The sequence below is a fragment of the Balaenoptera acutorostrata genome, chromosome 20 (genome assembly GCF_949987535.1).
Source record: "Balaenoptera acutorostrata chromosome 20, mBalAcu1.1, whole genome shotgun sequence".
Classification (NCBI taxonomy): domain Eukaryota; kingdom Metazoa; phylum Chordata; class Mammalia; order Artiodactyla; family Balaenopteridae; genus Balaenoptera; species Balaenoptera acutorostrata.
In genome coordinates, this window is record NC_080083.1 from 57301935 (window position 1) to 57441512 (window position 139578).

At 49.5% G+C, this 139578-nt stretch overlaps 5 protein-coding genes and 1 non-coding gene across 19 annotated transcripts in view; 2 read left to right on the forward strand and 4 right to left on the reverse strand.

The window, feature by feature from the left end:
• The window catches only part of TMEM104 (transmembrane protein 104), a 59625-nt gene extending 46271 nt beyond the window's left edge, over positions 1–13354 (reverse strand). For both annotated transcript variants that reach the window (XM_007185631.3, XM_007185632.3), the window contains exons 1-5: positions 13257–13354; positions 12533–12649; positions 4807–4928; positions 1453–1534; positions 896–992 (exon numbers count right to left, since the gene is read on the reverse strand). In XM_007185631.3, the coding sequence (XP_007185693.2) occupies positions 896–992; positions 1453–1534; positions 4807–4928; positions 12533–12577 (346 nt within the window). In that variant the 5' untranslated portion in view covers positions 12578–12649; positions 13257–13354. The remainder of the gene's footprint in view (positions 1–895; positions 993–1452; positions 1535–4806; positions 4929–12532; positions 12650–13256) is intronic.
• A 127-nt stretch (positions 13355–13481) lies between these two features.
• On the forward strand, positions 13482–17586 carry NAT9 (N-acetyltransferase 9 (putative)). Of its 3 annotated transcripts, none has more exons than XM_007185630.2 (7): positions 13482–13588; positions 14180–14265; positions 15172–15281; positions 15833–15976; positions 16585–16644; positions 16852–16946; positions 17054–17586. In XM_007185630.2, the coding sequence occupies exons 2-7, from the start codon at positions 14189–14191 to the stop codon at positions 17186–17188; spliced, it is 621 nt and encodes a 206-aa protein (XP_007185692.1). In that variant the 5' UTR covers positions 13482–13588; positions 14180–14188; the 3' UTR covers positions 17189–17586. The 3 variants fall into 3 exon arrangements, with proteins under 3 accessions (XP_007185692.1, XP_057392156.1, XP_028023181.1); XM_057536173.1 differs by having other exon boundaries at positions 13487–13522; XM_028167380.2 differs by lacking the exon at positions 14180–14265 and having other exon boundaries at positions 13517–13588.
• Positions 17587–19515: 1929 nt separating this feature from the next.
• Positions 19516–36960, reverse strand: NHERF1 (NHERF family PDZ scaffold protein 1). The gene is made up of 6 exons (XM_007185629.2): positions 36275–36960; positions 25344–25505; positions 24144–24297; positions 21836–21876; positions 20619–20708; positions 19516–20407 (listed from the first exon to the last, which is right to left on the reverse strand). The coding sequence occupies exons 1-6, from the start codon at positions 36734–36736 to the stop codon at positions 20210–20212; spliced, it is 1107 nt and encodes a 368-aa protein (XP_007185691.2). The 5' UTR covers positions 36737–36960; the 3' UTR covers positions 19516–20209.
• Positions 36961–37997: 1037 nt separating this feature from the next.
• Positions 37998–109968, reverse strand: RAB37 (RAB37, member RAS oncogene family). Of its 3 annotated transcripts, none has more exons than XM_007185622.2 (9): positions 109897–109968; positions 53311–53421; positions 42375–42416; positions 41801–41867; positions 41646–41698; positions 40642–40707; positions 40013–40069; positions 39855–39931; positions 37998–39659 (listed from the first exon to the last, which is right to left on the reverse strand). In XM_007185622.2, the coding sequence occupies exons 1-9, from the start codon at positions 109966–109968 to the stop codon at positions 39554–39556; spliced, it is 651 nt and encodes a 216-aa protein (XP_007185684.2). In that variant the 3' UTR covers positions 37998–39553. The 3 variants fall into 3 exon arrangements, with proteins under 3 accessions (XP_007185684.2, XP_007185683.2, XP_007185685.2); XM_007185621.2 differs by lacking the exons at positions 53311–53421; positions 109897–109968 and adding exons at positions 43407–43517; positions 46259–46351; XM_007185623.2 differs by lacking the exons at positions 53311–53421; positions 109897–109968 and adding an exon at positions 46259–46351.
• On the forward strand, positions 68992–94182 carry LOC102998828 (CMRF35-like molecule 1). Of its 9 annotated transcripts, XM_007185625.2 has the most exons (11): positions 69027–69099; positions 69275–69447; positions 81306–81632; positions 82988–83108; positions 83905–84017; positions 85969–85991; positions 86065–86157; positions 86318–86461; positions 86953–87097; positions 93525–93651; positions 93815–94182. In XM_007185625.2, exons 2-10 carry the CDS (start codon positions 69324–69326, stop codon positions 93617–93619), a joined length of 1185 nt encoding a protein of 394 aa, XP_007185687.2. In that variant the 5' UTR covers positions 69027–69099; positions 69275–69323; the 3' UTR covers positions 93620–93651; positions 93815–94182. The 9 variants fall into 9 exon arrangements, with proteins under 9 accessions (XP_007185689.2, XP_007185687.2, XP_057392949.1 ...); XM_057536966.1 differs by lacking the exons at positions 93525–93651; positions 93815–94182 and adding an exon at positions 87607–87850; XM_007185624.2 differs by lacking the exons at positions 93525–93651; positions 93815–94182 and adding an exon at positions 87618–87850.
• A 13333-nt stretch (positions 109969–123301) lies between the features above and the next one.
• On the reverse strand, positions 123302–123420 carry LOC114238324 (U5 spliceosomal RNA). The gene has a single exon (XR_003623714.1). It is a non-coding gene; the product is annotated as a U5 spliceosomal RNA (small nuclear RNA).
• Positions 123421–139578: the final 16158 nt, after the last annotated feature.

The following is a 139578-nucleotide window of genomic DNA, read 5'->3' on the forward strand; positions in this document are numbered from 1 at the left end:
CCCAGGGATGCTCACTGTGGGGTGAGAGGGAAGGCTGGGATGCTTCGCCTTGGCGCCACTGGAGTGTGTGTGTGTGGGTGTGTGGGTGAGTGTCTGTGAGTGTATGTGTGTTAGTGTCTGAGAGTGTGTGAGACTGTGTGCACGTGTGTGTGTGAGTGTGTGTGTGAGTGTGTGTGTGAGAGTGTATGTTAGTGAGAGTGTGTCTGTGAGAGTGTGAGACTGTGTGCACGTGTGTGCGTGTGAGTGTGGTGTGAATATATGCATGTGTATGAGAGTGTAAGTGTGTGTGTGTGTGTGTGCATGAGGGCGTGTGTGAGCATTTGTGAGCGTGTGGGTGTGTGGTTGAGTGTGTGTGTATGTGTGTTAGTGAGTGTGTCTGTGAGAGTGTGTGTGAGACTGTGTGCACGTGTGTGTGCGTGTGCGAGTGTGGTGTGAATATATGCATGTGTATGAGTGTAAGTGTGTGTGCGTGTGCATGAGGGCAGTGTGCGCGCGTGTGTGTGCATGTGTGTGTGTGCGCGAGTGTGGTGTGACTATATGCATGTGTATGAGAGTGTAAGAGTGTGTGCGTGTGCATGAGGGCATGTGCACGTGTGTGTGTGAGTGTGTGTGTGCGTTGGGATAGGAGGAAGGACAGAAGTCAGAGACCTGACGTTTCCCTGAGCTTCCAGGGGCCGAGGGGAAGGGACCTCCCAGAGCTGCAGACGCCAGTTAGCAGCGGAGCCAGCAGGGCCGGTGCTCTGCCCTACTGTTCCATGGTGCCTTCCTCGGATCAACCCTCAGGTGGTAAATGCCACAGGGTCTCTGCAGGCAGACCCCCGGGCCCTCTCCACGAGTAAGGGAAACCCTGCAGACCAGAGGGAAGCACGGGCCAGCCCAGAACCCCAAGACTTACGCACAGACAGGATGGGCCGTTTCTCTGCCCGCTCGTAGCTGTCCTGGATGAGGACGTCACTGTCAGAGGCCGTGGAGGAGTCGTCGTCCTCCTCCTCCTAGGAGGGGGTGGGATGGGGAGGATGAGAACAAACAAGGAAAAAGAGGGGGTACACAACTCTACAGCAAACCCCTGGGACAGACAATGGAGAGCCTGTTTCCTTTGTAATTTCTTTCTAGAAGGTATCTGATTAGGAAGCTTTCAACACTTCCCTGCTGTCACATTAGAGGGTCAGACACACGGGGAGGGAGAAGCTGTGGCACAAAGGTTCAGAATGACTGAGCCAGCTCAAGGCCGGGGGTAGGAGGGACCAATAAGGGGATGTTAAAAGAGCAGAGACTGCGTTTGTTCTGTAAGCTGACACGACTGTGAGCTTCAGCTCCGGGCTGGGGTCCTGGAGCAGCGCCACGGTCAGGAGCCCTCCAGGCGTCGGGAGGGAGGGGACTGGCTGCTGAGGGCCACCTCTGCGCACACGACTGCCTGGGGGCACTGCCCGGAGCCGAGAGCAGCACACACACCTGATGGGTTTCCATCCTCTTCCAGCGGAGCTGAGCGTTGGCTGCCGCCATGGCCTCCACTACAAAGGTAGTTGTCACAAAACTGCAAGGAAAGGCCACCTGTTAACTGCGAAAGGCAGGGAGGAGTTTGGAGAAGGTACAAAATAAAAGGAAAAGCCATTTAAGACCTGACCCGACCAATAAGCCCAAAGCATTCTGTCTCCTGAGGAAGGGATGACAACTTCTGAGATGGGTCTGACCTGATAAAAAAGCATGTGTGACTACGTGGTGCCTCTCGTGGTCTCCCTGACGTCTGTCTGTATTTAGAATGTATTTCCAGTGCACTGCAGAGAAGGGTGTGAAATAGGCTGATGGGAAGGAGACAGAGTGAGACTGGGGGAGAGGTGCTCCCTTGCCTGGGGGGCAAGGTGGTACTGCTCCCCAGAAGGGGCCTGTTGGGGGGCAGAGGTGGGAGAGATGGGAGGATGGACACCAGGTAATGCTCTAAGCTGGGAAGAGGAGGCTGGTCCACAAGGGGGCCCTCCCAGAGCTTCTGGGAAGGGCAGCAGGCAGCTCTCACCTCTCCTCGCTAGCCAAGCGGTCAACCCCCAGTTACACACACTAATGGACGGAGCACAGGTGTGGATATAATTGAAAAGGGTTACTTCCCTGGTGGCGCAGTGGTTAAGAATCCGCCTGCCAATGCAGGGGACATGGGTTCAAGCCCTGGTCCGGGAAGATCCCACATGCCGTGGAGCAACTAAGCCTGTGCACCACAACTACTGAGCCTGTGTTCTAGAGCCCGCGAGCCACAACTACTGAGCCCACGTGCCTAGAGCCCGTGCTCCACAAAAAGAGAAGCCGCCGCAATGAGAAGCCCGCGCACCGCAAAGAAGAGTAGCCCCCACTCACCGCAACTAGAGAAAGCCCGTGCGCAGCAACGAAGACCCAATGCGGCCAAAAATAAAATTAATTAATTAAGAAAAAAAAAAATTGAAAAGGACACTTGGCTCTGGAATCATCCCCTCCTTCTTTTTTGAGGGGGGTACCTTTACTTTCCTAATAATTTGGTTAGTATTAAAATACCCGTTACTTCAATATTAGTTATTAAAATAAACTACAATATATTAATGCATAATGTATTTTGTAAAATGTTAATTAATTTATTTGGTTGCGCTGGGTCTTCGTTGCAGCAGGTGGGCTCCTTAGTTGCAGCTCGTGGGCTCCTTAGTTGTGGCATGCGAACTCTTAGTTGCGGCATGCATGTGGGATCTAGTTCCCTGACCAGGGATCAAACCCAGGTCCCCTGCATTGTGAGTGCGGAGTCTTAACCACCGTGCCACCAGGGAAGTCCCAATAAACAACGTATTAATAAGTTAAAATATACCAATAAATTAATGTATTTAATAAATTAAAACATATTAATAAATTAAAATATGTTCACATTTTAATTTCCTAATAATCTGGTCCGAATCAAAAGGGAAATTGGGAGGTGGCACCAGACGTTTGCTGAGAAGTCAGGCTAGAGTGAAACATCGTCTTTACTTAAGGAAACGGGAGAGACACGGATGACAGCGGGAGGGCTCTCGTTAGCAGCCGGTAATATAGGGGAGGGCCGCTTTCCTGCTGATAAAACCTGAGGAACGACTCCGTCCTTGCTGAAACGACCCGGGGTGGAACATGCATCTCCCTGTTTCTTGAAGCCACCCGGCAGGCTCTGCCGCCAGACTCGACCCCAAGCCCCTGCCTCGGGTGCTGTCACCTGCTGCAGGCTGGCTGCTTGGCCCAGCAGTCAGGTGACTGGCAGGGGGGACGACACAGAGGTTAACCCACACCCACTCCATCTCGGTACGGGTGGGGCAGCCGTCTCTGAAACTCCCACTCCAGCCGCCGCAGCACCTCCTAGAAAGGTTTCTCATTACCTTGCCTAAGTGACCATTTTAAGGGCTTTAGATTTCCCCTTCTTTTGGGAAGTAAAACTAAAATCAATCTTAAGGCATAAAGAGGCTTCTCCGGGTTGCACAAAGCCAGCTCACTGAGCAGGTCTGAACACAGATGGGTTGAGAGGGGTTTGGGGCGTGGCGGCCCCTAGCTGGGGGCCCACAATAATCACTTCCCGTTCAGGTGGCTGCCTGCGCTGAAGGTCCTTTGAAGGGGACTGCAGGGTCACAGAAGGACAAGGACTTCTGGGGCTCTCAGTTGCCAGGGCTCGCAGTACGTAATGAGCCAACAGTCCCTCAAGGCTGGCCACAAAACCTCCCAGAAGAAAACGTGGGAAGAAACTGAAAAACATGGGTGTTTTCCCATCCTGTGAAGCCTCCTCTAGGTCTCAACTCACTTCAGCTACTAAACTGTTTCATTCCTCCACTAGTGCCCCCTCCTTCGTCCTTCCAATCTGCTGCCCTCCATGGCCATGGACCACCTACTTCAAACCGTGGCCACCCCAGTCTCCTGAACCCCTCACCTCGCTACACATTTCCCCTTATCACTCATCACCTAACGTACTCTGCACCTGTTATCTTCACTACTAATTGTCCGTCTCCCTGGAGAAGGGAGGTAAGTCTGCGAGGGCAGGGATCTCTGCTCTGTTCAGGGGAGCAGAGCCCCAAGCACCGAAGAACAGGGCCCGCTGCCGCTTCTCTCAGGGACGGCACCCCTTGGGGGTGGTTCCAGGTGCTCCCTCCCCCTCTTTTATGCAGCTTTCGGATTCTTACCAGCTTGAGGGGGCTGGAAACGCTGAGCCCTAAATCCCTTCCTAGCCTGGGGCACCTGCCTGTGAGATCCCCGAGGAGTCGTCCGTAGAAGCACCAGCTGGTGGATCCCAGGTGAATCCCACACACCTGCACACGGTGCGGGCGCCCCTGAAGGCTGAGGCAGGTGCTGGCCTCCTCTTTGCTGCCGAGGACAAAGCCAGGCGAGATTAACACCTAACTGCGCGCACCTGCGTGTTTATCGCTGACTCCGTGGAACTATCTTAGACAAATTCTAAATTCCAAACTGATTTCCCGTTATCTCCTGAAACATTTGCGAGATTCTCTTCTGTGGTTAGGTGGGACTTTCTCAGGGAACAAACGTCGATGGTAACATTAAGAAAGGGTACAACAGCGGAGGCAAAGCAGCTGGGTAAGAAACACACGAGCACCACGGTGAGACACCCCACAGACTAGCTGGAGGTCTTCACTTCTCAGTGATTGGGGGTGGACAACCGCTCCATCAGAGCGAGCCCCTGAGACCTCTGGGCCTCCTTTCCTGGCTCCGGGCACCTGTGAGGACTCGCTCACCACAGACGTCTTCCCCCACACTGATGGAGAGAGCTCAGGCTTCCTGGGCAGACTCCCCCAGCTCTGGCCCCAGCCCCCCGGGGTGGTCTCTTACCTCATGAAGCCCAGGAACACCAGCAGGACCAGGCTGACGAGCCACCCGGCCGTGGCAAAGGCCTTGGGCATGGTGAGCGCGCCAGTGCCCACGATGAGGTTAAACATATACACCAGTCCGACCTGGAAGCAAGAGGTGACATTCGAGCCCAGAAATTAACGAGCCTCACCCCCGAACGGCTCCCAAGGGTGACCCTGGGCAACGGCAAAACCGTGGAGGCCAGGCCTTCGCCAGGCGAGCAGGTAAGCAGGGAGGGTTCCACCCAGGTTCCAGGGAGGCGGGATGTGCAGCCGGCTGCTGGGAGCCGAACGTGAACACCTGGAAGACTGAAGCCCCGCGTTCCATCAGTCTTTTCAAAATGTCTCTGGTGATGGGTTTGACTCTCCACTTTGGCTGTCATCAGCCCCATCACCTCCTCCGTGCATATTATTCAGAGCTGTGTCTCAGATGACAGCTCTGTGCTCAACCGGACTGCAGGTTTCCTGAGGACGGGCCATCACGTCTGCGGTACCTGGCACACGGATCAACCCACAGTGCTGACCCGCCAAAAAACTCCCACTTTTCCAAGGCCACTGAGCACGTGACCCAATCCTCCGCTCCGCCCATTCTTGCCAATGCCCTTTGGGACGTCGAGGTTCATGCTGCTTCCCTTTTCCTGCCCTCTTCCCCGTCCTAACTTCAGGGATTAACAAAAAAAAGATAATTCACATGCCATAAAATTCACCCTTTTAAAGTACACAGCCTTTCAGTACATTCACAAGTTCTGCAAGCAGCATCACCACCTAATTCCATCTCATTACCCCCCCAAAGAAACCCCCTACTGGGCTCCCCTGGGGGCGTAGTGGTTGAGAATCTGCCTGCCAATGCAGGGGACACGGGTTCAAGCCCTGGTCTGGGAAGATCCCACATGCCGCGGAGCAGCTGGGCCCGTGCGCCACAACTACTGAGCCTGCGCGTCTGGAGCCTGTGCTCCGCAACAAGACAGGCCGCGACGGTGAGAGGCCCGCGCACCGCGATGAAGAGGGGCCCCCGCTCGCTGCGACGGGAGAAAGCCCTCGCACAGAAACGAAGGAAGACGCAACACAGCCAAAAATAAATAAATAAATAAAATAAATTTATTAAAAAAAAAGAAACCCCGTACTCACCGGCAGCCCCTCCCCCTCTCCACTGGCATCCAACCTCCCAGTGGAATTGCTGGGTCACTGACTTCAGGTTTTAAACTTAACTCACACCAACTTGACTCTAGCTCAGCTAATTACAATTATTCCCTTCTCGGGCTCTCGATCATGAAATCCCTTTCTCTGACCGGAAGTCCCTGCCGCCTACAACCCTGTGCACTCCCACTGACCCGCCTCTGTCCTCATCATGATGCCCAGTCCCCCCAAAGCCTCCCTACCCAGGCCACCACCTCCACGGTGGCCTCACTGACAGTCGGCTGGTTGCTCAAAGCTCGCACTGCCCCGAGCTCCCCACACCTTCCCCGTTCTAACCTCTCTGGCTCCCAGCCTCAGAGACGACCTGGCACCCGCTTCCTCGACTCCCTAATAGGAAGCTGCTAAAGGCTCCTGGAATTATTAAAAAATTCTAACCATGAGTCCCCTAACAGATGGTCTCTTCACCTGCGGTCCGGCAGCAACAGATTTTCTTTACTCCTCCCTGTGGACTTGCGAGTATTTCCCACGCACGTAAAGGCTCCAGACCTCAATCTCCAAGTCCCAGACCCACGGCTCCCATCTCTCCCAGATGAAGGCTGCACCTCCAATGCTACAGAGGGGACGGAGACCATCTGACACGCGCTCCCCAAGCCGCGCTCCTTCCGAGCTCAAAAGCCGGTGTCGGCCTCCCCTCTGCCCCCCTCCCCATGTCTGGGGGAGCACGGGTGCTTCCTCTTCCCTGACAGGCTCAGCCCTGCACCTGAGCTGGGCTCGGCTCTTTCTGGAATCCTCTCCTCCTCCTAGCTCTCTTCCCCTCTGACTGCGAACGCTCTCGACACCTTTAAAACGTTGCCCTCTCACTTTCCCTCAACCCGACTCCTTGAAGGAGCAACCTATATCCTCTGCCTTCATTTCCAACTTCCTGTAGTTCGTGGTTTCCATCCCCAGAACTCTTTTGAAACTGCATCCTTAAAAATCACCAATGACCTCCTATTTGCCAAATCCAATGGCTTTCTTAGACTTGATCTTTCTTGCACTTCTGACGTTGGCGGTCTCTTCTTCTCTCTACGTTTCCTTTCCTCAGCAACATCATTCAACCCCAAGGCTTTAACCATCATGGCGGACTGTATTTCTCTTAGTACAAGCCTTTCTGCAGACCTCAAATCCAACTGCCTGCTGGTCACCTCCACCTGGACACCCCAGCGTGGCCTCAGCTCCCCCCTTCCCCTCCATACCCCAGTGCTAGTGATTTTATTTCTGAAGAGTCTTTTGTGGGTGCCTCTGGCTCCTATTCCATTTACAATTCAAGTGAACCATTTCTGGCCTGGCCTATGACAGCAGCTTCCTAACTGGTCTCCCTGTACTGCACTAAACTGGCTGACTTACAGTCTGCTTTACCACTTGTTTCTGGTCATTAGAAGACAAACACCAGAAACACCTATCCATCACTCGTTTTCACCTCCCCTTTCTGAGAAATATGCATTTTTCTGTATTTAAATTTTTTTCCAAGACAACCATGTGCTGCATTCTTAATCAGAAACACACAAATTAGGGCCCATTCTCAGACCAGCCTCAGTCAGATCTTAAAAACAAGACGAAACAGAGATAGGGAGCATCGGCTAACATTCTGGGGCCCTTGACAGGGAGGGACAGGATTCCGGGCAGGTGCTGACCGGCCATGTGAGTGCTGGACAAACGGGAGGGCGTCCTGTAGAGAGGAAACACCTCTGCCCAGAGCCCATGTACACCTGACACAGGGCACCAAGCCCTTGTGTCTCCCACCCAGCCCCTCAACTCCCACCCACCATGAGGGGCCCATTCAAACGCCTGTCCCACCATAAAGCCCTTCCCAGTCTCCCAAACCCATCTTGTTCCCTCCCTCAAAGCAAAGAACACTTCTTACGCCCTAGTTTGGGTTTTTGATGTTGACGTGTTTATCTTTTCCCCACTATTAAATCTGAGGCTCGTTGTGGTCGCAACCTGCATCTCACTTCTCTCTGCATTTCTCGGGGTGCCTGGCACATGGCCTCAAGATGGGGGTCCTCAACGGCTCTGGCTCAGGTCCTCTCTGCCGTGAACCCTCTCTGCCTGAACCTTCGTCCCCTTTTAAACATCACGGTCTCACTCTGATCCCCCAGGCAGATCCCAGAAGGATTAAGACGAGTTTGAATCGTCTTCCTCTAGCTCCTGACTGGATCACAAAACCACGATGTGTTTCCCCTGCCAGGAGTCCTGGCCCAGGGTGAGGCTATGAGAATAAAGGTGAGGGTGACAGCTGGCCTTCTGAACTGACCGTTCACAAATGGGAACGTCTACAAACTAACTGTGACTTTTGTTGGGTTTAACTTCAATCACCGGCACTCTGAGGCAAGTACATCCAGGTGTGGGCTCGTTTGCTCACTTACTCAACAGCTACCGAGAGCCTTCCACGGTCCTGGCCCTGTGCTCAGATCCCAGGGAATGACAGCGAGCAAGACGGACAGGAGGACACAGACAAGAAAACAAACGATGATTACCGCCTCGGAGAAGCGTTTTGAAGGAAAGAAGGGGCTCGGTGACAAAGAACAGTGGGTCAGCACTTCAGGTAGAGGACGGCCTCATGGTGACATTCAAGCCGGGACCTGAAGGCCGAACAGGAGCCACCCAGGCAAAGGGCCAGGGAAGACACTGGCAGGTAGGAAGGCCTAAGGTGGGAGAGGGGGAGGGATGTCCCAGGAACTCTGAGGCCAGCCAGGCAGACTCCCGGGCCCTAGTGCACGGGACAGGGAGTTAGACGTCAGAGGCAGGGTTGTAAGCAGGACGCTAAGAGACCAGGCCCTGGTCGATGACCTAACGTCTGCTCTCCCGGCAGCTTTGTCCTCTGCGTATCGCTTTTATAAGCTGTAACACTCTGAAGGGCAGAACCTTATTTCTTTATGGAAAACAGCCTTGGTGATGGGCTCGTGACAGAAGTTAAGAGAAAGCAAAGAGGCCTAAGAAAGTGATGGTTCTCAGCCAGAATTTTTATGGGGATGGGACTTCCCTGGCGGTCCAGTGGTTAGGACTCTGTGCTTTCACTGCAGGGGGCATGGGTTCGATCCCTGGTCGGGGAACTAAGTTCCTGCAAGCTGCGAGGCGCGGCCAAAAAAAAAAAAAGTTTTATGGGGAAATTAAATAGTACAAGAAGCATTTGTGAATTCAGGGATGCCTGAAGGTCTTGGGATGGAAAAGTCAAGGGTCTATTGTCAAGCAGGGTTTCTCAGCCTGAGTGCTGCTGACATTTGGGGCCAGATCACTCTTTGCTGTGGGCCTGTTCTGTGGATTGTAGGATGTTTACCAGCATCCCTGGCCTGTACCCACTAGATTCCTGTACCCCCGACCTTGCCCTTGTGTTGTGATGGTTACAGCGTCTCCAGACATTGCCAAATGTCCCCTGGGAGGCAAGACTGCCACCAGCTGAGAACCACTGCTGATAAAGACGCAGTGAAATAAACACACTCCCAATGGAAACTTCAAATAAACCTCAGTGAAAAAGACCCTTTACGAACTTGACAAGGAAGTTAATTAGGGACCAACTATGGGCAGTTAGGAGCAGAAATGAGTGATCACATTTGTCTTGGGTTGTTGCTATTTTTTAGTTCTGAGGCAAGCACTCCGGGCCTGGTGGTGCTGCGGGGAATCCTGTAGGGAAACGTATGCCTTCTCCAACTTCCTGGCCAGAGTTAAACCCTCCTTGCTTTCAGTAACGGGGATCAGTAGGGACCACTCCCAAGGAGCAGAGCACGACGCAGGAAGCAAACCTGAGCTGAGCCGCAGGCCGGGTGGAAGGCAGCTGTGAAGCAGGAGGAAACGGGGGAGTGAATTGCTCTTCTGCTTGTTAGGTGACAGCTCTGTGGGGACAGCCTCCAGGGAGGCATGACCAAAAGCGGTGAAATAGGGCCCTGCTGTGGTCTCAATAAAGAAGGCTATGCAAACCGAGCTTCCTTCTGTTCCGGACTCTTCCTCCGTGGCTGAAGCGGAGAAGGCACAGTGCCTGTCCCTTGGGGCGGCTGACCCGCTCCCCTGTGCTCGAGGGGGTCCAGTGCAGCGTTCCCGCGGCCTCACCCACAGGTGCGCATGAGGCAGGGGTCACGGGCATCTTTCAACAGCTTCCCCAACGACAGTTGTCAAAGGAAACAGAAGGTGGCAGAGATGCGGAAGCAACAACTAGGGTTTCAGGCCGGGAGACAAGCCCTCTTTCCTTCGAAAGCACCCGCGTCGATCTTCCGCGAGACGGGCCGGCGGAAGGCAGCCTCAGCAGTTATCCTTATGTAGGCAGTGACCCCCTTCTTCCTCTAGTTTGATCACACGATCCCTTCAGTGCTGAGCCCCTCGTGGTCCCCATAAATGGGGAAACAGACACGCCTGTTCTGAGATCACTTCTGGGGGGGACGCATGGGCCTAAACCATGCTCCTGCGTCCAGCACTACCCTTGAGAGGGTTTGTCGTCCGAGTCCCCTGCGAGGCTCGTCTGCCCATTACACACAGTTTATGCAGAAGAATGCAGGCTGGGGCAAACATCCCTGACACCCAGGAGGGTCAAGAACTCACAACAGGGTACCGCAGAGGCAGGGAGAGGCTTGGTGCTGGGGATGACCAGGTTGTGGGCTGATGCACCGCTCAGGGTCACGGTCTCCCAAGGCAGGCCGAGCAGGTTCTGCCCACATCGTGCTGAGCAGCAGCTGCGGTAAAGTCCATTCCGCAGCCTCTCTGGGCTCAGGGGGTGGTGCACCTCACACCCTTCTCCTGGTCTCACAGGGGATCGAGAACCATTCTCGCAGGATGGCAGAGTTAAGGAAACCTCAGGCAGAAAGTGTGTTCTTGGCTCAAACCGAGACCACTAATCCTGGTTAACGCCACCTCATCCTCAGCACCATCCACCTTCCCCCTGCCTCTCGCTTCACCGGCGGGACAAGAGAATACGAGCAGTTGTTTACGGCCAGTGCCCAGAGTTGGCCCTTGAACACATGCCTCAAACAAAACCGAACACATAGGAAACGGATGAAAAAATTTAAGAAAAGCAGAACCCGCTGAGGCTTTTAGGTCTCACTGCCCCATTTCCTGTGGGCACATGCTGACGTGTGAAATGATTACTGAGCAGCTGGAGGCACAAGAAGAGTGGGCACGTCAAAGGTTTTCCTTCCCAACACTCAGCTACAGAAGTAACTCATTTCCTCGCCTCTACGCTTACAGGTGTTGTAAGATGACGCAGGAACCGCGGTGACTTTCACAGACAGTGTGGACATGTCACTGCTGATACCAAGAGGAGGCTGTGAGCTGTTATGCAATTCCACTGATGAGAGGGGCGTGACCTGATTCATTCCAAGGCTCAGGAAAGACTTCCCCGGAATTCCCTGGTGGCGCAGTGGTTGAGAATCCGCCTGCCAATGCAGGGGACACGGGTTCGAGCCCTGGTCCGGGAGGATCCCACATGCCGCGGAGCAACTGGGCCCGTGCGCCACGACTACTGAGCCTGCGCTCTAGCGCCCACGAGCCACAACTACTGAAGCCCACGCGCCTGGAGCCCGTGCACTGCAACGAAGAGTAGCCCCCGCTCGCCGCAACTAGAGAAAGCCTGCGCACAGCAACGAAGACCCAACGCAGCCAAAAATAAATAAATTTATTTTTAAAAAAAAAAAAAAGAAAGACTTCCCTGATAAATTACTGAGGTGAAGGAGGCTCCCTTGGAGCCGCACACAAATGGCACAGACCCAGCAGGAGGACCCTAGTGTTTTTTGCCAGCTGTTCTCAGAGGTGCTTCCTTATGCATCACACCCCAGCTCTAGAGTCTATGAAGCTGGCAGAAACAGAGCATGGATCCCCAGGCAAGTGCAGAGCAGGGCAGCTGTTGAAGGTTAGGTACTTTCTAGAAAGAGGACTCTTGCTACTTAAGGCAGTGCTGCCTTTCTCTGGGATACTTGGTAGCAACATGAATCAATCATTTGATTATTCCAATCCTCCAGCTACTCGTCCAAGCAAGAGGATTCCGTGATGTAAACATGACCAATCTCATATTACACAAAGAAGATAAACCGAGTGTACATGTGAGGGGTGGGGGTAAAGCAGACCCAAGACAGTGAGAAATCAACCACTCTAGTTGTCCTAGTTACAGACGCCACCCAACGGCAACTGGAGGTCTCTGTATGCTTTCTCCGCCTCTTACGCCATCCAAGATAATAAAAGTTGTGCAACTTAAAATTCAGCTGAGAACCGAAGTGGTTTCAAACTGCTGAGGGGAGCAGAACCCAGAGTCAACAGCCGACAGCCTTCATCCATCTGAACTGGCCTCAGTTTGCAAGTGCTAGCAGCCCTGAGACAAAAATAACGAGCGAGCAAGTCCGTTTTCCTTTCTTGACCACTCTCTGATCAACATGTGAAGAGTGAACAAACCTGACTCTCATCATACATTCACCGAGGCTGCTGCTGAATGGGGTTCCCAGACGGCGGCTATGAAAGCCGCTGGACTCAACAAGTACAGCCCACAGGAAGCAGTGTGCTTCTCCAGAAGCCAAGGGCACTGGTGTGGGCAAAACAGCTCCAAAAGTAAAACTCACATAAGGAGAATAGAGCTCCCCGGTCTCTGTGATTTCACCCGCCATTTCCAAAAGCGAGGAAGGGTCCGTCGGCTGCCAAGGTTCCTTCCGTGCCGGGGCGGCGGCGGCTGCGGCTCCCTAGGAAAAGAACAGACTTCAGCTTTCTGATGGACCTAGACGCGGGCGGAGGGATGTCTACAGAGCCACCCCCTCCCTGTCCTTTAATCACAGACACTTATGGCCTTATCTGTTAAAAGAGAGCCCGGAGGGAAGGACCTCCCTGTATGATGACACCTGGGTGGTTTCTTCTAACTTTTTCCTGTCTGTGCAAGGCATGTATTCATTGCCGCTCAGACTCCAAGTAATTTAAGGGGCCTCAGACGCCAGTAAAAGTCACCACCACAAGGGTCCCCTTTACACACTCTGGTTATCCCCCATTTAATGCCAGGAACAGCGAGCTCACTACCACACAGGGAAGCCAAGTAACTGCCTGCCTCCTCCGCCTAGAGCAAGGGGCTGGGCGCTTTCCTAGGTGGCCCCCCAACCCAACTCCTTGCCCCAGAGCCTCTCCTTTTTAACGGGGCCTCCACGTCTCCCAACCTGCCTTAGGGCTCTCCACCCTCCAGCCTCCCCCTCTTCCCAAGAGGCCCTCTCCGAGCCTCTCCTCCATTTCTTCCTCCCTCCTGGAGGAGCCCCGAGTCGGGCACCACCCCATTCCATCCCACCCTCCCGCTCCGACACCTACAGCGAAGCTTGCTCCCGCTGCCGCGACCGCTGTCTCCGACCCGGGGTTGCTGCCGGCGCCAGCTGTCCCGCACCAGCGCCGGCAGCACGCATGCGCCCGCGCCGGGAGCCCACCTACTTTGTGCGCGCCTTGGGCGGGGCGCACGGCGCTGATTGGGCGCCTCGCGGAGGCGGGACGGGGATTGGGCCCCGGCGGCTGCCGTCTGCGTGGCGGAAGTGGGCGGGGTGCGCTCCCACGCGCATGCGGGAGTGGGGGCCGCCTGCCAGGTGGGAAAGCGGGGCTGGTTGGAAGGGGTGGATCGCACCTGCTGGGGACACGTTCGTCGGCGAAGAGTGGGTGTGAACTTGGCCGTGCCGGGACCCCAGTGGTTGTGGGGGTTCGAGAAGAGTAGCCTGTAACTCCTCACAAAGAGGAGGGGATTGAGGCCTTAAGCCTGCCTCACCCAAGAGTGGCCAGGGAGGCCCCGATGGCTTGGGGGGCAGGAAGAGGGAGGGCCCGAGCCCAGTGGGGTGGTCGCTGGGAAAAGGGATTGGAAATAGGTTTAAGACAGGGCTGAGAAGTAACCGTGGGGCGGAGTCTCAGAACTGGGGCGAGTGATGGGAGTTCTGGTGATGAGTCTTGGTGCTTGAGTGTGGGGCATCGAGGTTCCGGGTGATGGGGCTGAAGGGACTGGCAGAAAAGGCAGCCCATATTTGGCCCCTTGAGATGCGAGCCCAGGATTATTTAATCATCTTTCACCAGCCGGGTTCCCTTTCTTGCAAAGGGTTTAAAGTCCGTGTTCTCTGAAGTGTTTGGAAAGGAAGAAGGACAGAGGCTCTTCTGACAACTTAGCCCCGGGAGGCATTTAGGGAACTGAGAGCCGGGGCTCCCACCCTAAGTGGGAGGAAACGCAGGTGCTGAAATCTTTGCCCTCCTACCCGCAGGCTGCTACCATGAGGTTAAATCAGAACATCTTGCTGCTGGGAAAGAAGGTGGTGCTGGTACCCTACACCCCAGAGCATGTGCCTAGGTAACCATTCCCCTGACATGGGGTGCAAGCTAGCTCTCCAAGGTGCAGCGAGGAGGGTGAGCCTGTCTTAACCCAAATCTCAGGGGCTGTTTTTTCTGAGAAGGAGAAACATTGGTGTGAGAAGTAATTGCATACAGGAAAAAGTGAAAACTGAAACAGAGGGCTATGACCTCCCTGGAAGAAGTCATCCATCCCCCTGTTTCTCCCTTCCATCCCCTCAGCTTCCTTTTTGGTCTTTCAGCCAGGAATTCTTTTATGTAAACTACATGTGTGCAAGAAAAAAAAGATATTGTCTTCTATTTATAAATGAGTGCCATTCCTCTGGTGCCAGTAAATAGGCTCAGTTCTTGGAAACTAAATGTTAGCTTGTCATAAAACTGAGCAGGTGGGTTGTTGTGAGGTCTACTGCTTGGAAAGGCCAGGACTGAGTCGCAGGGTGGGACTGTTGTGGGCCAGGTGACGAATGCCTGGTAGACAGGGATGCTGGTGCTGTAGGCGTGTATTCTCTACTTGTGTTTTTCCTTTTGGGGGTTCCTGGTGCCTGGCCTTTGTGGAGATCTGTCCAGCCTTCTTTGCTGAGTTTGGCTTGCCATATTTCCCCTTGGGAATTTGAGGAATGTTTAGCTTCAGACTGCTCCCCCGCACTGACCCCTGAGATAGGCGAGGAGGCTGGATGGATAGAACTGCCTCCTGCTGTTCTCTTTAGGACTAGCCTGCCTCTAGTTCTTGGGCCTGTGGTCTTCTGCCATAGGAGCCATTATAACCCTTTCTTGGGGTTCTTCTCTAGCCCTCTGTTAGCCCTGGGGGGTTCTCCTCTCAACCATCCACTTCTTCATCTCATAAAGTGTCAGACTTAGGCTTCTGAATTTGTCCTGCCTGCCAAAGGCCGACCCTCTGTCCCTGCAGGTACCACGAGTGGATGAAATCAGAGGAGTTGCGGCGTTTGACAGCCTCCGAGCCGCTGACCCTGGAGCAGGAGTATGTGATGCAACACAGCTGGCGGGAAGATGCAGACAGTGAGAAGTGGAGGCCCCGGGCTCTGCCGGTCATGGGAGGGCTGATTCCAGAGGCCTTCCCGGGTTCCCACCCTTCCCTGTTCCCAGCTGTAGCCCCGCTGGGGCCACAGAAAGTTTGCAAAAAACACTTCGTGAAAAGCTTGGGAGGTGCCTGAAGCCCTCAGGCTGTGATGCCCCCTGAAGCAAGTCCCTGTGGCTGACGCTTCTGTCCTCTTCTCCACTCACTGCACCAGGCGTGAAGGGATTTAGAGAAAGGAAAGCATTTGGGGCTCTGGCTGTAAATCGAGGCCCTGCCCCTTGTGCCCCTTGCTGCAAGCCCCGTGTGGTTCGTGCTCTCTGAGAATACAGTTGCTGTTTGCAAAAAGGCCATTGTTTCCTGCATGAGGCCGATTTAGGCTTTGTAATCCGCTGAAGGAAGTGCTGGCTCCCTTTTTCTGCCAGACTCAGAGACAGTGGTAGTTCTTTGCAGTTCTCTGGCTCTGGTAGGAAAACTGGCCTCCCTGCACTCCTTTGGGGAGTGTAGGTGATAATCCCGTCGCCTCCTTCCTCAGAGTGTACCTTCATCGTGCTGGACGCAGAGAAGTGGCGGGCCCAGCCAGGCACCAGCGAAGAAAGCTGCATGGCGGGAGATGTGAACCTCTTCCTCACGGATCTAGGGGACCCCTCCTTGGGGGAGATTGAGGTCATGATTGCAGGTTTGTTCCACCTGGCCCTGCCCTCCATCCCTCTGATCCTCAGATCCGCTGAACCTGAAGCCACCGAGGCTGTGTAGGGCACTCAGAGAGCTCCATGGGCAGCTCCGGCCTTGGTGAGCCTAGCACCTGGCTGGGCAGACTGTCACTTGGCACCCTGTTAGCCTTGTGGCTCACCCCTGGTAGTTCATTTTATTCCCTTCTCATGCTTAGGTGTGAACTTAACCTTTGGTTTTAGGGTCTTCAAACTGCAGTCTGCCCCGTCCTTGGGGTGGACTGGGGACCCTCCAAAAATAAACGATCTTCCCTGGAGCATCTCCCCATGCCGTGGGAGGAGCCCCTCCAGTTTCTGTGTCCATCAGGGTCCTCAGCCTCTTTCTAAGGGGCCGTGTGACTGTCCTCGTGGGGCAGCACACTGAGCCGAAGGGGTCAGTTTTGGGGTCAGGTTGCTGGGTGCCTCTAAGCTGTGCGACCCCGGGCGAGTCATTTAACTTCTCTGGGCCTCTGTCTCCTCATCTGCAGAATGGTACCCATATTTGCGAACTTCCTAGGGTTGTGAGGATGACGTGAGCCGGGCACGCACTGTCAGTGACTGTTGTCATTCCTCCTAGAGCCCAGCTGCAGGGGCCAGGGCTTGGGCACCGAGGCCGTCCTCATGATGATGTCTTATGGTAAGGAAGGCCGAGCAGGCCAGGCTGGGGAGAAGTGGCCAGGCCCCAGGAGAAGGCGAGGGCATTGGGAGGGAGCCTTCAGGCCTGAGGGGGGGAGCCGGTGACAGGCGTTTCCATCGCAGGCTGGGACAGGAGGGGCCGAGGGTGCCGGGGAGGTGGGGGAGAGCTTCGTCTTGCAGCTTACCCCTCTCTAATCTCTTCTGGGAGGAGTGACCAAGCTAGGTCTGACCAAGTTTGAGGCTAAAATTGGGCAAGGAAATGAACCGAGCATCCGGATGTTCCGAAAGCTTCACTTTGAGCAGGTGAGGACGGTGACAGCGAGAGGGCGAGGCCTGGGTCTGGGCAGGCCCAGTGCTGCTAGGACTTGGGCCTGTAACTTAGCCGGCCCTGCTCTGTCTGGATCACGTAGGTGGCTGTGAGCAGTGTCTTCCAGGAGGTGACGCTCAGACTGACGATGAGTGACCCGGAGCGGCAGTGGCTTCTCGAGCAGACCAGCCACGTGGAGGAGAAGCCCTACAGAGCTGGGGCGTCGGAGCCCCGCTGACAGGCGGCCTTGCGGACCAGCCACCCTGTGTGGATGGGGTGTGAGACCAGAGCCCTGCAGCAGGCAAATAGAGGGGGCCTGTGGGCCAGAGTGCTCTGGCCTTGCTCCAGCCTGGGACTCTCCTCTTGGGGCCCTTCAGACTCCGGGCTGGACTTGCCTTGGCCTCCCTCTGGCTGGCCTTGTGGCTGAGCCACTCCAGGGCCAGCCCCTCCTCCTGGCCAGACCTGGACTCAGACTCTTGGAGTCTGGAGCGGACGGCATGAATCCATGGGAAGAGGCAGGGTGGAGGTGCAGCTGGAGACGAGGGGGCGCCTGGTGAATGGGCAGGCCCTCCCTTTCCCCTGGAGGGCCAGAGGGGCCGCCGAGGCTCTGGCCGGGAGTAAAGCGCACTGCACACAGCTCGCCCTGTTCTCTCATTGGGCCCGTGTGGAGCTGAGATGCCAGGAGGGCCAGCCTGCGGCATCTGGTCTGGCGTCGTAGGGGCAGGGGAGGGGTAGCTCGGTCCTCTGTCATCCAGCAGAAGCAGGTGGGTGTGACCCCGGGAGGTCTGGAAATGATTGAGTTCGGCCCTGAAGGACAGACAGGTGGCTTGGAAAGTGGGCGAGTGTCCTTGCTCCTTTCTCTTTGGAGCCAGTTTCGAGGGTGGAGTAAGTTAGTTTTGGATGCAGCTCCATGTGGCTGGAGTACCCGCCCTGCTGATGAAGCTTTGGGCCTCCTGCTCAGTTGCAGGGTCTTCCGAAGGAAGCGGAGGCCGCTGAGCGGCGTCCTCCTGAGGGCACCTGCGTCCTCGCTCTCCACGCCTCATCCCTCCGCCTCTGGGAGCAGCCGCACCTGCGAAGGCCACTGGGGGGTGCCAGAGGCACAGGTTCGGATGATTAAGCTGCTTGGCAACCGGGGCTTAACAGGCAGAGCTGGCCCAGGTCTCCCCACCTCAGAGCGAGGGGGGACACCCTTTGACTTCTAACCCCGTCTCATGCCCTGTCATAATCTGGGGTGGCCATCAAGAAAAGTCAGGCATGTTTCAAAACACAACTGGAGAAGAGACTCCTGAGGGCACCTAGGACGTTTTCAAGGGGAGGAAATGGTCCCAGGCAAGTTGAGGCACTCGCCCAAGGCCCCAGAGCTTTTGATGGCAGAGCCAGAACTGGGGCTGATGACTCCCAGCTCGCAGGCCTCTTGCTCCTGGCCTCTCACACCAGACTACGCATGTGGAAAACTAGAATCTAAAACATGCCTGAAACTAACACACAAACTTCGCTTGCTGGGGCCCCCAGCCCCTCTGAGCCACGTGTTCCTTCCACCTGTCCCCAGCTTAATCAGAGTCAAAAGTCCTTAGGACTTCCCCACCCAGCAGGTGAGGTAGGGAGGGGCCCCTCCTCAGGCCTGCTAACCTCCAGGGGGCCTCCATCAGGGGTCAGAGGGCGGGCTGGGGGCAGGCCAGGCCCAGCCTAACTGCTGCCAGTGGTGTTGTGATAAGGGTTTTGGAAGGTTTCTCTTAACAATGGTGGGATCCAAACCTTAACAGGTCAGATAGCGATGGCCAGATAGTGACCTGCCCTTCTCTCAACCCCAGGGGCTCCACGGGTCCCCTCCCTGGTTCACTGTCTCCCTACTTGTTCACCTCAGTCCCAGGAACCTGGCTTCTGAGTGGCCTCCTGGTTGGGTAGAGAATAGCCCAGGGCCAGCTTCCCTTCCTTCTGAGCACCTGCCCAGGAACCTGGCCCTGGCAGATCTCCAGGATGTGGCCTCAGGGGCCAGAGGTATAAGGGACCTGGGTCTCTTATGGAGGAGCAGGGCATTTTGCTCTTGGAAAGTCCCCTCCATGCCACCTGCCACAAGCACGTCCTAGGGCTCGGTGGGCCAGGTTTGTTTTCCCCAGTCCCTCCAGTCAGGTCCATGGCCAGAGAAGATGAGAGTATCTGGGACCAGCTCAGGCCACTCCTGGGACTCCTGTACCTCACTGGCTGTGGGTGGAAAGATTAAAGGCAAAAGCCTTCTCTTTCCAAGTCTGGCTCCATCGTGAATTCAGTTTCAACGCTCCTGGAATCCAAGGTGCCTTCTCGGCGCCCTCCGAGCACGTGGGTTTAGCTCCCACTTTCCCTGATGAACGTCCCTCTAGGGCAGCCCCAGTGAGCCAAACACATGGGGTGGGCGGGGGCACGGGGCCACCCAGCAGCTACAGGCTCAAGGCCCTCGGGATAAAGCCACCCCACCTCCCGCTCCGGGCTCACGGAACCCTGGACCATCCCCTCCCTCCAGCTATTCCCTACCCTCTCCGCCAGAGGCCACCCATGGACAGAGCTCCAAAGGAAAACACAGAGGCCAAGGTGGTTTGGAGAAACCAGTTGAATTTTGATAACGTTTCCTTACAACTGTGCCTGGCTCAGGGCTGGGCAGCGGGTGGCCAAACCCTCCCCGTGTTGCCCAGGTCTCTGGGGGGTGGGAGCAGAAACAAAAAAGTTTTAGGCTAAGGCCGCTGCTATGTCCTGGATGCAACAACCTGGAAAATCATGTTAATCAAGGAAACTAAAGTCCCACTAAAGTGTGCGGTACCGCACTCTTTAAAAAAAAAAAAATCAAACAAAAATAAGATGCCCAAGCCACAGCTTAGGATGATGGCCCCCTGTCCACTCCGAGATGTTGCTATGATCTGAGTCCTTGATCAATCCTGGACCCAGTCGTCACTGGGGGTCATGTGGGAAGGTGACCTCTCGCCCAGTCCCACGATCCTTGCTCGGTGGAGGTCCCGGTGATGTCCCAGGGGGGTGGCATTGGGACACCTGGTAGGCTGAATCACCCAGTGGGGGACAGTCTGCTTTCTGATTGGGGCCAGGACAGAAAAACAGTCACCTTCCCTGAAGTAAGAACACAGTTCTCTAGAAAAGTCAGATTTGCCAAGAGAGGAGATGCTGGTGCTGATTGGTGTGTCGATTTGGGGGGAAGAGGGGAAGAGGGAAAAGGAGTCGGGCCGGGGTGTGTGTGGGGCTGGCCAGCCTTCCTGGTGGCTGGTGGGAGGGGCGCTCAGAGGTTGCTGAAGAGTTCGTTTTTCTTGCTCCAGTCCATCTGCGGGGCGCGCTTGCTGCTGCGCTTCTGGTGGGCCCTCTCTTTGGCCACGGCCAGGGAGATGTTGAAGTCCAGGATGGGGTCGGAGGAGGAGGAGGAGGAGGTAGGTGAGGGTGCCGTGCAGTCCTGTTTCTTGAGGCTGTCTTGGGAATTCAGCTGTTAAGAGGAGGGGGCGACAGAGAGCGGGAGTTAGTGCCTTGGCGAGGTGGCCCCTTGGGGCAGTGCCCAGGGAAGCCAGGTCACAAGAACTGAACGTGGCTCAGCATGTGACCTCCACACAGGCTGGTGTGCCAGGAACAAGTGTGGCCTGGGAACGGACTTCCTGTCACCCAGTGCCACCCCCCGTCCGCCCAGCCGGCCAGCCTACCTCCTCACTGGTGTCACTGGAGGTGGACCTTGCCAGGGTTGGCCTGGGGCTCTCGGAGGCCGTCTCGGCCAGGGCTTCACGACTGTTCTCCTGGCACAGAGAGGAGGCGTGTGGGTGGGCAGTCCTGGGCGAGGAAGGGCCTTCCCAGGGAAGACAGGCGCCTTGGTCTGAGAAATTCCACTTAAGCCCTTGCTATCCACCCCAGAGCCCCACTGCCTGAGCCTGCCAGGGCCCCTCGAGGATTTACATTTTCACATTCTTCCAAGGATCAGAGGGGTAGCCCGGTTCCACCACCCAGGCAGGAGGAACCATCCATCCTGGGATTAGCTGAGTTACCCGCCCCAGTCCTCCCAGTGCAGCCTTTGGGCCTGACTCGCCTTTTGGGACGGCGACCCAGGAGGGGCCTCCTGGAGTGTGGGGACACTGGGAGCATCTTTGCTTGGCGTGGGGAACGCCCGTGATGCTCCCTGAATCTCCTGCAGCCCATGTGACTGTTTACTTGGACTTGACCCCGGGATTCTTGAAATCTTAACCCCAAAGCAGCCATGAAGGGCTTTGAAGGAAGGAGGTGGATGAGAGTTCTAGACCCACAGGTAGAGTGACAGAAGGCTCAGGTGGTCCAGGGCCAGCCCCTTGCTGTGTCCCCCGGGGACAGGGAAGCCTTTGAGCAGACCCTGCAGAGAGCTCCCGTTCTGTGGTCCGACAGCGAGTCGGCCCATCCTAGAGCCAAGGCCTTGACCAGGGCTGTGGCTTGGTGTCAGCTCCTGCCTGGGTTCCTCTGTGGCCCCAGCTGGCACCGGGCCCCGCCATCTCTCCCCCAGCCTCCGCTGCCTTCTCTTCCCTTCTGCCCGGGCAGGAGAGGCTTTGTTCTTCCAACCCAGACTGGAAGTAGCAGGGGCCGGGAAGCGCGCGGCCAGACACTGCAGCTCTGTTCTTGGGGGGAAGAATGGCCTCCTCTGTGCGGTGGGGAGCTAGAGGCGGAGCTTGTCACCCAGGACGGCGGGCTGCAGACGGGCCCAGCCAGGCCCCTCTCCCTCCCCTCTGCCTTGGCCCCAGGCGGGGGCTGAGGGATAAACGGGCAGTTACATAGCTTGGGGCTCAGGAGGGAGCAGCCTGGAAACCCATAGTTTCCACTTGAGCCAGATGCTGTCCACCTCCCACCTCCTCCTGCACCTCAGGACTGAGCACCAGAGAAGCAATTAGGGGTCTGCCTTTACCTTCTGGATCTCTCCATTGGTGAAGGGCTCAGGCAAGGGACCTAGGCGAAGGAGAAAAGAGTGGAGGTGAGTCAGAGGCTCTGGGGAATGCCGATGGAGTGGGGCATGGAAGGCAGTGCAAGTTGTGGGGTTTGGGCAAATAAGCAGATCTTGTTCCCCAAGGTCAGTGTTTAAAAGTCTCTTGACTGCCACCCACTGTGAGTACCTTTGACATTTTGACAACCCAGCACCCACATAGATTATGCATGTGTGTGACAAAAGTTTAACAAAACAACTTGCCCTTACTACATCGCAATGCTTTTTGATATTTTCTATTCAGTTTCATTAAAAAAAAAAAGATGCTGGCCTCTGCCTACTTGGTTAATCCCAAGAACCACTGATGAGTAAGGAGCTGTTTGAGAAAAAGCACTGTCCTAGAGGGGGCTGAAATTCCAGGCCGGCTGCCTACCAGCCACCCAGGAAGCTTGTTAGAAATACAGATTCCTGGGCTTTGGCATCAGAGTTTCTGTTTTAGTGGGTCTGGGACAGGCCAAGGAATCAATATCTTTCAAATGCTTCCTAGGTGACGGTGGCGTCACCAGAACTGGGACCACACCCTGGTTATGATTAGTACCTGCATCAGCTGAAAGAAAAGAACCCCAACTCCTACTGGCCAGTGTGGGGATGGTGGGGGGGGACGGGACCAGAGGGCTCAGGGCAGAGTCCTGGGTGTGCCCTCCCCCAGCCAATGGGAAACCTGGTGGTGGCAGAAGGGGTCAGAGGGAGAGAAACCGGGCCTGGGGTCACCCTCCCTGGGCTCACTCAGGGTAGACTCCCCACCTGGCTGCAAGGGGGGCTGGTCCATCTCTGGGGACTGGTCAGCCTGGGTGGGTTTCTTCTGAACTCTTAGCTTAAGATCAGCGTGTGTCTTTCTCCCCCCTGGACCGGGGCCCCGGCACAAGGCAGGCATACCTGACTCTCACCCAGCCTTCCCACGGTGGCTGGGCAGGGGATTGCTGGGACACGGGGACACTCACTCCCACCCCGCTGCAAGCAGCCCCTCACCCATGAGCTGCAGGCTGTCTCACTGTGGTAGGGAGGCAGCCGCTGGGAGGGGGCATTCCTCTCCACGGGGAGAGTTACATCCAGCTGGGAGGAGGGTCACCAGGGGAGGGTACCCACCCCCAGGTCTTCCTGTGCAGGTCCTCTGGCCAGAGGCTGCAGTCACTGAGGTTCCCAGGGTGTTCCCACCCAGCCAGAGGGGGACAGAGGAGGGAGGAATGTCTGAGGGTTGATGACTTGGGGGTGGGGGGTGGAGAAGGATGCTGGGGGAGGCCGGGGGAGGTATTTGAGCAGCTGAGGGGAATCCAGATTTCAGCTGATTTCAGTCTTCCCACACCATGTTGCCAAGAACAAGGCTGGGGGCTTCTCTTGGCTTCAGTTTCCCCCTTAATGAGAAAGGGGATAATCTGAGTTACCTGGTTTCCATGAACTTGGGAGCCAAGGGTAAAGGGGTACCCACCTCCCATGCCCAGAGTCTGCTAGCGACTTCTAACTCACCCATCCCCGCTTCCAGGAACCCCCAGGACCCACTGGGCCCCTCCAGCTGGGGATCTAAGTTTGTGGCAGGACCTTTGTGTGGACCCATCTGCTACAAATATGACCCTTAGGGAGGCCCCACCCATCGCAAAGTCCAAAGATTTACCACCCAGCCCCCCACCCCTCCAGGCGCCGTCTTCCCAGGGAGAAAAGTCCAGACCAGGGAGAAGAGCGCTGCTCAACTCCTCCCTGCCCTGGTGCAGCAGCCCTGCCCCATTTGGCTTGGGCTAGGGCGGGGGAGGTGCCAGGCTTGGCAGGGTGATGCGGGGGATGGGGAGGGCAGGGGCCCAGGGACCCACTGCTCTCTAGAGCCAGCGAGCCTGGGTTTCCAAGACAACCTGAGAGAAGGGAAGGGGAGGTACTGGGCCCTGTCATTGGACTCTGATCTGACCAAGCTAAGGCTGGAAGCCTCTCCAGACTTAACCCTTTCCTTGCATCAGCACTGCCCTGAGAGCTTGCTGGGGGGAGAGGGGTGGGGGCCCAGGCCTCCCTCCAGCGCTGCAGCTTTGGCCTGGGAATCAGCAGCTCTCTTCCATCTCGCCATCCCTCGTGCCAGCTTCCCCCCCGTCATGTGCCATCCTCAGAAAGCCACCGTCAGCGCCGGCGTCCTCTCCCTGACCCTCTCTCCCAACCTACACCGTCTGCCTCCCATCCCGTGGGACACAGTAGAGTTTAGAGCAGCGGCCCACATCCCTGACGTGGGGGCCTCGGGTCATGCAGCCCAGCTCACCATACAGGTGCTCCTGAGATGGGATCACTTTGCATTTCCTGAAGAACTCGTCGGTCTCCTTGTCCACCACCAGCAGCTTGGTCTCGTCCCCGCCAGCCTTGATGGCGGATACCACGTCCCCGTGCTGCCTGCCCTCCACGCAGACCCCGTTCACCTGTGGGCGGGGGCAGGGGTTACTGGCACAGGCCTCAGTCCTGGGGTGGGCGGGGGCAGGTGGAAGCGGTACAAGGGGTCCTCTTTGTCCTTGGCCAGTTGGCAATTGGGGGACACTCAGCACCCCCCCTTGCCTGTGGAGTCCTGAACCAGGCCAAGTGACCCTCCCACTTGACGGTCAGATGGGGAGGCAGGACACGTGGGAAAAGCCAAAGAAAATACCCAGCCAAGACTGAACAAACACAGCTGTGAGATGGGACGGGAAAGATATGGGAGGCCTGGGTTGGGCCCCAGCTTTTCTAGGTGCTTCCCTCCCTGGGCCTTGGTTTGCTCACATGTAAAATGAGAAGTCTTGGGAGAGCTGATCTTCCAGCTCTAAGGTTCTAAGACTGAGATTCTGGGACCGGCCCCAAGACACTTGGTTCACATTTCCTCTCCCAACGAGCGTAGCACAAGAGTGTAAGAGTGTGCCTGACAGCCCCACTTGGGAGAAGGATTTCATCCTCCCGCCCCCATCCTTGTGCCTGGCATGGAGGCCTCGGGCAGCGGGAAGCTCTGGCGGTGGCCCCAGACGTCTAGCTGGATGGATGGGTGAATCGTGGACAGCTGAGTGTGTCTGCTTGGTGAAGAAGAGCCCAGGGGAGATCCAGGCAGGAAAGAAGTCAGTCCATCTCTCCATCCGTCCACCACCCATCTTTCCTTCCTTCCTTTTTTTTTAAATCTTTTTTTTTTTGCCACGCTGCATGGCTTGTGGATCTCAGTTCCCCGACTAGGGATTGAACCCGGGCCCCAGGAGTGGAAGCGCGCAGTCCTAACCGCTGGACCGCCAGGGAAGTCCCCCATCTTTCCTTCCTTTTGTCCTTCCCTCCTTCCCTCCTGCCCACTCACCCACCATCCTCCCCCCTCCCCCATCCATCCATCGGTCTGGTATCTCTGGGCTGCCCGAGCCTCACGGGCTAATGAAGGAGCAATGATGTGACGCCTGCCGCAGGGGAGGCCTCCCGCCATCAGGAAGGAAGAGCCTGGGAAGAGAGCAAGAAGCGTTACCTCCACGATGCGGTCCTGGGCCCGGAGCCCCGAGGCCTCAGCGGGCGAGTCTGGGTCCACTGCCCGGATGAACTGGCCTGGCTTGGACTTGTCGCTGTGCAAGTTGAAGCCGTAGCCGTTGGGGCCCTTCTTCATGGCGCAGAGCCGAGGCCGAAGCTCGTGCTGCGGGGAGAAAGGAGGGGCCACGGTCATTCCACGGCATGCCGGGTTCCGCCCTCCCTGCTCCGTGCCTGACCCCACCTCCCCACCAAGGAAGACTGGGGGAGGATGCAACCTTGCTGAGACCCTACGCAGCAACGAGGGAGAATGCTGGCCTGGGACTCAGAAGGCCTGAGACCCCGCACTGCAGCACCCCGGCCGGGTGACCCTGGGCAGGCCACCGTTCCCTCTCCTGGCAAACGAGGGGTGGGAGCAGATTAGCTCAAGTCTCTCCCCTTTTGACATTCTAAGGGTAATCATGTTATTTTGATGGCTACCTCATCTCTCAGGCGGTAGCAACCCTGCCAGCCTGGCTGGGTACCTGGGACAGTGACTGGGCACCCCCAGCCCTTTTGTACCCTATTGTCTGCAGCGGGGGAAGCCAGGGCAGCTGGTTACTCAAAGCTGGTCAGCATGTTTACAGTAAAGCCTTTCCTCGCCCACACGGACTCCTGTCTCGTCCCCACCAAGCAAAATGGCCCAGCCGAAAGGGAGCTGGGGGCCAGATGACCACAGACCGGAGGGAGGCACAGCCAGGGGTCCCCGGACAGGACAGGCACTTCCCACCAGCAGAACCAAGGCTGAGGGCAAAGGCAGCAACAGAACCCCAAAGACCGTGTGGGTCCCCAAGGAGCCTGAATGGGGAGGGGAGCGGTAAGAAGCAGGGCTGGGCTGAAGAGAGCCCCGTGTGGCTGTGGCCATGGCCTGGAGAGGGGGACCCACGGAAGAGGCACAGGAAGATTGCTCTGAAACACTCAGACCCTCCGCTGAAAACAGTTTTCACCAGCCTAAGCAGCTGAGCTTAGAAGCTGCAGCCCTAGGGTACGTTTACATGACGGAGGGAATACAGTGTGAGGGGGCCAGAGGCCTGAGCCCATGCCTGACTTGGGGTCCCTCTCCCGCTTCTCCCAGGCCTGCTAGCTCTGGGTTATCACCCGGCTGCCAGGCAAGGAGCAAAAGCTGAAGTCAGGGCCCTGGCCCAGGTTCCAGCTTCTCCTGCTTATGAGCTATGTGACCTGGGGCAAGTAATTTCCTTCTCAGAGCCTTGGGTTCCTTGTTTGTAGACCATTCTTAGTGCCAGGGTTGCTAGGAGGTCCAGGGGGTAATTAACATATGTGGGAACACCTGACCACGCTAAAAATCCCTGCACATCGGGAGCCTTTGCCATCGTTGTTAATATCAATACTAATGAATAGTCACAAGAAGTTGAGAAGTGAGATTCCGAGGGTGGGGTGCCGGGTAGCTCTGAGACCTCACTCCCCAGCTGGGAGAGGAGAAGGCGAGGGAGGGGCGGGGAGGGAGGGGAGGGCTTACAGGCCTCCTGCCCCAACTGGCTGGCCCCAGGAGGCAGCTGCCATCTGCAGTGAAGACTCAGTCCCCACCCCTCTGCTCTGGGAGGGGTAGGGAGGTGGCCGGCGGAGGGTGACTCTGCTTTCCTTTAGATGCCTGGGTGGGCCTTTGTGTGTTTCAGGATGTTGGTAGGGGGTGTGGAGAGGCCCCACAGGACAGGAAGGAGGGGTGAGGTGACGGTTAGGCCCAGGTTTACCCTTATCTGGGCTAGAGGCCCCGTGGGCTCTCACTTCACCCCAGACAACAGCTGAGACAGTTAAGTGAGCATAAAAAAAGTGGGGGGGCGCCCACGGAGGCACCCTCTTTTCTCCAGTTCTCCTCATCCCCCTTCTGGTCCTCACTGCAGGCCCACTCGCCCGCTGATGCCCCCCTCCCGCTGCTTCCCCTGGGGTCGGGGGGGGGGGGGAGCCCCTCCCGCAGCCTGCGGCCCCCGCCCCCCACCCCCCACCGGGATCTGGTTCCGGGAGTGAGGCTCTTTTCCCCTCAAGCTAATCCCTCCACGGAGCTGCCAGCCCAGCCCTCCCCCAGGCCCAGGGGAGCAGGAACAGGTCCGACCAGTTGCTACCACGGGGCAGGCTCAGCTTTCTGCCCCAGCCGGGCAGCGCTCTGCAGTCACCCTGAGAAAGCGGGGAGGGTGAATCAGGGGGAAGGGAGAGGGCAGCTCTGATGTCTCTGCTCCCCCCGCCGCCCCTCACTCCAGACAGCCTTCCTCCCACCCTCGAGATAGGGTTAGGGGTAGGCTGAGGGTTAACCCTAACCCCTGTCCTCGAGATGGGGAAACTGAGACAGGAAGCCCCACTGCCTGATGTCAGAGCTTCACGGTGGAGGAGCCAGGACGCCACCCCGGGCTCTGACTGGGGACCTGTGCTCCTGCCACCATCCCTGGAAGGACCCAAGCCCAGGCTGGGAGGAGGCCCATTTGGAGCTGAGGAGTTGCAAACACCAGTTGCAGCCTCTGCTGGGAGGGGCGAGGAGATGATGAAACCGCAGGCTTCCTTCCGAGGCTCAGGCTCGCGGCCTCTCGCGGGGCGACACGGCAGTGAGCAGGCCCGGCGGCTTCGGGTGTCCTCCTGGCTGGCGGGGCGGCACTGGCTGCCCCCGTGATGGGTCTCTGTGCCGCAGGCTTCCCTGACTGAGGCTCAGCACCTTTCACCCCGGGGACCCTTGCCTGGTGACCTGTCGTATGCACCTCACTCCCTTCTGCCGGTGCCAAGCCATGAGGATCTCAGGAAATGGTAGACCCACCTGCAGGGCCCAGGCCCCTGCCGCTCCCTTCCCCCTGCACTGGGACCTGTTCCGCTGCTTTCTGGGGGTGGCTGGGCCAGGGGACAAGGAAACCCCAGGCGTTTTCCGAAGCGCTCAGACAAGTATAGAGCCCCACCCAGCTCCCATCTTCCCCAGTCCCCAGAGGCTCCCTCCCTTCCCATGGGACTGGGGGGGGGGGGCTTCCCATTCTTCCCGAATTGCTCTCCACCCTTCCCCCAGCTGCCCCCAGGAGGTGTCATTGCCAGCTGCTGAGTCAGCCCATCAAAGGAGCCCATCCCAGCCTGGTGGAGGCTGGTGCTGTCAGGAGTCCTGGGGCAGCTCCCTAAGGGCGTGTGGTCTCCAGGCCCAGCGCTGAGAAGAGAAGATGGGGAGGGGTCAGGTGCTGGCCGGAGCTTGGCCACCATTGCTCTGGGCCCACACCCCCAGAGCTGGGGCAAGGCCTGGGTTCTGCCTTTGGGGCAAGGGGGATAAATGGAACATCTGGGACATCTTGGGGGTGGTATGTGGCTCCCAGGAGCTCAGGAGGGGACTTGTGCCATGGTGGCAGCTCCAGAGGGGAACATGGCCCCAGAGTGTTCAGAGATTCAGGTGGGTCTTCCAGTGAGGATGACAGCTCGGAAGTAAAAATCAGGATCTGCGCAGTGGGGAGACTGGCAGAGAAGTGAGAGGAAAGACCATGAGGCAATGGTGGCCGACGGGCTGTGCAAATGGGCTGGGGCGGCTGGGGGCTGGATGAGTCTCTCACTTCCAGACAATGCCAGACCTGCCTTCCGGAAGAGACCCTGTCAGGAGAGCTGCCTCTAGACTCTTCCCATGGGGGCTTCTCCCACCCTCAGGGTCTCAGGCCGTCCCAAGCCTTGCACGGGCCTGCCCTGGCTGCTCACTCTGTTCCCGCCTCCTCACCCAGGGAGCCCCGCCCCGCCCCAACTGGCCGCCCAGTCACCTCCACCCACTCAGCCCAGGGAGCGGATGCTGGGCACGGAATTCAATAGGCACCACCAGCAGCCACCTGGAAAGCTGGGGAAAGTCGATACCCTAATCCTGGTGACCGTCTCTGGGGAGCAGGCCCAGGGCCGCTCCCTGCTCCTCCGGGGAGGGCGGCTGGGGGCCAACGCCCCACTGGGCCCAGCCCCTCCCTGGCCGGTGCCGTGGTGACCATGGTGACGGGCGCTATAGGAAACAGCCAGGCCGCTTCTCACAGGCCAGCCAGCTCTGGGCCCCAGAAGGGGCGGTTGGAGGGGCAGGAGGACCACCGGGGTGGCTAGGGGAACAACAGAGGTGACTCGTCACCTCCCCAGACTGCCCTTCCCCCCAGCCCAGCCCGCCCAGGGCTCTTGTTTATGCAAATAAGATAAGAATGATACCCTGCCGCCCCACGCAGGGGAATCAGCCCCAACAAGGGAGGAGGGGTGGCGAGGTGGAGAGATGGAGCCCGGGCTGCTCTGGAGGGGGAGGGGTGGGGTACGCCGGGTGCAAGGAGCCAGGGCTGCTCTGCGGGGCTCTGGAGACACAGGCCTGGGTGTGGTGCCAAGTCTTCAAGGAAACCAGGATGGAGCGAGCTGCCCCTGCCTGGGGGTGCCGTGTGACTGGGTGGCACGGGGGCGCTGTCCTCAGGGCAGGCTGGGAAGTGACCAGGAGCTCGGACTGCAGGCATCCTCCCCTCACCCAAAGGGAGGTACCAAGGGCTTGGCTGTCACTGACCCATGATCTCTGGCCCTGATTTGGCTTCATTTATTTCTCCCTAGAAGACACCCCGGCCCAAGGTCTGTGCACACGGAGGAATGCTGGACACCTCCCTCTGCAAAAAGGGAGTGACTCTAGGCCTTGATCTTGTGCTTGCTGTTTCTCAGCGGGAAGGCCCTTCTCCGGAGACCCGCAGGGTGGGATCCAGGAGGGAGCCAGATGATAAAGTGGGGGCTGCTTCTCTGACACCCCCCCCCCCCACCGCCCCGCAGGGACCCCGAGCCAGGTTCTCCCTCTGGCTCTTTTCTCCCGGTGCTGGCCAGAGACCCACCCGATGGAGAGTTTGGCTCGGTTCTCCCCAGGCCTGGGCAAGCCTGGGATGGAGCAGGCTGGTACCTGGGCTGCGGCCTGGCTGGACACCATCAAGGCTGGCCGCCCCATGCCCGCCTGCCGCTGCTGGCTCTCTACCATCATCCCTCCTCACCCCTCCCCCTCCTTCCAGAAGTCGCTGGATTTAACTCCTGTGGGCTGTCCCAAGAGGCTCTGTAAGGACCTTCTCGGAGCTTGTGAAATCGGGGCTCTATTGAAATAACAAAAAGCAGCTGCCGTTTAGTGAGCACTTACTAAGTGCCAAGCACCCAAGCACTGCACCAGGGCTTTATAAGTGTATATTCTCGTTAGGACCCAATTGTAACCCTTTGGGAGGAGGGTATTATTGCCCTCACTTCACAGATGAGGAGACTCAGGTTCAAACAGGTGGCATAAACTGCTCAAGTACACACAGCTGATAGGAGAAGAGGGTCGGCTTTGAGCTCAGATCTAGACCAGCACTGCCCCATAGAAACAGAATGCCAGTCACGTAGGTAACTTAAACGTTTCTAGTAGCCAAATTAAAACGTAAAAAGAAACAACAGAAATCAATTTTAATATCTTATTTAACACAACAGATCCAAAATATTATCATTCTAACACGTAATCTATTTAAAAGTTATTAATGGGGTATTTTACATCCTTTTTTCTGTACTAAGTTTTCAAAATCTGGTGTGCATTTTATTTTTCACTTACAGCACATCTCAATTTCAACCAGCACATTTCAAGCCACATGTGGCCAGTGGCTGCCAAAAAGGCCCATACAGACCCTAGAGGTCTCACTCTCAACTATTGGGCTGTCCCCTACATCCGCATGGCCTTTGCTGTTTCAGCTGGGCATCGCGACCTTATAACAAGCACAGGGAGAGGCCGGAGCCTTTGTCCCTGGAAAGTCAGAGCTCCGGCCTCAGCCCCCCGCCTTGAGCGGCACTAGAACCCAGGCCTCGGGGCATCTGCACCACTTGTCCTTTTCAGGGCGCAGGAAGCTAAACATGGTCTGGGGTCAGGGGACATGGTGAACTGTCCTACCCTGAGGGGTGGAGGAGGAAGGCCAAGGCCAACAGTCAAGGTCAGCCTCTAGGGGGAGTCCTTTGTGCTACAGGGGAGCCCCAGAGCCAGCAAGGACAGTTCTCAGGCCCTGGGGATGAGGGTAGAGACTTGGTCACCAGACTCCCGGCTGGGCCCATCATGTGAGAAGGGATGGGGCCTGGAGCCCGCCCCTTCTGGGCCGAGGCCTTCCATCAGGGCTGACAACTTTTCCTGATGGTGTCCCCTGGGGAACAGAAGCACCTGGGAGCCCTGGATCCTTGCAGGGAGCTAGTTCCAGCAGCCTGAATTTATGCTGCTGTGATGGCCCTGGTGTGGCCCAGAATGTGATGGGCAGAGACACCCAGCCGGAGGGTCAGGCCCTTAAGCACAACCCAAGCCGGATGGACGTGCAGACACTGGAGTCAGAGTGAGCGGGGTTCGCAGACACAGCCCTGCTACAAGGCAAGGGCTCCCTACTGAGAACCGTGGGGCCACCCCCTGCACTGATGTAGCCTCAGTCTCCACATACGGACAATGGGGCTAGTATCTACCCTGTAGGGTGGTCATGTGGATTAACTGAGATAAGGCATGTTTGGTACACAGCACACTGCCAGACACATATAATAACTACCGTTTACTTATTATTATTATTATTATTATTATTATTTTCCATTTACTTATTATTTATCAACTTTCAAAATGGAGAAAATAATACCGGATTTGCAGGGTTGTGGTGAGGGAAGAAAAAAAAAAAAAAATCAATGAAGTGTGTATCACCATCTTTAGGGCACAGGGCCGGGCAACTAGTAGGCTTAGAGTAGCTCCCATTATTGGGGTCTAGAGCTCTGGTTTCTCTCTGTAAGAGGCTCACAGCAGCCTCAGGACCTTGGCCAGGCTCCTTCTTCCCCTAATTCCTAAGCACTCCCCCACCTCCTCAGGGATCCATAGGATGGGAAGCCTGGGGAGGAAGAGAAGGGCCCCCCCATTGAGACATGACGGGGTTCCTTGAGAAAAAAGCCCCTTTCTCTTTCCAAGAGAATCATCTCCAGGACTGAACAGGAACCAGAAGGTCAGAACCAGGGGCTATCCCAGGGGAGAAAGAAATCCCAAGTATGTGGCTTAAGAGGAGGAACCAGCACACAAGCCGTCACACCCTGTCCATTTCCAGTCCAAACATCCTGCAGCTCAAGCCCTGCTCTGCCCTCGCAGACTCCAACTCGGTCCGTGTGAAATGGGAACACGGGAAAGAGGTTGGAGGCTGCCAGCTAATTGTGCCCACCCCCGACTTTGCCACCTGGGGTACCTCTGGGATCAAGGTCAGGTGTGGCGGGAACCCACCCCATGCTGGGCACTTACACACACCTTCCTCATCATCTCGTCAAATCTCTCCCACAACCCTGCAGGGTGGGGTCGGGGTCCGCATTCCACAGAGGTAGAAGCTGAGGCTCGTGGGGAACACTGAACAATCAGGGTCCCAGAGCCAGAGGGCAATGGGGCTGGGATTCACAGACTTTTGGCTCTCTAGTTTTAAAATGGAAGCTGCTAGTAGGCAAGAAAAAGGAGCGAGTAAGCTCTATCTGGAATTCCAATCTCCGGGTGTGCTCTCGAGGCATGAACAGACCCAGGTGGGTTGGGCTGAGATGAATTAGGACAAAGGTCCCCCATGGCTGTTTTGCACTCATTCATTCATGCAAAAATTATTTATTGAGCCCCTCCCTGCTCAGTGCTTGGGACAGTGCTGGGGATATAAACATAAATAAGCCACAGCTGTTGCCCTTCGGACTCAGCATGGGCTGGTGGAGGAGATATGAACAGATGATTCAGATATTACGTGTTCAGTGTTCAGTGTGAGAAAAGGTGGAAGGACAGGGAACAGGAGGTGAGGGAAGAGTTCATGATGCCTGCGGGGTGGAGGAAAGGTTTCCTGGGAGGTGAGTGGTCTTGGGGAGCGTGCTTGGCACGCAAGGGGACTGAGGGTTCCCACGTGCAAATATCAGGCGCGAAGGCTCAAAGCACATGGCATGCTGGGAGGGAATTCGGACCCTCGGTGTGGTTTGGTGGGCTGCTGGGGACAAGAGGGGCGGTGGGCGAGAGAAGGCTGCCAGATTGTGAAGGGCTGATTCTTCAGTGATGGCGACCCCAGATGGAGCGCTTTCGGATGCCAGGCTTGGCCACGGCTGCACGTGCCCAACGGGAGAGGCAGATCCAGGGCTAGCTGCCCCCTGGGTGGGCGTGTAATCATCACTGTGAAATATTAATTCAGATCCCAGCAACCAATGTTCACCGAGCACTTACTCCGTGGAGGCTCTGAGCTACTGGCTCAACAGGCATCCTCATGTAACCCCGCCAACCCCACGAGGCCGCCGCTGCTGTCACCCCCAATTTACACAAGAGGAAATGGAAGCTTAGAGAAACTTGGCTCGAGGTGGCCCAGCGAGTACAGCTGAGCTGGCTCAGGCCTGCCCAGCCCCCGCTGTGGGACCCGGGCCGCCTGCCCCGCTCAAGGACTTAGGCCTCATCCTGTGACTGCGGGGGGGGCCGTGAGCAGGGGTGCTGCTGCCCCCTCTCTCCCCGTGGGTGGAGGTGGGCCGAGCTGGAAGCACCCCGCCACCTCCTCCGAGATCAGTACTACGGGCACCCCTTGCCCTCTGCCCTGTATCGTTCTCGACCCAGGCCGCTCTTCCCAGTGAGATGTCACCCACCACCCACTCTGCATGACACTTTCCCACTAACACCTTTTTCACTTCTGAGAACTAACGGAGATGTCATTAACAGCCCCCACTTTGCAAACGAATTCAGACGCAAACTAATCAGTAACATTCAAACGCTGGGTATATCCCTTATATAGACGTCCCTTGTCTTTTCGGGGAACAATTAACTCTTATGATGTCTATTAACTTTTTTTTTTTTTCTTTTTTTGCAAGGACAGGGCAGGTCATCTGCAGGCCCACCGTACCAGATTTCATGGGAACCTCCTACCAGAAGGACTTAACACTGCTCGGCAGCTATGCAGAGGCTAAGAGAGACCCCGCTCACAGCTGGGATTCAAATGCCTGGGCGTACAAGATGCTCAGTCCAGCACCCACTAGGGGCTCAAGTACTTTCCATTATTTGTAAAATTCTAGAGAAGGCAGGTGTCACTGGAATCCAACGCCCTCATTTTATTGATGGGAGAACCAAGGCTCAGAGAAGTTCTGACTTGCTCGTTGACCTGAAACCCCAAGAGGCCTGGTGATGGTGTCCCCGGGACTGGCTGGAGGGTTCTATTCCCTTCCACTGGCCCAACAAAGCATACACACAAATGCAGGTGTCACACCACTACATGGGGCAACCCCATTCTGTGCTCGCCCAGGGGGCAGAAGCCAACCTCTGCGGCTTCTCAGGTGGCCTGGTGGGGAGCACGTGTGCTAGGTCAAGCCTCCGTTCTGGCCTCTGCGCCCCCCAGCTCCCCGCAGGCCCTCCTGCACCCAGCAGCAAAACCAAAAGGGCACTGGGAGGAGCTGAACATGACTGCAACCTGGGGGGCCGGGTGAGGTGGCGGGTTACTTGTGCCAGTGCCAAAGTCCAAAAAAAAAAAAAAAAAAGGAATGGTAAATCGATGCCCTCAGCACAAAGTTCAAATTGGATTTCTGCCTGGGACCACAGGCCATGGGTTCCAACTCCTCAGTGTCAAACCCCTGCCAGGGGTGCTCCGACCCCACCCCCACCCTTGCCAATGCCAGCTTGGCAGTGGCAGGAAGCAGGAGCCTGGTGGCCCTGGCGTTCGTGGCACCCAGCTCTGGCTGAACAGGGCTCCTGGTGACTTCACCTCCACCAAACCAGTTGGCCCGCTCCGGCTCCACCTTCTACCCTTAAATGCTGAACTGTGCCCTTTCTCTGTCAAGGGAGGCTCCTACTGGCACCACGGACACCCCTGCCAGCAGGTGGAGAGCTGGTGAAGCCAAACGGGCCCAGGGGAGGCCCTGGCCCTGCTCCCCACAACCTCACCCTGAGGCCTCCCCCTTCACTCTCCGGGAAACAGAAGGCTCAGTACAACTTCCCTTTTGCCTCCGCCCCTCTTACGGCCGATCCAAACTGGGGTCATGAGAGGAAACCCAAACGTGGGCAGAAAGCAACCAGCCTGCTTGCTGTCCAGGGACTGGAGTGAGACAGCTGATGCCAGGGCAAGGCCACCTGCCCGTGGTGACCTGCTGTCCGCTGCACAGCCCAGGAACGCTGGACCACTCCGGCCGCCGTTCCTCCTCCTCCAAGGTCTTCCCTCCCGCTCCCAGATACAAGTCAGCGCTTACTCCTCACATTCCTGAGACTCATAAATCCCCCTGGGTGGCAGAGCTGCCACCATCCCCCAGACCAGATGCCTCTGCGCCTGGTCCCTGAGCCCCACCCCCATTCATCGCCTTGGGACGGTGGAGCTTCTTTCTTAGAAGTCACACCGGACTTCAGGAGGATGAAGTCCAGCCAGGCTGAAGTTAATGATACACACGCCAGCCAGCGGGCTGTGGGGAAGGGGGGAAGTGCCTGAGAACCCAGCGTGCGCCCCCCTCCCCTCCCCTCCCCTCCCAGCGCTGCAGCTCCACACAGAAAGAGCGTAGTTATTCCTCTAGCTTTCTGAAGTCGGGGCCGCTCTAGCTTCACCCCAGCTTCATTTACCACCCCCAGGGGCCGTGGAGGAAGCTGGTCACTTGCACCAGGAGGGGCGGGATTGGGAGTCCCAAGGGACCGGAGCAGACACCACCAGCAGAGTCGAGGAAAAGGCGACTGGGCTCCCTGGAGCCGCCCGCCCTCACCCTCACTCCCAAAGGCGCTCAGGGTCCCAGCCCAGTCTGGGGAGAGAGAGTAGGGGTCGCGGGACGCAGCCTCAAGGCTGTGACTGCCAGTTCGCCCGGTCGGCGGGCGGAAGCAGTCTCCCCCGTGAGGATCCAGTTTCAGAAAGACAAGGCGGCAGCAGGGCTGGGCGTCCGGGGCGCCTGGGTCTCTTGACTATTCTCCCTCCCACCCGGTTCCAGCCTCGCCGTCCGGCCCGGGCCCGCACTTACCCGCTCCTGATGGCTCTTCTCGGCCTCGTGCGGCTCCGGCGCGGCGGCGGGCGGCTCATTTTCGCCGCCAGCCCCCTGCTCCTCGGCGGCGGCCGGCGGCTCGGCCTGCCCGGATCCTTCCTGGGGGCGCAGCATCTCCTCCCGGACCTGGACGCCCAACTTCTGCAGCCGCTCGTCGGTCTCGGGGTCGACCACCAGCAGGCGCACGGAGTTGAGTGCGGCACGGATGCGGCTCACCACCTGTTGGTGGGTCTCTTTCTCCACGTTCTCGCCATTCACCTCCACTAGCCGGTCTCCGGCCAGCAGTCCCGACTTCTCGGCCGGCGAGCCGGGCTCCACCAGCCGGATGAACTGGCCTACCTTGCCCTTTTCCCCGTGCAGGTGGAAGCCGTAGCCGTTCGGACTCTTCTCCAGGCAGCAGAGCCGGGGCAGAGGCGCCCCGGCCGCCGCGTCCGTGCTCATCTCGCCCTGCAACGGCTCAGCGGCGCGAAGCGGCGTCCGGTCGGGGTCCGGAGACGGGACGGCCCACCCCTTCTTCTCAACCTGCGGGCCGGGAGACGAGAGCGAGAACGGCAGGGAAACCCCGCGCCGCCGGACTGGCCGAGCGAGCAGGTGTCCTGGGAGCGGCGGAGGCGAACTGCGAGGAGCCGAAGCAGAGGCTCACGGACCAATCCCCGCCGTGCGCGGCGTCTGAGCGTTCCAGAGCCCGCCCAGGCTGCTTATTCCGGGGGGCGGGGCCGCGCGGAGGGTGTGGACCACCGCGGGGCCAATCAGACACCACGGAGAGGGGGCGCTCTGGCAGGGTGAACGACACCGGCCAATGGGAGCGCGCAAGGGTGAGTTTCTGCTCTCAGCGCGGCGCCCCGCGGCGGGAGAAGAAAGAGGGCTCAGGAAGTGGAAGTGTCTGTTACCAAGTGGCTGGAGTTGAGCCCCGGGGGCGGGGGCGAGTTCCTGGTACTGGGCAGAGCGGCCCGCAGGATCTGTTCTGATTTCCCTCCACCTGCGTCGGGGATTGAGAGCCAACCCTCGGGTAAAGGACCCTAACATTTCAACAGCCTTCAGCCAAAGTGTGCAACTCCAGTTGGGGGTGGGGGTGGGGGTGGGGGCGACTGTTGCCAGGAAAATCAATCCCGCTCCGGTGCTGCGAGCGGTCTTAGGAATAAGAACGAGGTCCACCCCCCACCCAAACAGTTTGAATAACGAGATTTTCCCATTTGTGGGGCCACTTTGCTTTGTCCCAGAAACTGCTAATAGGGGTGTGGGCTCTGATCCTCGCTGGGACAGTGTGAGGGTCCAGCAGAGAGCCCAAGGCTTCACGGGGCTGCCCATCCAAGACAGGCCACCTAGGGGCAATGGCGTGGGAATTGGCGTCAGCCTTTGGCTAGGGAGGTGGGGTTGGGGAGCGGCAGATCAGAGTCAGGTAACCAATCTCTGGGTACAGCCCATAGGAAAAGGAGCCCTGGCTTTTTTCAATAGAGGAGGAAAAATGATTAGGACCGTAAGATAAACCTGCTTTCAGCTCCCACTTTCAGATGAGAGGCGGGTCACAGAGGCTGGGGGCAGTCTGTTAGGGGTGAGGTGACCAGTTGGGGACATTGAAGGATGAGGATCAAATGATTTTGGCAATCAGTGACAAGCAACAACAATCCTTTCAACATGATCCGCCCCTGCACCCACCCCACCCCCGCATCATGTGCACCTCAAAGAAGCAATGGACAGGGTGTACTTTCCAAAATACTGCCATTTACTTCTGAAAAACACAAATGCTAGAGGCCCAGAGCAGCCCATGTGATTGGATTGCCTGCGACCTGCCTTGGGCCCCAGAAGAACCCGGCAAGGTCAGGCTCCTCCCTGCTCTGCCTGGGAGAAGCCTGGAGACCTTCCTTATCGGCCTGAGTTGAAGCTGCTGACTCTGCTCTGGGAGCAAGATTTCTGCCTTGAAAGCAAATGCAGCAACCTCAGAAATGTACAGTGCATACCTTTCTCACCCATCTCCCCACCCCTGGTGAACAGAGCTGGAGTAAAGGTGCCTCTAGGTCATAATCTTCACGTCTCCTGCCCTCTTCCCATTGTTGGGGTCAGGGCTTTGGGAGACATGTGACCTTGGCCCCATGTAAACTCCTTGCTGCCCGTCTCCCCACCCACATGACCTTGTTTTGCATACAATGCGTTGATTTTCCCAGAAACGGATAACCTCTCACTCCCTAACCAGGCTCAGTACGGAGGGAGATAAAGCAGTTTGGGCCCTAATGTCCATCTGAGAAGAAAGGGATGTGGCTGATCAGGGAGGAGATGGCACCTGGGTTTAGGGGTTACACAATGGGGTGAGGTTTGCTCACTTCTACCTCCCACCTACTCCAGGAGTCAGGGCTTTCTTTTTATCTGGCTCTTTATCCAGTGGAAGTACTACAGCGGCTTGAAGAAGTAGCCTGTGGGCTGCATACCTGCCAAAGGATTGGGACAGAAGAATAACCTTTCCCTATCAGTAACTGTAGGTGTCTGGGGACACAGGCAGAAAGGTAGGAAGATAAGGCCAGGGATTCAGGGAGGAGGGGCTCCCCTGGGATCTGAGGTCCAGCGAATAGGATCCAGATGTTTCCAGGTGCCCTAATGTGCTTGTGGGCTGGGGGAAATGGGGTACACCTCCCAGAGAGGGGCTAGTAAGGCCAGAGGTAGCCAAACAGACAGACCTAATCTCTGTTACTCCTCTCCCTACCTCGCCCCAGGGAACTGGGTCCCCGCCCAATCTCCACATCTCTTATCTTCCCGAGGCTTTGGTCTAGCTCCCGGCACAAGGGCCCTGTCTTATTGGGGAAGATTGTTCTCTGCGGAGCCGGAGGAAATGAAGGCCTGGGTCTGCTCAGCCTCTTGCCAGCTGAAGGGTGGGAATGGGGTCACTACCTGCCTCATACCCCAGAAGTGCACCAGTGCCCCCTGGTGCTGAGCTGAAGCAATATCACCCTCATCGTGGTTAGGAGGGAGGCCCAGGCCCCTGAGTCCTAGCACTGGAAGGCAAAAGGGGCACCAGCTCCCTTCCTCCGCTTTCTGGTGCCCTTTTGATTAGATTATGTATCATTAAAATGAAATATAAGTATTTTACCCTCCTCCGGGGGTGCAGGGAAGCTACAGCAGCTAGAATAGGGGCAGGAGTACGGAGGGGCTGTGCACTGGGTCCCCCAACTCTCTCCTCGTTGGCTCAGCCACTTAGAATAAACCAGGTCTGAGGGAGAAGGCTGCGTCCTTGTGTGTCTCTGGAGCGTCCTCGCAGCCCCTTGGGATTCACAAGAAAGAGCAGCAGCTGGGCCGCTTCTTCTGGGATTCCACGTAGTCTTGGATCTGGAAGCTGGGTTCGTCAGCCTGCCGCCCGGCTCTGTATTTCAGCTCCCTTGAAGAGGAAGAAGAAATGGGCTGGGCAGGCAGTGAGGAACTGAGCCTTCTCCCACTCCCACGGCCCGGGGCCAGGGGGCCTCCGAATGCAGAATATAGTTAGGCCGGGGGACTGGGCCAAGGGCCAGGCCCTACTGAATTCCCAGATGGTGCCGCCCTGCCCTGCACGTTCCCTTCCCGGCCCAGCGCTCACTTGGCAATGGCCAGAAAGGCTAGCTCCACGTTCATGCCCGTCTTGGCGCTGGTCTCCATGAAGGGAACTCCATACTCCTGCCAGGGTGACGTTATCCTCAGTGGCCGGTCTCCGGCTGCCCCCCGCACCCCTCCCCCTCCCCCCAGGCAGTCACTTACCCTGGCCAGCATCTCTCCGTCCTCTGAACGGATCATCCTTTCACTGCTCACATCCGCCTGTCAAGCCCAGGTGAGTCACTCTGGGGAAGGAAGCCTTGACCCCAGCTGGCCCCTCTCCTGCCCCGCTGGCCCAGCTTTCTGCCCTGGGAGCAGGCACTGCCCGCCCTCTGCTGGTAGCCTGCGGGACTGCGGGTGGTATGATCCACCTGGGGCCAGGGCTTCTGCCTTCTTCAAGTTCTTACCCAGCTCCCAGCAGGGGGAATCTCACCCCAACTCAGGGAGGTGGGTAACTCTGCTTGGCAAGGGGGTGGTGACCAGCCTCGAAGGGCTGACAGTATTTGAGGTGAACCCTTTCCACACTTAGCTCTTAATCCGTGTATCTAGTCCCTAGGATCTAATAGGGGCTGAGCAGCTGGTCATCCCTGGATCTCTCAGGAAGCAGCTTGACCTTTCCCTGCAGGGGGCCATTTCCAAAGCTTTAAGAGGGCAGATATGATGGGCTGAAGCCTCCAGATAGGTCTGACTCCTGAACTGGAGGCTGTAAAGAGTGCTTTGCTGGAAGGATGTCCAGCTAATACTCTTGTGGCAGTGGGAGAAGGGTGGGCTGACCCTGCCCTGGAGCCACTCACCTTGTTGCCTAGGAGCATGATCACCACATCTCTCTGGGCGTACTCGTGAATCTCAGTGAGCCAGGCCTGTGGGAGAGGGTGCGCTGAGCCCCAGCCATTCCCCTCCTCCCTCTTGCCTTTCCTTCTTCTGCCCTGTGGATTATCCTGGACTACTCACTGCCCCTGAACACCGATCATAATGCCCTGTGCATTCTCTCATCTACATCTTTGTTTGGGTCTCTCCAGTCCTGAGTAGCTCTAAACCCCTTGCAGTGTAGCTCTCAGTTCTGTGAAAGACATAGGTGACAGAGGCTTTATCTCATAAATCAGCTGGTAGTCACCAGCAGTCTCCTCGAGTGCCCTGTTGAGGATTCTAAGGCCCCATAAGGGCTCAGTGATCAAAAATACTGTGATTGATTAGTGATGTCTGCCATGAGCATGGGGCTGGAGGTGGCAGTAGGAGTGCCATGGATTCCATCCAGTTTATAAGCAGTTTTATATCTGTATGTCTTGTTCCCCCAGTTTGCTTGTCAACCCCTTGAGGTCAGGGAGCATGTGAAATCTTCACCGTGCTGTGCACAGAGTCAGTGTTTGTATTTGTTGAATTACTGTCTTGACTAGTTAATAGATTGCTTGTGAGGACAGAGCCACTCACTTTATCTGCCTGAGTCACCTTCTTGAAAGTTGGGGTGGATGTATGGGTAGACTTTTCTGCTTGGGCTCTCCCCTTGGTCTCTGTGGGTAATTGTCCAGGGTGGAGCTGGGCACTTTCTGAACATTTTGTCATGAAATGCTCCATGAATCACAGTCAGGGATAAGCAGGTGGCACACAGCCTGCTTGGCCTTTATGCCCACACGCCGATCAACTACCCAGGAGTAGTTTATTACTTCTGAGTCACAGCTCGGGTGTTTTTAACAAGGCAGCAGTATTCCATGCTCCACCCATTCTCACAAAGCAGGAAGCAGCCCTGGCCTGCACAGGCCCTGCCCTGCCTGCTCATGAGTGGTGGGTGGGGAGGACCTACCCGGATGTTGTCGAAGGAAGATTTGTTGGTGATGTCATACAGCAGGAGCAAGGCTGGAGGGGGAGAGAGAGGTCACATGGGGAACTTGGGGCAGAAGGGTGGATGTTACAAGTGGGCTGGAGGGGGGGTGGAGGTGGAGCACGTGAGGGACCTACCCTGGGCATCTCGGTAATAAGCGTGGGTGACACTGCGGAACCGCTCCTGCCCTGCGGTGTCCCAGATCTAGGAAGGGATGGACAAATGGTCAGAAGGGGGCAGGGACTGTACTGGGCAGAGGAAAGCCATGTTGTGGTACGAGAGATGGGTGGGGAGGTGAGATGTTTCCTTCTTTAGTTTCTCATGGGCTTGTGAACATCTGATGATGTCCCGGATGGTGGTAGTTAACGAGTTCTCAAGCTCGTTCGGTGCTGTTGCCTCTTGCCCAGCCCAGGGATTAGAGGTGTCCAACCTCCTAGAGCAGATGAGGCCTGGGAAACTGGGGAGGATTTGGAGCGAGCCTAAGCTTGTCTGAAGGCACTTAGAGCTGCTGCCTTTGACAGAAGAGAGGGTGCCTGGGAACGGTTTTTCTGCAGACATCAAACAAACAAAAGCCGTTTCCTCTCCTGGCCCCACAGGAAGTTAGCCCAGGCTGAGCGCAGGGCCGCAGGCCTCCTGTGGTTGGGTGCAAAGCTTGGGCAGGCTCCTCCATCCTCTCGCCCACACCCCAGCCCTCCCAGCCGCTGGTCTCACCTGCAGCTTCACCCTCATACCATCCACGGTCACCACCTTGTTCTGAAAGAGAAAAGGGCAGAGGGAGAGGTGGGCGTGGAGGGCAGGGGAGTCTTGGTTTCTGCCTTCTGCTGAATCCTACAGAACAGCAAACATCCTGTCTGGTTGCCCCCCAGGGCCACAGGGGTCCGGTGAGCCCTGGAGACGTCTCCAGCCAGATCGCCCCATCAGGGCAGTGGGACTCTGTCCCCAGCTACCCCTACTTTGGAGTCCTCTCTTCTGAGGACTCCGTCCGCCCTTCTCACAACACACCAAGGCAGGGAGAGCCTGAGAACCTGCCTGACCGCACCCCTCCTCTCGCCCCGGCCCGGGCTCAGCAAGGCGCACAGGCGGAGCCCAGCCTCCAAGCTCTTAGAGATGAGACGCCCACCAGCATCTCGGGGACCACAGAGGCTGGATCTGCAGGGCCGTCTTTCCCCTGGCTGTCCACTAGTTCTCCTCAGTGAAGCTTCCCCTCGCACTGGGTGGGAGGCACCTGGCCTTTGAGAGCACCCCTGCCAGGGTTAGACCCTCACTCTCCTGGCCCCTGTGCATGTGCAATGCTCAGAGCCCTCGGCACCTGGGATGCCGATTTGTAAAGATGGGTTCATCGAGGTGAGAGGGAGGGATGCTGGCAAGCTGCTCTCTCCCCACAGGGCCAGCCCAGCTCCTCGACCCAGTGCGGTGCTGTGCTCCCCGGGACTCCAGAAAGGCTGGCTGGCCTCAGGTCTTGCCGGGGGTGCCCAGCTCGCCCTGTGGGATATATCTGCCCGGCTGGGGGCAGGATTTTAAGACTCAGTCTCTCATTTCTCATCCTGTAGGGGAGCCAGGAGCCTCCCCAAGCCCAGACTCCTCTAAGCTGGCCACGTCTGGGGTCCCTAGGGGAGCATCCCGTGCCCTAGGGTGAGTCACAGCAGTCCTGAGAAGCCAGCGCAGGTGAGGAGAGGACCGCCCCAGTGCCTGAGCCATAGCCCCTGGCTCGCTGCTGGGAGGAGGAGCCTGCAGCCACCTCACCCTGAAGTCTATGCCGACAGTGGCTATGAAGGTCCCGGACAGGAAGGCCCCATCTTTGAATTGGATCAGGAAACAGGTTTTGCCGACGCCTGAGTCTCCCAGAAGCATCACCTAGGAGATGGGGGCAGAGGCAGTTAATGGGGAGCTGGGGCGAGTTTCTGGGCTTCCAGGGAGAGCCAGGGAAGGGTGCCGACTGCCCCGAGGGCACGTGCTTCTGGAAAAGCCTGCTGCTGCCTCCACCCTGCCTCTCCTCTCCACGCTCCCTGGCTTCGGCTGCCTCTCAGGCTCTCCCTCTGACCCTCCTGTCCTCATCTGGTTTCCTGGAAGCCTGAGTTGCCACCTTAGCACTAACAGGAACCCCAAACGTGCTCTGTGGCCCCAGAGAACAACCACATTCATGTGGTCTCGACTCTGGCCACATTTGCCACCCGCAGCACCGTGCTAGGATCCCTTCCCTCTCTGTGTGTATTCCACGCATGTGTGCACACGTGGGCGGGGCTATGGTGCCAGAAAGAGAAGTGTTAATACCTCGGACAGGGATTCCCACCCAAGGGAGCGTATCAGAATCTGATGGGGGCACGGCTCTGTCATTGGCAAAGGCATATTCTAAACTTACTTTTGTTCGGGTGTTTTATTTTTGGTTACATTTATTTGGAAGTTCCTAATGACATTTTATGTTTATAAAAGCGTTGCATGAATTAGGGAAGGTTGAAATGTATACTGAAGCAGAGAGACATTTAGTCTGAAGTTCTTTCCGCAGAAACCTCCCACGTGGGACAAATGGCTGAAAATTGGCATCCCTGGGTCACTGTAGGTGGAGGAGCAGGAGGGAGTGGGGGTGGTGGTGTATGTCTGTCCCTTTCCTGTCTGGCCAGTCTCAGCTCATCTTCTCTGGGGACCATGGGTGGGAGAGGGGACCCCTCTGTCCAGTCACTCCTCAATCTTGGAGAACAGAGGTCTAGACCTAATGCTGGAACTTTCCCAACAGGCCTTAATGGGCTGATACTTAATGGGCTGAGCAGGGACTAGGTTTGAGTTATTTTTGAGGCTCTGACCTTGACAATGGAGCCCAAGGGCTTTCCTGCTGTGGGCATGGGGTATGGGATTAGCTAACTTTGGTGGAGAGGTGGGGGGCTGAGCCAAAGGTGTATGAAGGCTGGGGTCCTGGCTTGTACATGGATTACTGGGGGACTTCGGGAAGATTTCTTAACCCTTCTGTGGCAGTTTCCACAGTGGTTAGAAGGAAAGAGGGATAATTTCTTTGAGGCCTTTCTAGACTCTGTTAATGTCTAGGGTCAACAATGTTGGCATGAACCACCTGACTCCAGAAGAGTGGCCCGGGGTGGGTGCTGCCTGCCTGTGGCCCCAGCTCCTCTAATCCTCCCCAGGGAGCTCCCACCAGGCTCTTCCCAGACCATCCTGGACTCAGTCTCCTAGGCAGGCCTCGGGCACGAAGGCTGGTGGGGGCCAGAGGCCAACTCTCCACAGATGCCGCTTGGCCCAGGGGCCAGAGGGCAGGCTGGGGGCTAAGGAGCCCTCTGGAGCCTGCATTCCTCCCTGGCTCCTGGGTCGCAGTACCCGATGGGGAAGGAGGGAGAGAGGGAGGGAGGGCAAGCACCTGTGTACTCTACAGACGACGGCTGCCTTGAGCAAATGATGCCACCCACCCAGCCAGGCAAGTCCACCAAACAAACAGCTGCCCAGCCTTGCCACTTCCTAGGCAAACACCCAGCTGGCTTGTCAGGCAAGGAGGTCAGGCAGTTCCCAGCGGCCGGGGGCTGGCCCTCAGCAGCTCCCCCTCCCCTGAACACACTGGGGGCCGACTTCCTGCCTGGAGCCCACAGAGGACGCTTATCGCAACGGCTCTGGGTGGGTGACTTGCAGAGTAGCTTCCCCTGAAACAAGGGGGGTTGCAGGAGGAATCCAAGGCACAGAAAGAGGCAGGTCTCCTTCAAGGCCAGGTAGCAAGAGATGGGCGGCCCCTTCGCTAATCTATCCCCAACCCTACAGAGGAAGAGTGGAGGCTCTGGGCTCTCTCAGCACCTCTTTCGGAGTTCCTGGTACCTGCCTGCTCCAAGGGCATGGAGGGAGGGCAGACAGACCAGTGTCCACCACCAGCCTCACCTGCTTCCGTTCAGGGCCACCCGCAGAGGGAACCAGCCCCAGACAACTGACTTAAGCTCTCCCAGGTGGGAGACTTGTGCCTAACGCCCCAGATCTTTCTCAGGTTCTAACAATTCCCATGTGGGTCTGCATTCTGGCTAGCAATATCCTCCCAGAAGAAGGTGTGGGCAGTGATTGCAGGGGTGGAAAGGGAAGGGGTAGCACCTGGGGGCAGCTGGGGTCCTAAAGATCTTCAGTCCTAAGGCTTGGAAACTGGGAGAAGGGCATTAACTGCAAGTTCCCCCGCCGCCAGGGGGCGTCCTTTCTGAGTCGCCAGGCAGCCCTATTTCCCAGCGCTTCGGGTGCCTGTACCCTGGAGGGTTGTGCGCTCAAACCCTACCTAGAAGCGTGGGATTCCTGGGGCTCGTATTGGCCGGAGTGTGGCAGAAGAAAATGGGGTTGGGGTCCTCTGGGTGGGGAGGCACTCGCTTCTTCCGACCTTCCTCTCCCTTCTCCCACGGAGCCAGCCCAGATCCCGGGACGCTGGCATGGGCCCAGGGCTCTGTCTCGACCCTCCTTCCTTATTCTGGGAGACCCGGCTGCCTGGGGGGAAGGGATGAGCCCAACGCAGACGCAGCCGGAAAGGGTCTTGGGCGGGGAGGGCCGGGGTCTCAGGGCAAAGAGCGCGGGGAGGGGTGACCCCCAGAGCCGGCACCGAGTCCCCAGCGCTGGGTGCAGTGCCCACCCACCTTGCCCGTAAGATCGTAGCTCGGACTGCAGGGTGGGGAGCGCTCGGGGGCCTCGCCATTCCGGGTGGCAGCGGCGCCAGGCGTGCCCGTCATGTCCCTGGACCAGAGGTGAGCTGGGGCAGGCGGCGGGCGAGGGACGGCGCAGGAACCGCCTCGCCTTAGGCTCCACCCACCCCTTCTCCCCTCCACCGCCCCGGCCCGGACCCCGGCAGGCTCCTCCCCCCGTCCGCCACCTGAAAGACACTGGCGGGGAGCTGGCTGTCCCGCGGGGGCGCGCAAGACCGCAGGGTCAGCTCCCGAGGGCCAGGAGGGCCCCCCTGAGCCACGCTGGCCTGAGAGCGTGGGCCAGATCCAGCCCTAGGACCGGTCCCCAAGGTTGCCAGCTGCCGGGGTTAGGTTCCCACCTTCAGGGGAAGGTCTGGCCTCGCTGGGACCCGCGGACCCGCGCCCGGGTTACCACTGCGCAGCGTGGCCAAGAGGCGGCGCCCGGGCTCCATCCAGCAGGCGGACAACAGGTGGCTCCGGGGGCGGGGGCCGGGGAGGCTGGAGACGCCCCTGGGCAGCGCGGCGCGGGGTTCACGAGGAGGCGTGCCTTCCGAGCGCAGCTCTCAAGCAGTTTCGCTTTTGCTAATACACCCCAGCTCGGCATCATCTGAATGTAATTATGTTTACCGACCGATGGATATTCACCTTGCAGCACATTTGCACTTCGGGGCCCCTGGCCGGTGCTTGGACTTTGACCCCTCCTATTTCCGCCTGACCTGTTGGGCTGCGCCCAGAATGTGCCCCCCCACCCCCGAGAGCCTTCCGAGGTGGGCTTCCCCGCACACCTCCCAATCCAGGCGCTCCCGAAGGCAGGGCTGGCCGTCGGCACCGAGTAGGCCTTAAACGTTTGGTATCAAAAGAATTCATGAAAAAAAAAAAAAAAAAAAAAGGCCATGAAGAACCTAGTGGCAAGACGGGAATAAAGACACAGACCTACTAGAGAATGGACTTGAGGATATGGGGAGGGGGTGGGGTGAGATGTGACAGGGTAAGAGAGTGTCTTGGACATATATACACTACCAAATGTAAAATAGATAACTAGTGGGAAGCAGCCGCATAGCACAGGGAGATCAGCTCGGTGCTTTGTGACCACCTAGAGGGGTGGGATGGGGAGGGTGGGAGGGAGGGAGATGCAAAAGGGAAGAGAAATGGGAACATATTGTATATGTATAACTGATTCACTTTGTTATAAAGCAGAAGCTAACACACCATTGTAAGGCAATTATACTTCAATAAAGATGTTTAAAAAAAAAAAAAAAGAATTCATGAAGTCCTGAATCTTTTTTTTTTTGCCCCACCGTGTTGGCACGTGGGATCTTAGTTCCCTGACTAGGGATCGAACCCACACCCCCAGCAATGGAAGCGCAGAGTCTTAACCACTGGACCTCCAGGGAAGTCCCTGTGGTGAATCATTTTGAGCAGAGTCTCCAGGACATCCAAGGAACCCTGCAGCTCCTGGTGACAGAGGGTGAGAGTACGCCCGGGGTTGTCCATAGTGGAGTTCAGGGGCCCTGGTCTGGGCTAACCATTCAATTACGCTGTCCCAACATCTTATATAAGTGAGGTCAGGTTCCGGCAGAACAGGGTGGGTGCGTTACAAAGGAACTGTGTGAGGGGTGTGAGGAGAGGCAGGGGTGCTGCACCTCGTTACCTACATGTTGGGGTGAGGGGCAAGGGGCAGGCATGGCTTATGGGTGACCATAGGCCCCGAGGGGACTGCGTGTCCACCCGCCTCCTACCACGTGACTTTTGGCATCGGCTGGAGCTGTTTGCCGGAAGTGCTGTACCATAACCTCATCTGCACACAGGGAGGGACTCAAACGGGGAGCCATACCTGGGCGAGGAGCAGCTCTACACAACCCTGCAGGCGTGCGTTCTTGCCTGCTGTTTGGATGCCAGAGGCTTTGGCTGCACATAACGCCCCAGTGCATTCAGTGTCCTGGGCTCCGGGCTCCTGAGGGCTCATCCAGGAACCCTGCAGGGGAGAGGGTTTCAGCGCAAGTGGGTAATGACCAAGGAGGAAGGAGAGAGGGGACCTGGCCTGGTCCTCCCTGGCCTTCCACTGCCGACCAGGCTGATACGGGTTGCATTATGGTCCCCCCGCTCCCCAAAGAGATGCTGAAGTCCTAAACCCCAGTAACACAGAATGTGACCTTATTTGGAAGTAGGGTCATTGCGGATGTAATTATTTAAGATGAGGTCATGGAGAGTAGGGTGGGCCCTTAATCCAATACGACTGGTGTCCCTATACGAAGGGACACACAGGGAGAAAATGTCACGTGGAGACAGAGGCAGAGGTGGGAGTGTTGCAGCTACAAGCCAAGGAACGCCAAGGATTTCCGGGAGCCACCAGAAGCTGGAAGAGGCAAGGAAGGACCCTCCCTTTGAGCCTTCAGAGGGAGTGTGGCCCTGCCGATGCCTTGATTTCTGGCCTCCGGCTGTGGTTTGTGTTGGTTCCACCAAGACCCTCTTTGTCCTGTGGCACACAGGTTTGGGATGGAGACGGTTGCCCATCAGTGTGAACGCCCCAGGAGTAGTGGAGAAATACAAACGCTGTCTTGCTGTACCCTGCACCGGAGTCCGAGTGGGCTGGTGGCACTGGGGGAGGCCCGGTTGCCCTCTTCTGGGCCATGCCTGTGTGGCCCGCTGGGTCTGGGGCCTGGCTGGGTTGTATGCAGAGTGTTACACACTGTCCTGTGGGACACTGCAGCGTCAGGCGGGGCGTTCAAGGGCAGCGGCCAGTGAGGCAGAAGCGAGAGGGGATCAGGGGTGTTCAGAATTGGGGATGCAGGAGAGGCAGGTTTTGCCCCAAAGGGAGGGAGCACAGCCCACTCAGGGACGGGGGGCTCTTTAGACGGGTGTCCTGGAGAGCACAACCCCTGGGAGGTCCAGGCCTCCCGACAGCCTCTTCAGTGTTGTGTACACGCCGGGGCAGCCTGCATCTCCCCAGGTACTCACACCAGGCACACATCACCCCACCCACACCTCACACCCCACACAGACACACACAGCTCACAGCACACCACAAATAGACACCTTACGTCATGCACGCAACTCACACACACACCTCAGATCTCACACGCGCCCAGCATCAGAGAAACACGTACCCCTCACGCCATGCACACCTCAGATCAAGCCACGTACACCGTCTTGTATCAGCTACAATCACACACACACGCCTCATGACACACTACAACCACACATACCCTACATCATCCCACAAACACAAGTCACATCATGAACACAGGCGCACCTCGTATCATACCATAAACACACAGTGCCTTACACGACCCCCCCGAAACACGCATCTTAAATGACCACACCTCCCGAAGCACACACCTCACGTCCCCCCAGACACCTCTCACCACATCACAGTTCCAGACACGGGTCATCCCACACCACCAACACACACACCACTGCACAAACACACCCCCCTAACTGGCCCCCATGTCTCACGCCGTCCCCAGATGTACAAATCACCCTCCAAATAAAGCCCCTCTTTTTTTTTTTTTTTTTTCTGGCCGTGCCATGGGGCTTGCAGGATCTTAGTTCCCCTACCAGGGCTCGAACCCATGCCCTCGGCAGTGAAAGCGAGGAGTCCTAACCACTGGACCGCCAAGGAATTCCTGGAAAGCGCCTCTTAAATGACCCCAGCCCCTCTCATCACCTCCAAATCCAGAAGGCACATACACCCCACATTACCCCTAACAGATCTCCCTGCCCTCCTGTGCACAAGTCACCCCACACACCCACACCCCTTCCTGATACAGGAGGCGATGATGCCTCGTGAAACCTCATGGTTGTTCAGAGGAGGGCCTTTGTGTGCAGCCGAGGAGATCGGGGGGCGAGCAGAGGGGGCTGGAAGAAACCCCCAGAGCTGGGGGGAAAGATGCACAGCCCTGTGAGTGCAGGGTCAGGATGTGGGGGGGAGACCAAGACAGAGGCTGGGGGGGGGTGCTGAGGCACGTGGAGCATCTGCATCAGAGTCCGTGGTAGCTGACAACATGCGAATCCCGGTCCCCACGTGCGCGTGGGTGAGCTTGGGACCTGCACTGCAGACAAAACGGAGGTGTTTATGTGCACTACATGAGTGTTTGAAAAACCACCAGGCTGAATTGTGCGAGACCTCAGCTGGCAGATGATGGGTTTTGACTTTACTGGAAGGCGGTAGTGAGACTGATGGTGCTTGGTGGTGGGGAGCAGGGGCAAGGCTTTTGGAAGATGAACTTTACAGCAGTGTTCAGGCAAGACTGGAGAGTTTGGGGGACACCGAGGCAAGAGATAGCCAGGAGGACCTGAACTGGCATGGGGGAGGGGCCAGCTGGAGCAACTACTGCGTGAGCCCGGTCGGTGTCAGCACCCCAGTAAACCCATCCGCGGGACTCAGCAGCCAGTTTGATGGAGGTGATGATGGAGTAGTTGGGGAAGATATTGGTTTGAGAGGCATCTACCCAGGACCTGGGCCGGTCCCACTTCCGGAAGCATTGGGCTCCAGAGGCTCTGAGAAGTGGCCTGAGGGCAGACCCCAGGTGGTCCCCCCACGTACCTCTGTCTCCTTTATTTTTTAGTATTATTATTATTTTTTTGGCCGCATGGCATGCGGGATCTTAGTTCCCCAACCAGGGATCGAACCGGTGACCCCTGCTGTCCTGCAGTGGAAGTGCAGAGTCCTAACCCCTGGACCACCAGGGAATTCCCCACCTCTGTCTCCTTTAAAGTGAAGATCAAGGACTCCTCCCCTCTCCTGCTGCCCAGGCTGCACTCAGCCTTTATGAGCTAGGCCAGCAGGACCTCAGTTACCAGGAATTCAGCCACAACCAGGGCTGGCCACAGGGCACTTGCACATGGCCAGCTGTCGGCAGTGTTTCAAATCTCTGTGCAAATGACAGACAGACAAATGAGTGTCCTGCAGCCCAGCTCTCTGGGGCTCCCCAGACCAATGATATTGGAAGGAGACCCCAATGCCCTTCAGCCCCTTTGTTAGACAATACAGGAGACTTCAGCTGCTCCACAAAGATCGAGCTGCTCTGAGCAGAGGGTTGGAAAGAGACCTGTCTCTGGAAAGGAAAGGAATTGAGGGTCCTTAGTGCTAGATGAGGGGTGGGAAGGGGGCTTGCGGAGGAGACAGGCATTTTCTCAGCGAGAGCTGCAGACCTCTTTGTATATAACTGGGCAGTGTGTCTAGGCCCAGGGTCAGTCACTTGTCCTTGGTGTGGCTCCCATCATGGGCTGTTGTTCCTGCCCTCTACCACCAGTATGGGGGTTCCCCTAGGTTTGTGTCCCAGCTGAGGGGTAGACTATGTACCCGTTTTGCTCCCAGGTCATGTAATTGACCCAGGAGACCCCAGGTTCAGGCCTGAGTTGGGCCCTCAGGCCCTCACTCAGCATAAGCTGCCCACGGCTTTGTCCTGAGGTGCTGACCAGTGCCAGGCAAGCAGCCGAGGCTCTGGAAGGCTCTGGCCCAGGAGAGGGGAAGAGCCCAGCCTGTCCTGTTGACCACACACTTTCTTCCTTCTCACGGGCGAGTTGCCTCATGTTTCTTATCAGGCTGGTGGCAGAATTTCAGGTCCCACCCCTGTGCCTCTGTGGAGTGTGAATCAGAGCCCCCACCCCACTCTCTGCCTCCTGTCCTCTGACAGGCGGAAGGACGGGGGTGGAGTGAGTGAGAAGTGTGACTGTGGGGACACCGTGTGCCCTGGGTGCTGAGGGCAGGTGACGTGGGCCCGCGGTGGAGGACGCCTGACACCGCCATCCTGGTTCATTTCATGGCAGCCCGGTTCCAAGGCTTGGGGGTTGCCAGGATGGCCACACTCTCCTGGGACTCGGCCCCGCCCCCTGGGACTCGGCCCCGCCCCCAGGACTCGGCCCCGCCCCCCTGGGACTCGGCCCCTCCTCTCACGGCGCTCGGAGCCCAGCTGCTCCCTGTCCCGGGAGAGCCCTGGGCGCTGGTGTTTCAGGTTGGACTCCAGGCCCTGGCGCACACCCTGGCCAGCCTCTCATTTCTGCTCCATCGTGGGCCCTTGCCTTCTGCACTGTGACCCAGTGGGCAGGCCCAGATTCTGGGGGTCCCCTCTCTCTTCCCACCAGCGTGGCTCTGCTGTGTCCCAGCACCTCGCGGGTCTGGTGCTCTGTTTGGTCCCGGAGGCTGGCCTTTCATATACCCATGCTGCCCAAGAAATGACATTTGCTCTTCTGCATCTCTGGAGACTAGGATTCTGGAGACCCCAAAACAGGGTCGTGCTGCTCCTGCCACTGTCCAAGAGAGGGCTGAGACCCTTCCAAAGGCTTCCCCAGGGTTCAAGGTCTTCTGACAGCAGTCGGCAGCCATGGTGAAAATGGAGAGAAATGGGGATGTGAGCTAGAGCAAGGGCTTCGTGGCCCACAGAAGGGCTGGGAATAGAGAAGACTTGAGGATGCTTCCTTAATTTGAGTTGCTCCTCTGTGCTGTGTCCAGGGAGAGACAGAGGGCTAAAACCTGAACTTTAACCCTTGACCTGCCAGCACCCTAGGACCCTCATGACAATGCCAAGTTTGGATTGTGCTTAAACTTTTAAGCCATCCCTTGGCCTCTCCAGGCTCTTCTTGCCCTGTGTCTGTATCAGGATATTCCCTTGCTTACTAGTTGTCTTCAGCCACGAGGAACCCAAGAAGAAGATGGAGGGGAAGCAGGAGGAGAGCACCATGGGAGGAGGGCCAATTTATTGCCCTGGTTGTTGCGTTCCACCACCGAGGGTGACAGCTCCTCCCAGCCCTCCACACAGCCCTCTTTGTCCCTGGTTCTGGTGACGGTGCCCTCCTCACTTTTTTTCAGGCTCGGGGTGGGATGGACACCTTGAAACTGCCCAAGGGCCCTGGGCCATCCCTCCTGGTTTCCCCACCCATGGCCTGCATCTTGGTAAATAGCCTTTCTATTAAACCTCCTGAATGATCCAATGTGAACATCCACCTGTTTCCTGCCGGGACCCTGTCAGAGGCCCAGCAGGGCCCCCGAGCCCAGAGGTACTTACTGTGAATCCGATGCCCAAGGTAGCTGAGAAGGATCCCGCGATGAACTTGCCCTGGTCGAACTGAACGAGCAGAGATGTCTTCCCCACGCCACTGTCGCCCAGCAGGATGATCTGAAAGGGAGCAGCAGAGGGGGTTGAGGGCCTGCCATGTAGATTAGGCTGCTGAGAGGTCCTGGTGGCTGCGGGAGTGGGTTCTCTAAATACACATATACGTGTGTGCACACACATCCCCCCCCACACACATACACAGACACAGGCTAAACTCTGGATTTCCTATTGAAACCACTGAAGACATCATGAAAGCACAGAGGAAATCTCGTTTCAACCCAAGTTAATTAGCATCTGAGGTGACCTTGAGAATGTGCCTCTCAGACTTCCAAACACAGGGGCATTCCTGACTGAGGCCCCCGTGGCTGCACTCTGCAATCCAATCCATCGCTGATGTGTTTGTGCTAAGGCCACGCTTCCCACGGGAACTTCCTGGCCAAAGGTGGAGCGTCGCAGGAACACTGAGGCAGATCTGTTCCTGGGAGACACAAGACTCCCCTAAAGGCCCACTTAGGCTCAAGGACTCTCTCTCGGTTTTACAGAACCTTCCAGAGACTTCAAAGCAGCCTCAGATGCTTCTACCCAAACTTGCTGCTCTCCCTCCTTCACCTGGGGTCAGACCTGCCCTCCCCCATGGCCTCACCGCTCTCCCTACCTCTCCTGGCTCCCACCCCATTTATCTTGTAGGTGTGTCCCCTAATAAAATCCTTGTGCATTTAATTCCCTTTTGGCACCTGCTTCTTGGAAGACCTGGATTAACACAATGGGTCTCCTGTATGGGAAAGTCTATAGAATAAAAAAAAAATCAGGATGTCTGGATATAGATCTTGGGAAGAGTTTGCACTTGGCCTTGGAGAGGATAACATTTCAAAGGGAAGCAAAGTCTGGGAAAGAAGGGTCTGGCTACTTTTGAACTTGGAAGAAGTAAGTGGGGAGAATTAGCTGGAAGTTCAGGGGCTATATTTGAAAGAAAATCATAAGCAGCAGGGAAGAGATATACATGCACCCAGAGGCTGATACCCAGTGGGTGCTCAATGAATGAACGAATGAATGAATGAATGGGTAAATGCCTTAGTTTCAAAGTGGACAGTAGCCGCTTTCCAAAGGCAAGCATTCAAGGTCATTGGAAAGGCTTAGGAGATGCCAACGTTAGCTCAACTTGGAAAAACATAAAGACATAAAAAACCAAAAATGTAGAAGCATAAAGATTGACAGGGCCTCCTTAGGTCAGAGCCGTGGGCGCCAGCACTGTTTGCTCTGACCGTGGTGTTGACTCGATAGCAGGGCAAACATGGGGTTATCCATGATGTTGCCTTTGGACCTCCTCTGACTACCGTCCCCCACCCACACTTCACGAACCAAATTCCATTCAGCTTTTATTTTCCTCCCAGGTTAAAAGGCTCCATTTGTTTGTTGTGTGCAGCAGCTTTAATAATTCACGTCTCAAATCTAACTTCCTCAAGCTGGAAGAAGTGCTTCCTAGAGAGAATATTCCAGAATGTGAGGGGTCAATCTGTCCATCCATGTCCACCTCATTCACTTACTAAAGGATATATCCTTTTCCTTTCCAGGGTGAAGAGTTCTCATCACTTTATTCTCTCAGATGAAAACAGTTCCATCTTCTTCCTTTGCAGGAATGTGAACAGAGCTTGGATGTGAAGGCTGGGGTGTCCACATGCATTCTCCTGAGGACCTTTGGGGTGTGGAATGTGCAGGAGGGAGAAGGGCAGGGGAGTGTCTGTGGATGGCGGGCTGAGGACCGGGAGATGGCTGTCACTAGGCTGCCACGTTTCAGTGCAGAACTTCTGAGAATCCTACATTCAAATCCAGCTTCTGGGTCAGTAGGCCGGTATTTTTGTCAAGGTAGGAAGATCAGATGCACTTGATTGGATAGTTTTTTTAGCTTGATTTAGAACATTAAAATATTGAGACATATGGTTTATGGGCCACCATTTGTATTCTAGCCCTGGTTTCCCAAATGTTACAGGTGGGTCTGCCTAATCTATTACCTTAGAGACACAATGGAGTTTCTCTCTCAACTCAACCGCTGCCAGGATTTTCCTGAAGTTTCTCCAGGGGGCTCCAAACTTTACTGCTTGGAGAAGCCAGATGCCAACCTCAGATCTAGATTTTCTACTCCACCTTCCCTCTTTTGGAGCATTTATGAAACTGTTAATTGTGGTTGTGACAGCTTCGCCACCATTCAGACAAGTGTCTTTGTTCTCCCTTCTTTTATTTTTTTAAATTTTATTGAAGTATAGTTGATTTACAATGTTGTGTTAATTTCTGCTGTAGAGCAAAGTGATTCAGTTATATATATATATATATATTCTTTTTCATATTCTTTTCCATTATGGTTTATCATAGGATTTTTTTTAAATTTTTTAATTTAATTTTATTTATGTTTTTATACAGCAGGTTCTTATTAGTTATCCATTTTATACATATTAGTGTATATATGTCAATCCCAATCTCTCAATTCATCACACCACTACCCGCTCCCCGCCACTTTCCCCCCTTGGTGTCCATACGTTTGTTCTCTACATCTGTGTCTCTATTTCTGCCCTGCAAACCGGTTCATCTGTACCATTTTTCTAGGTTCCACATATATGCGTTAATATACGATATTTGTTTTTCTCTTTCTGACTTACTTCACTCTGTATGACAGTCTCTAGATCCATCCATGTCTCTACGATAGGAATTTTGTTCCTTTTTATGGCTGAGTAATATTCCATTGTATATATGTACCACTTCTTCTTTATCCATTTGTCTGTCGATGGGCATTTAGGTTGCTTCCATGACCTGGCTATTGTAAATAGTGCTGCAATGAACATTGGGGTGCATGTGTCTTTTTGAATTATGGTTTTCTCTGGGTATATGCCCAGTAGTGGGATTGCTGGGTCATAAGGTAATTCTATTTTTAGTTTTTTAAGGAACCTCCATACTGTTCTCCATAGTGGCTGTATCAATTTACCTTCCCACCAACAGTACAAGAGGGTTCCCTTTTCTCCACACCCTCTCCAGCATTTGTTGTTTGTAGGTTTTCTGATGATGGCCATTCTAACTGGTGTGAGGTGATACCTCATTGTAGTTTTGATTTACATTTCTCTAATAATTAGTGATGCCAAGAAGCTTTTCATGTGCTTCTTGACCATCTGTATGTCTTCTTAGGAGAAATTTCTATTTAGATCTTCTGCCCATTTTTTGATTGGGTTGTTTGTTTTTTTAATATTGAGCTGCATGAACTGTTTATATATTTTGGAGATTAATCTTTTGTCCGTTGATTCATTTGCAAATATTTTCTCCCATTCTGAGGGTTGTCTTTTCGTTTTGTTTGTAGTTTCCTTTGCTTTGCAAAAGCTTTTAAGTTTCATTAGGTCTCATTTGTTTATTTTTGTTTTTATCTCCATTACTCTAGAAAGTGGATCAAAAAAGATCTTGCTGTGATTTATGTCAAACAGTGTTCTTCCTATGTTTTCCTCTAAGAGTTTTATATTGTCCAGTCTTACATTTAGGTCTCTAATCCATTTTGAGTTTATTTTTGTGTATGGTGTTAGGGACTGTTCTAATTTCATTCTTTTACATGTAGCTGTCCAGTTTTCCCAGCATCACTTATTGAAGAGACTGTCTTTTCTCCATTGTATATCCTTGCCTCCTTTGTCATAGATTAGTTGACCATAGGTGCATGGGTTTATCTCTGGGCTTTCTATCCTGTTCCATTGATCTATCTTTCTGTTTTTGTGCCAGTACCATATTGTCTTCATTACTGTAGTTTTGTAGTATAGTCTGAAGTCAGGGAATCTGATTCCTCCAGCTCCGTTTTTTTCCCTCAAGCCTGCTTTGGCTATTCGGTGTCTTTTGTGTCTCCATACAAAATTAAGATGTTTTGTTCTAGTTGTAAAAAATGCCATTGGTAATCTGATAGGGATTGCATTGAATCTGTAGATTGCTTTGGTTAGTATAGTCATTTTCACAATATTGATTCTTCCAATCCAAGAACATGGTATATCTCTCCAACCGTTTGTGTCATCTTTGATTTCTTTCATCAGTGTCTTATAGTTTTCTGAGTACAGGTCTTTTACCTCCTTAGGTAGGTTTATTCCTAGGCATTTTATTCTTTTTGTTGCAATGGTAAATGAGAGTGTTTCCTTAATTTCTCTTTCAGATTTTTCATCATTAGTGTATAGGAATGCAAGAGATTTCTGTGCATTAATTTTGTATCCTGCAACTTTACCAAATTCATTGATTAGCTCTAGTAATTTTCTGGTGGCATCTTTAGGATTCTTTATGTATAGTATCATGTCATCTGCAAACAGTGACAGTTTTACTTCTTCTTTTCCAGTTTGTATTCCTTGTATTTCTTTTTCTTCTCTGATTGCTGTGGCTAGGACTTCCAAAACTATGTTGAATTATAGTGGTGAGAGTGGACATCCTTGTCTTGTTCCTGATCTTAGAGGAAATGCTTTCAGTTTTTCACCATTGAGAATGATGTTTGCTGTGGGTTTGTCATATATGACCTTTATTATGTTGAGGTAGGTTCCCTCTATGCCCACTTTCTGGAGAGTTTTTATCATAAATCGATGTTGAATTTTGTCAAAAGTTTTTTCTGCATCTACTGAGATGATCATATGGTTTTTATTCTTCAGTTTGTTAATATGGTGTATCACATTGATTGATTTGTGTATATTGAAGAATCCTTGCATCCCTGGGATAAATCCCACTTGATCATGGTGTATGATCCTTTTAATGTGTTGTTGGATTCTCTTTGCTAGTATTTTGTTGAGGATTTTTGCATCTACATTCATCGGTGACATTGGTCTGTAATTTTCTTTTTTTGTAGTATCTTTGTCTGGTTTTCGTATCAGGGTGATGGTGGCCTCATAGAATGAGTTTGGGAGTGTTCCTTCCTCTGCAATTTTTGGGAAGAGTTTGAGAAGGATGGGTGTTAGCTTTTCTCTAAATGTTTGATAGAATTCACCTGTGAAGCCATCTGGTCCTGAACTTTTGTTTGTTGGAAGATTTTTTTTAATATAAATTTATTTATTTATTTATGGCTGCATTGGGTCTTCATTGCTGCGTGCGGACTTTTCTCTCTAGTTGCAGCTAGTGGGGGCTACTCTTTGTTGTGGTGCACAGGCTTTTCATTGCTGTGGCTTCTCTTGTTGCAGAGCATGGGCTCTAGGCACCCAGGCTTCAGTAGTTGTGGCTCATGGACTCTACAGCGCAGGCTCAATAGTTGTGGCTCTTGAGTCTAGGCACGGGCTTAGTTGCTCTGTGGCATGTGGGATCTTCCCGGACCAGGGCTCGAACCCATGTCACCTGCATTGGCAGGTGGATTCTTAACCACTGCGCCACCAGGGAAGCCCCTGTTGGAAGATTTTTAATCACAGTTTCAATTTCATTACTTGTGATTGGTCTGTTCATATTTTCTATTTCTTGCTGGTTCAGTCTCAGAAGGTTGTGCTTTTCTAAGAATTTGTCCATTTCTTCCAGGTTGTCCATTTTATTGGCATAGAGTTGCTTGTAGTAGTCTCTTATGATGCTTTGTATTTCTGCGGTGTCCATTGTAACTTCTCCTTTTTCATTTCTAATTTTATTGATTTGAGTCCTCTCCCTCTTTTTCTTGATGAGTCTGGCTAAAGGTTTATCAATTTTGTTTATCTTCTCAAAGAACCAGCTTTTAGTTTTATCGATCTTTGCTATTGTTTTCTTTGTTGCTATTTCATTTATTTCTGCTCTGATCTTTATGATTTCTTTCCTTCTACTAACTTTGGGTTTTGTTTGTTCTTCTTTCTCCAGTTCCTTTAGGTGTAAGGTTAGATTGTTTATTTGAGATTTTTCTTGTTTCTTGAGGTAGGCTTGTATTGCTATAAACTTCCCTCTTAGAGAACTGCTTTTGCTGCATCCCATAGGTTTTGGATCATCATGTTTTCATTGTAATTTGTCTCTAGGTATTTTTTGATTTCCTCTTTGATTTCTTCAGTGATCTCTTGGTTATTTAGTAATGTATTGTTTAGCCTCCATGTGTTTGTGTTTGTGTTTTTTACGTTTTTTTCCATGTAATTAATTTCTAATCTCATAGCGTTGTGGTCGGAAAAGATGCTTGATATGATTTCAATTTTCTTAAATTTACCAAGGCTTGATTTGTGACCCAAGATGTGATCTGTCCTGGAGAATGTTCCATGTGCACTTGAGAAGAAAGTGTAATCTGCTGTTTTTGGATGGAATGTCCTATAAATATCAGTTAAATCTATCTGTTCTATTGTGTCATTTAAAGCTTGTATTTCCTTATTAATTTTCTGTCTGGATGATATGTCTATTGGTGTAAGTGAGGTTTTAAAGTCCCTCACTATTATTGTGTTCCTGTCGATTTCCTCTTTTATAGCTGTTAGCAGTTGCCTTATGTATTGAGGTGCTCCTATGTTGGGTGCATATATATTTATAAATGTTATATTTTCTTCTTGGATTGATCCCTTGATCATTATGTAGTGTCCTTCTTTGTCTCTTGTAACATTCTTTATTTTAAAGTCTATTTTATCTGATATGAGTATTGCTACTCCAGCTTTCTTTTGATTTCCATTTTCATGGAATATCATTTTACATCCCCTCACTTTCAGTCTGTATGTGTCCCTATGTCTGAAGTGGTCTCTTGTAGACAGCGTATATATGGGTCTTGTTTTTGTATCCATTCAGCGAGCCTGTGTCTTTTGGTTGGAGCATTTAATCCATTCATGTTTAAGGTAATTATCGATATGTATGTTCCTATTACCATTTTCTTAATTGTTATGGGTTTGTTTTTGTAGATCCTTTTCTTCTCTTGTGTTTCCCACTTAGAGAATTTCCTTTAACATTTGTTGTAGTGCTGGTTTGGTGGTGCTGAATTCTCTTAGCTTTTGCTTGTCTGTAAAGCTTTTGATTTCTCCGTCAAATCTGAATGAGATCTTTGCTGGGTAGAGTAATCTTGGTTGTAGGTTCTTCCCTTTCATCACTTTAAATATATCATGCCACTCCCATCCGGCTTGTAGAGTTTCTGCTGAGAAATCAGCTGTTAACCTTATGGGAGCTCCCTTGTATGTTATTCGTCGTTTTTCCCTTGTTGCTTTCAATAACTTTTTTTTGTCTTTAATTTTTGTCAACTTGATTACTATGTGTCTCAGCGTGTTTCTCCTTGGGTTTATCCTTCCTGGGACTCTCTGCGCTTCCTGGATTTGGGTGGCTCTTTTCACTCTCTTCTTCTGGGACCCCTATAATACGAATGTTGTTGTGGTTAAGGTTGTCCCAGAGGTCTCTCAAGTTGTCTTCATTTCTTTTCATTCTTTTTTCTTTATTTTGTTCTGCAGCAGTGAATTCCACCATTCTGTCTTCCCAGTCACTTATCCGTTCTTCTGCCTCAGTTATTCTGCTATTGATTCCTTCTAGTGTATTTTTCATTTCAGTTATTGTTCATCTCTGTTTGTTTGTTCTTTAATTCTTCTAGGTGTTTGTTCTTTAATTCTTCTAGGTCTTTGTTAAACATTTCTTGCATCGTCTCGATCTTTGCCTCCATTCTTTTTCCGAGGTCCTGGATCATCTTCACTATCATTTTTCTGAATTCTTTTTCTGGAAGGTTGCCTATCTCCACTTCATTTAGTTGTTTTTCTGGGGTTTTATCTTGTTCCTTCATCTGGTACAAAGTCCTCTGCCTTTTCCTTTTGTCTGTCTTTCTGTGAATGTGCTTTTCCTTCCACAGGCTACAGAATTGTAGTTCTTCTTGTTTCTGCTGTCTGCCCTCTGGTGGATGAGGTTATCTAAGAGGCTTGTGCAAGCTTCCTGATGGGAGGGACTGGTGGTGGGTAGAGCTGGGGGTTGCTCTGGTGGGCAGAGCTCAGTAAAACTTTAATCCACTTGTCTGCTGATTGGTGGGGCTGGGTTCCCTCCCTGTTGGTTGTTTCGCCTGAGGTGACCCAGCACTGGAGCTTACCCGGCTCTTTGGCGGGGCTAATGGCGGACTCTGGGAGGGCTCACACCAAGGAGTACTTCCCAGAACTTCTGCTGCCAGTGTCCTTGTCCCCACATGAGCCACAGCCACCTGTGGGCTAGAGCCCGTGAGCCACAACTACTGAGCCCTCGAGCCACAACTACTGAAGCCCACGTGCCTAGAGCCTGTGCTCCACAACAAGAGAAGCCACCACAATGAGAAGCCTGTGCACTGCAACGAAGAGTAGCCCCTGCTCGCCGCAACTAGAGAAAGCTCACATGTAGCAATGAAGACCCAACATATCCAAAAAAAAAAAAATGGGCATTTGTAATTTTGCAGAGGATGCAAAGCTTTTCCTATAGTTTTTGTATCGACCCTTGCTAAAAGCCAGGGCCTAACATTAAATCAGGTTTCCATAGAGGCCTCTCAATGGGAGCTGGGCTAATGCTGTCTAAATACATTGCTTTCCTGTGACTTTGTGATTCAGGGGAACATTTAGAGACCAAGATGAATGGGGTGGTTACCATGGCTCTTACAGTGGCTCTGAGCGACCTTTTTTTTTTTCTTTTTTTTTTTTTAACATTGGTGTGTTAGTTTCTGCTTTATAACAAAGTGAATCAGCTATACATATACATATATCCCCATATCTCCTCCCTCTTGCGTCTCCCTCCCACCCTCCCTATCCCACCCCAGAGACCTTTTTTAACAAGACAGGAAATTTAGATGTCATAGAGAAAAATATCAATAGATCTGATTGTATAGAAAAAAATACTCTGGTCTACAGAAGATACCAGCAACAAAATCAAAAGACAGAGGGGGACATATATACACTACCAAATGTAGAATAGATAGCTAGTGGGAAGCAGCCACATAGCACAGGGAGATCAGCTCGGTGCTTTGTGACCACCTAGAGGGGTGGGATAGGGAGGGTGGGAGGGAGGGAGATGCAAGAGGGAAGAGATATGGGGATATATGTATATGTGTAACTGATTCACTTTGTTATAAAGCAGAAACTAACACACCATTGTAAAGCAATTATACTCCAATAAAGATGTTAAAAAAAAAGAAATAAAAATGCAGTTACAAACCAAAAAAAAAAAAAAAAAAAAAAGAAAAGACAGAGGGAAAATATTGGCAAGACGTATGACAGACAAAGGGTTAAAACAGCGAGTAATACAAAGAGCTCTCAAAGGAAAGTCTCAATAGAAAAATGAACAAAGGTTATGAATAGATATATTTTATGTGTGTGTATATATGGTTAGTTTTATGTGTCAACGTGGCCAGGCTATAATCCCGGTTATTCAATTAAACACTAACCTAGAGATTGCTGTGAAGGCATATTTTCGATGTGATTAACATCTACAATCAGTTGACTTGTAAGTCTTCAATAATCTGCATTTGCCTTATCCAGTTAATTGAAAGACTTTAAGAGCAAAGATGAAATTTCCCTGAGAAAGAAAAAATTATGCCTCAAGATTGTAGTATTGGCTCCTGCCTGAGAATTTCCAATCTGCTGGCCATCCCTACAGATTTTGGACTTGCCAACTCCCACAGTTGTGTAAGCCAACTCCTTGAATGAAATCTCTCTTTATAGATATATTTCCTACTGGTTCTGTTTTTCTGGAGAACCCTGACTGATACAAAATAATATACAAAGGTTCGATAAAACTTTGATAATGGTCAATATTGGCTGAGACATGGGGAAGCAGGTACTCACACATACATCGTTGGTGGGAGTCTACATTGGGGCATTTTGGAGAGCAGTTGACAATAGCAGAGTTACAAAAGCAAATTCCTTTGACTCAGCAATTCTATGGCTTTGCTTGCAAAAGTACACCAAGATATGTGTACAAGGCTGCTCATTGTAGCATTTGTAGGAGCAAATAATTAAGCAGTTGGTACGGGTGAAATAAACTCTAGAATGTACATGCAATGCAATATTGGGAATGATAAAAGAATGAGGAAGATCTATATGTGCTGTTTGGGAAAAACTATATTATTAAGCAAAAGAAGAAGGGGCAGAGAAGTCTGCTTGTATGATGACCTATGTGTACTTCACTTAGGTGTATATGCTGGTTTTGCATAAGCTTTTTAAAATAATTAATTAATTAATTTATTTATTTTGCCCATGCCTCACACAGCATGGGATCTTAGTTCCCTGACCAAGGATCGAACCCATGCCCCCTGTAGTGGAAGCACGGAGTCTTAACCACTGGACCACCAGGGAAGTCCCACACATTACTTTTGTAATCTGAAAAAGTCTGTGTCTGTGTTGGGGAAGCATGGTGAGCTAGGACAACTCTGGTAAAAGCCAAGAAGAATGCCAATGTTTAGCCTAACTGTTGCTTAAAAATACTTGATTTTATTTTTGCAAATAAATCTAGCTCACTAAAATGTGCTTTAAAAAGGATCAGGCTCTTTGGGCAAAGGCAGCCTGAATAGCAGCTATTCCGTTTCATCCGTTTCAGCAGGTGTTACGCACCTTGGATACCCGAGGAGCAGGCAGCAGAGATGACAGACACTCTGTTCTGAAAATCAAAGAACCCTTTCATCTTCTGATCCTAGTAGGGGGTAAACTCACTCTCTGGAGACCTATGTTTTTCTCAAAAAGAAGTTTTGCCTCTGCCTGAATTCCTGGACAAGAGCTTGGTTGAGACTCAGTTTCTCATTCCATAGACTGCAGACTAGAGGGGCATTAGACCTGGAAAATGTTCAACGCCGGTGTTATCAGTCACTTGCTTTGTTAAATCAGTTTCCAGTTCACGATAACACATTCTTTCACTTTTGCGGAAGGTTTTTTTGTCTTTACTCAGACAAAACTATAATTCGAAAAGATACATGCACCCCTATGTTCATAGCAGCACTATTTACAATAGCCAAGACATGGTAACAACCTAAATGTCCATTGACACATGAATGGATAAAGAAGATGTGGTACACATACACAATGGAATATTACTCAGCCATTAAAAAGAATGAAATAAAGCCATTTGCAGCAACGTGGATGGACTTAGAGATTATCACGCTAAGCGAAGTAAGTCAGAAAAAGAAAAATACCATATGATAACACTTATATGTGGAATCTAAAACATGACACAAAGGAACATATCTACAAAACAGAAACAGACTCACAGACATAGAGAACAGACTTGTGGTTGCCAAGGGTGGGAGGCAGGGAAAGATTGAGAGTTTGGGATTAGTAGATGCAAACTATTATATATAGGATGGACAAACAACAAGGTCCTACTGAATAGCAGAGGGAACTATATTCAGTCCTGTGATAAACCATAATGGAAAAGAATATGTATATGAATAACTGAATCACTTTGCTGTACAGCAGAAATTAACACAACACTGTAAATCAACTATATTTCAATAAAATTAAAAAAAAAAAACAGCCTCGGAGTGGATACCCTGAGGACAAGCAGCTCAAGGATGTTCTGTCTTATTAACTCTTTGAAGCTGAACTTCTTCTTCATTGTCAGCACTGAACAGAATCAAAGGGCAGCTGGCTTCTTTCTCAGCCTCTCCAGCAGGAAGCAGGATGGCATGCTTATATGAGCCAGACCTGGGGCTGAATCCTGGGTTTGCCAGTTATTAGCCATGTGACCTTGGGCAAGGTACTTGCTCTCTGAGCCTTGATTTCTTTACCTGAAAAATAGGAATAACATCACCTTTCCCCTAGATTTGTAGTGAGGGTTCAATATGGTAACTATGTGAAACATGGAACGTAGCACATAGTGGGTAGAAAAGATGGAGTGAGGTTGGGTCCAAGGTGAACCGAAAGGTTCAAAGGCTGTATGTTGCTGAGAACAATTATGGTTTATGACGGGTTCCAAGGTGCTAGACAGAGTTTCTTAGCAGAGGTTACACGGCTAGGGGAAGAATGACAATGCAGTAAAAATGGTTCATTTGTTTATTCATTTTCCACCAATTACTTTATTGAGAATCTACTAAGTGTTAAATGTGGTTTTAGCCCCTGGGGATACAGCCCTCACAGATCTTCTAATCCAGAGTGGGAGAGACCCAACGAACCTGATGCTTTCAATACAGGAGCTCCTTCACCTGTGAACAAGTTAGGTTCTGAAAAGACTGTAGTTTGCAAGTCCAACGTGACGAAGAGGAATTTGTGGTCATAGTCTCTGGAGGCATTTCCACCAAAAAGAAATGTGAGCTGGTTCTACTCTCCAAAGCTTTAAAACCATCCTTTTTTTTTTTTTTTGGCCGTGCCACGCTTCTTTTTTTTAATTTTTTAAATTAATTTATTTATTTTTGGCTGTGTTGGGTCTTCGTTTCTGTGCGAAGGCTTTCTCTAGCTGCGGCAAGCGGGGCCACTCTTCATCGTGGTGCGCGGGCCTCTCACTGTCGCGGCCTCTCCTGTTGCAGAGCACAGGCTCCAGACACGCAGGCTCAGTAGCTGTGGCACACGGGCTTAGTTGCTCCGCGGCATGTGGGATCTTCCCAGACCAGGGCTTGAACCCGTGTCCCCTGCATTGGCAGGTGGATTCTTTTTTTTTTTTTAAATTTTTTTTTTTAATAGCTACTTTATTTATTTATTTATTTTTGGCTGTGTTGGGTCTTCGGTTCGTGCGAGGGCTTTCTCTAGTTACGGCAAGTGGGGGCCACTCTTCATCGCGGTGCAGGGACCGCTCTTCATCGCGGTGCGCGGGCCTTTCAGTATCGCGGCCCCTCCCGTTGCGGGGCACAGGCTCCAGACGCGCAGGCTCAGTAGTTGTGGCTCACGGGCCCAGCTGCTCCGTGGCATGTGGGATCTTCCCAGACCAGGGCTCGAACCCGTGTCCCCTGCATTAGCAGGCAGATTCTCAACCACTGCGCCACCAGGGAAGCCCCTGGCAGGTGGATTCTTAACACTGCACCACCAGAGGAGTCCCAGCATCACTTTTGCTGCATTTTCTTGGGCAAAGTAGATCCTAAGTCTGGTACAGACTCAAGTGGAGGGGGGAGAGACTCTGCCTCTTTGTGAGAAGAACTAGGGGGTCGAAGGGTAGATATCCAGGGTGGGACCATCTATCACAGGCCTGAAGCTTATACAATGTTGGGGGCCCTTTTTAAGAAAAAAAGGATCCCCAAGTTATGAATACAAAATTTGATATAAGGGTCTGGTCAAGTGAGGGGTGCTGACACCATCGGATTCGTGGCAAATTCACCTCTTCCTCACTTTCACAAAGAAGCGAGAATCTAGCCACCCCAGTGAGCAGAGCTGAGAAGGGGAGCACAGCAGAGCCACTGTCCTGCTGGTGGCAGAGCCCAGAGTGAGGCTTCTCCAGCCCAGGGGTGCCTGGATTCTGGACAAACATCTGCTCTGGTCCTGGTGAAGTCTGGCTGAACGCTGTTTGTTGTTGTTCCTCCATGGAGAGGCTTAGTTCCTTGGTTTTCTTCAGTTCCACCTGGTTTAGACTTTGGTTTTGTAATTCTCCAGTGGGTCTTGGAACAGACATCTCATGGACTTTCTATTCCAGAGTGAGAGAGACTCAATGAAACTGGCCCTTTCAATACAGGAGCTCCTCCCCGTGAGAACAGATTGGGTTCTGAAAAGATTGTAGTTTGTAAGTCCAATATGACCTAGAGAAGTAGCTTGAGCAAGTTACTTGCTCCTTGTCACCAGGAGAACCCGATGATTGCATCAACACACACACAAAACACACACACTACATATGTGCACACACAGCACTAGCACGCACAATGCATTACACACTGGTAACACAGCTCCCACACATGGGCCCACATACAAACAGGAACACACCACACATGTGCTCATACATGCACGCACACGTGTGCACACATACACATATTCACGCACACACACACAGGTGCCTCAGGGCAGGGGAATCTCAGACGACCCGTCCAATTCCTTCCTTCGCAGATGGGGACATTGGAGGCCATTGAAGGTAACTGCTCATGCAGATGTCAATGGCCAAGCCAGGATGAGGGCCTCAAATGGGTCTTTGAGGACACAGGGCCCCCAGAATAGCCTGACGCTCCCCTGGTGCCCAGAGGCATTTGTTTAGAGGAACAGACTTGCTATCACTTAGAGATGCTCAGAGAATTCTCTTTTCTTGATTCAAAGGAGAATTTCTGTTCTTGATCCAGGAGGGCCCAGGAGCAGAGGGTCAGGCCACAGGCAGAGTTTTGGGTAGTTCAGAGGCTGTTTACTCCTACTGCCTGCTCCGAAGAAAGGAAAGATTACCCCACATCCCTCAAAGCACCTGTCCCTTATTTTTCAGGGTGCTCCAAATAGCTTAATTCCTTGGTCATTTCCCCTGGAAGCCAAATGGTGTTCCTGTTTCCTGGGGCCCAATGTCTCTTGGCATAGCTGTTCAGTGCCACAGGCCGATGATGGCTTTGCTGAGCAGCGGGGACCAAGGGCTGACCGAGCTCTCACCCTGTATTGTTGACCTTATTTTACGGTCTGGAGGTATGTAAAGTGAGAGGCCAATTCTGGCCACATCCTGGCTTATTAGCTGCTGCGTTTTTCTGTGCAGATAACCCTCCTGATGCCTACTCACTCCTGATGGACCTGTGAGGGCTTATATCTCTCCCTGGGATTCACTCGCTCCTCAAGATGTCACAAGGTATGTGTGACACACAGCAAAAGTGGCTCCAGGAACAAAATATGAGAAAGGGCCAATCCTTTCCTAATTTCTGTGCTTAACCCCAGGTCTTGCTGGGATTCTGATGGGGGAGACGGGTGGGAGATGGGCACGAAATTGTCAAAAAAGAAAGGGAGTCAGACAGGCAAAGCTGGTGCATCCTTTCTTCCCACTGCAACAGATAGTTATTACAAGGTGTGTGTCAGGGGGTGAGGAGCTAGGGGGTAATAGCCACGAACAATGAGCTGGTTTCTTCAGGAAGGTATAATTGACAAGTTTCTGGAGGATTCAGGCTGGAATCGATATCCATGGATTCTCACCTTGTAAGCTGGGGCACAGCAACAAGAGTTCCTGGTATGTTCTCAGGACAGAGGCCCCTCTTGCCCATTGGACCAATAGTTCTCTGCTCACTTGTCCCTACTCTGTTTTTTAGTTCTCCGACCAGGGATCGAACCCGTGCCCACTGTAGTGGAAGAAGTGCGGAGCCGTAACTACTGGACCCCCAGGGAATACCCGTGTCCCTACTCTTTGAGCCCCTTTCTTTTAGTAGGTAGTCTGGGTTTTGTTACCCCCTCACCCCCTCATTCCAATCTCTGGTCTAGATTGGAATCTAGAATCTCTTCTCTGACTTTGGCTCAAGCCCCCCGCGATACAGTGGAACTCCTGACCTTCCAGGCTCCCGAGAATTTGGCTACGCTTGAAATTCCACACTTAGGACATTGTGTGCATCAGCCTTAGCTCCCCACTACTTCTCCAGTGGGGCTGGTTTCCCCCATCCCAGTCTTCCCACCAACGGAGAAGGACTGAGTTAAGAGCTGCTCAGAACTGGTGGGTCTGCAAACTTCAAGGCCAAGAAGGAGCAAAGTTCTCCTTTTAGAGAACCCATCATGGCTCCGGACAGGGAGGTATTTCTCAAAAGCTTATTTGTGATCACTTCTGGCATTGCTAAGTGCCTTGAAATCTCACCCATTCCACCTCCTTCCTCTTTTGTCTCGTTTGCCAGTGGGAAGGGCCTGAAGGAGGAAGTACAAGAGTGAGAGTAAGTGAAAGCAGAAGGGCTGGAAGATGAAGCAGACTGCAGTTGGTTCTCGCTGACTCGCTCCACCGAGGAGGACCCGTGCGAAGAGAAAATGCACCTGTTGCTGCTGTTCTTCTTCCTCCGCCGGCTTGCAGGTGAGCTGGGCCTGGGTCTGTTCTCGCGGGAAGAGCCTATGGGGCAGGAGGAGGTGGCTGGCAGAGGGAGGAGGGAGCCCAGCAAGGTGTCCTGCTGAGAAACCAGCCCCCTTTCTAAGCAGTTCCTCCCGGTCGTGAGCCTGTGTGTGTTTCATCCACTCAATCCCTCACCCAGGGTTGCGGTGCCCACAACGGCCAATGCAGAAATACGGAGCGTGGTCTTCATGATGAACCCAGAACCAGGCATAACTCCTGAACCCCAGGGGCTGGTCATTCAAAATGGACAGACTGATGGCCCCCACTGGTCACAGAAAAGCAGAGGCGCCCTAGTTGCTCAGGAGAGAGCTGGTGAATATTCCCTCCTGCATTGTCACCTTCCAGAAAGCTTTATGAGCAAGGGAAGGCTCTGGGGAAGGGGTGAGGGTGAAGGGGGCCCGGAAGGAAGGGAAGCGGGAGTTTGCCAGATGGAGATGGAGAGGCAGTTCTAGGCTTTTGGGGAAGGAAATAGTAGAATGGAAAGGTCAAGAGGAGGTTAGCTTGGTAGAATGAAGAGGAAAAGGGGACAGGGCTGTGAGCAGAGACAGAGGGTTGAAGGAAACTTGAAGTTGATGGATACCGTTTTTTTCTGGCCATGCCATGCAGCATGTGGGCTCTTAGTTCCCCAACCAGGGATCGAACCCGCACCCCCCCTGCATTGGAAGCTTGGAGTCTTAACCACTGGACTGCTAGGGAAGTCCCATGGATACTTTGATTAAAAGTCAAGGGGATTTTCCTGACTTTGAAATGTTGGGGGACCTCAGATCTCAGTGTTTGGGCACCTTCTCTATCTAGAGTCAGCCTCTTGTTGATCTCTCCTCCTCTCTTGGCTTTAAATACCATCTCCATACAGATGATTCCTGTGTTTATATCCCTAGCCTGGACATCTCCCTGAACTCAAGAATCTTCTATCCAGCTGCCCATTCGACATCTTCACTCAGATGTTGACATTTCAAATGTGACCTGACCACATCTTCTCCCCTCAAATTCCTTTCTCTCCCATCTTTGTGTTTGGCAACTCCATCTTTTCAGGTGCTCAGGCAGAACCCCGGGGGCATCCATCTCTTCTCTCATATCCCACAATGATTCTTTGAAAATGTAAGCCAGATCCTGTCTCTCCTCTGGCCAAAACCCTCCAATGACCTCCATGTTACTCAGAGTAAAAATCCAGAGTCCTTACAGAGGCTACAAGGTGACACTGTCTGGGTCCCGCACCATATCATCTCCCTGGTCTCCTCTTCTACTCTGCTCCCCCACTTCAGCCACACTGGCCTCTTAGATGTTCTTTGAACATGCCAGGCACACTCCTGCCTCAGGGCCTTTGCACTTGCTGTTCAGTCTGCCCAGAGTGCTCTTCCTCAGATAGCCATAGGCTTGAGTCCTCACATCTTTCACGTCTTTGCTTCTCACTGAAGCCTTCATTGATGACCCTAATTAAAACAGCAATTCCCAGGACTTCCCTGGTGGTCCAGTGGTTAAGACTGTGCTTCCACTGCAGGGGGTACAGGTTCGATCCCTCCACATGCTGTGCGGTGAGGCCAAAGGAAATAAAAAAAGCAATTCCTGCATTATTTTTCTCCATGGCTTGTCCTCTCCCTTCCCCCACCTTGATAGAATGTAAGCTTCAAGAGGGCCAGGATTTTTGTGCCTACAACCATGGCAGGCGCAGATTAGACAAATAGTAAGTATTAGTTGAATGAGTGAATACATCTAACGGACAGGGAACAATATGATTGCTGTAACATGCACCACCCCCCCGACCAAATCTTTCTCCTTCTAGTTTCATAGAATTAAATAATTGAGACTCGTAACATTACCTGGAGAGGACATTGCTCATGGGATTTTAAAATGGTGAAGCCACTTTGGAAAACAATTTGACATTCTTGAAAATGTTAAACAGGTAGTTACCGCATGACCCAGCAATTCCACTCCTAGGTATATATCCCAGAGAATGGAAGACATATGTCCATGTAAAAAACTTGTATGCCTGATGGCGCAGTGGTTAAGAATCCGCCTGCCAATGCAGGGGACACGGGTTTGAGCCCTGGTCTGGGAAGATCCCACATGCCACGGAGCAGCTAAGCCCATGCGCCACAACTACTGAGCCTGAGCTCTAGAGCCTGCGAGCCACAACTACTGCAGCCAGCGCACCTAGAGCCCGTGCTCCGCAACAAGAGAAGCCACCGCAATGAGAAGCCCGCGCACCACAACAAAGAGTAGCCCCCGCTCGCCGCAACTAGAGAAAGCCTGCGTGCAGCAACGAAGACCCAACACAGCCAATAAATAAATAAATAAATAAGTTTATTTAAAAAAACAAACAAAAAACTGGTATGCAAATGTTCAGGGCAACATAGTTCATAATAGCTAAAAAGTGGAAACAATCTAAATGCACATCAACTGATGGATGGATAAATGAAACGTGGTATACTCATACCATGGTATACTACTAGTCATAAAAAGGAATGAGGTACTGACACTTGCTACAACCTGGATTAAGCTCAGTGAAAGACTCCAGACACAAAAGGCTGTACTTTGTATGATTCCATTCATATGAAAAGTCTAGAATATGTAAATTCATAGAGACAGAAAGTAGATTAGCGGTTGCCAGGGCCTGGGGGAGGGAGTAAGGGGAAGGGACTCCTCATGAGTATGGGGTTTCTTTTTTGAGATGGTGACAATGTTGCAGAATTAGTGCTGATGTTTGCACAGCTTTGTGAATATCTTAGGAAACCACTGAGCTGTACACTTTAAAAGGGTGAATTACATGGTATGTGAATTATATCTCAATAAGAAAATAATTAAGGAGCAGAGAGAAGAACTAGGAGCAGTCGTGTTCTCCTGAGAAGAGTTTCTGTGGTTGCATTTGGATCTGAGTCTCCAGAGGGCATGACAACCGGACATCCCTTTGTGACCCGTGACTCTTTTACGTGGTCTGATTGGACCATTCGTTCCATCTGGCATAGAAATGAAAATGATGCTTCCAAGCCCCGACACGTGCTGTGAACAGAGCTGAGCTGGGTGCCCTGACTCAGGGGGTGGGGGCTGTGCTTTCGATAGGGTGGGCTTAGAAGAAGCCCTCTGAAGCGGAGCCGCCTGAGCTGAGACCTGGAAGACGAGAAGAAGCAGGCACTTCATGTCAGGGACACCTTTTCAGGCACAGGGAACAGCAAGGCTCTGACGTGGAAACGAGCTTGGCCGTGGTACGTTTGAGGAACAGAAAGGCCTTGTGGCTTCCTTACACACTTCACAACAGCCTGGTGGGGCCGATTGGGAGGATACTATTGTCTCTTTGGGGAGAAGGTCTCTGGGGAGGAGAGAGATGTGTGGCTCTCCTCCTCCCGGCGGCTGTGGGTGCCTTGTGGATGCTCAGCCTTGAGTTTCGGTGTAGAAACAGAGAAGATAGATTTTGGGCGAGGAGTCAGGGGACAAATTGACAAGCAAGGCAGGGAATGCACATAAAGGATTGCTTTTTTTTCTCTGCCATCTGGGAACAGGGGAACTTGATGGTGAGCAGATGTGAGAGTAGTGTGTGTGTGTGTGTGTGTGTGTGCGCGCGCGCGTGTGTATATGGTTTAGGAGTGATTGAGGCAGAGCGGGGATATCTGTCTGCAGTGGAACAGGCTAGGCTGTGCACTAACAGGAAGCCAGGCTCCAGTGGGAACCTCTGTGCCCCCTGTCACCAGCCTTTCCCATAGAACTTCCGATTGCAAGTAACACATTTAACCAGCACTACTTCCCTCTTCGCAAGAGTTCATTGTTTTAAAAGTACCCAAGAAAAAACCCCAGAAAGTTCCCACCGGGCTTTATAGCATTCATTTTCTGAGAGAAAAGAGAGTTTTAATGACCCTATTTTTTTCAGAGAAAAATTAGCTGTCTTGTCCAACTTAAGCCTCGCCGTAAGTGGTGGCAGAGGTGGACAAGACCCCAGATGTGCTGACCCAGAGTGGAAATTAGCTGATGTCCCCCGTTGAGCCGGAGGCGGGGTCCAGTCCCAACTGTCACTCATTGACAGTGAGCCCCTCACCTCCCCCTGGGGCTCAGCTTCCACCTGATCTAGGATTATTCCTGATCATCTAGGCTGTGAGTAACCATGCCCGGGGAAGATGCTGCCTCTTGGAGCTCCAGGCTGTCTCTGTGCCAGGAGGGTTCCCACAGCAGAGCCAGTGCTCTGCTGAGGTTGATGGGGAGTGGGCACCTGGAAGAGGGGTCCGAGAAGTGAGTGGAACAGATGGTCCAAGGGTCAGATCTGATACTAAATGCTCAGTCGAGTTCAAGGGTCAGATCTGATACTAAATGACAACTAAAGATGGAATGGCCATCCACGTTAGAATCCTAGGGTTGCTGGGACAAATGACCACAAACTTAGTGGCTTAGAACGGCACAAATTTATAATGTTACAGTCTAGAGATCAGAAGTCTAAAATGAGTCAACAGGGCAGCATTCCTTCTGGTGGCTCTAGGAGGAGAATTTGATTCCTCGACTTCCAGAGGCTTTCCAGAGGTTGCCTGCCACACCTTGTGGCATGCGGAACTTCCCCGACCACCAGGGGTCAAACCTGCGGCCCCTGCAGTGGAAGCGCGGAGTCTTAACCACTGGACCGCCAGGGAAGTCCAGAGGCTGCCTGCTTTCCTTGGCGTGTGGTCCCGCATCACTTCAGCCCCCGCTCCATTGTCATCACTCCTTCCCTGACTCAGACCCTCCCGCCTCCCTCGCTTAAGGACCTTTCTGATTATATTGGGCCACTGGGATAATCCAGGATAATCTCTCCATCTCAAGATCCCTAATTTAATGACATCTGCAAAGTCCCTTTTTGCCATGTAAGGGTGAACATATTCACAGATTCTGGGGGTTAGGACACAGACATCTGTAGGGGCCATTGCTCTGCCTACCACACTATTAAACAGCCCTGTCTAGGCATTTGTTTTTCCTATGATTTTGAAAGTAGTAAATGCTCATTGTTGACACTTGGGAAAGTACAGGGAAAAAATGAAGAATTAGGAAAAATAAAAAAACCTTATGTCTGTCTTAATGCCCGAGGTGACCAGTTGTTAGGATTTTGGTTTATTTATGTTTAATCTTTGTTTTCTATGCATATTTTAAAAGTTCATTGGTATTATACTGCATACGATTTTTTTAAACCCTTATTTTCACTTCATATGAGAATTTTCCACATAATTAAAAATATTTCTAAGCATAATTAGCAGTGTTTGCATTATATTTCATTATATACTTATTTCTCTAATTGATGGAAGTTAACTTTGTTTCCTTTATTTTTGCTAATTGTGTGATGAATCTTTGTGCACACCGGTTTTTGTTAGCCTCTCTGATTATTTCCTGAGAACCAAATCCTAGATGTAGCATTACTGGAGCAAAGGGCATGACTATGTTTGATACATACGACTGCCATATGGCTTTCTGTATGGCGGAACCAGCTACATTCCTTCCAGCATATTCTCACAGTGCCTGGACCACCTGGCCCCCGTCAGCAAAAAGTGAGTCATCAAAACTTGATTGGTTTGTTATGTGAAAAATGGTGTTGTCTTCCACATTTCTTATTTGCTAGATTATTTAAATGAAACATTTGAATTTTATTAGCCGCTGAATTTCCTCTTTGTGACTTGCCTCTTATCTCTCATCAGTTTTCCAAGTGCGGTATTAATGTTTTTCTTCTATACACTCTTAATCGAGAGAAACTCTACTAATCCTTCTCTATGTTATTTGTTCTAAATATTTCTCTCAGTCTGTTCTTTGCTTTTTCAGTCTTTTTTTATTGGCACGTCCAATGCTATATTTGCATGCAGTCAAATTCACTACTAACTCTTTCTTGTTTCCTGTTGTCCATTGATTTCAAGTTTCGAAAGATCTCCCTGTCATCCAGGAATTTTATAGAGATTCACTTCTGTTTTCTTTCAGTTTAAAAAATGCTTTGCTATTTTATGCTGACCTCCTGAATCTCTCTATATTTACCTAAATGGAGCACACCGAGAGGCGACAGGATAGGGTAATGCCTTAACCCTTCCCTTCTCTGTTTATCGTTTTAGTCTTCTATGGTATATGTGAAATTCTTAAATAGACTAGGTCTGTTTTTAGGGTATTGACTGTGTCCTATTGATATGTGTATCTAGTCTTGTTAGATTCACAAACTGGTTTCTTTATTATGGCCTGGTACTATTTTATTTTTTTAAATTTATTTTTAAAATATTTATTTATTTATTTTTGGCTGCGTTGGGTCTTTGTTGCTGCACGTGGGCTTTTCTCTAGTTGCAGAGAGCAGGGGCTACTCTTTGTTGCGGTGTGCCGGCTTCTTATTGTGGTGGCTTCTCTTGCTGCGGAGCACGGGCTCTAGGCTCGAGAGCTTCAGTAGTTGTGGCACGTGGGCTCAGTAGTCGTGGGTCATGGGCTCTAGAGCGCAGGCTCAGTAGTTGTGGCGCAGGGGCTTAGTTGCTCCGCGGCATGTGGGATCTTCCGGGACCAGGGATCGAACCCGTGTCCCCTGCATTGGCAGGCAGATTCTTAACAACTGCGCCACCAGGGAAGCCCCTGGCCTGGTACTATTTTGATATCTGGCAGGCAAGTCCCTCATTACTGCTCATCTTTAATATGTTAAAAATTCTTGTCTCTTCATTTATTCAAATAATCTCTAGCATATATTAAATATAATATTTATTACATAGCCATACATATCCATATATATATACACATGTGTATAGATGGAGATTATCTGAAAAAAATGTACATGCTCTAAAAATGTTCTGGAGGTTTTGAGTTAAATCTATAAATATATTTGGGAGGGAGGAAAATCTTTACAATATACAGCATTTTCATTCAGGATCATAACAGAGCTCTTCTTTTATATTTATTTATTTATTTTTAAAAAGGACACTTTTTATTTATTTATTTATTTATTTATTTATTTAGTTTTGGCTGTGTTGGGTCTTCGTTTCTGTGCGAGGGCTTTCTCTAGTTGCGGCAAGCGGGGGCTACTCTTCATCGCGGTGCGCAGGCCTCTCACTATCGCGGCCTCTCTTGTTGCGGAGCACAGGCTCCAGACGCGCAGGCTCTGTAGTTGTGGCTCACGGGCCTAGTTACTCCGCGGCATGTGGGATCTTCCCAGACCAGGGCTCGAACCCGTGTCCCCTGCATTAGCAGGCAGATTCTCAACCACTGCGCCACCAGGGAAGCCCTTCTTTTATATTTAAACCTTTATGTCTGTCAAGAAAATGTCATTGTGTTCGTGTATGGGTTTTTTTTCTATAAGTCCTGGTTGTTTCTGTTAAAAGTTATTCCTTGGTATTTAATACACCTTTATTACTATTGTAAATGAGCACTTTTCCATTTTATTTTCCAGCTACTTGTTACTGGTTTATAGGAAAGCCATTGATTTTAATATATTTATTGTGTCTTTAGCCATTCTGTTGAATTCCATTATAAATGAAAATCCTTTTAAACATAAGATTTAAAAATTTTCTCTGTTATTATTTCCCCCCAATAATTATATATTTTATATTTTTCCATGTCTCACTACGTTGGTCAGACTTTCAGAAAACAGCACATGTACAGAAAAGTGGATACAGGATCAATGTTCAGGCTAACACATTATTATAAAGTATATGCCAATGTCTCACATTAATTGTGGTATTTGCTGAGGCTTTTAATAGATAATCTTTATCAGATAAAGCAAGTTCTACTCTTAATTTGCTAAGAATGTTTAGAAAACCATGAATGGGTGTTGACCTCGTGGCATGTGGGATCTTAGTGTAAAGTGGGAAAAACAAATGTTGTGAACTGATGAATGGATATACAAAATGTGGCAGATCCATGGAATAGTCATCAGCCATAAAAAGGAATGAAATACTGACACATGTTATAACATGCACGAATCTTAAAAAGATTCCCTGGATTCAGCTTGCTGATTTTTCATTTCAGACTTTTGCACTTAAGTACATGAGTGATATTTGCTTATAATATTTCTTTCTTGCACTGCCCTTGTCAGGGTTTGGCATCAAGATTATGCCAGTCTCATTAAATGGATTTGGGATTGCATCCTCCTTTCCTTTGTTTCAGAATTTTTTTGTGTAAGGTAGACATTATTTGTTCCTTCAGTGTTTAGTAGATAGATATCTCCATTGAAGCTGTATAAGTCTCGAGTTTTCTTTTGGAGAGGTTTTTAATAATGGATTTAATTTATTTAAATAGTTGTAAGATTATTCAGATTTCTATATCTTTTTGTGTTGTTTTAGCATATTGTATTATTTTTGCTAGGCATCTGTTTGTTCCAAAAAATTTCAAATTTATTGCCATAATCTTATCTAGATATCCTTTTATTATCCTATCCTATTATTGCCTTATCCTCTTGTTAGCTTTTTTTTTTTTTTTGGCTGCGTTGGGTCTTCGTTGCTGCGCGCGGGCTTTCTCTGGTTGTGCGAGCGGGGGTTACTCTTCATTGCGGTGCGCGGGCTTCTCATTGCGGTGGCTTCTCTTGTTGCAGAGCACAGGCTCTAGGCGCGCGGGCTCAGTAGTTGTGGCGCATGCTCCGCGGCACGTGGGATCTTCCCGGACCAGGGATCGATCCCGTGTCCCCTGCATTGGCAGGCAGATTCTTAACCACTGCGCCACCAGGGAAGTCCTTGTTATCCTTTTAATGTGTGCAGGATATGTACTGATGTCCCCATTTTCATTCCTGATATTCATTATTTAGACCTCTCTCTTTCTGTAATGAATATCTAATTAGGGTTATTTATTTATTTATTTTTAACCAACTCTAGGCTTTGTTGATTTCCTTATTATATGATTTTTTCCACTTCATTAATTTGTATTAACTTCATTATTTCCTTTCTTCTACTTTCTTCTTTCCTCCTACTCCTCCTTCTGTTTTTTGTTTAACTTCTGAAATATATGTTTATTAAATTCAAATCCTTTTTACTTTTCTAATAGATACATTTAACGCTATAAAATGTCCTTAAGCATAACTCCAGATGCATCCCATAAGAGTCTTTTAAATTAAGGTATAATTTACATAGAGTGAAATGTATAGATCTTAAGTGTATAATTCTATGAGTTTTGACAAATTCGTGTAACTTGTATCGCCTATCAAGATACAGAACATTTCCATCACCTGGAGTTCCTTAGTGTCCCTCCCAATCTTTCCCCCACCCATGAATCACCGTTGTAATTTCTATCACCAAAGGTTATTTTGCGTAATGTAGAACTTGGCATAAATGAGATCATGAAGTTTATTCTCTTTTGATCTTTCACTCAGTGTGTTTTTGAGATTCATCCATGTTTTTTTGTGTATCACTAATTCACTCCTTATTATTCTGTACTATGCTGTTACTATGAATATGCTACTATTTGTTTATCTGTTCCCCTGTTGAACATTTCAGTTTCTTTCTCTTCCTTTCTTTCTTTCTTCCTTCCTTCCTTCCTTTCTTTCTTTCTTTCTCTCTTTCTTTCTTTGATTTACAATGTTGTGTTAATTACTGCTATACAGCAGAGTGACTCAGTTATACATATATATACATTCTTTTAAAATATATTCTTTTCCATTATGGTTTAGCATGGGATATTGAATATAGTTCTCTGTGCTATACAGTAGGACCTTGTTGTTTATCCATTCTCTATATAAAAGCTTACATCTGCTAATCCCAACCTCCCACTCCATTGAGTTACTTCTAATATGTTGTTATTATAAATAAAGCTGTGATAAAAATTCTTTTTTGTGGACATTTGTTTTTAACTTCTCTTAGATAAGTATCTAGAAGTGAAATTGCTAGGTCATAGGATAGATTCATGCTTTGTTTTATAAGAAAAGCACTTTTACAGTGTTCCAAAGTGATGTATAAAGTGGAAACAACCCAAATGTCATGAACTGATGAATGGATATGCAAAATGTGGCAGATCCACACCATGGAATAATGTTCAGCCAGAAAAAGGAATGAAATATTGACACATGTTATAACATGGATGAATCTTAAAAAGATTATGCTAAGTAAAAGAAGTCAGACAAAAAAGATCATATATTGTATGCTTCCATTTGTATGAAATGTCCAGAAAGGCAAGTCCATAGAGACAGAAAGAATGAAATGTCCAGAAAGGCAAGCCCATAAAGGCAGAAAGATTAGTGGTCGCCAGAGGCTTCAGGGAAGAGGGAGGTGAGGAGTCACTACTAATGGGTACAGGGCTTCTTTCTGAGGTGATGAAAACATTCTGGAATTGGATAGAGTTGATGGTTGTACAACTTTGTGAATATCCTAAAACCCACCGAAGTATACATTTTCAAAGCGTAAAATTTATGATATGTGAATTATATCTTAACTTTAAAAGTGGACAAAAGTAAATACTTAGTCTTCAACACGCTTTATTTAATTTTAGAAAGGAAGAAAATTATCACTGTTTTAAACTTAGCAAATTGGAAAAAGATACGTGGTAATCTCAAAGAAATAAAATTATATCTATGAGAAATTAATAATTTAAAACTAAAAACAGTAACATTTACCAACTAAATCTCAAAATGGTTTAACGCAGGAAAAAAGAAAGAGGAAGGGGGGAGGAAAAACATGAAGGAGGAAATCTTGTGGCACATGTAATCAATAAAATAAAACAGCACATGTCATCAAAATGTGTCATTATAATAGGTTTGAAAAATTTAATTATTAAAAGATACTTTATATTTGCAGAACTTTATGCTAATACACTGTAAAATAGATAACTTTTGGGGAAAAACAAAAGAACAGAATTTATTAAAGAACAATAAAAAAGCTTAAATAGGTCAATATTCACGGAGAAAAAAATTTAAGTAATCAAAGAATTTGCCCCAATGAAGAATTTGCCAGATAGTTTTGTAGCCAATTTTTTAAGATCCCAAAGAAACCAAAATTCCTTTGCTCTATTTATGTTCTTATCTCAGAGCACAAAAAAATGGAGATCTGCCAGATCAATTGTGTGAAAGTAGCATATCTCTACTACCAACCCTGACAAAGACACACAAGGAAAATGACAGAAAGAACCTCCCTTATGAGTATGGATCTGAGTTGAGCCCGGACAGCAGGCTCTGCCGGCAGACGGGTTTGGGTGGCCCAGGCAGGATTGCTGTTGTTTCTAAATAAGGCAGAGTTTTAAAATTGAGAGGTTCCACCCCAAACCCAGATTTTGGACTACTCCAGAAAAATGAAAAGATCTGAAATTACACTGCCTGCTTCTTGCATGAGGACAGTGGGCTGAGTGGGAGGGGCCACGCCTCTGCCGGGGGCGTTTACTCTCCAGATTGCCCTGGTCCTCACTACCTCCCAGGGTCTGACACTGATGCCATTCTTCATCATGCTTGAAGTGTTGTTTTTCTTATAATAAAGATACATTTCTCTGTATCTTGAATCTTTCAAAGGTGAGAAAATGAAAGAAAGAGCAAGAACATATATATCGGAAAATGCTGCTTTACTCTATGATACCTGCCTTACTGCAAAGCTATAGTATTCAAGACAGTATGGATTGGCAAAAGGACAGACAAATGGATCAATGGAACAGAACGGAAAATCCATAAAGAACTCACACATGTGCTTTTTGACAAAGGAACCGAAGCAATTCAATGGGAAGAAATGGGATCTGGGCGTTACAGATTCCACAGCATGGGGAAAACATCACTGTTTTGGTCAATTTCAAAGGTGTTCCTTCCAGGGTGGTTTACAGTAGAACCGCTCGAAACAATTAGAACCATTAGGAAGTTTCTCCAGGGCTAGGTGATGGGGGTGTTTCAGCTGAACCTCCTGAGGTCATCAGTACAAAGTCATCTTCTGTGGAAATGGGTCCTCTGGTCTTTCCTCCCCATCAGACCAGCATAACACAGAGATGGTTGCAAAAGGACATTGCTGGAAATAGAAAGACTTACTGACCACAGAGAAGGGGAGAGGGGTGAACTACAGGAAGCTATTATTGCTCTGTGTCAATGTTTTTGTTTCTTTGAGATCTGTAGTTGTGCTCTTATGGGATTTTCCTGGTGGCTTTGACCTGATAGAATTTTGAAGAACAAAAGGTCTTTACGTGTAAGGTATATTCCTTTCTTGACTGCTATTTAACTCATGAGGACCTTGGGTTTATTGGAACTATTCACGATGCAGGAGGCTGTGGCCCTGCCCTCAGGATGGGAGGTGACAGGTACATGGATTCGTGTTTTCCAGAATCTGCCATCACTGGCCCAAAAGCAATGAGGAGCCTAGAGGGGGGCTCGTTGACTGTGCAGTGTCGATACAGCCCTGGGTTGGAGACCCACGTGAAGTGGTGGTGCCGAGGAGCTGCTTGGCGCAGCTGCAAGTTCCTTGTTAAAACCACTGAAGCAGAGAAGGAGGTGAAGAAGGACCGTGCGTCCATCAGGGACAATTGGAAAAACCGCACCATCACCGTGACCATGGAGAAGCTCAGGCTAAACGATGCAGACACTTACTGGTGTGGGATTGAGAGATTTGGAACTGACGATGGGGTCCCAGTTAAAGTGACCATTGACCCAGGTAAGAGTATGTGTATGTGTAGATGTGTCTCTTCAGGGCCTGCTCTGTCCTGGTCCCTGGGGTCCCTCTTTAGTGACCTGTGACTCAGAGTGAACTGTCACAGAGGGTGGGGGAGTCCTGAGGTCTCATGGAACCCACACAGACCACTTGGGATTGGGAGGGGCAGGGCTTCCCTTAGAGGCTCTCGTGGCTCCCAGGGCCTCCTCCAGGATGGGATCAAGCCTTTCTCGACACATTATTTTTCCCTCTGCACAGTCAGTGCCCGAGTCTATTGCCCATGGAGGTCAAGGTGAAGGTCTCACCCGGAGACCCTAATTTCTGCTAATGTTTTCCTGGGACCCCTGTTGCCCAGGTGTTCCTGCTCTTTCTGGAATTTGGGGCTGCGTCTTCAGAGCTGCTGCTCCCACCCCCTGGTCCATATCCCATCTCAGGGGGAAGGACCCAGCACAGTGGGGCTGCTGCGGTTAATTCCTGGGGTCTGGAAAGGCCTCCACAGTCAAAGGGCTGCATTCCCAGGTGCCTGAAATCCCATCATGAGCCATTTACACATTTGGGATTAACGATGTTCTCTTCCTAAGTCCTTTTAGAATGCAAACACTCTGGGCTTGTCGGCTCAGGGGTCTCAGTGCCTTGGTTTGACCGAGTTTATCTGTCGGGCTCTGCTTCTGCTGACCCTCGGACGGGTGACACCAGCTCAATGGGCACCTGTGACAACGGGGGTGGGCGCACAGTCAACGGAGCCTCCACCACACTGGGAACGAGTGAGGCTTGTTATACTTGCAAAGCACAGCATCATTTCATTCAATCCTGACAACATTCCTGAGATGTAACCATCCCCGTTGTGAAAGCTTTATAACTTGCCCCAAGTAAAGGCTCTTCCTGAACCTTATGATTTTGCTCAGGGCTGGTCCCGATCTTTGAAGTCACAGATTTTGGGTATGTCAGCCAGCTGATAGCCCCCATTCTGCTCCTGTCCTTGTGGATAAATAGGATGAGAGGCACTGGCCACTGGCCGAGGCCCTGTCATAAGCAGCCGGAGTGTTTGAATTTCAGCTGAACTCCAGCTGCCCTTGTCCTGAGGCAAGCCTGGCCCCCTCTAACCTTCCAAGTTCTGCTTGACGTCCTCTCTGGACCTGTGCCAGCTCCACCTGCCTCTGAGGCTCTGAGTCTCCTAGCGGCCAGGGAGATATGAGCAGTCCAGGCGATAGGCCCTCTCCCTTGGCCCTGCTCCAGACTCCTCAGGCAGCCCATGGTCCCCACCACCACCCCCCTACCCACCCCCGGCTCAGAGCCACGTTTAAGGCTGCGGGTGGGTGGGCAGGCAGAGCAGTGTGTAACCTGGTCCGTACGCCAAGCACCAACTGCAGTGCCGGCCACCACTCCTGCCACCTCTGCTATCAACACGTTCACAGCTCCAGTCAGCTTGGAAGAGACCAGTGGCTCTCCGGCTGTGACCAGCCCCGGCTCCAACAGCGGGTAAGCCAGCTCTGATGCTGTGGCCCACTTGGCCCAAACTCTACCAAAGGGGGCACTTTTGTAGTTCCAGGTCCCAGCCAGAGCTTGTCTCCGGACCCTCAAGCTCGAGAACGCTGGGGCCTCCTCTCACTTGCTCTCACAGCCCAGGAGGCCAGAAATGAAATCAAGGTGTCGGCAGGGTTGGCTCCTTCTTTGGGCTCTAAAGTAGACTCTGTCCCAGGCCTCTCTCCTAGTTTCTGGTGGTTGCCAGTAAGCCAAGCACTCCTTGGCTTATGGCAGCATCACTCCAATCCCAGCCTCTGTCATCACATGGCCTTTTCCCTCGGTGTCTGTGTGCCCCCATTTCCCTTTTATAAGGACACCAGTCATTGGATTCAGGCCCGTCCTAATCCAGTACGACCTCGTCTTCACTTGACAACCTCTGCAAAGATCTTATTTCCCAATGGGTCACCTTCTCCAGTTCTGAATGAATATGAATTACTGGATGAGGGACACTGTTCAGCCTGTACAGGGGGCAAGCTTAGAAGCAGGGAGACCTTATCAGAGCCTTTGCCATACAATTTCTGTTTGGCTTCTAGACCCACTGAAACACCTTGTGGAACCCTCCTCTCTTTTTTTTTTTTTTTTTAAACCATCTTTGAGGGCACCTGGGAGTAGGGGTTCCCAGACTGGAAACCTCAGGCCTGTAGGTCAAAAGGTTTCAAGGCGAGTGGCTGTCCCTGCTCCCAGGTGGGTGGGATGAGGCCAAAGACAGGAGGGGAGCCTGGGTGCATGGGGCATCCTCTGTCGTTTCCAGCGGTGTCTTCCTGAAGGTCACCATCCTCCTGCCCCTCATCTCTGCTGTGTTGCTTCTTCTCTTGATGGTGGCCTCACTTGTGGTTTGGAGAATGGTGAAACAACAGAAGAAAGGTGAGGGGACCTGGCTGACACTGGGCTGGGGCTGGGCTGGGTGGAAGAGTGTGGGATTGATGGCCAGAATGGCCATCCAGGAACCATCAGCCCAAGGGAATACCTGCACAGTCTGGAAGGGGTGCCGTCCCAAAGGCAGCAGCAGCTGGCAATTTGAGGGGCTGGAGCTTGGAGGTGAACCCAGTAGGTTTTGGACTCAGTTCTGCCTTGATCATCCCTCTATGCTCTTCTTTTTTTTTAAAATTTATTTATTTATTTATGGCTGTGTTGGGTCTTCGTTTCTGTGCGAGAGCTTTCTCTAGTTGTGGCAAGCGGGGGCCACTCTTCATCGCGGTGCGCGGTCCTCTCACTATCGCGGCCTCTCTTGTTGCGGAGCACAGGCTCCAGACGCGCAGGCTCAGTAGTTGTGGCTCAAGGGCCTAGTTGCTCCGCGGCATGTGGGATCTTCCCAGACCAGGGCTCGAACCCGTGTCCCCTGCATTGGCAGGCAGACTCTCAACCACTGCGCCACCAGGGAAGCCCCCCTCTATGGTCTTCTTGCCTCTCTGCTCCGCCTCCCTATCTGTTTCTTGGTTTGGCTCCTGGTGGCAGAGATGGCAATGGCCTTAGGCAGGCAGCCTTCCTAGGGTACCCAGACACTTTAGTAGAATTCCTGTGGCTGTCAAGGGGGTACTGAATAGACACGGGGGCATCGAGAAGCACACACACACACGCACACGCACACATGCACACGCACGGATGTATACACACATGCACGAACACATGTTCATGCATGCACACACAACATAGTCCGCACACGAATGCGCACATGTGCATGTGCACACTCATACACAGTTCTCTGTGTTTTCTCAAGAATGTTGGTGGCCACTCCTATTTTTGCCCTTCCTCCCTTCAGTCCTTTCTCAGGCTACACTACTTGTTCTGTGTATATTTGCCCTTGAGGGAAGGGCCTCGGCTCATGAGTCTGCACTTGTCAATCACGAGGTCTGGCCTCGGCCAAACACTTTTCCTGTCTGGCTCCACTTCCACATTCTCACATTAATTGCCCCTCCTCCCTTTCTCAGAACCCACTGGGATCTGGGCGCTCACGGGACCGTCTTTAACACTGCTCCCTCCCTACAGCCTGGGGAATCTTGTAGTTTGGAAAGATGGGAGCCTGACTCCTGTTCATCATACTTTCCCCCCAATGTATTGTCCGTGACCTAAGTTAAAAATACTTTCTGTCCCCCTCAGTATCTAAAAACCATAGGGAAAATCTTCTTGTTTCTTTGTTGCCTCCGAAGCTGGGGGCGTGACAGTGGCAGGGGGAGGGCAGGGAGAGAAAGAAACAGGAAGCAGAGGGCACCTGAGAGTAGGTCCAGGCAGTGATGACCCAGCTCGAGTACGCCACTCAGAGGGCAGCTTCGAGCAATCCCGTCGCGTGGACAACTTGTACTGATGGAGCCCCTCTTGTGTCTGGTACAGTCCGTGCCCAGAAGGCGTGGGAGGAACAGGCTTAGCCATCTAGCAGCCCGCATCCCACCTGAAGACCAACCAGAATTCAGTGGGACAAGGGTGATGAGACAGACATAAATCAAATGCCCTGGGAGCCAGGGAGGGAGGGATTTGACAGCCTGGATAGCTGGAGAAGGTAGATGTGACTTTGAGTTGACCCCTGCAGGTGGAGAAATGGTGGCGTCACAGGCAGAATCCCAGCAGAAGTTTTAGGTTGAGCCTAATCCCAGGGGAGCTGATAATTGGCAGGGCCACCTGAGCAGCTGATCGCACAGTTCTGTGATGTGGGGAATAGATGGGCTGAGGTCTCCTTAGTTCTCATCTGAGGGATCAGAATTAGAACCAGGTCTCTTCTCTCTGAGCCCGAAGCCTAATTCACCTCTTTTCTTTCCCAGACCTGAGGGCGCCTGTGAGCCTCTGGATGGGCTTTCTAACTCTGATTGTTTTTGTCTTTTAGCTGCTGGGATATCCCCAGAGCAGGTAAGAGAGTCCCCGAGGTCAGAGCAGAGACACCAGATGCCTTTCCCTCACTTCCTTATTTTCCATCTCCCAGGAGCACCAAGGTCCAAATGCATCAGACGAGCCCTGTGCGCAAGTGTCCACATGCTCATGGCCCAGCTGCAAGGGCCGGGGAAGGGGCCCGGTCGTATGTTGGAATCAGCCAGAAGGGAGGAGGGCTTAGGAGGGGGAGGTGTGGGAGACTAAGAGGAGATGGGGGTTGCAGAGGGAGCTGGGAGAGGGGTTCCCAGGGGAGCAGAGAGCCACGCGTCCCTCCGTGGAAGAAGAACCTGTGTTTCCTCTCCTAGGTGCTTCAGCCCCTGGAGGGCATCAGCTATGCAAACCTGAGCCTGCAGCAGACTGAAAACTCTGGGTCCTCCCGGAAGAAGGCTTCCAGGAGGTCCTCTTCCTCCGCCCAGGCCAACGCGGGGGAAGTGCAGTATGTCACCATGGTATGTGCTTGGTGGGGCTGCTGTGGGGCTCAGACCGGACCCGCTGTTGCCCCTCCTTTGAGGACCGGCTTTCTCCCCACCACGTGGGAGGCTGGGTGCTGGGCAAAGATGCAGCCATTGAAAGACTTGCCGGCAGAGCTCCTGCGCGCTTTTGGCATTTGAAGTGCCTCCACACCAGGTCTTAGCATTGGGAGACTCAGATCCTGGTCAGACACGGTCCTCATGCTGGGCAGGGGAGACTCAGACAGGCTGAGGGACCTGGGATTCCGTGCAAAATGTGCTGCCCTGGCATGGAAGTGAGGCAGAGGGCCTTCTGCCATGGCCGGAGCTAAAGGTGCCTGGCAGAGTGGAGGGAGGAGGAGCTGGGGGGCCTGGGAGAAGACTCCAGAAGCCCTGGAGGGTCTGTCTCTCCAGGCTCCTCCAAGGTCTCCTCCATCCATGGGCACAGCCTCCTGCCAGCCTCTCTAACCCCGAGGACGTCTTCATTGCAGGCTCCCTTTCCCAGGGAGGACATTGCCTATGCAGCCCTGTCTTTGGAAACCTCAGATCAAGAGCCAACCTATAGCAACATGGGGTACCTCATCACCCACATTCCCAGCAGGAACCACGAGGAGCTCACGGAATACAGCACCATCAGTAAGCCTTAGCCTGTGCTCCAGGGGCGCCTCTCAGACCCACTCGAGGCCTCTGAGTACATTCCTGCTTCATCTGCTTTCTGCCTGCCCCTCAGTCCCCTCATGGGACCAGCCAGTTACTGAGGCCTCTGCCTGATGCAGCCAGCATCATGGCCAGCTATGGTTTGGGCTCGGGGCCTATTCTCAGGGAGCTTCTGGGAGTTAGACAGGGGTCTTTCCACATCCCTTTCTCTCCCACACAGCTTGGGAGGGGGCTAGGGATATACTCTGGAGCTGCTGAGGGAGCAATCACAATGATAACGATAATAATAGTAATTCACGTTTATTTATTGCTTATCACGAGTGGTGGACTGAATAATGGTCCTAAAAGTTATTGGCATCTGAACCCTCAGAACCTGTGAATGTTACCTGCTGTGGCATAAGGGACTGTGCAGATGTAACAGAGTTGAGGATTTGTGGATGGGGAGATTATTCTGGATTATCCAGCTGGGCCCTGAATATAAGCTCAAGGGTTCTTACAGGAGGGAGGCAAGAAGGTCACAGAGGAGAAGACAGTGTGATGGTGGGAGCAGAGGTCGGAGTGATGCAGCCAGGATCCACAGAACCCCGCAGCCTCTAGGAGCTGAAACGGCAGGAACGGATCCTCCCCAGAGCCCCCAGAAGGAACCAGCCCGGCTGCCATCTTGACTTTAGCGCAGTGAAACTGATTTCATACTTCTGGCCTCCAGAATTGTAGGAGAATAAATTTGTATTGTGTTAATGAAGCCATTACATTTGTGGTAATTTGTTACAGCAGTAATAGGAAAAAATATACTATGTAACAGGTACTCTTCCCTAAATGCTTTACCTACAGTAACTAATTTAATCCTCACCACAACCCTAAGAGGACACCTTTATTATTGTCCCCATTTTACAGAGGAGGAATCTGGGTACAGAGAGGTTCAGTGACTTACCAAATTTTACTGCTAGCAAGTGGATAAATTAGAATTTGAACTTGGGCATTTTGGCTCCAGAGTCTGGAGTCTGGGCCACCACCCTGGACTGTGTGTAAGGAGGATAATGTGTGTGTGTGTGTGTGTGTGTACACGGCTACTCACACAGGGACAGTCATCGAGTATATACAGATGCTGGACTTGCTGTCTTTATTCTAGGGTCCTGGCAGCTCTCCCTCTGGAATCCTGAATCTCGTCCCAGCTTGCCATCTCCATGGTTACCAAACTAGTCCAGTCCCCGGCCTGGAGTCCCTCTTGTTCTCTGCTCCTGAGTCCATTCTCCTCCCAGCAGCCAGAGGGATCTTTTTAAAGCACAGACCTGATCACTCCCTGCTTGTAACCTTCTAGTGGCTTCTTCCACAGCCCAGGAGGCCCCCAGGATCCATGGGTCCCTCCCTGCCCCTAAGACCCTCTCTCTGGCTACTCTCCCTCTCACTTGCCCTGCTCTACCCACACTGGACTTTCTTCCATCCTTCTAACAAGATAACACGTGGTCCCTTCTCAGGGCATTGGCACTTGCTATTCCTTCTTTCTGGAATGGTCTTCCAACGGATATGTGAGTAGTTAGGTTTGCCAAAGAGAGAGAAAGGCAGGGAGAGAGGGAGGGAGGGAGAGAGGGAGAAGAGGAGAAAAGGGAATTCCCTGGTGGTCCAGTGGTTAGGACTCGGCACTTTCACTGCCGGGTGCCCGTGTTCAATCCCTGGTCGGGGAACTAAGATCCCACAAGTCAAGTGGTGTGGCCAAAAAAAAAAAAAAAAGCTTATTTTCATTATCACAACTCAGCTCAAATGTTCCTCCCAGGGTGGCCTTCCTAGACCCCTCTAACAGCAGCGGCCCCTGCTACACCTCTGATTCCTCTCTGTCACATTGCCCTAAGTAAAAGTAGTACTTACTTTTGAGCTAACTTTATGAGCTAACTTGTTTATTGGCACATGGGTTTACTGATTCCCCCCTCTCCACCAGGCTGTAGGCTGCCCAAATGTGGGGAATTTGTCTTACTCACTGCTGTATCCTCTGTGCCTAGTTTAATGTCAGGTACAGGGTGGGTTCTTGAATATCTATATGTTGGCCGAATGAATAAGTAACGTGATGGTTCAGACTTGGGAACTCAGGGTGAGCTATCAGGGGCAGGAACACCCGTGTCCATCATTTGAGGAAGGGACCCCTGGGTCACCTGGGCAACCAGAGGAATTTCAGGATCCACTTCCCAGCAGCATGGAGTGGAGAGACGTTTTTCTCCCCTCCCGAAATGAGAGAGGTGAGGAGCCATGATTCCCCTTGACTGGAGGACAAAGGTCTATTCCTTTGCTTGGGTTTCTTTTGTTTGGGGCTGGAGGGAAGTGTCAGGGAAGGGAGTCATGACTTGGGAAGAAAGGACCAGCTCTGCCTGGGGGTCACAGGCAAGTGCCCCAGCAGGTACTGGGGCCATGGGGATGTTTAGTGGGCCATTATCAGTGTGTCCTGGGGCTTCCCCAACTTCTCACAGCTCTGGACATCCCAAGTGGTCTGGCGGAGGTGGCCTTAGTGGATGGTCATCTCATCTCAGCGTGGGCTGCTCCTTGTTCCTGCTCCCACTCCCTGAAAGATGATTCCCTAGAATCTCAAGAGCTTTATCAGCCTGGGGGAGTTTACGGAGCCCAAGCAAGCTTAAGTATTCTTGGGCTGGTCACTTGAGCTGAGTGGGTCAGAGTAAGAGTGTTTTTGACCCAGGCTGTTTTAAGATTTACAGAGCAAGAAGTGCCTGTAGAGAGACCTTTAAATGAAAAAGTGCAAAGCAGAACAAAATGAGAGTGAATTGAGCTCTATGAATAAGTCATAACAGAAAGTCACTTTCTGAATGGCGTCCCTGTGCCATTTTAACTGTTGTGCGTCAAGTGCCTTTATTGCTGAGTTTTTAAGCAGCCCGGACAAAATAGAATCGCTCAGTACAAGCTTCTGTTGGATTGTAAGGAACTCATCATCTCTGGAATCTACCACAGATACTAGTAAAGATTTACTGTCATGAAACTTGTGACATATCTAGGAACACAGACTAGTATTCAGCTCAGTTTGATTTGACTGGAGGAGTCTGGTTGCTTCTTCTTCCTCTTCTTTTTTTTTTTTTATTGGAGTATAATTGCTCCAAAATGTTGTGTTAGTTTCTGCTGTACAATGAAGTGAATCGGCTATATGTATACCTATATCCCCTCCCTCTTGGACTTCCCTCCCGCCAGCCCCCCCCATCCTGACTTTGTCTGGATGGTGGATATGGGCTGGATGTGGAAGGTCCTGGCCGCCTGGCTGAGCGGAGGAAAGGTAAATCAGCTTAGAAGACAGATTCACTCTGATTCACACTTTTAATTGCCTCATTCAAGCTTTAAAAAAGGTGTCTACCAGATATATCCCTGGATATAATGTTTTTATCCCATATTCCAGCCATCTGGATAGGTGGTTGTCTGAAAAGAGACCTTTTCATGTCCTTAGAGATGGAGTTGACTAGCCCATGATATTTGTGAAATTTGTCCAGTCCATTCTATAGCTGGACGGAGCAGATTTCTGACTGGTGGTCCTCACAGGAGGCATTTAGGTTCTTTAGGTTTTGGGTCATGACTACAGGACTCTGCCCTGAATCCAGCAAGATTTGTTCAGCCCTGAGAGCACTGGGGAAGTAGTCAGGGTGGGGGAAGGGAGGCAAACATGTGCAAGAGGTTTGAAGGGAAATTGTTTCATAAAGTTTATAGACTGGCATCTAGGTGTTGTCTCAACCGTATCCGGCTGCTCCGTAAAGACTTTGCTAAGGCAGACTTTGGGTTGTGGATTAGCACCTTTATTGCAAGAGAGAGAAAGTTCAGATAAGGTTCTGCTGATCTGAGTGAGGGTGGCATTACTTCTGGCATTTACCAGAAGACAGAGCCCTTTTTAAAAAATTGAAGTGTAGTTGATTTCTGCTGTACAACAAAGTGATTCAGTTATACATATTTTATATATATATATATATATATATATATATATATACACACACACACATATATATATATCTTCTTTTTTAATATTCTTTTCCATTATGGTTTATCACAGGATATTGAATATAGTTCCCTGTGCTAGACAGTAGGACCTTGTGGTTTACCCATTCTATATATAATAGTTTGCATCTGCTAACCCCAAACTCCCAATCCTTCCCTCTCCCACCCTCCCTCTCCCTTGGCAAACAAGTCTGTTCTCTATGGACAGAGCCCTTTTGAGAGTCAGTTGTGGGAGAAAAATATACTGCATTGGCAATCTTCAAAATACATGGCCTTTAGCACGAAGGGCCAGGCAGCTAACATCAGTTGATTTCATGTATCAACAATTTTTTAGATCAGGAGGGACTGATATAGTAGTCAGCCTTTTATTTTATCAAGTAGGTGCATTCTTATCCAATGTGGTTGGAATTGTTATTGGTCAGTTCATTGGAAATGTTGGTTAAATCAAGGAATCACACAAAAGATATATTCTTTCTCTAAATGCTTTCTTTGGCTCAAAATATCTAAATGTGTTGTCATTTGCTAGTATTTGGATGTAGCTCTAAGCCTCTTTTTCGCTGATGGGTCTGCTGAAAGAGGGACTCATTGCCTTTTCTGCACAAATCACACACACTGTCTCGTCCTGGAGTTTCTAGTTCCAGTTTCCCTAACGTTGGAGCAAGACATTCTAGATACTTACGAAGCAACCTGATTGCAAAACCTCTTTTCATTTTTATGTTTTCACTGTGACTATTTTACAGTCCTCTCTCTCATTCCTAATTTGATGTTTTTTAAAAAAATGGCATGCTTTGAGTTTTTCTAAAGCATTCAATTTAGTTTTTGTAGAAATAACTGTTCTCTTTTTGTTTACATTTCCTGTCATTGGTCAATATCCGTTCTGTTTACACTCTTAATTGGTTAGTTTATGGATGAATTCATTAAATTGCATAATTATAATTAACATGTTTGACCGACCTAAACAAGTTTGGGCCTGAATGAAGTTGACTCTTGTTAAACACGTACCTCAACGGGTGAGAGCAGAAGCGAGGGAATCTTCAAGAGAATCTGCTCATTGCCACAAGCATAAAGATAGTGTGCTTCACCAAGAGATTGAAGGGTGCTGGTTGATCTAATAAGTTGGTTAAGAAAGGGATTGGGGGCTTCCTTGGTGGCACAGTGGTTGAGAATCTGCCTGCCAATGCAGGGGACACGTGTTCGAGCCCTGGTCTGGGAAGATCCCACATGCCGCGGAGCAACTAGGCCCGTGAGCCACAACTACTGAGCCTGCGCGTCCGGAGCTTGTGCTCCGCAACAAGAGGCCGCGACAGTGAGAGGCCCGCGCAACGCGATGAAGAGTGGCCTCTGCTTGCCGCAACTAGAGGAAGCCCTCGCACAGAAACGAAGACCCGACGCAGCCAAAAATAATTAATTAATTAATTAATTAATTAAAAAAAAAAGCAATTGTATTTAAAAAAAAAAAAGAAAGGGATTGGTTAAGACAGTTTCTACTAAACCATCTGTTATGACCATAGTTTCATAAAAGAAAGGACATTTAAGCACCCCAAGTCAGAATAATAGGCAGTGTTTCCCAAGAAGGACAGTTGGCGACTTTATGCCAATATGGATTTCTGTTGTGTGTGTATATAATCTCCTACAAATTTATTGATACTTTGTCAAGGGCTGGTGCTCACATATGGACTAAGGATTGGCAGCTACTGAGCTTGTCTACACTGTTCTCTAGACATGGATTCTCTCCTCTAGGTCCAGCTAGTGTGGTCTAGTGTCCCCCTAAAGCCTTCTAGTAATCTTATTCTGTGGAACTCTAAGGTTTTCACTCATGAGGGCCCCGTGACCCTACGTCAGTTGGGAAAAAGGCCCCTTTAATCACTCAGATTCCCCCGCCCAGCATAAGCTCTCCCCCAAATAATCCACTGTGATCGCAAACTCACACGGTCTTGTCCTGAAGGGGTGTGGTTCTAGCATCAAGGAAGGGTGACTCACCCACTGGTTTTGCTGAGGAAACTCTGAGGAGTGGTTCAGAGTTAAGGAAGGGGAAGACTCTGTTTCTAAGGGTCAGAAATAGAGAAGAGACATTCTGAATGCTTGTGTGGTAGAAAATCCACTCTTAGCAGAAAGGAGGGATGTCTACTCTATGTTCCAGAATAAAAATTCCATCCTGGGGAGTTTCTGAAGCCTCCCACATCCTCCTTAACACCCTTTCCATCTTCAGTGCCACAAACCCAGATATCCCCAATCCTGTTTTTTATTAGTTTATTAATTGTTTCATTTTAAGTTATAAAATATTTGGTGCATACTACATGTTTATATAGGATGCAGATACGTTATAAAGGGTAGGGAAGCAAACACCTCCTGCTCACAACCTTAATGAAGAAATGGAACAGTACCAAATCCACTGAAGCCACCCACTCATTGTTTGTCTTTGTTTTCTTCCAAGGAAGAATGTGCTTGCCTAAGGTGGCTCTAAGGGCCCTTCTCAACACTTGGCCCATTCTCCTTGCCTTCATGTTAATTACCAAAGCCATCAGATAAGCTGGTCTACATTATGCAGCATTCATACTAAGGTAACAAATCTATGCAACTCTTCCTGTATTAATAAGACTTTTCTCCCCCAGTAAACCTACAAGCCAATGCTTAATTGTGCCTATGTGCTCTTTAAAGATCTGGTGATGGGTTTGTCACTGGGGGAGCAAACACACTGAGTTTCCTTCTGGCATCCCCATGCAGAATGCTCCCCTCTATCAAGGATGGTGAGGGTTTCTGTGACAAGGAAGCACCAGGTCACAACCCTTGGTCTCAGCCACACTGCCCAGTGCCAGCCCTCTGGTCATTGGAAGGAGCTGCAACGTTCAGACGATGTACTCATTTCAAAAGTTCACACAGCCTTTGCAAGATTTGTAATAAGCCACAAAAGCAGAAGGACTAAATGCCAGAGACCCTTGTCCTCCCACTGAAACACCCTGATGTCTGTCGGATGGCAAATGAAAGAAGAACCAGCAGAGAAGTATTTTACCTAAAAATATCTGAGACATGAGAACAGATGTGAAAGTGGAGGTAAAATGAAGGAGATTCTTCCCTGGAGCTGTCTTGGTGTCAGTAAATCTTGCCTTTCTTTCCTGGGGTTGTTATCTTGCAGTTGGTTTTTAAATTTTTAAATTTTTAAATTTTAAAATTTTTATTGAAGTATAGTTGATTTACAGTGTTGTGTTAATTTCAGGTGTGATTCAGTTATATATATATATATACATATATTCTTTTTCAGACTCTTTTCCATTATAGGTTATTACAAGATACTGAATACAGTTCACTGTGCTATACAGTAGGTCCTTGTTTATCTATTGCAGTTGTTGGGGTTTTTTTAATATATATATTTTTGGCCATGCTGTGTGGCATGTGGGGTCTTAGTTTCTTGACCAGGAAACAAACCTGTGCCCCCCACAGTGGAAGCTCGGAGTCTTAACCACTGGACCGGCCAGGGAAGTCCCAGCAGTGGGGTTTTTTTTTTTTTTGTTTGTTTGTTTTAATTTAATTTAATTTAATTTTTATACAGCAGGTTCTTATTAGTTATCTATTTTATACATATTTGTGTATACATGTCAAACCCAGTTTCCCAAGTCATCCCACCCCCCACGCCCCCGCCACTTCCCACCTTGGTGTCCACATGTTTGTTCTCTACGTCTGTGTCTCTATTTCTGCCCTGCAAACCGGTTCATCTGTACCATTTTTCTAGGTTCCACATATATGCATTAATATACGATATTTGTTTTTCTCTTTCTGACTTACTTCACTCTGTATGACAGTCACAGTGGGGTTTTGATGGAGGCAAACTCCTAGGGGATAATGTTGCTCCTGAGCCCCAATTAACAGGGGCTCACTGCACCAGGCCTACTTTCCAATGATGTCTGGGCAGCTCTGGAGGCAGAGTCTTGAATCTGCTTCGTGTCCCCCATTGGCATCGACTGCGCTTCGGTGTCTGTCCGGGGCTAGGCTGAGATTGTTGCCAGGGCCACACTAGAATTTTGGGAGGTCAGCAACAGAAGGGGCTTGAGGCAGCCTCCAGAGCAAACTTTTGTTTCCTGTGGACCCCGGCGGTCCAAGGTGGGACATGCTAGCATGACAATGGGGAGGAGCTTAGGGCCTGAGGTCAGACGCCCCGGGTTGGGGTTCTTTCTTTCTTTCTTTTTCTTCCTTCCTTCCTTCCTTCCTTCCTTTCTTTCTTTCTTTCTTTCTTTCTTTCTTTCTTTCTTTCTTTCTTTCTTTCTTCTTTCTCTCTTTTCTCTCTCTCTCTCGCTCCCTTCCTTCTTTCCTTCCTTCCTTTCCTTCCTTCCTTCCTTCCTTCCTTCCTTCCTTCCTTCCTTCCTCCTTCCTTTCCTTCCTTCCTTCTTCCTTCCTTCCTTCCTTCCTTCCTTCCTTCCTTCCTTCCTTCCTTTTTCTTTCTTTCTTTTTTTGTGGCCCCACCGCATGGCATGTGGGATCTTAGTTCCCCAACCAGGGATTGAAACTGTGCTACCCACAGTGGAAGCGTGGAGTCTTAACCACTGGACCGCCAGGGAAGTCCCGGGGTTCTGTCTTTTTCTTGTTTATTTGCTGGGTGGCCTTGGACAATCATAGATGTGTCTCGGGGTCTTTTCAGTCCTCTGCAAGATGGAGTTTAACCAAAGTGCCACAGACCCTCTAGCTTGTGATCTCAAGGTAACCTTCTGGTTCCCAGTATGTAATAGCGTAGGCCCCGCTGATGTCTTTCCAGCTGACCTCAGCTCTCTCTGAGAGGTCCCTCAGGAGCTACTGCCACACACCCAGTAGAAGCTCCTTTAAGGTTTTTTTAAAGGCAAAATGTTAACATTTAGTTAATATGGATGGTGGGTACATGGGCATTTCTTTTTTGTTATGCTAGTCTCTGTATCTTTTGTTAAGCTTCAAAATTTCAGAATTAACAATGAATTTTCATGTATCCATACAATGGAATATCATGTAGTCATTAAAAAAATGTGGATGACAAAATGCCTGTTCTATATATATATATACACACACAGAGATACATACATATATACACACACATATATATATCACATATGTATATACACACATATATACATATATACACACATACATATATATATACACACACACATATACATATACATAGATATATTCAGAGTGCAATTCCATTTTTATTTAAGGTAGGTGTTTTGAAGCAGTGGCATCACAAGTAACTTTTTTCTTTGCTTTGCTTTTCTCAAATTTGTAATTAAACATGTATTAATAATAATGGCTCCCATTATTAACTAATAGCCACCAATAAAAGCTGACTGTTCACTCAACGCCATGCTCAAATCACAAACACAAGTCTCGTTTACTTCTCCCCCAGCCTATGTGGCAGTCACTTACCCCCAGGGGCCTGCCCAAGGCTGGGGCCTCATTTATCCACCCTTGGATGTTCTGATCTGCCTTCCATGCCATGCTTCCTGCTGCCCACGGCCCTTGCAGACTGCTCTTCTGCTGGGCCATTCTTTGCCAGTGACCACCGCTGCTGACACAGTGATGGCCCTGGGGAGGAATACAACTCATTCCTCAGCCATTCTGCCCAGAGCATAAGATAGCCCTTCTCTGGCTCCTCACAGCTCATTTGAAACCAGGCGTGGGGTGAGGCCAAAAGAACAGAGATACACCCCAAAGAATAGCTCAGAACTACTGCAGAGACCTGCGCTCAGAGCCTCCAGGGGTTCCTATTTGACAGCAGGAATGGTTATATAATTTGTGGGTCTCAGCACAAAATAAAAATATGGGGTTCCTTGTACAAAAATTAATACTCTCAAGATGGTGACAGCAGAGTATTAAAACAATCACGGAGCCCTTCCAAATGTAGGGCCCAGGTTGCACACTCATGACACTTGCCTTGTTTGGCAGGCTTCTGTCTCACTTCTCATCTGCCTTCCTGAGTCCAATCCAGGCATCTTCACACAACCTGATTCTGATCCCAAAATGAGGAGGAAGAACTTTCCTTCATTCCAGCCTGAGCTTCACCTCCTGCATCCTCACCCCATCCCCCCTTCCCCCACCCCAATCAGCCTCCTCCCTGGGTAATTGAAAATTGAAAGTTGGGTCATCTTCCTCCATAGGAAAATCTACTCCCACCCGCAGGGTGAGGTCTGGCTTCACAGCCCCAGTAAACCAATCCCTTTATAGGGTGACATCAGTTCATTTCCTGAGTCTGGTTACTAAGAAACTAAGTTGGATTAGTCAGTCTGAAGTGACACCATGAGTGGGACACAACTAGCCCAATTTAGATGGGAGAGTGACAAGTTCAGTTCATTTCTTTTTCAATCACTTCTCACTAAAACATTTAAAAGACACTGGGACCCAACCTCCTCTGGGATTACCATAGGGACATCCGTCATTGCATGACGAGCCCACAGCTTACATCACCCCCATTTTCCTTGGAAATTGCTCTCTTCCACTCTCCATTGATAAGGAATGGGCAGGACCGACTCCACCTTCGGGGTGGACATGTGACCCATCTCAGCCCAATGAGCATTAGATCTAGGACTTTAGTTGAAACAGGGAGCTGTGAGGATATAACCCTGGAGCTGCTGGCAACCATGTGACCCCAGGAGGAGGTTGTAATTAAAGTCGAACCAGAGGGAAGAATGTTGAGGGACAGAGAGAGTGAGGCTGCTGATGCCATCGTTTGAGTCCCCAGATCCAACCGAGCCAGACGTCAGCGGTATCCCCCGGCTCGCCAGTGAATTCTCTTTTTGGCTTAAGATGGTTTGAGTTGGTTTTGTCACTGGCAATCAAAAGGGTCCTGACCACAGGGCTCCCCTTTCACAGGCAGTAATAATGTCTGTGCTGCTTACACTCTGTGCTGTGGAAATCACATGTGACAACTTACGTGCAACTGCTCTGCAGGCTGCAAAGGGCTTTTGAATGGAATGACCAGGGAAGGTCAGTCAGCTGATGCAGAGCCAGGACAGCACCCCGAGCCCAGTTCTCTTTCATTGCTAAGGAGCTGCCTCCTGCTCTAAGAAAATCAGTGAAAAGGGCAAGTGGTGGATGGAGCCAGGTGGCAGACAGGGCAGGGAGTGGGCAGGATAGTTGGTGGACAGGACAGGGGAGAACAGAGCAGGGTGTAGATGAGAAGAAAGTGGACAGAACAAGCGGTGGTCAGGGACTACCCTGTGTGGCCTTCTCATGCGTTTGTTGTGTCTCTGATGTCTGGGGCAGACCTGGCTTTTCAGGCATAGGCAGGGCAGAGTGAAGGTCTTGGAGGGCATGACCCCAGAGCTCACCTGGCCCCTCACTTCTGTCTTTCCAAAACCTCTCTTCATGCATCAACTTGTCATCCCAAGGGGTCAGGGCCCTGGCCTTTTTTTTTTTTTTTTTGCCACTTGTGTGACTTTCATCCAACACAGTACTGTAAGTTGCAGCCAGAACAATCAGACAACTATTACAGAACAATCAGACAAGAAAAATAAATACAATAATCCAAATCAAAAAAGGGCCCTGGGGGCTTCCTTGGTGGCGCAGTGGTTAAGAATCCGCCTGCCAATGCAGGGGACGTGGGTTCGAGCCCCGTTCCGGGAAGATCCCACATGCCACGGAGCAACTAAGCCCGTGCACCACAGCTACTGAGCCTCTGCTCTAGACCCTGCGAGCCACAACTACTGAAGCCAGCGCGCCTAGAGGCCATGCTCCGAAACAAGAGAAGCCACTGCAATGAGAAGCCCGCACACACCGCAAGGAAAACCGCGACTAGAGAAAGCCCGCGCACAGCAACAGAGACCCAATGCAGCCAAAAATAAATAAATAAATTTATTAAAAAAAAAAAAAAAGGGCCTGGCATTTTTGAGTTTGGATGTTTTTTTGGCTCAGATCTTTAGAGACCCTGATGGAGGGGTACCAGCTTTGTTTCTCTGAATCTGACTCTGCCATGCATCTTTGCTCTGGGCACTTCGCAGAACAAGCTCCTTCCTTTTTTGGACGTGGACTTGAAGGAACCCTGTCTTGGGTGCCCAGAGCCATTCTGGCCTTCAGAGGTGGGGCCCTTTCCTGGAGCTGTGGAGTTTACAGCCTTTCGGATCAGTGACTGAATCAGGATCCAGAACTTGGCAGCCTGGGAGAGCTGCAAGTATTTGACCTGGTCCCCTGCTTCCCACCATGTGAGACGAGAGGTCTCTGACCTTTGAGAAGTCTTCTTGGGCACTGATGTCCATGGGTCAACATGGGCTACAGTCAGACATGGCCTGAGTCTTCTGTGCCAGCCGGCTAAGCCACCCAGCCTGCCAGACTCAGCTCCTTGGGGTGGGGAATGGGTCTTGTGCCTGGACCCTCAGGGACACATGGCGCCCGGCAGATGTTTGCTGATTCTCAAGATTCTCAACCAGAAATATCCAGTTTCAAGGGGGGCATGTGGAATGGGGCAGTGGTGGGATATAAGGAAATGACTGCAATCACCTTTTTTCTCTTTCATGGTCTCTCCCATGAAACCCATATCCCTAAGGCCCTGACATGGGCCCTGAGCGAGATAGAGGCAGAGTGGTGGGATGAGAGCTGGGTGAAGCATCCCTCCCCCACCTTCCTCTCTCCCCATCACCAGGTCAAGTCCAGGGCATTCTCAAACTCAAAGGCAAGTGGTCCCTATAGGAGTGTTGGAAACTGGATATCTGGGGAGAATAGAATGCCTACCTGCCCTAAGTCACAGTTAAACACAGTCAAGGGAGGCAGAGGTCAGTGTGGAGAGGACCCAAGGGTAGGAGGGGCAGATGGGGTTGTAGATTGAGGCTGTCCTTGCAGTGTAGCCAGCCGTCAAACCATAGCAGCCTGATATCTTTAAACATCTGAGTTCTCCAAGTCTCTTTTTTTTTTTTTTTTCTGAATTTCATGCTTAGCAAACCATCCCCTGATTATAATGTGGCTTGGCATCTAGGACAATACCTCAGTTTTGTGAGTTTGATTAACACGAGCTTGCCTGGAGATATGGTTCCACTCTTTTTTGCTTTATTTTGCATTTTTTGGCTTTTATTTTTAATGCTTCTTTTTTTTAAAAATATATTTGCTTCATCTGGGCTGCTGCTTTTCTCACATTCTACTTTTTTTTTTTCTTTAATTTATGGGTGTGTTGGGTCTTCGTTTCTGTGCGAGGGCTTTCTCTAGTTGTGGCAAGCGGGGGCCACTCTTCATCACGGTGCGTGGGCCTCTCACTATCGCGGCCTCTCTTGTTGCGGAGCACAGGCTCCAGATGCGCAGGCTCAGCAATTGTGGCTCACGGGCCTAGTTGCTCCGCGGCATGTGGGATCTTCCCAGACCAGGGCTTGAACCCGTGTCCCCTGCATTGGCAGGCAGATTCTCAACCACTGCGCCACCAGGGAAGCCCTTTAATGCTTTTCTGAGATGGATCCACCCTTGACTGAGTGAACAAAACTCGTCTCTGATCCTGCAGAGCTGGGGACACCCTAAAGTGATGACGATCTGTGAGCCCCTTGGAGAAACCCTTTGCCCTCTCCTGACTCTACCTCTTTGCATTTCCAGCTTGCTGGGGTTTGAATCTGGGCTCTGCCACTTATTAGCTGGGTGACCTTAGGTAAGTTTCTTAATGTCTATGTGCCTCAGTCTACTCATCTGTAAAATGAGATTAAAATAGGGTTGTTGGGACTTCCCTGGTGGCGCAGCGGTTAAGAGCCTGCCTGCCAATGCAGGGGACACAGTTTCGATCCCTGGACCGGGAAGATCCCACATGCCGCGGAGCAACTAAGCCCGCGTGCCACAACTACTGAAGCCTGTGTGCCTAGAGCCTGTGCTCTGCAACAAGAGAAGCCACTGCAATGAGAAGCCCATGCACTGCAACGAAGAGTAGCTCCCGCTTACTGCAACTAGAGAAAGCCCGCGCACAGCAACGAAGACCCAACACAGCCAAAAATAAATAAATAAATAAATAAATTTATTAAAAAAAAAAATAGGGTTGTTGCAGGACTGAAGGATATAAAATGCTTAGCGCAGTGCCTGGCACATACGTGCTATGTAAGGCTCTGCTGTTATTGTTTGAATTCCCATAATGCCTACCTGCTGTGAACCTCGAGCAAGTAACTATTTTTTTTTCCATCTGGCTTTCATTTCCTTATTTATAACATGGAATTAATAATAACATCTACTGGAAAAAGCATGGGGTAAGAGTACAGTGTCATAGCATTTATTACAGTTTTTTTTGTAATACCTATAAACTATAATGCTTTATAGCATTATAGTTTTTTGTAAACTATAATGCTCCACAAATGAACCATTTGTCTTGATTTTTATCATTTATTATTAACAATTGTTAGTCTTACTGGGCCCCTCTAGACTATAGTGCAGATGATTTTAATACTTAGTTCATAGCCTAATGAAACCTGAGAAGGGGACCAGAGAAGAGGGCAGAACCTGGGTGAAGAGAAGGTTTGGCGCTGCCCCCCCAGAGCGAGGAGGTGCCTGAGGGGCTGGAGGGGGTCTCTGCCTCTTCTGTGCTCTGTACCAGCGGCTTCGTTCCCTCTCAGAGGTTAAGTGGCTGCTCCCTGTGAAGTTGGAGGGGCTGGAAGAAGCAGTTGACTGTCCCCTGGGGGTATCGCTCTGATAGAGGGCAGAGCTGCCTTTTAAAAAGCGGAGTTGCCAGCAGTGATGTGGACGCAAAACTCAAATGGCAGAGGGAGGAGGAAGAGGGAAAATTCTTGCTTTGCCTTTAAAAGGCTCGTAACAACAAAAGAAGAGACAAAGAATAAGAACGCCACGGACTTCCCTGGTGGCGCAGTGGTTAAGAATCCGCCTGCCAACGCAGGGGACACGGGTTCGAGCCCTGGTCCGGGAAGATCCCACATGCCACGGAGCAACTAAGCCCGTGTGCCACAACTACTGAGCCTGCGCTCTAGAGCCCGCGAACCACAACTACTGAAGCCCGTGCACCTAGAGCCTGTGCTCCTCAACAAGAGAAACCACCACAATGAGAAGCCCGCGCACCACAACAAAGAGTAGTCCCCGCTCGCCGCAACTAGAGAAAGCCCACGTGCAGCAACGAAGACCCAACGCAGCCAAAAATAAAAAAAAATATAAATAAATAAATAAATTAAAAAAAAAAAAAAAAAAAAAAAAAGAACGCCTCATCCCTGGCCCTGCCTATACCTTGTGAGAGGAGGGGTGTGTGTGTGTGTGTGTGTCTGTGTGTGTGTGTGTATGTGTGTGTGTGTCTCTGTGTGTGTGTCTGTGTGTGTGTGTATGTCTGTGTGTATGTCTGTGTGTGCGTGTATGTCTGTGTGTGTGTATGTCTGTGTGTGTGTGTCTGTGTGTATGTTTGTGTGTGTGTGTCTGTGTGTGTATTGTGTGTATGTGTGTGTGTATATCTCTGTGTGTGTGTGTATGTCTGTGTGTGTGTATGTCTGTGTGTGTGTATGTCTGTGTGTGTGTATGTGTGTGTGTGTATGTCTGTGTGTGTGTGTCTGTGTGTGTGTGTGTGTGTGTGTGTGTGTGTGTGTGCTGTTGGCAGCAGGGGGCAGAGGACTAGAAAGCCAAAGGAAATATGAGCTTAAACACAACTTGGTTCAAGACACCTGAAAGCATACCTATGGCATTTACATAAGCACAAATTATTAAAAATACACCCTTATGTTGATGGGTAAAAACTGTCCACTAATAAGCAGAAATGCAAATAAGAAGGGAGGGGGCAGACTTTGGCATCAAGGTCAGGGAAATAAGAATCATTTGCTGGGGGAATTTTGAGTTCTGCTTGTTTCAACAGTTATATTATTTTCACTGCACTGCTTAGGACCTTGCTAACTTCGGGAGCAGCGTGAGGTCGGGGAGGCTTTGATGGGTGCAATCAGGGGTTAAGATTTCCAGATCTGTTGTCTGCTGCTGTCTTGGAGTTCTCTCATTTGTCCCCAGAAAACCTCCTCTGCTTGGCAGATGGGAGGATGGTCCAGGGCTGTTCCATCTGGGGAGGTACATTGCCAGAGCTCTCTGCTAGGTAGCAAAGGAGCTGTGATCTCCATTCTCACTTGGAATCTCCAAGGATTGTTTCTCTTGCCTGAGAGAGGGGGATAGAAACGAGGAGCATGCTGGGATAAACTCAGAGCCAATTCAAATGCCCAGCTCCACAATTCCCTAGCCAGGTGCTCACCTCTGGCTCTTCGCTTCCAGCAAAGCTGGATTTCCTGTCCTGAAGATGAAGGAAGGCATAGCGCTTTCCCAGAACACCTCACAAGGGAAACATTAGCATAGCAACACTAGTGAGTTTCAGAAGTTTCTTCACAAAGGGTCCCAGGAACGCTAAATTAGAGGGAAGAGTGCTTGGAGAGGGAGGCCTGAGAGTTTGGAAAATGCCTTTGAGACATGGGACAGAGTCATTTGTCATGGGACAGTCATTTCCTGCTAAGGTTATGCAGGAGAACCAGCCAGCATCACTCCCCATGCTAGCTGGCTGGCTGGGATCTGGGCAGGACTGATGAATTAGCCAAAGGAGTCCCAGATGGTCAGAGATTGTTAATGATGTAACATACACATTTGTTTATCCGAAAGTCTCCAGAGTGGGCAAGAGAGGAAAACAAGCAAATGGAAATATTCTACAGGGAGTGGAGCAGCTAACCTTTCTTGGCTTTCTTGTTTGTTCCTGAGCTGAAGATAGAAATCTGGCAAGAAGTGGATCTAGTCTTCTCACACTTTCCTTTTATATATATTTTTCTTTTGCTTCTTCCTTCTCCATCTCCTCCTCCCCTCCTCCTCTTCTTCTTCTTTTCTCTCTCTTTTTCTTTTTCTAGAAAATAAACCACTTTATTGAGGTATTATGGTACTGAGGTATGATGAACTCACTTTGAGACTAAAATCTCTTCACCTACAGAGCATGGATTTTCTGTGGAATCGGATTCTTTGACCACAAATTTGTGTTTCATTAACATTGTTTTTAAAAAAATATTTATTTAATTATTTGGCTGCACCGGGTCTTAGTTGTGGCACGTAGGATCTTCTATCTTCCTTGCAGCGTGAGGGATCTTTTAGTTGCGGCATGCGAACTCTTAGTTTCAGCATGTGGGATCTAGTTCCCTGACCAGGGATCGAACCCAGGCCCCCTGCATTGGGAGCACAGAGCCTTAGTCACTGGACCACCAGGGAAGTCCCTCATTACCGTTGTTTAATGGAAGAAAAGTGCTCTTGAGGGATAAAGAATGGTAGAGGGAGACAGAATAGCTGGTATGGCCTTTTGCTGGTTGATTTGTCTTTCTCTGGTAAAATTTTCTGGCAAGGAAGAACAATACTACTGAACCCAGACCCTTCTCTAGGACCAGTGGGTGACAGCCTCGTGGGAGGGAGGCTGGCTGGTGTATGGAACTCTGCCTTTTTCAAATATTAACTCTCAAGCAGAGGCCATGAGAGAGAGGCCTCAAATTGAGGTCAGAAGTGACCATTTCTTTCTGAGTTATCTCACTATATCTTCCCGTACCTTTATCAGGGCCCATCTGAGACTCTATACAGTATTATAGCAATTTGTGTGCCTGTTTTACAGGCCATGAGCTTATTGAAGGTGGGAACTACTTTTTTGGGGTGCGTGTGTGTGTGTGTGTGTTCTTTGTAACGCTCAGCATAGTTTCTTACCCTTTGAAAATGCTCAATACATGTTTGCTGAATGACTAGATGAGGCACGTGGGCTATTGAAAGAGGTAGACATACAAGATGAGCCGTAGAAGAGGGACATGAAAGAGAGGTGGGAGAGGAGTGGAGGTGACCTGCTTACCTCTCCCACTCACCTAGAAGAGGTGTTGGAGCAGAGTTAGAGGACAAGGGAATCCTTGCAGAACAGAGAACTTTCATCCTTATCTCTCTAGTAATTCCATTTTTTTTCCAGTGAGGCCCAAGCCCTGGATGAATGGATGGACCGTCCATGCCTTTATGCCCTCTGGTTGCTGGTTTTTCTGAGATTCGATAGAAGAGACTGACTTTAACTTAGTAATTTATTTGCTCCTCTTGGAACAAGATTGGCATGTGGGTGTTCATCACAGCACTGGTGAGGATGGGTTAGGAAGTGAGTTCTACTTTTTTTTGTGGGGGCGGGGGCCTGCACCACGTGGCCTGCGGGATCTTAGTTCCCTGACCAGGGATCGCACCTGTGTCCCCTGCAGCGAAAGCGCCAAGTCTTAACCAGTGGACCGCCAGGGAAGTCCAGGAAGTGAGCTCTTGAACTCACTTTGTCCTGATTCACTAGCATCTGGGGCAAAAGCTGCCCCCATTCTGTACTTCATTTGCTCAGAATTCATAGTCAGGACCTGACACAGCAAGAACCCACCACGGAGTGTTTCTGAGCCCCTAACTCACATCATTGCCTTTGATGGCTCATGAGACTGTACTGGCAGCAAAAGAGGGCCAGGAGTTCTCTAAGGGAAAGAGCAGCAAGGTTGTTCACATGTTTTAAATTATTTAGTTGCATCAAATATTCAGATTTGTGAGAACATCAGCAACTCTATTTAAAAACTCCAAGCACATCATGGATGAACTCAGTGTTTCCAGGCAGTTCCCAGCTTCCAGCCCACACTCAAAGAATATTCTAAGAGTTACTCAGGCTCATTTGGGTCAGCCTTCACCTCTCGGGATGAGCTAAAGTGCAAGTGCCATCCAAGGTTGATGATACTTGGTGTATGTTTTTCAGATAAGTGAATTTTAATGAGAGGTCTCATTGCACCCCATACCTCACCTCCCAGAGGAAAGAGCTATTCAACTTAGGAAATCAGGGTTGCAAGGTTCACACAGTCATGATTTTTGTGTAGGTGGGTGTGGGAGCTTAATCCCTTGGGATTGTGCCTGTGAAATATGTGTGTGTTTCTGCATATGAAGTTGCTGCTCTTCTCACAAAGCTTCATTATTTTAGGTGAGACCCAATGTGACACCTATTGACGTTGTTCTGGAGCTCAAGATGTGTGTCCTAATAACAACCATTTATTGAATGTTTCCTATACACCCAAGAAAGAAAGAAAGAAAGAAAGAAAGAAATTACATTATGTTATCTAACATTTTCACTCAAAAAACCCCAATAAGCCAGGTATTATTATTCCTATTTTATAGATAAGAAAAGAAAAAAAGGCTCACAGATGTTATTCAAAGTCACATCAAGGTCTGATTCCAAGCCTGGGGTTCCTTTCCATCATACAGCAATATCTCTTTTCTGCCAGGTTTCTAAGACTATCCTACATAAAATCTGGTAGCCCTGTCAAAACATTAAATAACACTTCCCCCTCTATAAAGGTGACCTCTGGGGAGGAGAATAGGAAGTGTGTGTGTGGAAGGGGGTATGTGGGGTGTGGTTTCTGGGAAGCTGGTAAGGGTCTACCTTTATTTTGATAGTGGTTGCACAGAGCTGCTCTTCGTGATAACCCATCAGGTTATACCCCATCAGGGTATACACATATGATTTGGGCTTTTCTTGTGTTTGTTATACTTCAATAAAATGTTTATTTAAAAAATCCTTCCTAGCAACTAATGTTGGAGGGGAGCCCTGCCTCCCATGGTCAATATGTTCTAATTAATCAACAGGATTCCCTGGACTCTATTACACAGCAAATTTAAAAATAATACAAATATGTCCAGAACTTCTGCTGCCAGTATCCTTGTCCTCACGGTGAACCACGGCCACCCCCCGCCTCTGCAGGAGACCCTCCAACGCTAGCAGGTTTACTCGATATATATGGAAGGAAGGAGAAGGACGTGCCTGCCGTTTTATGGATTAAGAAGAACGCCTGGAGTTATGCCAGGGAAAATCATCATTTCTTACTCTATCAACTGGAGATCTTTTATAGTTTTGGGATAATTAGTAAGATTATTGATCTATCATTAATTCAAATCTGAGTTTCAATTAATTTAGTCAGACTATCAGATGGAACTCTAGGTAACTTAAGGCTTTGATTCAGTGGGAAGATAAAAGAAAGAAGGAAAACAAGGAATAAGGCATCAGACTCTGTGTGGACCAATATTATATGCTGGCTGTATCACACGGCCATTTTAATTTTAAGACTTAAAAATTTGGATATACACAAATAATGTGATGTAATTAGCTTTATCAAGTGAAATGTATACAGTAAGCATTACAATGTATACATGACCCATGAGGAATGTTTGATCTTAAGACTAATGTCCCCTCCAGGGGCTTCCCTGGTGGCACAGTGGTTGAGAATCTGCCTGCCAATGCAGGGGACACGGGTTCGAGCCCTGGTCCGGGAAGATCCCACATGCCGCGGAGCATCTGGGCCCGTGTGCCACAACTACTGAGCCTGTGCTCTAGAGCCGGCGAGCCACAACTACTGAAGCCTGTGCGCCACAACTACTGAAGCCCGCACGCCTAGAGCCCGTGCTCCACAACAAGAGAAGCCACCACAATCAGAAGCCCGTGCACTGAAACAAAGAGTAGCCCCCGCTTGCCACAACTAGAGAAAGCCTGCGCACAGCAACGAAGACCAAAAATAAATAAACAAAATAAATTAATAAAAAAATACAAATATGTTGATACCTTGCCCTTTACAAAAATGTTTCTAAGCGTATCACAATAAAAAGTCATGTACAGGGGCTTCCCTGGTGGCACAGTGGTTGAGAATCCGCCTGCCAATGCAGGGGACACAGGTTCGAGCCCTGGTCTGGGAAGATCCCACATGCCGCGGAGCAACTAGGCCCGTGAGCCACAATTACTGAGCCTGCGCGTCTGGAGCCTGTGCTCCGCAACAAGAGAGGCCGCGATAGTGAGAGGCCCGCGCACCTCAATGAAGAGTGGCCCCCGCTTGCCGCAACTAGAGAAAGCCCTCGCACAGAAACGAAGACCCAACACAGCCATAAATAAATAAATAAATAAATAAAAATTAAAAAAAAAAAGTCATGTACAAAAATAAAATAATATTAGGAGGAGGTGACCAATATTATAGGAAAAGGAAAATTGCTACACACATATGTTACTCTGTTGAGCATCACAGAAGGTTTAAGACCAGCTTCTGCTCTCAAGATGCTTACAACCAAGCTGAAGATACTGAGTATTTACTAGTGGTAAGTAGACACCTGTCTTCAAATACACTGGAACTCGTAGGAAAAGGCTCTCTTCCAATTTGGTAATCAATAAACCCAAAGGAAGTGAAAGTTCTCATGGGCTACATCCTGCATTTCATGCGTGGGTAATTGAGGTGGGAAAGACCACACTTGATCAATAATTTTAAATCTTTGACCACCAAATCTTAAAGCTTTTAAAGTGAATATTTATATCTTTATAAGATGGTTTAAACTTGGAGAGACCCATGTATCTAGTCACCAGGATGCTTTTGTAATTGATTTGTAATTATGTTCCCTTTTGTTTGCAGGCATTTTCTACTGAGGCTAGATTCACCACCTCAAAGAACACACATCTTATTCTAGTTTACTTCAAACTGTAGTGGTTTTTAAACTTTCTGACTGGGGAAGTTACACACTTTTCTCCTTCTCTATACCCTAGGGGCTTAGGGACCTGGAGGGAGAAGTCACTGGGCTATTCAAATCTATAGACCACTTCCCTTAGTAGTTGGTTTTCTGCAATTTGTGTCAGAAATAGCCAGTGTGGCACACGGCTGTGTTTCTGAAATTTTAATGTGCATATTTATTTTCTAGGGATCGTGTTAAAACACAGATTCAGATTCAGCAGGTCTGGGGTGGAGCTTGAGATTTCACATTTCTAACAAGCTCTGAGGTAATGCCAATGCTGCTGGTCTATGGACCAAACTTGTAGAGAGAAAGGAACGTTAGGCTTTGAATCATAATTCCTGGCCTTGTTTTCTTGGACAAGTCACTTTGCCTCTCTGGATTTGAGTTTCCTCAAATGTCAACTGTATAATAGGGGACAAAAGTGGATGCAATTACTTCAAAGCTTACATTCATGGAATTTTCAGAGTGATACTTCGATTTTAAAAAATCTCCACTTATAGGACCATGTACAGTCTTTCAGGGGACTAATAGATAAACCAGTATTAGCAAAGTAGGAAATATAAGGGCTGAATGAGGAGGGCAGAGAAAGGGATGAAGTGCAATAACGACTTCTTATGGCAAATATAAGGTTCTGATGCTTCAGAGTGATGGATGTTGGATCAATAAGTGTTGCCTAGAGAGGCTGCTACTTTTTCCCAACAATCACTTCAAGAGGATATTTTTGATCATTTACATTATTGATAATTTAGTTATAATCTAGTTATGTTATTGATAACTTAGTTGTATAAAAAACTTGAATGAGGGAAGCAAGGGATGAGTGTGAACAATGAAATAAGCAAACACTTTCAGGAGGCTATGAGTTAGTCATGGCTGGAGGGCAGCTTTCTGGAGGCACAAGGGAGTCTGGTTTGAAAACAACAGTTTATTTCTTCTGCAGATCATTTCTATGTTTAACTTCAGCCAAGTTGGCCAGGAATTCAGATATTTGACCACAGCTACCAGACTTACCGCGTCCGGAGCTTGTGAGGTAAGGGTGGGAGGACAAATGTAGCCTCCCACAAGGGTTACGGAGGGCAAAGGTGCTCGAGGTTCACAGGGTTGAGAGGCAGGAAGAGTGAGTGAGAAAGGGACACAGGTGATTTAAATGCATGAACCAAGCTCCTGACCATCTGAACCTCTGGGGGCGGCCCCTCCCCCGCCTTCAAGCATCTGTTTTGAGCAGCAAACAGGATCACGCAGAAAGCGTTCTCCAGGCTCACAGATACAGGCTAGTTTCTCTTTAAGTTCCAAAAGCAAGCGAGGGGAACGGAGAGAACTGGTGACGGCGCCCTCTCCCAGGATTGAGATGGGGGCGGGGGACTAGAGATCCTTACCTTATGCAGGACGTGCTCATGGAAGTCAGGGCCAGCTCCCCCCTGGTAGGAGTCGAGCCTCTGCAGATCCATGCCTGGCTTGGACCCCGCTGCTCCGCACTCTCCCAGCGCTCTGCGTCAATGCTCCCAGGAGCTCTGTCCGGGCTCTGCGGGGTGCAGCCGGCTCGGGTCTAAGCCCCGCGGACCGGGCCGCATCCGGTTCAGCACTGGACAGCTCCTGCAGCCGCTGCGGCGCGGTACCCTGAGAGCAGGCGGCGGCTGCTGCCCTCCGCAACCGCGGCGTTTCAGCACCAGGAACAGCGATACAGTCCCTGCGCGCCTGGGACCAGAGTTCTGTCCTAGTCCCCTGTCTCGTGACTCCAGGATGCTGGGAGGGCCGCCAGATTTCAATCTAGCCGGTGGCCCGTGCGTATCTCATTCAGCTACCGGATTCCGGAGCCTCAGCGACCCAGCTGCGTTCTCCGGGTATTGCGGTCCCGGGAGCTCACCGTTCCTGATTCTTAGTGACCGAGCATGCCCGTCACACCACGCCGCTCAACTCTCCTCCCTCGGTTGCAGAGGCAAAGCCCTGCGGCGCTGGAGCCGCTTCTCTTTTGGTCTCTGGACAGTTCCCTCCAGTAGGTATGAGGACGACAGGTGATGGCCCAGAGGGGTCCCTGACGTTTCTGAAATATTTTTCAAAATCTTGCTTAACTGCATTTTCCTAGAGGGAGGGTCCAGAGCTTAAATTACACTCTCTAGGATGCATATGTCCCCCCCAGAGTTAAGAACAATTGTCTTGGGAAAGGCAGAAGGGTTGTTTGGTTAAGAGCACAGGCTCCAGAGTTCAAATCATGGCTCTGAAAGTTATAAGTTGTGTAACCTTGGGCAAGTTACTTAACCTCCCCTAAGTGTCCACAAAATGGAAATAATAATAGTACCTACACCATGGTGTTGTTCTGAGGATTTAATGAGTTTATTTACATAAAGAACCTAGTACGGTGCCTGACGTATATTAGGAACTCAAAAAATGTTAGCCATTGTGCTCTCTGGGCAAGGGGTTGGGAGCTCTGTCTACCTCCCCTAAACACCAGGAGAGTCCTGCTGCTGGGACCACCAATTTGCAGAGTTGTATTACCACCGGGAAAGGTGAGCATGAAGATGACCACCATGGGAACTGGAAGCTGAGACTGTGGTCTCAGAGGTTTTCCTAATATGATGACCTTGACATTCAGCAGGCAGCTACCTCATTAGACACAAGTCCTATCACCACCGGCCTCTAGAGTCAATATTAATATGGAGGGAAAGGGCCAGGCCTAAGTTTAAAAGGGTGCATTTAACTTCTGGGCTTCAATTCCTTTTCTGGCTGGGTAGCTTTAACCAAATCACTTAAGTTCTCTGGGATTGCTAACATTTTCTCATCTGTAAAATAGGTAGAGCTATGTGTGCCTACCTCATTGGGTTTGTGTGAGGAGTAAATGAGACAATTATGTGAACATCTTTCTTTCTTTTTAAACTGTAAAACAAGTTTCACTTACCAGGTGTTAGTATTACTGGAATCTCTATACTATAGATACTCAATAAGTATTAATTAAATGAACAAAGCCAGGGAAAATGTGTTTGTATGTATGAGATTCTCAGTAGTCCTATGGTTGGGGTTCTTAACCTGAGGTGAATAGATGGACTTTAGGTGAACTGTGAAACATTGTTAGATGGAACATGTTATGAAAAGTTTTGCTTATGTGGATTTTTATGGAGAGAAGTCTCATAGATTTCATTGTTTTCAAAGTTGTCTATTCAAAAAAAAATTTAAGGGTCAACAGCTTAAAAGAAACTCTCATCATAACTTTTCCCTGAGCTTCCTCACCATCCATGACTACTGTAGTTAAGAAGGTTCCAGAAGCCAACAGCTGCTTTGCCCTGAACTTTACATTCCTGGGAAGGGTCACCACTTCTTGGGGTCTGGTTCTGAGCGCTGAAGGTTCATAAACATGATTTCATCTGTTTGCTCAAGGCTTATGGAGAGCACATAATGGAGGATCTGAACTGATCTGGAGTTGATGATGGAAGACTTCCCTGAGAAATGATGTTTAAGCTGAGATCAAGAGGAAGAGTAGGCATCGGTCAGGTGAAGGAAGTGGTGGTGTGTCTCCAGGCACATTGATCAGCATGTGAAAAAACTTCACGGTGGTCAGGAGCTGAAAAAAAAAAGCCAGTCTGGCTGGAGTCCAGAAAGGGAGGGGAGAAAAATGATGGGAGACAAGTCTAGAGAGGTAAGGACCAGATCTGTGGGCCAGGTTTTGGACTTTATTCTAAGCAATTCAAACCATGGAAGGACTTTAAATAGGGGAGTGACATGGCCAGATTTGAGTTTTTTTTTTTTTTAAAGATTTATTTCTTGATTGATTGATTGTTATGTTGGGTCTTCATTTCTGTGCTAGGGCTTTCTCTAGTTGCGGCAAGTGGGGGCCACTCTTCATCGCGGTGCGCAGGCCTCTCAGTATCGCGGCCTCTCTTGTTGCAGAGCACAGGCTCCAGACGTGCAGGCTCAGTAGTTGTGGCTCACGGGCCTAGTTGCTCCGTGGCATGTGGGATCTTCCCAGACCAGGGCTCGAACCCGTGTCCCCTGCATTAGCAGGCAGATTCGCAACCGCTGCGCCACCAGGGAAGCCCCTAGATTTGAGTTTTAAAGATACTACTCTGGCTATTGTGTAGAGAATGGATTAAGAGTCAAGAATAAATGTGCTCATCTTTTTGTATTGATTTTAAAATCTCTTTATATATTAAGGACATTAATCTTTTATGCCATAAATATTTCATTATTTTCTGTGGATTGTTTTCTAATGATTAACTTTGTTTATGCTTTTATTGTACCATATTAAAGTTTTTAATCTTTAAGTTTGGATTAAGCATAAGTAGGTGTTAGCCAGGCAGAGGATATCAGAAAGTGTATTGTTGAGCAAACAATATAAGTAAAGAAAAATAGATATTCTTTAGGGACTGTGTCCATTAAAATGTGATAGGATGATAAATTGATTTTCTTTATTCTAGGGCTATTTATGTTCAAATAACTAATACTATTAATTTATAATTTCAAACTTTATGATTTCTTTTAAAGTTGTTAAAGTGTGTTTTATGATCTATCTTGCTGAACATTCCAGGAGATCTTGAGAAGAATATGTATTTTGTTGTTGGATGGAGTATTCTATAAATATCAATCAGGTCGGACTTGAGGACACAGGGAGGGGGAAGGGTAAGCTGGGACGAAGTGAGAAAGTGGCATGGACTAATATATACTACCAAATGTAAAATAGATAGCTAGTGGGAAGCAGCCGCATAGCACAGGGAGATCAGCTTGGTGCTTTGTGACCACCTAGAGGGGAGGGATAGGGAGGGTGGGAGGGAGACACAAGAGGGAGGAGATATGGGGATATATGTATATGTATAGCTGATTCACTTTGTCATAAAGCAGAAACTAACACACCATTGTAAAGCAATTATACTCCAATAAAGATGTTTAAAAAAATATATCAATCAGATCAAGTTGATTGATAGTGCTTTTCAAGTCAACTATATCCTTACTGATTTTCTGCATGCCAGATCTATCAGTTACTGACAGAAGGTTTTGAAACCTCCTACTATAATTGTGGGCTCGTCTTTTTCTCCTTTCAGTTCTATCAGTTTCGGCCTCAAGTATTTTGACACTCTGTTTTTAGGTGCATACACATTTCTTGGAGAACTGACTCCTTTATCGTTTTGAAGTGCCTTCCTTTATTACTGACAGTTTTCTTTGTTCTGAAATCTTCTTTGTTTGAAATTAATATAGCTACTCCAGCTTTCTTTTGATCAGTGCTAACGTGGTATAACTTTCTCCATCCCTTTACTTTTTTTCTTTTTTTAATTAATTAATTAATTTAATTTATTTATTTTTGGCTGCAGTGGGTCTTCGTTGCTGCGCGCAGGTTGTGGCGAGTGGGGGCCACTCTTTGCTGCGGTGCGTGGGCCTCTCACTGCGGTGGCTTCTCTCGTTGCGGAGCATGGGCTCTAGGCATGCAGGCTTCTGTAGTTGTGGCTCACAGGTTCTACAGCACAGCAGGCCCAGTAGCTGTGGTGCACGGACCTCGCTGCTCCACACCTTGTGGGAACTTCCCGGACCAGGGCTCGAACCCATGCCCCCTGCATTGGCAGGCGGATTCCCAACCACTGCGCCACCAGGGAAGCCCTCCATCCCTTTACTTTTAACCTGTTGGAATCTTTATATTTAAAGTGTGTTTCTTGTAGACAACATATACTTCAGTCTTTTTTTTTTTAATCCACTCTGATGATCTCTGTCTTTTAATTGGTGTATTAAGCCATTCGCATTTAAAGTGATTGCTGATGTATTTGGGTTAATATCAACTGTGTTTGTAACTATTTTCTATTCATTGCCAGATGCTTCTTGTTTCTGCATTCTCTGGTTTTAAATGAGCGGTTTTACATGATTCTTTTTATCTCCTCTTTTAGCATATCAATAAAAAATTCTTCTTAAAACTTTTTAAGGGGTTGTCTTAGAGTTAACAGTACTGTGTGTGTGTGTGTGTGTGTGTGTGTGTATATATATATATATATATATATATATATATATATATTTAAAATATATATTTATTTATTTGGCTACGCTGGGTCTTAGTTGTGGCACATGGGATCTTTGTTGCCGAGCGTGGGATCTTTAGTTGTGGCAGGCGGGATCTTTTTAGTTGCAGCATGCGGGCTCTTAGTTGCAGCATACGAGACCTAGTTCCCTGACCAGGGATCGAACCCAGGCCCCCTGCAATGGGAGCGTGGAGTCTTAACCACTGGACTGCAAAGGAAGTCCCATCAGTACTGTATATATTTTTAACTAAACTAAATCCACCTTCAAATGATACTATTCCTGCTTCAGTTGTAGTGTAGGAACCTTAAAAACAGTGTTCCCAATTCTTCCCTCCCATTCTTTGTGACATTGCTGTCATTCATTTCACTTATCCATGTGCAATAATCATTAAATACATTGTTATTATTGTTACTTTAAATAATTATCTTTTAGATCAATTAAGAATAAGAAGAATAAGATTTTATTCTACCATCGTTTATTCCTCCTCTGACACCCTCCCTTGCTTTATGTAGATGCAATTTCTGATGCATATCATTGTGCTTTGCCTGAAAAATATCTTTTACCATTTCTTGCAAGGAAAGTCAGCTGACAATGAATTCCCTTGGTTGTCGGTCTAAGAAAGTTCTTTATTTCTTCTTCATTTTTTTTTTTTTTTTAGTTAGTATTTTTATAGCTACTTTATTTATTTATTTCTTTTTTATTTTTGGGTGTGTTGGGTCTTCAGTTCGTGCGAGGGCTTTCTCTAGTTACGGCAAGTGGGGGCCACTCTTCATCGCGGTGCAGGGACCGCTCTTCATCGCGGTGCGCGGGCCTCTCACTATCGCGGCCCCTCCCGTTGCGGGGCACAGGCTCCAGATGCGCAGGCTCAGTAGTTGTGGCTCACGGGCCCAGCTGCTCCGTGGCATATGGGATCTTCCCAGACCAGGGCTCGAACCCGTGTCCCCTGCATTAGCAGGCAGATTCTCAACCACTGCGCCACCAGGGAAGCCCCTCTTCTTCATTTTTGAAAGATAATTTTGTTGAATATAGAATTCTAGGTTGGTGAGTTTCCCCCAACTAATTTAAATATTTTATGCTACATTCTTGCTTGCATACTTTTTGATGAGAAGTTTACTATAATTTTTACTCCTGTTCCTCTATAGGAAAGCTACTTTTTCCTCCTTTGGCTTCTTTCAGGATTTTGTTTTTGGTTTTCTTCAGTTTGAATATGATATGATTAGATATAGTTTGTGTGTTTTGTCTTGTTTTTGTTTTTTGGCCTTTATTGTGCTTGGGTGTTTTTTTTTTTTTTTGCTGCACCGTGCAGCTTTTGGGACCCTAGTTCCCCAACCAGGGATCGAACCCTCACCCTCAGCAGTGAAAGCGTGAAGTCCTAACCACTGGACAGCCAGGGAATTCCCTGTACTTGGTCTTTTAGATTTGGTTTCTGTCATTCATTTTGGAAAATTCTCAGCCATTACTACTTCAACTATTATTACTTCAAATATTTCTTCTGATACTTTCTCCCTTTTTCTTCTAGCATTCAATTCACATGCATATTACATCTTTAAAGATTATTCTACAATTCTTGGATTTTCTGTTCTGTTTTTCTTTTCATTTTGTTTGGGAATTTTCTATTAACCTGTCTTCAAGCTAACTGATAATTTTCTTAGCCAGGTGTAATCTACTGATGAGCCCATTAGGGTCATTCTTCGCTTCCATTACAGTGGGGTGTTTTTTTTTTTTTCCTGACTTATTTCTCTTTTTTTCCATTACAGTGCTTTTGATTTCTTTCTACTTACATTACCTGTCTTGGCATGTTGCCTACTTTTCCCATGACATCCTTGAACATATTAATCACAGTTATTTTAATCCCATGTCTGATAATTCCATGATCTATATCATATCTGAGTCTGGTCCTGATGTTTACTTTGTCTCTTTAGACTGTGTTTTCCCTTGCCTTTTAGTGTGCCTTGTAATTTTTTGTTGAAAGCCAGACAAGTTGTATCAGGTAATAGGAATTGAGGTGAACAGGTCTTCAGTGTGTGGGTTTATGCTACTCTGACTAGGAGTTAGGACTTGTTCAATGTTTGTTGTAGCTATGGGCGCCAGAGACTTTAGAATGCTCTAGGGTCCTTGTTTTTGTCTCCTCTCTTGACATTGGGCTTCCCTAAGTACTTCTACATCAGAGAGTCTGTGTCTTGCAGCTCTTTCAGCTGTAATCCGCCATTACTATATTGGAGCCCTGTTGGTGCGGGAAAGGGGGATGTTCCATCATCTTCCGGTTAAATCTCTTTTAATGGGTCTTTTAGTGGGTCTGTGTCCCTGGCTTGTGACTTCACCAATGTTCTTCTTGCGCAGATTTTTACCTGCCTTAAGTGACACGGGAAGGCTAGAGGGGGCTCAAGTGAGAGGAATGCCCTCCCCTCATGGCTTTGGGACAAGGCTCAGGTACAGTCTTCTCTCTGCAGAAAAGGCCTTTGTTACAGCGAAGGCTTTGGGCATATTTCACAAGGATTACTCTTTCCTTCCCCTTGCAAGAGCCATGAAGATATTTTGAAATCTTTCCTGTGAGAACCTGGTGGGTTTCCTGGAGGTCAAGTCCGTGAAAGTGTGGGGCCCTCCTAAGACTGTGGCTCCCAGGAGTTGCACTCTCACATGAGTCCACGTTCAGCCTCCAGCAGTTCCTCAAAATTACTGTTGCAGGAAGGGGGACCCCTTCCAGGGCCCGAGAGTGGGCTCTTGTCTAACACTCGGAAATGAATTGTCCGAGGAGACACACGTGCTGACAAAGCAAGAGACTTTATTGGGAAGGGGTGCCTGGGCAGAGAGCAGGAGGGTAAGGGAACCCAGGAGAACTGCTCTGCCACGTGGCTCGCAGTCTCGGGTTTTATGGTAATGGGGTTAGTTTCCGGGTTGCCTCTGGCCAATCACTGACTCAGGGTCCTTCCTGGTGGTGCGTTCATCGCTCAGCTGAGATGGATTCCAGCGAGGAGGATTCTGGGAGGTTGGTAGGACTGGTATCTCCTCTCTCCTTTTGACCTTTCCCGAATTCTTCCGGTTGGTGGTGGCTTGTTAGTTCTGAGTTCCTTACCAGGACCTCCCGTTGCAAGATAACTCATGCAGATGGTTACTGTGGTGCCTGACCAGGATGGGCAGTTTCAGTCAGTGGTTCCCCTAACATTACCATTTAAGAGTTCCTATCAGTTCATGGCTCCAGTGCCTTTTGCTCCAGGGAAGCTGATCTCGGCCGTGACTTTCTGGATTCATCTGTCTCTCCAGATTTCAGGGTAGCAGTTTTCCCTGCAGACTCGGGTCTCTGATGGGTCCAAGAAAAGCAGTTGATTTTTAGTTTGTCCTGCTTTTTCCTGTAAGGATGGGAGTGATGACTTCCAACTCTTACCTATCAGAGTTAAAACAAGTCCTTCATTTAGAATTAGAGTATCATCTTTCCTGGGAAAAATACCAAAAAACAAAACAAAATAAATACAAAAATCAACCAGCCAAACAAACAAACAAACAAACAGAAGTTTGATTTCCAATCTCTTTTTCTGGGCTTCATGCCTTCTGGACCTTTTGGTAACATTTTAAATCAACATAATGATTTTCAAAGACACCTTATTCTCACAGTAATTACATTTTGGATTGGTATGTTTTTAATATTTGGAGCTGCTCAAGTGTCATTGGAAAGTACATTTGTTACTTGAAAACTGGGTTTGCCTCTTGAGCGGGTGTCTAAGAAAAGACACAACCAAGCCAAAGTGTGGGAGAAGGAAGGATTTATTACTTGCAGCAACTAAGGAGAACACTGGGGATCTTTCCCAAAGCAGTGTTTCTCCGAACAGCAAAATTGGGAAAATTTTAAGCTAAGGGTGCATGCATGCTCATGAAGGGGCTTGAGCAGAGGAGAATTCAGCATAGAATTGGGTCGACAGAGTCCAGGCTCTAGTTGATTGAAGTCATGATGGTCAGCAAATGTCAGCATCATCATTCCTTAGGTTCCTGTTAGTCTGGTGGTTGATTGCTTAAGGGGGTTTGGATCTTGCAAAACAGCTCAAGAACGTCCTTTAGGCTAATCTTTACTTTCAAAACAGAACTGGGAGTCTTTGTAACTGATATATTGCCTCCGATATGGTTAAGTTATCTCTCTGGGCTGGTAATAGCTGTTTGTTCTTACATTCTTTATTCCTCTTAAAATCATTAACTACTGAGACCTATTCTGCAAGGGTGAGCATTGTGGTCAGGCTTAGGTCACAGAATGACTTAGGCCTAAAATGCCTTTTTTATGTCAAGAAAGCTATGTCTGGTTCTCTGCCTCTGGGGACCCCCAACCCTATCTGCCTACACATTAGCAGACCTATCTCAGGATAGTGATTCATTTTATGGAGATTTTTAAAGTGACATTTTCTTACAATGCAATGAAATAAAATTCATATTTTATGGCAAGATAAGAAAAATTCAGACCTAACATATTTCTCTGCCTGTTTGGGTCTCCTCCCTCCCTTTTAGTATGTATCATGCATCTGCATTACCCAGACCTCCTTAGACAATAACATTCCTTCTTAATCTTGTAAGTGGTCACGATGACCCATTACTCACTTTGTACGTGCAGATCTGGATTGTGTAAACTATCAATACTTCATTTGATGTATAACCCTTTGTCTCAGAAACACATATAACAGTCCTCAGAGCTTTCTGAAAGACTATCTCCCAGGTTATAAGCCTTAGATTGTCTTGAATAAAATTATCTGTTCCTTTCTTAGATCAACTAAGTCCATGTGCAGCAACGAAGACCCAACGCAGCCAAAAACAAAATTTAAAAATAAAAAAAAAATTTTTTTTTGATTCAGTTTTTTGTTGACAATTGTCTCCATGTGCTGAGGAGGTAATTTATTTGCATATGGACTCTCTGACGCCATGTTTCCTTGAAGAGGCAGAGAGGCAATTACACTGCAAATCCAGCTTTGTTGCCAACTGCTTATTCCCCGTTCTAGGGTCTGCCTCTTGGTCCAGCTCCCTCTGTTGGGAAATGGAGTTAGAATTCTACTAGGGCATGGGGTTCTCAGAGTCTCTTCTTTCAGCCCTTGATTTCAGGGTCAGTGACTATTTGAATTTTCTGTGCTCAGTTTCCCTTCCTTATCTCTGCACAACTCCAGTGATCAGTGGTGTTGGGTTATGTGGGTTCAGTTGCCTTTGCTTTTGTGGTTTGCAATCCACATTTTTATATTAATGGCAGGTTATGTCCACCCTGAGAAATTTATCTCTATCAGCATCTCCCTGTTAGATGGGATTCTTACGAGCACTCATTTACATTTTAATAGGAAGCTTTTGGTTCTTTGTCTGGGAAAGACAATCACTTTTGGTGGATTCCCTTTCCATATCTGTCATGACTGAACTAACGACATTAAAGAATTTTATCTTTTTCACTTCATTTTGAAAGTTTTAAACAAAGCAACAGGGACTTCCAGTGGTTAAGACGCCACGCTTCCAATGCAGGGAGCGCGGGTTCGAACCCTGGTCAGGGAACTAAGATCCCACATGCCATGTGGCGTGGCCAAAAAACCCAAAAACAAAGCAATAAATGCCTATAGCCAAAACCAGAATGGTATATTAAAGAAAAAAAAAATAGAAAGGAAAATAAAATGGTGAGAAAGGGCTCTTCTCTCCACTACCAATCTCTCTTCTCCTTTAAGGCAAACCCTTTTTAGCTCTTTCTCGTTTCTAGTTCCTACGATGTCGATTTTATGTTTGTCAGCTACAGACACTTGCTGTTGACTTGTACCCCTATATTTCCCCTGCTCATCCTTCTTGATATAGTTATGCCACTGTCTTCCTTTCTTTCACTAGTTAACTCTGCCATTTCGTGTAACAGACTGAAACCTCCATTTCTTGCTTCATTAATCGTAGATTGTATCTTTTTAGTCCCCAAGATGTAAGATGAATAATTAGCAGCCCCATCCTTCCTTTCACTTCTCTTCCCCTTACATTTCCCAACCTCTATCAGATATACTTTAAAAAATAGCCTTTTAGAATTATTTTATGCTTATAGAAGAGTTACACAAATAGTATAGAAAGTTCTTATATACTCCGTACCCAGTTTCCCCTACTATTAACCTTTGCACATTTGTCACAGTTTTGAACCAATATTGATGTATTATCATTAACTAAAGTCCATACCTTGTTTGTATGTCCTTATTTTTTAACCTAATGTCTTCATTCTGTTCCAGGCCCCAATCCATGGTATCACATTATACTGAATTGTTATGTTTCCTTAGGCTTCCTCAGACTATGAAAATTGCTCAGACTTGCTTTATTTTTGATGACTTTGACAGTTTTGAGGAGTATTGGTCAGGTATTTTGTAAAATGTTTTCAACTTGGATTTGTCTGAAGTTTTTCTCATGATTAGTGTGGGATTATGTCATTATCAATTTATTATATCAAGATAATGTGGTATCAGTATGACTTATTGATGGTTTAAACCTGGATCATCTGACTGAGGTTGTGTTTGTCAGGTTTACCCACTGACATTTATCTCCTCTTTAAAATCCTTTTTTTTTTTGGAATACTTCATTCTTTTCTGGAACTACGATTCCTAGGATTCCAGGGTCCTAGCTCTAGGGTTATCTTTTACATTTCTTTTTCCCTCTTTTTTTATTGAAGTATAGTTGATTTACAATGTTGTATTAGTTCCAGGTGTACAACAAAGTGATTATATATATAAAAGCGGATTCTTTTCCATACACGTTATCGCAAGATATTGAATATAGTCCCCTGTGCTATACAGTAGGACGTTGTTGTTTATCTATTTTATATACAGTAGTGTGTATCTGTTAATTAGGGTTATCTTATACATTTCTACCCCAGACTTAGAATCAGTCATTTCTCTAAGAACCCCTGGTTCCTTTTGTTGGAGAAAGTATTAGGAACAAAATCTGGGTGCTTGATATGTTCGTTGCTACTGAGATATTGTCAGGGGTACTTTTTAAAAAATAATTAATTAATTTATGGCTACGTTGGGTCTTCGTTGCTGCGTGCGGGCTTTCTCTTACTGTGGCGAGCAGGGACTTCTCTTTGTTGCGGTGCGTGGGCTCCTCATTGCGGTGGCTTCTCTTGTTGCGGAGCATGGGTTCTAGGCCCGTGGGCTTTCATAGTTGTGGCACACGGGCTCAGTAGTTGTGGCTTGTGGGCTCTAGAGCTCAGGCTCAGTAGTTGTGGCGCATGGGCTTAGTTGCTCCGTGGCATGTGGGATCTTCCCAAACCAGGGCTCGAACCTGTGTCCCCTGCACTGGCAGGCGGGTTCTTAACCCCTGCGCCACCAGGGAAGTCCCTGTCAGGTGTATTTTTGCTTTTAAAGTTTCTCAACTGACAGAAAGAATGTATTTTATGTAATCATAGTAATATAATATGTAACTATACTATAATCTTTTGTGATTCTTTGTAGACTTATTCTAAAATTTGAATCCTTTTCCAAACGCTGGTATTTAAACTGCTATAGGTAAGCAAATACAGTTTACTCGCAGAAGCAGATAGTACATTACGATTATGTTTTCATTTCATTTTCAAAGGCTTATATCAGCAAGCTCAAAAAAGATTATTCTTATAATAGCCCCATTGCTCAAAATCATGCATTGTTTTAATATGTATGTGGTTTCTTTTTGTATATTTGTTGTCTTTTCTCTGATGTTTATGATTGTCTTTCTTTTTGCTTGTTGGAAGAGGAGATACATTCCTTTTTTTTATTATATCTCCCAGATTTTCCATCTTTTTTGCTTTTCTTTTTCTGCAGTATTCATTCCATTCCTTTTATGAATCTCAGTGACTTCCCGGTCTGATATGGACTGGTTTCTTTGTATTTAGATGATGACTTTCTTATATTTATTTCCTTTTCCTTGAGTGTTTAATTGCTTTTAAAAATTGAATTCTGGGCCTTCATCACATGCTCAAGGCTAGCTTTCCAAGTTCACTTCTATGCTCTCTCATAACCTCTCCGCTCTAGGACTTTATTTTCCTGCTGCAATCTGAGCTGGCTGCTTTCTGGGCCTGCTGCATAGCTGTCACTTGGGTGTTTTCTTTCAGTTTTATTCCCATGTGGATTCTGTATTCCCCGTGATTCATACCTTCCTCCTCTTTCTCTGTTTACCCCCTCGTGAACTTGGCTTACTTTTCTTGGTTTACTTCTCGTGAATAAGTATTTGAGGAAGTTAGTTACTTGAGAATGTACTCAAATAACTTCTTAAGAAAGGGGGCATGGGAAGTGAACTTCCTGAGTCTTGATATATCTGAAAATGTGTTTGTTTTCCTCTTACTCAATTTCAGCTGAATTTGAAATTCCAGGTTGAAGACTATTTCCCCCAAGTTTGAAGACATTACCGCAATGTCTTCAGGTACACTAACTGGAGTTAGCGTTGCTAATTGGAAGTGTTGCCAGCAGAAAGTCTGTTGCCAGACTAATTCCTCAGCTTTGGAAATGAGCTGTTTTATTATTTGTTTTTCTTTGGCAGCTTTTAGGATCTTGTCTTGATCCACGGTTTTCTGAAATTTCACATTAATTTATCTAATTGTATACCTTTTTTTTTTTTTTAATATTTATTTATTTGGTTACACCGGGTCTTGGTTGCGGCACACGGGCTCCTGAGTTGCGGCAGGAGAGCTTCTTAGTTGTGATATGTGAACTCCCAGTTGCTGGATACACATGGGATCATACTCCTAGGCAAGGGATCAAACCCGGAACCCCTGCATGGGGAGCACCGAGTCTCACAAACTAGATTAGCAGGAAAGTCCATCGCTAGATCTATTTTTATCACAGAAATATCAGCCTTGTTTATTCCCACAAGGCCTCAAAAAATTGAGGCAACAGTCATGCTTTTCCCCCCCTATATGAATCTTTAGTAAAAAGCAAAAGACTCATTCGATTATGAAGAGAAGCACAAGTATAGATTGTATACCTTTTTATATCTACTGTGCTAGGTGCTCTGTAGACCCTTTCTGTTTGAAGATGTGTGTCTCCTTTTTCTTTGGGTAATTCTCTTGATTTAACCTTTTTCTCCCTTTAACTATTGATATCCAGAATCAACTCCATGATGATTTAATGCTGCAAAAAGTTGTGAAAGGAGGAGATGGGATGGCCTTTCTAGCATTAAAGATGCAGCAACATCTCTCCCCTAGTGAAGGGCCTGGCTCAGTTCCCGTGATCAAGCTCTGGGCTCTTGGCGTGAGTGAGAAATACACTATAGGAAGGAGCAGCCTGTATACGTAGCCGCCTGTCCTTTCCCCCAAATCCACCCCCTCCCCCAACAAGCTTGGATGAGGATGGAGGTTATGAGTCATATTGATCTAGGAGGAACAATGGTGCCGTCTCCTTCCTTGGGGCTTTGGAGAAGATCATTCATTCATTCATTCATTCTTAGCCAGGCACTGTGCTAAGTGCTGGGGATAAACAGATAAAAGAGCCTCTCGGTTTCTGCCTCTGAAGAGCTGACAGTCTACTAGGTGTGACTAACAGGTACAGAAAGAGCATACCATGTGATAAGGGCCATGATGGGATGTCAGGGAGACAGTGTAGCACTGAAGTCAGCAGTCTGAATCCCAGCTCTGCCATTTGTTATCTGGACGACTCTATTATTTCACTTTGCTAATCTTCACTTTCCTCTTTCATGGGGTTGTCGTGAGGATTAAATGAAATAAGGCATGGGAAATGCTCATCTCAGTACCTGGTAAATATTGAGAATAATAATATTGAGAATAACACGTGCTGCTAGTCTGGAGAAGATGGTGATCATCTCTCTGCCTGGAGATGAGGAGGAGGGTGGGAGTCAGGGAGGGTTTCATCCAGGAAGGGATCTCCAAACACTGACACTTCCTTCCTGAGAAAGACCCCCAGGGACTTCCCTGGCAGTCCGGTGGTTAAGACTTCACCTTCCAATGCAGGGGGTGCGAGTTTGATCCCTGGTCGGGGAACTAGATCCCACATGCCTCGCGGCCAAAAAACCAAAAAACATAAATCAGAAGCAATATTGTAACAAATTCAATAAAGGCTAAAAATGGTCCATATCAAAAAAAAAACTTAAAAAAAAAAAAGGCCCCCAGATGGTATCTTCCCTTGTCCCAGAACTCCAAGGAGTCACATTTTTGACCATTGACAAGAGCCTCCAATGAGGGAAATTCACTCTAAGGCCACTGGGGTAACTTAACCATGGTACCAGATTTCTGCTGCCTTGGCTTCTTTATTGGGTGCTTTCTGGGAGATGCAAGGATGAATAATGCATAAACCTGCATTATGATCACCATCTGCCAGACTCTTTTGCAGGTATTGTCTAATTTAATCTAACCCAATAATCCTCTGGAGGAGGCTACTTTTTTTGTGTGTGTGTGTGAGTTGTTTATTTATTTATTTATTTATTTATTTATTTATTTTTGGCTGTGTTGGGTCTTCGTTTCTGTGCGAGGGCTTTCTCTAGTTGTGGCAAGTGGGGGCCACTCTTCATCGCGGTGCGCGGGCCTCTCACTGTTGCGGCCTCTCTTGTTGCGGAGCACAGGCTCCAGACGCGCAGGCTCAGTAGTTGTGGCTCACGGGCCTAGTTGCTCCGCGGCATGTGGGATCTTCCCAGACCAGGACTTGAACCCGTGTCCCCTGCATCGGCAGGCAGATTCTCAACCACTGCGCCACCAAGGAAGCCCGAGGCTACTTTTCTTCCAGTTTTATGGATGGTGGAAGTGAGCTCAGTTCAGGGACATTAAATTAATCATCGAGATCATGCAGATAGCAGACAGAACTGAGATTTGGTCCCTGCAGTGTGGCCGCAGGCTGATATGCATTTCACATCCTGCAACAGCCTCATTCGCATAGAATCATCAATCAAGAATTGTGGGGACTTACCTGGTGGCTCAGTGGTTAAGAATCCACCTGCCAATGCGAGGGACACGGGTTCGAGCTCCGGTCCGGGAGGATCCCACGTGCCGCGGAGCAACTAAGCCCGTGCACCACAACTACTGAGCCTGCACTCTAGGGCCCACGAGCCACAACTACTGAGCCCGTGAGCCATAACTACTGAAGCCCATGTGCCACAACTACTGAAGCCCGCGCACCTAGAGCCCGTGCTCCACAACAAGAGAAGCCACCGTAATGAGAAGCCTGCGCACCGCAATGAAGAGTAGCCCCCGTTCTCCACAACTAGAGAAAGCCTGCGCGCAGCAATGAAGACCCAGCATAGCCAAAAATAAATAAATAAATGAAATAAATTTATAAAAAGAAAAAAAAAGAATTGTGGCTCAGGAAGGGACTGTAGAGATTCACTCAGTGCTTTAAGCTCCATCACTGGGAACACTCTCTGACATACACTACTTTTTCTAAGTTCCAACCTTTCCTGCCACTCAGTCAGGATCGGGGGAGGAAAAGCTAAGGGGGTCTGCCTCTCTAGAGGCACAGAAGTGCTGGTGGTCTTGCCGTATCTGCTCCAGCACCCCCACTCCTGGCACATACAGGGATTGCCACAAAGTTCTGAGCAATGTCCCAGTGCCTTTCTTACCTGGAATCTGGGCAAGTGTGGTAACCCCCAGGGGCTGGGACCCACAAGCCGGTGGTCCTTCTACTGGCCGTCAGTCCTGGGGTGCTGTCCTGTCTCGTGTACAGGCCAGCTGCACAGCCCACCGGACCCCAGAGCGTCCAGGCAGGCTCCCTACTGAGCTCAACGTCCTCCGTAACTTACTGTCTCCTCCTTGTGGACATTTGTCCCCAGCGGGCTCACAGAAGCTGGCAGCTGTGCTGTCGGAGGACTGTAAGGTCAGAAGCCCCGGGGGAGATCGGGGGGAGATGGGCTGCGTTTGCCCAGTAGTCAGGCAAGACGATGAAGGGAGCGAAGTTTACCTGCGCTTCACTCGGCTACCCTCTCTGCTCCATCTCTTCCTGCTTGTGTAACTTAGGCCCCTTTGCACATAAGAAATATACTTTTAGGAAGTGAAGGTACCTGTCATTTACATCTTAATATGCTTTTCAGTGCACATATCACCTTTTGGGAAGGGATTTGTTCTTTAGGCTTCAGCCTTGGCTGTGAGAATTAAAAGATTTTATCCATAGTTAGCAGCAGGTGTGTGTTGTACATCTCTGTGTAGGAGGCATCATATTTTTTTGAGGGTCTTTCTTTGCTGAAATCACACACCACCTGGCCATGAGCCTATGCCAGCAGGCCCTCTGCTGCAGGGAGCAGCAGATTCAGTTTCAGGTATTTTCCAGAAGAGGCAGAAGGTACTCTGGGCTCCTATGTGTTCCCTCTCCTTTGTGATTTTCTCCTCAAGACACACAACTAAACGTCAAAACTGGGAAGAGGAAAATTCAATCCCTCCTTCCAAGAGCTGATAATGCAAGGATCTTAAGCTATTTATTCATCTATTAACCTAATTTTTCTTTCAGTTGAACTTCAGGGTGCACAGAATTGGGATAATCAAAATAATTGAATTCTAGCATATTCATCATTCATCCATGAATGATTCCCTCCCTCCCTCCCTCCCTTTCTTCCTTTCTTTCTCCCTCCCTCCCTCCCTTCCTTCCTTCCTTCCTTCCTTCCTTCCTTCCTTCTTTCCTTCCTTCCTTCCTCCCTTCTTTCGTTATAATGCAATAAGAACCTGTAAACCCAAACCAAAAGCTAGGACCTTGACAATGACCTATATTTAATCATATTCCCTCTACCCATCCCACCCGTACTTTTGTCTCCTGTATCTGAGGTTATGATCATCCCAATTCCTGTGTCCATCACTTCCTTCTTTCCTTTTTTAAGACAGTTTTGTTGCATCTATATGCATTTCTCACAGTACATTTTTTATTTTAGTTTTTTTTGACTTAAGATTATATTGCTAAGATTCTTCTGTATTTTTGCTTTTTGCTGTCATTTGTTGTTTTGACTGCTGTGTATGTTTGGTTGAATGAATAGACCACATTTGTTTTTATCTGTTCTCCTACTGAAGGACACTTGGCCTGTTTCCTGGTTTTTATCTGTTGTGTGCAATGCTGCTGTAAACTGTCTCATAAATGTCTCTTGTACATGTGCAAGCGTTTCTCTTTATTTCTCCATCTGAGAAGTATTTATTCAAACCCACCGCATGTACTGCCCTGGTCATTGTGGAGAGTGTGGCATTCCTCACCTCAAACCTTGTTGGGGGGATGGAGCTGCAGGGCGCTCTGCTGGAAAGGGCTGTGACATATTGAGACAAACCTGGGATTTTGGATCAGACAGACTTGATCCAAGGTCCACCTGGGTCACTTACTAGGTATGTGACATGGAGCATTTCTTGACCTCTTTGGGTTTCAGTGTTACCGTTTTTAAAATGAGGAGCAATAATATTGCCTCACAGGGTTGTGAGGAATAAATGGGATAAGCACTGCCTAGCACATAGTAGGTACTCTCTATATACTTATTCTTTCATTCTTCATTTATATCAACCCCCAGATGCTATCATTATTCCTATACAATATCATATATACTGTACATCTACTATAATACTCTGTTGTTATACCTAGTATCAGAATAACAGAAATAAAGCACGTAATTCTCAATTTAGAGGAATTTATGATATATCTGAGGATTAAAAATAACATGCAAGAAACAGTGAGACATCAAAGCATAGCTGGAGATGCAGAGCTGCCTGAGAGTAAGTACGCCCCCTTGAGGTAACACGTCAGAGTTCACACTGCGCTAGCCCACTCCACTTACCTGCTTATGACCTCAGGAACCTCACTTTGCTTTTGGAGTCTCTGTTTCCCTGTGGGGGTTAAGAATTCTCCTGAGCTCTGAGGCTTTTGTATGATTAAACGAGATAATCCATAAATCCCTGTGCCAGGGCCTGGCTCACAGTAGGTGCTGCTATTAACCTGGGGTGTAGTGTGAGCTCCTTACACAGACCGAGTGTCCACTGGGCGGGGACACTGCAGAGGAGAGTCAAATCCTGGATTTGGAGGGAGGGAGTCTACTAATAGTTCTCAGTACAGACTTCAGATGACTTCCCTTGGAACTGGGGGGACGGTTGGGTGCCCTTATCAAAAATACAGATTTCCCCAAACTGTCTGAATCAGGATCTCTTGGGGGGTAAGGCTGGGGAGTTTGCATTATTATAAAGTTCTATGACGACTCTAATGTGAAGACAAGTTTAGTAACTACGGGATGGGGTTGGGTGGAGAGGAATTAAAGGAGAAGAAAGGAAGAGAGGAAAGGGAAAAGGAGAGTCAGGGGTAACCTTCAAGTTAATGGTTCAACGTGGAGTATTTTTGATTCAGAGGGAATATTTCTTTACACCTGATATTTTAGAAGTGGGAACAGACCGGAGGTCTTATTTCATCTACCTGCTCTAAAAACCAGGCATAGACGGGGACAAAAATACTGCACTCAACAGGGAGCTTGTGACAAAGGACAGGGACTTGTGACAGTCAGATGAGTATCAGCAACCTAACACCTCCCAGCCATATTTGAAGTGAGGTCACCAGGCAATGGCTGTGGCTGAACTAGAGGGGGAACCTATTTCCAAGACAAGCTCTGAGGATGGGACTTTGGTCTCATGTTCTTCCCACCTCCAGGAGGCCAATGCATGTGTCAGAGCTATTTTGTCCTGTCCTATCAGCTATGGCATCATAGTCTCCCAAGTGATCATTGGCTGTGAGACACACTAAATAAAGTCAGCCTGGAATAATCTCCCAGAGTCTGGTACTGTCTATGTCTGTTATATATCAAGTCATTACATGACCTCATTGGCAGCCCTGCAGTTTTCCCATAGCACAGGCATGGAAAAGGGGAGATCCAGACTCCAGGGACGGGTCATGGGGACAAGGGGCAGCCAACTGGATGTTGCAGTTGTCTGGAATTGCTGCTTGATCCAAGCAATGATTGTGCCTAAAAACGATTCAAATAGAGCTTTGTTTCCTTCGGTGAGCTGGGAGAGAGTCTTGGTGGGAATGGAGGTAGATGGTGGTAGACATAGAAGCAGAGAGCTTTTCTTTGTGGAAGGCCCTAAGAAAGGGGCTGGCTGAAGGGGGCTGCCTTCTGTGACTCTGTCATCTCCTTCTGGATAATTTACATCTTTATATTGCATCCACCAGTGGGGAGGTAGTAGAAAGAATGGGTGAGAATATGAGTTTTGGGTCAGATCTGTGCAATTTATGATAATAAATATTAGCTATTATTATTAGAAATAGTTTATTATATTGCACAGCATAAGCATTTAATGTGATGGCTGATTTCATAATGGGAAGTTGCCCACAAAGGGTTTATAGTGTCAAGGGGTATCGATTCCATAAGCCCACGTGGTTCAGGTGGAGGGGACTGTCCCCTCACCTCTGCCACTTCATCTCCCACTGCTTTTCCACCCTTCCTTTCTAAGTTCCTCAAGAACTACACTCATGGTCTGCATTGCCTCATCGACAACTGGCTTCCACTCCTACACCTCCACTCACTGGCATTTGGATAAATCACAAATGACCCTTGTGCTGCTAGATCCCAAGGCCATTCTTTGCATATTTTATTGGACTCCAAGCTGTTGGTTTCTCTGTCCTCCTTCAAACCCTAGCCTGCATGGCTCCTGTGACCCTGGGCTGTCCTTGTCCCCCACCTACCTGCTTTGTCACTCACTTCCTTCCCTTCCTTTTGTCACTTATTCCCTCTTTCCCTCTTCCTTTCCTTCTTCTTTCCCTTCCTTCTTTCCACTCTTTACATTTCATTTTCCTGCTGGGTTCTGTCCTCCCTTTCTTCTTTTCTTTCTGTACACTCACGGGGTGATCTCAGCCACTGTCATGATTCAAGTCTCACTGCTCTTGGCCCCAGATATCCCCCATGGCTATAATGGAGGAAGCATGGCATCACTTATTTATTTATTTTTTTGTGGCATCACTTTTTTTTTTTAACATCTTTATTGGAGTATAGTTGCTTTACAATGGTGTGTTAGTTTCTGCTTTATAACAAAGTGAATCAGTTTTACATATACATATGTTCCCATATCTCTTCCATCTTGCGTCTCCCTCCCTCCCACCCTCCCTAACCCACCCTTCTAGGTGGTCACAAAGCACCGAGCTGATCTCCCTGTGCTATGTGGCTGCTTCCCACTAGCTATCTATTTTACGTTTGGTAGTGTATATATGTCCATGTGTGGCATCACTTTTAAAGGACCCTGCCCACCTGGCCACAGTGGAACAGTCCAGGATGTGCACCTGATGAAAGCCAGGCCAATCTCAGTTCTTCCCAGGATTTCTTATTTTCTTTTAACTGAGACTCAGTAAGGGAGTAAGACTGTCTCTGGGAGTAAAGCCCATAAGATGGTAAACTTGGGAGAGGTCAGTGGCTTTTCCTTCTCTCGGAGGAAGCCAGCTGTGCGCAGGGAGCTGGGCTACAAAGGGTATAGAGCCTTTTGTCTGCGTGTCCTACTTTCTCCATTAAAATGTTAACTCCTTCAAAGCAATGCCCATGCCAGCTTCTTCATTGCCTACCTCAAAGCCCCCAACACTGTGCCTTATTCTCTGGACAAATTATGATTACACAAAGATGCAGTGACAAGGCACAGGCAATGAGCACTCTTGGTCTGTGCTGAGAATCCACCCTGGACCCAGAACTTGGCTTGGGCTGAAGAGAAGGCTTCTCAGGCACTTTTGCTTATCATGAAAGCACTGGCTTTTGTTTCCCCTCTTATCTCCAGAGATGCTTTCAGCCTCGTGAGAGGCAATCATCAATCAACATTTACTCACCAGATACTGCCCTGTGCCAGACATGACAGGATGCACTTTATCAACCTCTTAATTTAGTTTATGTTTCAGGTGGAAGCCAGACAAGAAAGATTTCCCCCATCCACCAATTCCCACTTCTGCTTCTTTCTGGAAAAACAACTCTCAGTTCAAAAGTAAGAGTATTTGGGGATCATTTTCTTGGCATCTCAAAGGTGGAAGGATGCTAAGAGATTAGCTGGTCCAAGGAAAGTGGTCATGATGACAAAAGGGGACAATTTGTATAATAGGATTTTAGTTTCAGAAAAATAGTATATCCAGGATAAATGGGGAAGTATTATTACCAGAGCATTAGCAGTAAGGTAATGGGATTGTGGTGATTTTTATTTTCTCAGTATTCTGGATCTTGTGAAATTTCTATAGTGAACATATATTACATTTAAAGGAGGAAACAAAAATTAAAAATTTTAAAAATTAAAAAAAACTAAAGAAAATTTCTTAAGCTGGATGGGGGGCATACAGGTGTGCATTTTATTATTATTCTTTATCATGTACTTCTAGGTTATATATACTCTTTGTATGAAATATTTAATACTCTATTTTTGTAGGTTGCAGGAAATTTCATCTGGAAGCTGCCTTAATCGAAGCAGGGGGCTCCGTGGAGGCTGGCTCTATCAGCCCTTCCCTCTAAGGCCTAGAGATGACCCCTGAGGGGGGCCAGGACCTCAGGTGGGAGCTGTGAGGTCTGGTTCCCTCACTGGGTCTGGTTTCCTCCTTCTGCAGGTGGGAACCCTCAGACCCGGGAGAATGGCAGAAATGGGTCTAGACTCCACCCTTCTAACTTCCTGCTGGCTTTCCCCTCATATACTGCCTCTCTTCATTCAAGTTTCCTTCTAGTCTTTTCCCCTCTTAATGACCTAAGCCTAAGTGATACTTTCCTCTTAACCTGATTTTCCATATTCACTCATTTTTCAGGATTTGTTCTTGAAGACTGACTTTTTATTTTGGCAGATGGTGGGAAAGGAGGTGAGAAGGAGGTGATGGAAAGGGTGTGGGGAGAGGGTTTGGGGGCCGCTCCTGGGTTCGGCCTGCTTGCTTGGTTGCCTGGCAGCCGTGTGGGTGGTTCTTAGGTGGCATGTGGTTAAGAGAGGTTTCCTGGTGTTGCTGGGTCAGATGGGAGCGGAGGGCCCCAGGAGGCGCTAAAACTGCAAACAGATTCCATCCAGACTCCATGTCCCTAAGGGGCCTGGAACCCTGACAGGTTCAGTGAGGGCGACTCTTCACCTGGCTGAACAGTAAGGGAGAAATCATTTCCGATTCTCAGGGGTCAGAGTCATGGAGGCAGAGTTATTACAGGATCTGGCTCTGGAACAGCTCAGACCGGGAGCGGTGAACACTTGGCACACGTGCCCGCCCTCTGCCTTCCCTTCGCTGATCACTAACCAGTGACAGCCTGCTGACCTAGTGAGTCCGGGCTCAGCCTTCAACTCCTGTCAACTCACTGTTCCAGGCACACTTCCAGGGGACTGGAGGGGACCTAAGTTGATTTCCCATCCTGGAAATGCAATCACCCACCAGACGTTAGGTTTCAGCCTCTAGGGGTCCTCGCTTCAGAAGAGGCTCTGGAGCTCCCCTCCTCCCCCTCCTCCCCCTGCCCCTCCTCCAATCCTCACTCCCCCTCCTTCCCCCTCCCTCTTTCTCTCCCTCCTGCTCTCCCTCCAACTCCCCCTCCCTTTCCCCTCCCCCTTCCTCTTCCCCCTGCTCCTCCTCCTGGGCGCCCCCCTTCCTCCTCCTCTAAAGTCCGCTAGGGGGCGCGCTCTCCCGTGCCCCCTCTCCCGGGTGCGGGGTGAGTCAGAACTCAAATGCACCGTCCACGCGGCGGAGCTTCTGCGGGCTGGGTCACGGAGTATTGCTTCCCCTGCCGTCAGTCATCCTGGAGTTTCGGTTCTCGAAAATGCAGCTGAGTCAAGAAAAATGAGAGCCATTACTTCGTCTCCTGACTTCCAGGATTCTGGCCTAACGCGGGACACACACCAGGCTCGGACATGTGGCTTTGGCTCCCGGCGTCCACAGCCCTGGATTTACGGGGAGAGTAAGGAGTCTGTCCCAGGGCTCTTTTAGCCAGTTTCCCCCACAGACGGCGGTTTGGAGCTGGTGGGCCAGGCTTTCTGGGCCCCTCTGTGGGCTTCCGAGAGGGAACGGTGGTCTCCAACATCCTGGGGACGCGCGGGCTCTGCGTCTGGACGCCAGGGCCCGTGTGGCCGACCCTCTGGAGGCTGACGCTTGGCTGGTGGAAGGAGGTGATGAGAGAGACTCGGAGAATGGGGGATGGGGGGCGGGGCGGGGATGGAACTGTCTGGCATTTGAAAGGGTTTTCAGTGGGATCAGAGATTTCAACCTGGAGAGGTTTAGAAAAGCGTTTCAGATGGTGGTGGACCTCCCAGGAAGACCCAGGAATGTGAGATGGTGACATATCTGGGCTAAGAAGTGGACTTACCAGGACAGAGCCATATGGGCTTGGGTGGGTAAAGAGAGAGGCCGGGGGAGTTGGGAGACGGGGAGGTGGTGGAAGGTTCCAGGAACAGTCTTCTGCTGGTGAAAGGGTCAGTGGGAGGGAGACTGGGACAGACCCAGGAAGACGGCCACGTCCTGTCACAAGGGACTGGACCACCCGCACCTGCCTCTTACCAGCTGTGAGTTCCTGGGCAGGTCATAAAGCTCTCTGTGCCTCAGTTTCCAGATCTGAAAAATGGGGATAGTACCTACTTTCTTTGACTGGCATGGGGGATTATATGAGTTAATACATTTAAAAGATTTTAAGTTGTCGTTGGCACAAAGTAAACACAGCAGTTGTTAGCAATTTTATGTCTCCAGCCATGACTGGTGGACCCCGGGCCTGAACCCAAGTGGCGCATGTCACGCCACCCTGATATGGTGTTCTTTGATATCGTGACTGGGTACAGAGCAGACACAGGATGACTGCTTCTAGCAGAGCCCTGAGAGAAAAAAGAAGGCTGGACTTAGCAAATTGTGGAATTGTGTATATGTTTGTGTGTGTGTGTGCTTTTTTCTTTGTTTTGGTATTTGTTCATTCATTCATTCACCAAAATTGTATAGAGCATCTGTCATGGGCACTGGGTGTTGGAGATGCCGTGGTGAGCAAAGAAACCCCATTCCTGCCTCTTTGAGGCTCACAGCCCAGTAGGGGGAATCAGACATTAATCAAATGTGTACAAATAAATGTCCAGTTACAACTGCCATAGATGAAGGAGGTGCTCTGGGAACTTACAAGCAGGAGCATTGGTGTATCTGGGGTCCAGTGACTTCTCGCCCCCTCCGTGGCCCACCCCGGTCCACCATCACCTCACACCTGGAATGCTACAATTGCCTCTTCATGGTCTCCCCTCTTCCACCCCTGCCTCTACCATTTGTTTTTCCTCACAGCAACCAGTGTGATCCTTACAAAGTCAGATCATGTCATTCTCCAGTGACTCCTTACATCATTCAGAGAAAAACCCACACTCCCCACGAAGGCCTACAGGTCCTTAAATGACGACTCTCCATTTGCTGTCTGATCTCATCTCCTTCCACTCCTGCCCTCACTTCCTCTCTTTCAGCCTCTTTGCTTCTGCCTCAGGACCTTTGCACTTGTTGTGCTTGCTGCCTTGGATCCTTTACCCCCAGCTCTTAGCACGACTCCTTCACTTCTTTCAGGTCTCTGCTAAAATATCACCTTATCATAGAGAACTTCCTGATGTATAACCACACTTGTGTCCCCTTGGCACCCTCGGCTCTCTTTTTCTTCAGGGCACTTGTGACCACCTGGCATATTTTATGTTTGTCTCCCCTCCCCCTCCCACCAGGAGAATGTAAGCTTCTTGAGAATGGGAACTTGATTTGTTTTGTTCATTGATCCCAGCGCCTAGCACAGTGCCTGGCATGTAATGCATGTTCAATAAATATTTGTTGAATGAATGAATGACTGTTTAAGATCTGAAGGAAGAGTATGGGTTAACCAAGCAAAGGGAAAAAAGGAGCATCTTAGGCCCAGGAAGCAGCACATGAAAAGTTCCAGTAGCCTAGGGGATGTGCACTCTATGAGGAATTGAAACCCTGTGGTTGTCACTTGGGGAAGGAAGAGGAGGTTGCTGTGGACCAAGGCCTGGGGAGTTGGCAGGGTCCAAACTGAGGTCTGGTGGAGGAGTTTGGCCTGTATCCTAAAAGCCTTGGGAGGCTGTTGAATGTTTTACAGAGTAGTGACAAGGTCCGATTTGTTTTTCAAAAAGCGTATTCTGGCTGCAGGGTGGTGAATAACCAAGAGTGGACGTGGGCAGACCAGCTTGGAGGCTTTTAAGAGTTGATATGATGGTAGCTTGTGCCAAATTGGCAGGGATGGAGATAGAGAGATGGACAAACTTGAGAGCCTTTAGGAGGCAGCATTGAATGGAATACAAGCAGGACAGGATGTAGGGGTGAAGACACAGATGGGTCAGGGATGACAACTAGGAAACGGCGGAAGAGGGTGAGCCTCCCTTTTCAGAGGGGCATAATCACGAGTTTAGTTTTGGACTTGTTGAGTTGGATGCATCTTTGAGACAGTCCAAGGGGAGAGATCAAGGGCATGACTGGTATAGAGGTCTCAGGTTGGAAGGAAGTTAGGACTACAGGTTGTGAGATATCCAGGCATCTGCTCATAATTGAGGTCCTAGGGGTCCCTGGGGGTTCTTATGTTGAAGTCTGTAATCCATTTTGAGTTAATTTTTTGTGAATTATGTAAGGTAGGGATCCAGTTTTATTTATCTGCATGTGGTTTTCCAGTTTTCCCAAAATCATTTGTTGAAGAGACTATCCTTTCCCCATTGAGTGCTCTTGGCTCCCTTGTCAAATATTAGTTGCCTGTATATGCAGGGATTTATTTTGGGGCTCTCTATTTTGTTATGTTGGTCTTTGTGTCTGTTTTTATGCCAGTACCATACCGCTTTAATTACTATACCTTTGTATATAATAGTATTGAAATCAGGAAGTGTGAAGCCTCTGGCTTTGTTCTTCTCATGATTGCTTTGGCTATTCAAAGTCTTTTTTACAAATTTTAGGATTTTTTTTTGATTTCTTCAAAAAATGCTATGGAATTCTAATAGGGATTGTAGTGAATCAATAGATGGCGCTAGGTAGTATGGGCATTTTAACAATATTAATTCTTCTGATCCATGAACATGGGATATTGTTCTATTTGTTTGTATCTTTTTCAGTTTCTCTCATCCAAGTGTTGTAGTTTTCATTGTACAGATTTTTTACTTATTTGGTAAAATTTATTTCTAAATATTTTTTGGGGGGCAATTTTGAATGAGATTGTTTTCTTTATTTCTCTTTCAGATATTTCATTGTTATTGTATAGAAACAAACTTTTCTGTATGTTAATTTTATATCCTGCAACTTTACTGAATTTGTTGATTAGTTCCAATAGTTTTTTGGTTGAGTCTTTAGGATTTTCTATATGTAAGATCATATCTTCTGCAAGTAGTGACAGTTTTACTTCTTCCTTTTCTATTTGAATCCTTTTTGTTTATTTATCTTGCCTGATTGCTCTAGCTAGGTTTTCTAGTAAGTACTATGTTGAATAAGAATGGTGAGAGTGAGCATCCTTGTCTTGTTCCTGATCGTAGAGGAAAAGCTGTCAGAATTTCATCACTGAGTGTAATGTTAGTTATAGGTTTGTTGTATATTATCTTTATTATGTTAAGGTATGTTTCTTCTATACCCAATTTGTTGAGGGTCTTTTTTTTTTTATATGAAAAGATGTTGTATTTTTTCAAGTGCTTTTTCTGCATCTATTGAGATAATTATAAGATTTTGATCTTTCATTCTGTTAATGAGTGGTGTATCACAGTTATTGATTTGTGTATGTTGAACTATCCTTGCATCCCAGGGATAAATCCCATTCGATCATGGTGTATGATCCTTTTAATGTGCTATTGACTTTGATTTGCTAATATTTTATTGAGAATCTGTGCATCCTTAAAGCTGAAGTGAGTGTCTTGTAGGCAGCCTATAGTTGGGTCTTGTTTTCAGCCACCGTATGCCTTTTGATTGGAGAATTCAATCCATTTACATTTAGAGTAATTATTGATATGTAAGGACTTACTAATACCATCTTGTTAATTGCTTTCTGGCTTTTTTGTGCTTCCATTGTTCTATTTTCCTCTCTTTTTGCCTATCTTTGTGAATTGATGATTTTCCATGGTGGTATCCTCGACTTCCCTTCTCTTTATCTTTTCGGAATCTACTATAGTTTTTTGCTTTGTGGTTACCATGAGGCTTTCATAAAACACCTTATAGAGAAGACAGCCCATTTTAAGCTGATAGGACTTAACTTCAATCTCATACAAAAGCTCTGCCCTTTTACTCGCCTCATTTATATCTTTGATGTCACACTTTACCTGTTTTTTTTTTGATTTTATTTATTTTTTTATGGCTGTATTGGGTCTTCGTTTCTGTGCGAGGGCTTTCTCTAGTTGCGGCAAGTGGGGGCCACTCTTCATCGCGGTGCGCGGGCCTCTCATTACCACGGCCTCTCTTGTTGCAGAGCACAGGCTCCAGACGCGCAGGCTCAGTAGTTGTGGCTCACGGGCCCAGTTGCTCCGCGGCATGTGGGATCTTCCCAGACCAGGGCTCGAACCCGTGTCCCCTGCATTGGCAGGCAGATTCTCAACCACTGCGCCACCAGGGAAGCCCTACCTGTTTTTATATTGTGTATTTGTTAACAAATTATAGTAGCTATAGTTATTTTTAATCCTCTTTTCCTTTAACATTTATATAACTATAGTTATATAACATTTATATAACAGTTATATAACTGTTTATAACTAAATATAACTATTTATATAACTATGGTTAAGTGGTTAACATGCCATCATATTACAGATTTAGAGTTTTCTAAATCTGACTGTATATTTACCTTTACTAGTATACTTTCATATGTTTTCATATTACTAATTAGAATCTTTTCATTTCAGCTTGAAGAACTCCTCTTGGCATTTCTCGTAAGGCAGATCTAGTGGTGATGGACTGCCTCAGGGTTTCTTTGAAGAAATGTCTTTATTTCTCCTTTATTTCTGAAGGCTAACTGCCAGATAGAATATTCTTGGCTGGCATTATTTTTCTATAAATTTATTTATTTAGTTTGGGCTGCGTTGGGTCTTCGTTGCTGCGTGCAGGCTTTTCTCTAGTTGTAGCCAGCAGGGGCTACTCTTCATTGCGGTGGCTTCTCTTGTTGCGGAGCACGGGCTCTAGGCACGCGGGCTCAGTAGTTGTGGGTCGTGGGCTCTAGAGTGCAGGCTCAGTAGTTGTGGCGCTCGGGCTTAGTCGCTCTGCGGCATGTGGGATCTTCCGGGACCAGGGCTCGAACCCATGTCCCCTGCATTGGCAGGCGGATTCTTAACCACTGCCCCATCAGGGAAGTCCCAGCTGGCAATATTTTTCTTTCAACACTTTGAATATGTCATTCCACTCTCTCCTGGCCTGTAGAGTTTCTGCTGAGAAATCCACTGATAGCCTAATGGAGCTTCCTTTGTAAGTTACAGTCTTTTTTACTCTTGCACTGTAAGATGTGCACACAGGCTTCTTGGTGGCGGCGGCAGCAGCCTTAGTGTCTCACGCCCGTCTCTGGTGTCCGCGCTGATAGCCACGGCTCGTGCCGTCTCTGGAGCTCGTTGAGGCGGTGCTCTTAATCCCCTCTCCTCGTGCACCCCGAAACAATGGTCTCTTGCCTCTTAGGCAGCTCCAGACCTTTTCCCGGACTCCCTCCCGGCTAGCCGTGGCGCACTAACCCCTTCAGGCTGTGTTCACGAAGCCAACCCCAGTCCTCCCCCTGCGATCCGACCGGAGCCCGAGCCTCAGCTCCCAGCCCCGCCCGCACCGGCGGGTGAGCAGACAAGCCTCTCGGGCTGGTGAGCGCTGGTCGGCGCCGAGCCTCCGTGCGGGAATATCTCCGCTTTGCCCTCCGCACCCCTGTGGCCGCGCTCTCCTCCGCGGCTCCGAAGCTCCCCCCTCTGCCCCCCGCAGTCTCCACCCGCGAAGGGCCTTCCTAGTGTGTGGAAACTTTTCCTCCTTCACAGCTCCCTCCCACTGGTGCAGGTCCTGTCCTTATTCTTTTGTCTCTGTTGTTTCTTTTTTCTTTTGCCCTACCCAGGTACGTGGGGAGTTTCTTGCCTTTTGGGAGGTCTGAGGTCTTCTGCCAGCGTTCAGTGGGTGTTCTGTAGGAGCTGTTCCACATGTAGATGTATTTCTGATGTATTTGTGGGGAGGAAGGTGATCTCCACGTCTTACTCCTCTGTCATCTTGAAGGTCCCCCAGATCCCTTTTTCTCCACTGAATTGTAAATTCCAGTTCCAAACTTCCTGG

Excerpts from the sequence above, each read along its gene's own strand:
- NAT9 (XM_007185630.2), top strand. The coding sequence starts at position 14,189 with ATGAGGTTAAATCAGAACATCTTGCTGCTGGGAAAGAAGGTGGTGCTG. Across the intron at positions 14,266-15,171 it reads ACCCCAGAGCATGTGCCTAG|GTACCACGAGTGGATGAAAT; the intron begins GTAACCATTCCC and ends CTGTCCCTGCAG. Across the intron at positions 16,645-16,851 it reads CCTCATGATGATGTCTTATG|GAGTGACCAAGCTAGGTCTG; the intron begins GTAAGGAAGGCC and ends CTCTTCTGGGAG.
- NHERF1 (XM_007185629.2), bottom strand. The coding sequence starts at position 36,736 with ATGAGCACGGACGCGGCGGCCGGGGCGCCTCTGCCCCGGCTCTGCTGC. Across the intron at positions 25,506-36,274 it reads AGAAGAGCCATCAGGAGCGG|CACGAGCTTCGGCCTCGGCT; the intron begins GTAAGTGCGGGC and ends TTCTCCCCGCAG. Across the intron at positions 20,408-20,618 it reads CCAGTGACACCAGTGAGGAG|CTGAATTCCCAAGACAGCCT; the intron begins GTAGGCTGGCCG and ends TCCTCTTAACAG.
- RAB37 (XM_007185621.2), bottom strand. The coding sequence starts at position 46,351 with ATGACGGGCACGCCTGGCGCCGCTGCCACCCGGAATGGCGAGGCCCCC. Across the intron at positions 41,868-42,374 it reads GTATGAGGGTGAAGCTGCAG|ATCTGGGACACCGCAGGGCA; the intron begins GTGAGACCAGCG and ends ATCCCTTCCTAG. Across the intron at positions 39,932-40,012 it reads ACGGAGAGATGCTGGCCAGG|GAGTATGGAGTTCCCTTCAT; the intron begins GTAAGTGACTGC and ends TCACCCTGGCAG.
- LOC102998828 (XM_007185624.2), top strand. The coding sequence starts at position 69,324 with ATGATGAACCCAGAACCAGGCATAACTCCTGAACCCCAGGGGCTGGTC. Across the intron at positions 81,633-82,987 it reads TAAAGTGACCATTGACCCAG|CACCAACTGCAGTGCCGGCC; the intron begins GTAAGAGTATGT and ends CCGTACGCCAAG. Across the intron at positions 87,098-87,617 it reads CACGGAATACAGCACCATCA|GAGGGAGGCAAGAAGGTCAC; the intron begins GTAAGCCTTAGC and ends GGGTTCTTACAG.